The sequence below is a fragment of the Nicotiana tabacum genome, chromosome 20 (genome assembly GCF_000715075.1).
Source record: "Nicotiana tabacum cultivar K326 chromosome 20, ASM71507v2, whole genome shotgun sequence".
Taxonomy (NCBI): domain Eukaryota; kingdom Viridiplantae; phylum Streptophyta; class Magnoliopsida; order Solanales; family Solanaceae; genus Nicotiana; species Nicotiana tabacum.
In genome coordinates, this window is record NC_134099.1 from 64,911,228 (window position 1) to 65,055,406 (window position 144,179).

At 39.1% G+C, this 144,179-nt stretch overlaps 1 pseudogene; it reads right to left on the minus strand.

Moving 5' to 3' along the window:
* Window positions 1–85,996: 85,996 nt before the first annotated feature.
* On the minus strand, window positions 85,997–87,636 carry LOC107765976 (stemmadenine O-acetyltransferase-like; annotated as a pseudogene).
* Window positions 87,637–144,179: the final 56,543 nt, after the last annotated feature.

The window sequence follows — 144,179 nt, forward strand, 5'->3', positions numbered from 1 at the left end:
GTGGAATATTCAAGCAACTATGCCTGCAAGGTGTTCGTTGAAATAATCGATAGAGAAATTGACATGGACTTTAAAGATTCAGTAAAGACTGCCGTAAAGGCATTCGAGAAAATTCGCATAACTGTTTCTCCAAGGTATGCACTGATAAATATGATTTGGATGATGGGGGCTCAGAGGATGACATGGTGCCTGATGAAAATTTCCACGAAGATGCATACAGGTTGCCTTGTCAAATTGTCAATACGACTTCATTTCTGATTTCTTTTACTGCACGTGAGTATAATGTTAAAAATAGGATCGCGTTAATTATTAAAAATAATTGCCCGATGGCAGACACCTTAGGGTTTTCCAGTCAAGTACTTTCATTGGTACCACACTCTGATAATTGGGCTATGGATGCAAGGGATATTGGACTATCAGTTCTAGTTATGTGGACAAGTGGTTTGACACAGGGCAGAAATATATCATTGCTTTATGGTGTGTATCTCTTCTGCATATTCCTTTAAGTTCTGAGTCATATGCACATAGACTATTTGAAGTAATTCGAAAAAGATGGAGTGCTTTATTTGTAGAGTCGTATGATTTGCAGCTGTTAGGTGGAGTTAAATTGGGTGTTGAGTCCTTTGATGCCATGTATCTTGATGAATATTTCCAGGCACCTGAGAATATTGAAAATCGATTTCTTGATAAATCTTCTATTGAGTATGAGCATGGCCTTCCAGTAAAAGAACTTCATTCTAATGATGACAAGATGCAAATCTCTAGATTTATTGTGTCAGCAAAGATTGAGTCCGAACTTTCGGAGCAGAAAGTGGGGAGCCATTTGATGAATGCGCAAAGACAAAACAAATGGACGACATGGAGTTCTCCTGCTTATTTTGGGTGCAATATTCTCATGAAGACTCTAGCAAGCCTTTCACCGAACACTTATTCTAATTGGCGCGTGAGTCTGGAACTTCATTCTTGTTCCTCTGCAGGTTTCGTCGTTTATATTACCTTTTCAAATCTTTAATTTGATCCTGGTATACATGATATCCCTATAGACTTTGCTATCAACCTAAATATGTTTGTAAGCAGTAGTATTCTTTGTACTTATGATCCAACAATTACAATTTAGGATGATTGGGTTTATAGTGATGGGAAGTCAGCATCATGTTCTGCTCTTATTCTTGCAATGTGTAAGGACGCATGGCTATTTAGGCAGGTTGCGAGTCAATGCTTTAACCTTTACCCCTATGATCCAGGACCCATTATTCAACTACCTACCATTTATGGTCCTATATGTAGGAAAGGAACTGCTGCCAATCTTTTGCTTTCTTTACAGAGTAGTGATGCTGGCTGTACCTATGATTTTGAGTTACTATTTCGCTGCAAATTGCTAAGTGCACCTGGTGTGGCTATTGTTGACACCCCGGAAGCTGCTAGTTGGAATTATGTGTATATTGTAATCAGTTTTTGGGTTCCTTTTGCTAGCGGAGGAGTTTATTGGTGGCAGACCAGAAATTTCAGCATGTTTTCTGCTTATTCAAACCCGTTATGCGCAGACCAAGGGAAGAGATCAATTGCAATGCTCATGTCATTTTGGATTCCTTATTCAATGTTTCTACTATAAAACAAATTTTTCTATGTTTCCTTCAAATGAGTGTCCAGGAAGACAAGGATGACACATTTATAATACAACTTCTCCACCTATTTTTCATACCAATGTCTCCTAGGGGAAAGAATTCCAACATATCCATAGAAGTTGCTGCAATTATAAAATACAGAGAAGTCATTCAAATACTCTCCATGGCTAAGATTCTTGAATTATTTCAAAAGAAATATGCTCGTTCTCTTGTAGTGGAAGTGGTATTAAGTCTATTTCATCAGATTGGATGGATTACTGCTACGACATATTATGCAAGTCCTATTTTTGATTTAGTTGATATCTCTAAAACGATTGCATCAATTCCTTTGGTGGTTGTAGAAGTCCTAATGAAAGTCTTGGGATTTCTTTTGAGAGATAATTCAAAATGTTCTTTACCATGTGAAAAGCAAACATATATCAATTGTCTTTCCTTATTAGTATTGATGTACTCGAACCTTGAGGACAAGGTTCTTATTGAGGAGGATGGTATTGTTGTGAATAATCTAGACCAGTCCAATATGAATAGCAACAAAGATGTCACACAAATTGATATTGGGCCGAGAAGAAGCAATTGCGCCAGGCCTTCATAAAGGTTACTCTAGGATCCGAGTTGAGGGAAATTTGTATTCGTTGAATAGTACATGGTAACGCTATCAGTAGGCTATCGTGAAATATATGCAAAGGCATTTTTGATATCTTCCCATCCCGAATTCTGTCTAAGTATTTCTTATCTCCTTTCTTCTTAGCTTTGTGTTGCAATCTTCCTTACTTTAGTTAGTGTTTTCTTTGTAATTCCAGTTTAGTGTTCAATATAATCGGCTAGTTCTATTGAAAGAGAGTTGTCTACTTTTAGTTTGTTACAATTTCAGTTGCTGTTTCTTGTAATTCTGTTTAGTGATTGCAATACTACAAGTCAGTTTCCTTGTGTGTGAATTGGTTAATTTGAGCTTGTTTCATTGGTTCTTTCAACCATATGTCCCGAATGGAGGACCAAATATGTCAAACTAACGAAGATTCAATTAAGGTCATGATTGCTGAAATTTATTCATTGTTACATGAGTTGGTGGGAAATGTTGAAACGAGTAAGCCTACTCGGTTGGAATTTCGACATTCTATGGCGAGAATCCAGAATTATGTATTTCTCAAGTTGAAAGATACTTTAAATTCTATGAAATTTTAGAAAACAACAAGTTACTTCTCGTCTCGTCCTATCTCTATGGAGAAGTTTTGAAGCGATAGCAATGGCTTTCTCGAAATAAGCCATTGGTGGAATGGGAACATCTTACTGCAAAAGTGTTGATTCGCTTCCGTAAACAACGTCCTGAGTTGCCGAAAGGTCATTCGGATGCAATCAAGGAATATTCCACAGAGATCAAAGCCTAGGTGCTCGACAAAATGTCACATGGTTGTTGTTCCAAGGTGTTTGACTCTGAGAAATCAAATGTTAAAATCCTTACTGATACAAAAAATCAGCTTTAAACATTGCAAAATCAGAGGATGTATAAGTGTTTGATGGAAGATCTCACATAAACAAATTTGAGTCGGTATCCACTTTTAAAACTGGACAAGCACTGGATGACAACGCTTCCAGTAAAAGAGCTAGCTCAAGCATTCCTAATCCTCTGGTTCATGTAGCTGATGAAGAAAATTCAACCACGACCATTGACAAGGTGATCAATGACAATATTTGAGAGAATGATAGCTTTGCTCAGTCTAGCTGTGAGACCTTGCAAACCGAGGTGACTGCTGTAGCATTCGACGATGCTACTAGTATTTCTTTGAACTTTGTTACCATTACTTCCTTAGTGGTTTCAATTGGTTACAATCAGAATATAACTCCACCATTGGTATCTAAACATGAGGAAGAGGGAAATGCACGAAACAATGTAGCTTGGGAGTGAAGATTCTCCTCTAGAGGATTCAATAGGTTATCAGATTTCTTTTGGTAGTCAAGGATATGTCATGTCAAATGCTATTGGGAGATTTACTGGAATAGCATTTCCATTTGTTGGGGCTTCTTAAAATATATTGTTTCTTCACTATAATTTTGGCTTACACAAATACAATTTGGTTGCTACTGGACAGTATGATTCCCAATTATTGACTGCAAAACGAAGAAAGGGCTATCATATATATTCAGATCATAGAACTGATGCAAGCGATACTGGCTTACCAATTTTTAGTTATGTGGACAAGTTGTTTGACATTAGGCAGGAATTTAAGGTTGCTTCAAGTAGATTTGAAATGGAAGTTGCACACAGTGGTAATGTTATCAAGTCTTGTGCAATATACAAGCTATGGGGAGAGTCTATAGCAAATTCATTTGTATGTTCTTTTGATGATGCTACTACTCAAATTGAGTATGAATACCTAATTGATCAGCTACAGAGTGGAAAGGCTCTTGAGCTAAGTGAGTTATACCAAGCTTTAACTTTTCACAATGGTACTATGGGTTAATGAAACTATTATCAATAGAGATAAACTTTTATAGGGTGTTGCTGCAATTGCAAAAGAAGCCTCCATTAGGGATTAATTCTACATTCTTTATTCCCTGTGACATGGCCATGTTTGATATTCAGAAAGTTTTAGATGACCGTTGGAATCAATCATTTGTTGGACACTCCGGTAAAGTCTACCCTCAACATGGACTCGAGCTTGATCAACACTTGGAGAAGATGCCTTGTATTCTTTCCGCTTGCAATTATACCATGTTTATAAGCAGATTTCTTGGTAGTGGTATGAATAGCTTGGTTACACAAAGATATTAGGGGGTTTGCTACTACATTATATTTGGATGATGCTCTTGTAGTTTGGCTCTATGTTTATGGATTACATGCCAATTATTTTGGCTTCTCAACAAGTGATGTTGTTATTAGCCTTGCAATTGAGGATGCAAATACTGCTTTTGCCACAGAATTTGCTTTTGATGCAGGGGAGTATGTTCTATTTTCTAACGAAGAGGTTTACAAAAAAGAAGAAGATAGTCTAGGGTGTTAATTGCCTGACCTTGATGTTGCAACTGCAATTTCACAAGGAGGACAAGATATACTGTCCCCTTATATGTCTACTAATTGCGCCTAGGGAAGCTAAGATTGCTAGCAAGTTGTGGCTAGATATAAACAAGATTGTTACTCGTTATGCCGATGAAGGTGTTGCCAAGCAATACATCATTGATCAATTTAGGCATTTTCGGAGTGGACTAGCGCTTAGTATGTTATATCATGATATGTCATCTAAGCTAGTGATTTGGGTTAATGATCTTGTGACTACTGCTCTTAGTAAGTCTGTCATGAAGGGTCAAATCATTTATGCCAGGATGCTATTTTCTAAGCTTGTACAGGTGCCGTTCATACTATATTATGTATATGGTTGAGCATTTATCAGAGGAAAATGGGAGTTACTCTGACTCTTGTCCAGCTTATTTCTCTAAAGGACTCCGTTGTGAAATTGTTAGTGAGAATGAGTCACCTGACTCATCTTTATTGACTGAAAATCTTTGGAAAAGGAAATTTATACATGCACCTTCTTGTCGGAGTAGTTATATGTCAGTTATGCACCTTGTTACTCTGGTTCTAGCAGGGACTATGTATAACAGTTATCTATTGGGCGAAACTATGATCTACATATTTTTTCAATGACGCTGCAAGATAGTTTCTTGTCCACCAATTGGTATTTGATGATGATGGAAAATTTTATAATCTCTGTGCACAAAGAATTCTGTTAAAGAACAAGACTATCTTGCTTGCTTGGGGGTATAAATGTTCTTGCTACTAGTTTAGAGAACATTTTCTAGGAAGCTCACGTCAAGTGTGACCCTTTCCACGATAAGTACCTATCTTGTTGCCCTATGTTCTGTGGTGAAGTTGTGCCAATGATTGTGAATGTATCTATGATCACCAGTTCACGTCACGTTGATGAAGTTCAGATAATCACAGAAGCACGCGCAACTAACATTGCTTTTGACCCGAACCTTGAGGATAAGGTTCTTTTAGATGGCAAGAGTATTGTTATGAACCAAGGAGAATGAGAGTGAGTCAGTTGGAATTATTGGGCTGACTAAAATATTGGACAGTTTTATTTGCGATCCATGACCATTTAGTAAATAGGAAATAGTTAAAAAGAACTAGGAGCTAAAAAGAAGGGGGGATTACTATGAATTGTGTTATTGTCATGACCCCGGTTCGTTTTCAGTGAACCATCGTGACAACACCTAGTCTCTACGACTAGGTAAGTCTAACAATGCGGAAAATAAACCAATTTATGGAAGAAATAATAAAAACCGAAATAGTGAAATAAACAGTGTTTAAAAATGCCGCTCGACATAGACAATATTAACTCTCGAAAACTAAATACATTTCCCAAAGCCCGGAATCTCATGATCACAAACCTTTGAATGTCTAAAAGTATCTAACTTCAGAATATCTAACAAAGGAAAGAAAATACAGAAGGGCTAATACTTAAAAGGGAGAGTAGAAAGGGACTTTTCGGTCTGCGGACGCGGCAGATATACCTCGGAGTCTCTACAAGCGCCTCGTCTCAAACGTGATAAGTCTGAGTGGAGGTACCTAGATCTGCACATGAAAAACATGTATAGAAAGGGCATGAGTACACCACAATGATACTTAGTAAGTGCCAAGCCTAACTTTGGTCGGGTAGTGACGAGGAAGGTCAAGGCCCTACTGAGATTAAATAAAATATAAGGTATGACAGCATAAGAAAAAGCAGTTCATTTGAAAGATAATAATAAGAATTAAATACAGGATAACACGGATAACAACAATTGAAATAGAGGCACAACATTCACAAGGAATACCACTCTTCACAAGATAATAACCGGGGATCTCTCAGCATCCCGAGGATCTCTTAGTACCCTCAATATACGCCAGGGATCTCTTGGTATCTCGAAGATCTCTCGGTATCCTCAATGTATGCTAGGGATCTCTTGGTATCTTCAATATATAGGGATCTCTTGGTATCCCGAGGATCTTTTAGTATCCTCAATATGCATGCTGGGGATCTCTCGGTATTTCGCACTTCAGTTCAAATCAAATACGTACAGAGGATCTTCCGGGATGCTGTCCCGTAGTCCCAAAGTAGAGTACACGACAATAACACAAAGAATACTCAATTAAACTCAACTTCATACCAAGGTAAAACAGGTAATTATAACCTCGCATTCTTCACATAATACAATTAAGACAGTTTAAGCAAATAAAACAGTTAAGTCAATTAAACATGCTTCTCTAAGCTAACAGCAGACTTAAATTTCAAGTAATGTAGGCAGGAAAGGAAAAACACAATTAAAGCTACTTTAGTGAAAACATGATTTTCAACAATTAGCACAAGTACTCACTCGTCACCTCACGTACAAGGCATTTCAACTATCACAATACCAATCCTACGGGGAATGTCCCCCACACAAGGTTAGGCAAGTCACTTACCTCAAACCAGCTCAAAATCAACCCGAAACCTCGCTTTTGCCACAAGTACTCGACTCCAAATGATCCAAATCTATTCAATTCAATTGTATAATGTAAATAACACTTCAAGTAACTGATTCTACAAATAAACTCTAAGCTAATACGCGAAATTAGGTAAAATGACCAAAATGCCCCTCGCCCCACATCTCGGAATCGGGTAAAATTTATATTTTCAGAATCCTCGTACTCTCACGAGTCTATACATATCATAACACTGAAATCAGAGTTCAATTGGCCCTTCAAATACCCATTTTAAGGTCTCTAAATCTCAAGCCCTAATTACCTATTTTGCACTGATTTTCCCTAATTTTTCATCACCAATTAGACCTTTAATCACATATAAATGAGTTATAAAGTCAAAAATGTTACCTCCAAGTGATTTCCCTTTTGTTTCCTCAAAAATCTCCCTCAAAAGCTTCAATTCCGTTCAAAAATGGTGAAAAAATGAAGAAAGGTCGCGGATGGGCTATTTAAATACTGCCCAAATTTATCCCTATGCGATCACAGAAATACCTATGCGATCGCATAAGAAAACTTCCTCAAAACAATGCGATCGCGACCAGCTCTATGCGATCACATAAAGACATTTCATCACCCCATTGCCACTCCAATTTCTTCTACGTGAACGCAAAGGTCTCTATGCGAACGCAGTGACCAACACGGCTCACCCTATGCGATCGCACTCCTACCTTTGCGATCGCGATTCACAAAAATCATCTAGTCTCAACTTACTCTACCGATCGCGGATGGACTCACGCGATCGCAATGAACAAATCGCTACTGCTAAAATACCAGAAAACCAGCAATCTCCCAAAGACCAAAAGTGCCCGTTTGAGCATCCGAAATACACCCGAGGCCCCCGGGACCTCAACCAAATCTACCAACATATCCCATAACATCATTCAAACTTGTTCCAACCTTCCGAACGCGCAAAACAACATCAAAACACCAATTTAGCGCCGGATTCAAGCCTAAAAACTTCAAAAACTCTCAAAATACGCTTTCAATCAAAAAGTCTATCAAACCTCGTCCGAATGACTTGAAATTTTGCAAAAACGTCACATTCAACACTATGGAGCTACTCCAACTTCCAGAATTCCATTCCGACCCTCGGATCAAAATCTCACTATCAAATCGGAAACTTCAAAAATTTAACTTTCGGCATTTCAAGCCTAAATTAGCGATGGACCTCCAAAACAAAATCCGAATACGCTCCTAAACCCGAAATCACCCAACGGAGCTAACGGAACCATTGAAATTCCATTCCGAGGATGCCTTCACACTGTTCCGTCTATGGTCAAATTTCCAAAACTTAAGCTCTCATTCAGGGACTAAGTGTCCCAAAACTCTCTGAAACTCCAAACTATTCCTCCCGACAACTCAAAATAGTGGAAATAAACATGGGGAAAGCAGGGGATCGGGGCATAAATTCTTAAAACGACCGATCGGGTCGTCACAATTGTTCAGTGTTATCTCTATCATCTCGGCTCTGTATCTCTGAATTCCTCATCTCTTTCTATATAAATCTCTGTTTCTCACCTCCTTCTTCTTATTACTTCTTTTGTGTCATTTAAGTTGCTATTTGATACCGCCCAACTATGCCTTTTAAAGGACAAAGCAGGTGCTGCAAATATAATCCGGTTTTAAGTCCGGAATCGAATCCTCAGGGAACTAACCTATCTATTACACTCTTCGGCAATGTTATTATCAACTCAATCAATCTCTAGATGCAAGATTTTTGATCAATAAAGATTGGGTTTTTGTTTAACTACTTCAACTACAATTAAAAATAGCAGTAAGCTAAAACAAAGATAATTTAATGGTAAAAAGGTCTAGGGCAGTGATTTCCCTAATTGCTAGCTTAGGTCTTGAATCTTCCGATATAATCTCGCCGTAATTCTCTATGAGGATTAAGAGTTATGGGTTATCGTAATTATCTCTCGATCAACTACAATAATTTACTAGAGCATTCTCTCGAACTACTCTAGCTGACAAGAGTTATGCAACTCTAAATTATCCCAACAAAGTTTTGTTATCTCTAAACCTACTTTTAATTTCAAGTAATGAATCTCTTCAATTACCCAAAAGTGGTGTTGTTCAACAGATATCTAACCTAATATTCTTTCTCAAGCAATATAAGGTAATTAGACACGATTAATCAAGGGCCCATTCAATTAATCACCATACAAAACGTAGTTGAACAATCATATCATAAATCCGGCTCGATTATAACAACTTGAGTCAAAACTTAAACCAACAATTGGTTCCATAAACCCTAGATAAGTATTTAGCTACTCATAACAAAATAAGAGAAAACTACTAAATTATTCATAATGTAAAATTGCAAGAATTAAAAGGAGATAGAAAAACTCTAATGTTTGGTTGATCTTCTCACTCTTGTTCTTGCCTCCAAAAGTAGTCTAAAATTAGCTTAGCACAATTTTGGGTGAGTTTCTAAAGCATATAAGGGTTTTACAAAAGTTTTCCCGATTTTACACTTTGGTCCTCAAACTTTCCAGCAGCGTGAACAGTGCACCGTGGTCGCGGCCAACCACGGTCGACCGCGGTGAATGCTGACCTTTCTTCCTTACGTTGTTAATCTACCGTGGTTCACCGCGGTCGCGGTGGCCTTCTTGCCCAGGCCATTTATGCTTCTTTGTGTTTGGGTACTTCCCGAGTGGGCGTTTTTCTTCACATTATCGCCTCCAAAACACTCCATGTTGCTTCCTCTCATATAATATTCCCTGCTAAATAAAAGAACACTATTTAGAGTATTTTGTTGGCAATTTATCTATAAAACAACAACAAAGTATGGTCATATTAAGGTGTAAATATCAACTATATAGCCTACTATCAACACCCCACACTTAAATCATTGCTAGTCCTCGAGCAATCCACCACACTCCATCAAAATTCCTTCCCTAAGCTTTTCCCTTACGACTCACACCATGAACATTTTACAAAACTTGTACCTAGTAGTGAACAACCTTTACCTCAAGAGTCAAACCTTTTATGCCATGCAACATCAACACTTACTCAAACCACTCTTTACAAGAGTCAAGACTTACCTTTCCTTCGTGAATCACATGCCCTCACATCATACAAGAGAGTTGTTCCACATATGATGATAATTAGAACAAGTAGGAACTAAGATAGACAAAATTCGCTCACTCTTAGAAAGAGCGTTCACATGCCACAAAGATGAACCATAGGCTCGCCCGTAGTGTAATACTTTACTAATTGAGCCCATTTAGTCTAAGATCAATATACTTGGTTGTAATGTAGGCTAAGGGACGGGTAGGATATATTTAGATATAGTGACTAACCTCCCTAAGCATTTTTAATACAATTACATTAAACTTAAAGATCATAATTGTGCCAACCAAACACTCCACCTCATTTTTTTAAAACATCCCCATCCATTAGGTGCAATTTGTACAAGCCACCACCCATCAACCATTATAATTATTTATAACCCATATATTTTTTTTTACTTTTTTTTCGTGGTGCTTTTTCTTTTATGCTTCAAAATTCCACACCTTTTCTCTATCTCAATGGTTCCACTCAAAAACCAAACCACCACCCCACACTTTTGCTTTTGCATATTTCCACTACCATTCAAGTGCTTGTTGGGAGGTAAAAGGGTTCAAACGGCAAGCTATTCAAATAATTGGGTAAGGTTCGCAATGTGGTTGCCAAAGAAATAGCTTATAGGATCAACGGGGTTAACTAAGATGTATTGCATTCAAGTGGGTTTACTTTATATGTCTGGCTCAACAAAGAAATGCCTATATCACTTCTAAAACTGAAAGAAACTACTATTTCGCTTTGCAAACACACATGGCAAGTTCTAGGCATCAAATATGAAACATGGAACACAGTAAAACTCACACACACATGGCACATGACTCACTCCGGAATTGGTTTATCAAGACATTCTCTTTTGAGTGTTCAAGTTAGATACAAACGTACAATTTTAAGGCACTCTAACAGGATTCAACCAATGAAGCTAGGCGTTATACTCTAGTGTCTATTGTGCTCAGGTGTATCAACGCTAAGGGTTTTCCTTCAAATTTAGCTCGCATCCCATTAGTCCTACTCTAAAAAATAAAAAAAACAAAAATAAATAAAAACTACCTATATCCGGTTCAAGCTAAACCCTTGGAAAAGAACCGTGGCCCAAAGAAAAACCAAGGGGGGGGGGGGTTACTATACTACCTAAAATTAAAATAAAAAAAAATCTTTTTTTGGTTTTTTCTCTAGGCTAACTTCCCTCAAGAAAATTGTCTAAAGGATCCGTCATCAGGAAGAGTCTCCATATTCCAATTTTCTTTTCCGACTTAGTCCCTCAAGAACCCCACCGAACGAGATCTGTCATCGGGACAAGTCACTTACTATTTTAACTTTCCTAATGAACTATTACTCTAACATCAAAAAAATCAAAGCAAGACAAAATAAACAAAATCAAACAGTCAATTGTTACAATTACAAACATACAATGAAGTATCCCCCACCCCACACTTAAAATGAAGATATGTCCCCATGGCTTAAAAACTTAAAGAACAGTGAGGTTAAGGAACTTCCTTGAAGGCTCACTTCTGATCGGAGACAGTGTCTGGGTTCACGTTGCACGCATGACCCAGCGCTCTCAACCAACCCAAGAATTTTTTCTCCGACTTCACTTGCCTCTCAGCCACCGTATCAACACATGCACCCAAATCAGTGACCGAGGTACGCAACCCAGCCATATCCTGCTCCAAAGCTGTCATACGGGTGCTCCGGCGTGGCTGTGATGGGCCTGCCACATCAACTCTAGGAGGAGGAGGAACCGCAGCTACCTCAGCCTCATCATCATCATTAGCTGAATCATCATCAGAGTCATCAACATTCACCACCGACTCTCATCCAATTCCAATTTTTCTCACCCGAAATGGGGCTTTTAGTGGCAATCTCCCATCAACCCAAGGGTCTTCAGGGACTCGAGCAATACGTCACAACCGGGTGATCAGTGAAGGAAAGTAGTGGCCCTTGGTTAGCTCAGGTGACCTAATGAACATCTCTTCATGGATGAGCCGGGCCACATCAAAATCACTGTGGGACATGAAACAGTGGATTGCAGATGCTCGTGGTAGATTAACATCTGTCGTGTTGCTGGATGGCAACAATCGACTGGTGACAATGGTGAGCCAACACTTAGCCTCCCAATTCAGACAGTGGGAGTTAAGAGTAATCATGTGCTTGATCCATAGGTGTTCTCTATACGACACACAGCTATTATCGAGAAGAGTTCCCCACAAGGCCCGTGTACCGCTAAAAGTACGACAAGGATCAAATTCACCCCTAAACACTAGAAGCCTGTATACCCTGCAGATGGTGTCGAGGGATGTATTTACCGGGGTGTTGCGCACCGTCACAACCCCATTCTCATGTTCTGGCAAGTTCGCATAGAACTCCCTTACTAGTTGAACATTAGCCTCCTCCGGTACCTCGAAGAGGATGTCCAGCTGACACCGCCTCAGCTCATTAAACATATTGGGGCATTCCACCTCCAAAGCCGTTCGATCAATGTGCACCTCAGGTTGCAACTTCTTAGCTGCTTTCTGGTTGTACCTATCCTCCGCTGATTTGGATACAATCCGAGTGCTATCAAACTGAGGTGCACTGACTTGGCTCCTAGTGGAGGGTCCGGTGTTTTGTCTCTTCCTGGAAGAACTCATTGTACCTGTTATACAACGAAACGCTTATTAGTGAGTGCGCAAAATATATGACTATGGATGGTTACTCAGACTTCACCATAACCATGTCACAATAGCTCCTTATATCTCCATTGGGGAAATTTCCCAAACACCTTGTGAGTAGGGAAGTATCCAAACACATATAGCCCTCATGGGTACATCAAAGTTCCTCCCCAATCAAGTATACTACCACACCAACACACCCCACACTCACTTCATTCAATCACCCATCAACAAACACCGTACCAAATATTAATTACACATCCCCTTCATCAATCATGGTCAAAAACGAAATTTAATATAAAAACAAAAGAAACTATAAAAATCTACCAACAATTACAACACCATATCAACATAAAACTACATAAGCTACAACACAATACAACACAGAACCAGAGGAAAGAGAGAGGAGAGATAAGTACATACCTTAATTGAGGAATGGGTGAGAGGAATGTTGGTGGGGGATGTTAGTATGAGTGAAGAAGAAGGAGAAGAAGAAGGGATTTGGGGGTTAGGGTTGTGAAGAGAGGGAGATGAAGAATTAGAATGGGGGGGGGGGGTTGGTTGTTTTGATATTTGGGGGAGGGGGTTTGGTTATAGTAGGGGGTTATTAAATTAAAAGAAGAGGAAACGAATAAGTAAAACGAAAAAAAAATTAATAATACCTGGTACCCCCGCGGTCCACCACGGCCGCGGTGGGTTTAAAATCATTGAGGCAAAAAGTTTACGCCTCACCGCGGTTTACCGCGGTTGCGGTGAGATGAAAAATTCGAGGCAGAATGTTTGCCTTCCACCGCGGTCGCGGTGCTGGCGTTGTTTATTATTATTATTATTATTATTTTTTATGAACACACTAATAACAACACTCATGGGTTGCCTCCCATGCAGCGCCTGATTTAACATCGCGATACGATGCAAGCATTTGATCATCACTCCTCATTCGCGTACTAGGGCTCCTCCAAAGTGATTACCACTCTATCCCCTTTTTCTTTAGCCATTCCCAAGTAATGTTTCAACCTTTTCCCATTTACTGTGAACTTATTTGTCCCATCTTCTAATTCAATTTCAACAGCTCCACTTAAGAACAATTGCACCACTCTAAAGGGTCCTGACCATCAGGACTTTAACTTACCTGGAACAATCTCAATCTCGAGTTATATAACAACACAAGATCTCCGGGTTTGAAGTTTCGATCCAAGATGTGCTTATCATGCATTAATTTCATCCTTTATTTGTATAATATAGCACTCTCAATGTCCTGGAACCTGAATTCCTCGAGCTCATGTAACCCAGTGATTCTGTTAGTACCTGCTGTCTCCATGTCTAAGTTTAACTGCCGCAATGCCCAAAGTGCTTTATGCTCTAGCTCAACTGGGAGGTGGCATGCCTTTCCAAACACCAACTTGTACGGTGACATACCAATTGGGGTTTTGAAGGCTGTGCGGTACGCCCACAATGCATCATCCAATTTCTTTGCCCATTCAGTCCTTGTTGCATTCACTGTTTTTGTGAGGACACTTTTAATCTCCCCGTTGGACACTTCAACTTGCCCGCTCGATTGTGGGTGGTACGGGGTGGTCACTTTATGACGAACTCCATATTTTTCCAACAGCCGTGCGAATGCTCTATTGTAGAAATGGGTTCTGCTATCACTGAGTATAGCTCTTGGGGTACCAAAACGTGTGAAAATGTTCTTCTTTAGAAAGCCTAGTACCCCTTTAGCATCATTGGTCGGAAGAGCCACTACTTTAACCCACTTGGAGATATAGTCAACTACTACCAATATGTACTTGTTACCATACGAGCTGACGAATGGCCCCATGAAGTCAATCCCCCACATGTCAAAAATCTCCACCTCTTGAATTGTGGTCATTGGCATCTCGTGTCTACGAGATATGTTGCCAGTTCTTTGGCATTCATCGCAGCTTTTAACCCAAGCATGGGCATCCTTTAACAGAGTAGGCCAGTACAAGTCTGACTCCAACACCTTAGCTGCTATCCGAATTCCTCCAAAGTGTCCACCATATGGTGAAGCATGGCAAGCCTGCAAAACAAAATGTTGATCTTTCTCGGGGATACACCGCTGGATCATGTTATCTACACATATTTTAAACAACAGAGGTTCATGCCAATAATAATACCGACAATCATGAAATAACTTTTTCTTCTGTATTGAGGAGAGTTCGTAAGGTATAATACCACTTGTTAAATAATTAGCAATATCAACATACCATGGTGCCTCCTCTATTGTCATTGCCAGTAACTGTTTATCCGGGAATGTATCTATTATATCCTCAACCTCTACCTTCCTTTTAGCTCCTTCCAACCTTGAGAGGTGGTCAGCTACTTGGTTTTCTGTCCCTTTTCGGTCACGTATTTCTAGATCGAATTCTTGTAACAGAAGAACCCAACGAATCAAGCGTGGCTTTGAATCCTTCTTGTCTATCAAGTACCTAATTGCTGCATGGTTAGTGTAAACAATAACTTTCGAGCCAATCAAGTATGACCTGAATTTGTCGAAGGCAAAAACAATAGCCAACATTTCCTTTTCCGTCACGGTGTAATTGAGTTGTGCACTGCTTAGCGTTCTGCTTGCATAGTAAATCGGGTGCATCAGTTTATCCTTTCGTTGCCCCAAGACTACTCCTTTGGCGTAGTCACTTGCATCGCACATGAGCTCAAATGGCTACTCCTAGTTGGGTGCAGTCACCAATCGCTTCTTCAGCTCCTCACAAAGGGGTGATCCTTTTTAAGGAGTTTTCATAATGGGTTAGCAATTTTGGAGAAATCTTTTATGAATCGCCTGTAGAACCCGGCGTGCCCAAGGAAACTTCTCACCTCCTTGACTGAAGTGGGCGGTGGTAGTTTTTCAATCACGTCAACCTTAGCATGGTCGACCTCAATTCCTTTACTGGACACTCGATGCCCCAGGACTATCCCTTCCTGTACCATAAAATGGCACTTCTCCCAGTTCAACACTAATTTTGTCTCCACACATCTTTTGAGCACTCTTCTTAAGTTGTGAAGACAGTCCTCGAATGAATCTCCCACCACAGAGAAATCATCCATAAAGACCTCCATAATATCCTCCACCATGTCTGTGAAAATGGCTAACATGCACCGTTGAAATGTCGCCGGTGCATTGCAAAGCCCAAAAGGCATTCTCTGAAAGGCGAAGATGCCATAAGGACAAGTGAATTATGTTTTCTCTCTATCTTCGGGGGCTATTAATATCTAGTTGTACCCCGAATATCCATCCAAGAAATAGAAGTGCGATCGCCCGGCCAACATGTCCAACATTTGGTCAATGAAAGGCAAGGGGAAGTGGTCCTTCCGGGTGACTGTGTTCAATTTTCGGTAGTCCATGCAAATCCGCCATCCCGTGACTGTACGAGTTGAGATCAACTCATTGTTCTCATTTTGCACAACAGTCATTCCCCCCTTTTTCGGCACACATTGGACAGGGCTGACCCAATTGCTATTAGAGATAGGGAAGATGATTCTTGCATCTAACCATTTGATCACTTCCTTCTTTACTACCTCTTTCATGTTTGGGTTCAGCCTTCGATGATATTCTCTAGAAGGTTTGTGCCCTTCTTCCAAGAGAATCTTGTGCATACAGAAGGCTAGGCTGATACCCTTTATGTCTGCCATGGTCCAGCCAATGGCAGTCTTACTTTCCTGCAGTACTTGTAAGAGCTGTTCTACCTGCACATCTAGGAAAACGGATGATATAATAACAAACAAAGTAGAATCAGGGCCTAAGAAAACGTACCTGAGGTGAGCTGGGAGCGGTTTCAGCTCCAGCTTGGGTGGTTCCTTTACTGATGGCTTTGCTGGAGGTGTATCCCTTTTTATAACTCAAGGGACTCGAACTGAGGTTCCCTTTTCCAGAATCCTTAGCCTTCAAGTGCCATGACCCACTCAACTAACCCTTCACCATCCATCTCTTCTAAATTTGTCAGACATGCCTCCAATGGATCTTTAGCAGTCAGGGTCACATCATCTTCGTACAGGATCACATTTACTGCCTCCACTAGAGAGCAATTAGCATATTCACTGGGTCTCCTCATAGATTGCTGAACATTGAATATGACTTCTTCATCGTTCATTCTCATTTTTAATTCCCAGTGTCACAATCGATCAGTGCTCTCCCAGTGGCTAAAAATGGCCTACCTAAAATGATAGGTATCTCCTCATCTACCTGACAGTCCAGAATAACAAAGTCTGCAGGGAACACGAACTTCCCCACTTGCACCAACACATCATCAAGAATCTCAGTAGGCCTTTTTACCGTGCGGTCAACTAGCTGTAGCAGCATCGAAGTCGGTCTAGCTCTGCCAATGCCTAGTTTGGTGTATACAGTCAGATGCATCAAATTTATGCTGGCTCCTAAATCACATAATGCCTTTGCAAAGGCATAACTCCCAATAGTGCATGGAATAGTGAAGCTACCTGGGTTTGACATCTTTTGAGCCATCGATTTGGTCACTACTATGCTGCAGGTCTGCGTTAGAGTCATTGTGGATAGGTCTTGAAAATCAAACTTCCGTGACATTAGGTCTTTCATCATCTTCGCATAACCTGGCATCTCACTCAAGGCATCCATCAAAGGAATATTCAACTGAATTTGACGCAGCATCTCCATGAATTTCTTGTATTGATCTTCCTTCTTTTGTTTTACCAGTCTCTGAGGGAATGGTGCAGGTATCACCCTTTGTGCACTGTTTGCTGGCTTCTCTCTATTGGGGTTCTGTGGTACAAGAGGTACCACCTGTTCTGCAACTTGTTCATTTACCTTAGCCTTACCCTTTTCATCTTGACCCTGTTCAACCACCACTTCAGTCAATTTGATGGTTCATCTACCTCTAGTGGAATTGGAGTGGCTGGCATAATCTCTTTGCTGGCTTGTGCAACCTCCTGCTCTTTGTCTAAATCTCTCCCATTCCGGAGACTTACTACCATCAGCTGATTTGGGTTTTGCTCCTTGGGGTTAATATTTGTGTCCGCTGGCAATGTTCCCTGGGGGCGGTTGTTTAAAGCCATAGACAACTGCCCCAGCTGAGTTTCAATGTTCTTTATAGCTGAATCATGTACTTCCAACTTTTTTTGCATCTTACCATTTGTCCCAATGAGTTGCTAGAGCATCCCCCTGATCTCTACCATATTGTTATCTTGCTGCTGAGGAGGTGACTAATATGTCAACTATTGCTGGTTCTGCTGTGGGTAGCCCTGTTGTCTCTGATGGTATGGCACCATTAGGCCTTGAACTTGCATGCCCCCAGGCTGAGGCATGTTAGGTCTGTATTGCTGATTTAGTGCCGGTCCCCACTGCTGTCCTCCTTGTATCTGACCCCCAAAGTTGTTAACATAATTCATATCTTCCCTTGCCCGTTGATTTTTACCTTCTCCGCTCCATGAACATACATAAGATTGATTAACACAGGGTGTACACAGTCCTCCATTTGTCGTGTCAACAATATGCACCTGTTTGGTACCCATCTCATCTATCTTCTTTGTCAAAATACTCATCTGAGTCATGAGTGTGGCCATGTTCTCTGCATGCAAATTATTTGGGTCAATAGGAACTCAATGCACTATGGGTGTCAGCATTGTACCTCTAGTCATCCACCCCGAATTCTGGGACATCTTGTCAAGAAGGACTTTGCACTCGGTGAATGTCTTACTAAAAAATGCACCTCCAGCTGAAGCATCTACATTGGCCTTTAGATTGTCAGCTAACCCGTAGAACTCTGTCCAAGCATCTGGTCTGGAATGCTATGGTAAGGACACTTCACCAACATCCCTTTAAATATTTCCCAAATTTCTTGCAAGGTCTCAAGTCGGCTGCTGCTTGTACTGCAATATTTTATCAATCTGCCTTGCAATCTTGTTGGGCGGGTAGAACTTATTTAGGAACTGCTTTACTAATTCCTCCCAGGTGACAATGGAATTGATTGGGAGCGAATTCAGCAAAATCTGAGCTTCCCCAGTCACAGAGAACGGGAACAATAATAGCTTGATAGCTTCTGGGGTCACGTTTGGCTACCTTTGAGTTACACAAATTGACAGAAAAATTTTCAAATGTTGCTGAGGGTCTTCAATGTGTGACCCGGAGAACAATCCCTTATTTTGCAGCAGATGCAGCATGTTGTTGGTGATCTGGAATGTCTCCGCTTGTATTGCGTGTACAGCTATGGCAGTTGCCAGGTTGTCAGCTGTGGGTTGAGCCCAATCATAAAGTGCAGCTTCTGGCACAAGAGGTGCCACCACTCTAACATTTGGGTCAGCTTGCTCATCCCTGATGTTTCCGTTGACGTTCTCTACGTCACCCATGTCAAAGTCAAGCTGATGTAGTTGTTGTGATTATTGGATCCTCTTGTTGGCACGGTTCAATGCCCTAAATATTTTCTCGGGGTCTGAAAGTGCTTCAAGCAGTTCTCCAGTCCTCGAAGAATTTTTAGGCATACACCTGAATTCCACAAGAGTTCAAACGTTAGAATTTCAATGAAAATTATTTAAGACCTTTGGAAAATGATTTGAACTAATAATTTTAACACTACTCCTAAGTTGTAATAAATAACACTGTTTGTTCCCCGGCAACGACGCCAAAATTTGATAACGCCCAACTATGCCTTTTAAAGGACAAAGCGTTCGCTGCAAATATAATCCGATTTTAAGTCCGGAATCGACTCCTCAGGGAACTAACCTATCTATTACACTCTTTGGCAATGTTATTATCAACTCAATCAATCTCTAGATGCAAGATTTTTGATCAATAAAGATTGAGTTTTTGTTTAACTACTTTAACTACTATTAAAAATAACAGTAAGCTAAAACAAAGATAATTCAATGGTAAAAAGGTCTAGGGTAATGATTTCCCCAATTGCTAGCTTAGGTTTTGACTCTTCCGCTATAATCTCGCCGTAATACTCTATGAGGATTAAGAGTTATGGGTTATCGTAATTATCTCTCGATCAACTACAATAATTTACTAGAGCATTCTCTCGAACTACTCTAGCTGACAAGAGTTATGCAACTCTCAATTATCCCACCAAAGTTTTGTTATCTCTAAACCCACTTTTAAGTTCAAGTAATGAATCTCTTCAATTACCCAAAAGTGGTGTTGTTCAACAGCTATCTAACCTAATATTCTTTTTCAAGCATTATAAGGTAATTAGACACGATTAATCAATGGCCCATTCAATTAATCACCATACAAAACGTAGTTAGACAATCATATCATAAATCCGGCTCGATTATAACAACTTGAGTCAAAACTTCAACCAACAATTGGTTCCATCAACCCTAGATAAGTATTTAGCTACGCATAACAAAATAAGAGAAAACTACTAAATTGTTCATAATGTAAAATTACAAGAATTAAAAGGAGATAGAAAAACTCTAATGTTTGGTTGATCTTCTCACTCTTGTTCTTGCCTCCAAAAGTAGTCTAAAATTAGCTTAGCACAATCTTGGGTGAGTTTCTAAAGCATATATGGGTTTTACAAAAGTTTCCCCGATTTTACACTTTGGTCCTCAAACGTTCCAGTAGCATGAACAGTGCACTGCGGTTGGCCGCAGTGAATGCTGACCTTTTTGCCTTACGTTGTTAATCTACCGCGGTTCACTGCGGTTCACTGCAGTCGCGGTGGCCTTCTTGTCTAGGCCATTTATGCTTCTTTGTGTTTGGGTACTTCTCGAGTGGGCGTTTTTCTTCACATTATCGCCTCCAAAACACTCCATGTTGCTTCCTCTCATATAATATTCCCTGCTAAATAAAAGAAATCTATTTAGAGCATTTTGTTGGCAATTTATCGGTAAACAATAACAAAATATGATCATATTAAGGTGTAAATATCTACTATATAGCCTACTATCACTATTTCCATGTAATTTCGTTTAGTGATTGCAATACTACAAGTTTCCTTGTGCGTGAATTGGTTAATTCGAGTTTGTTCAAAAACATATACTACTATATAGCCTATTCGGTAAATGCCTGAGCCTCAAGTAAAAATATTAAGCTAAATTGAAACGCAAGATAAAGTGGGCGTTTGGACACAAAATTCAAGATTTTTTTTCAAATTTGGAATTTCTAAAATTTGATTTGAAGATGAAGTTATGTTTGGTTATATTGTTTACAACATATTTGGATGTATCTTTTTCAAAACCATAAAACATAATTTATACCCCACAATTTATAAAAAATATCAAAATCACCGCAACTTGATTATCTTACTTGAAACAAACAATCAAACATGTTGATTGTTTAACTGTATGAACAATCTATAATAGAAGTTGCAGTGGCTCCTTCAGGTAAAAAGTATAATTATAGATCTCAACATTGTATGTCAAAATATAATCCAAGTCCACTCAATAAGATGGTGAAGGGGCAAAGGAAGGTCAATAAAAGCAAGCACTAGTTACACTCAATTACGACTACTTGATGTTAATATTAATCTCTTTGGAAGGGGGTAGTTGTAGGTGTTACCAAGGTTTAATAACTGATTGGAGTCCTTTAATAATTTTCAAAAATATAGGATAAATTTGTTTAACTTAAAAATACAAACGTTCCAATTTTTCATTGAAAAACTGGTTTGCAGTAGTTTGTCAAATTCGAAAATGCATTTTCAAGTTGGATTTAAAAAAATATAACATTTCCTTAACCAAACATGGTTTTGAATTTTTTTTTTTGAAAAAAAAATGAAAAAATTTCTTATGTCCAAACGGGCTCAATTGAGTGAATTTTCAAATAGTAAATCTTTTTAATGGAATACTAGTATTAGAACCCGCGCGATGCGCGAATAACATTAAAAAAAATATTAATCATATTATCTTAATAAAATTTCAACTGTTATTGATATACTGATATACATTTTATATCACCTACTTTTTAATTTTTTTTGTTTCTTATATTGTTAACATTTTGTTTCGAATATTTAATATATAAATAATAATTTTGTATTTCCTACTTTATTTTATTTTTAAAATTTCTGTGCCCTATTTTGTATATTTTTTATACTATGATGTTTTGATTAGTTTTTCTCATTTATTTTTTTATCTAATGTTTTAATATTTTTTATTTAGTATTACGTCTATTAACGATATTTTTTTCTATTTTATTTTAATTATTGAAAACTTTCTACATGAGAAATTTCTTTCTATTTTTAACATTTCACTATGTTGCTCAGAAGACTTTTATTATTACATATTTTTATTATTGACTTTACTTAATGAGATTCGAGATATGTAACATTATTTATTGTATATCGTTGCTCTTCACAAATCAAAAATAACTCCTCATCTCAAACTAAAATAAGTATTATTCTTTCAACCTTTTAAACCATGTTAGTTCGTTGTTACATTATGCAATACTTAGTCTAACTCTTAAATTTAATTTGTTTTCACACTCTTATTTTATTTCTAGGAATTCATTGATTCAGTAAAATTCAATCGGTTGAGAAGGCAAAAAAATGGTAAAAAGAAGAATAAAATTAAGTTTAGCTATGACAGAACAACACAACATAATTTTTGTTTAAAAGTAATTTAATCTTTGTTTTTCTAAATGTTCAATAATTTTGTAACTCTTAAATTACTACTATTTAAATAAATAAAAGTAGTAAAAAAATCTAAATAATTGTTTTCCTGGCATACCATACAAGTAACATCTTCTATTATTTGCAAAAGCAAAAAACAAAAATGCATAAAAAGGTTTGAAAATAAGCAAATGAGAATTAAGTCATAGTAAAGACAAAGTACAATTCAATTCGACATTATTTCTAGACATATATACCATTTCAAATCATGTTCTTTCAATGGGTACACTAATGAGAAAATAACTCAGGAGATAATCGATACCATCTTATATTACAAAGAAGCTGCTCGGTCCTTGGTGCTCTATTTTAAAGAACAATGCATCAAATGGATCCAATCAATTAAGATAATTACCATACAAAGATCACAGGTTCTCTAAAATTTAACAGTTGTAGCTATTACTATTTATTTGTAGATATTCTAAAGAGTATTTTCTATGTTCTTTAACTAAATAGGAAGTCTGTTGAAATCAAAATAGTCAAAATAAAAGATAGATGATATTATAAAATATTTGATTGAAAATTTAAATACAATGATTGTTTGTAATTACATATAGCGCATACATATTATCCAATTATGAACAACGCAGAATGCCTTCATTTTATATCAACTTGATGAACCTTATAATATTCAAATTCACCAGAAAATCATACTAATTACTTTAATATCATATCATGGTTATAGAATTTTTTCAAAGCTTCATACATAAGAAAGAAAAGGAGAATTTACCGTACTACCACTGCTTCAATGGGAAAAATAATATATTAAAGATTGCACAACTTTTAGATGGATCAGACTTACTTTCTCTTTCCCAGAAAGAAGATTATATATACATGAAGCTCATACTTCCTAAAATATCTCCTAAGAATATTCTAATAATATCATATTCCTATAATATATCATATAGTATCACATCTCTAACAAATATGGATACACAATATAGAAATACTATATTTACACATTTACAGATCTTGATTCATAAAAGAAAATCCAACAACAATGAAGCACGAAGAAAAATCAATAAGATCTGCAATTTTTTATAATAGTATCATAATGCTTCTTTCAATCAAACTTGATTTTTGAATCTCAAGATTTTAAATTTAATTATCTGAGTGATTTATTTAACTCTATTTTTCATTAAGGATAATAGTCTAAAAGATATGCAAGAGATATGACAGTTTAGGAGTCTTTTTTCCTTAAAATTATTTTTCAAAACATTTGCAAGATTCATTTCAATAAATTTAAACTTCATCATATAAAGTCTGCATTAACAAACATTTGGAATTCAATAATTTAATTACATCACATGTTTCTAAAAAAATATTTTTAGCTCTAAAGTAAAATTCATAATAAATATTTTTTCAATAGTAAGGGATCGTTGGATATGAACTACTGATTTTGTAAGATACAAAATGTTTATTTAAATATTTTTTTCTTAAAAAAGAATACTTATCATAACTGAATTGTACACAAAATTTAACTAATGATACCTATAATAATGTATATTGTTTATACATAAGGTTAGATACAAAACTTGTACTAAATAAAGAATTATTATTTCAACTTAAAATTAGTGTATAAGATTTTCAACGAAATTTTAATTGATTCTTGCTCAAAAAAGGATACCTACCATAACTGAATTATACACAAATTTAATTAAAGATACCTATAGAAAATCTTGTGCTACTACTTCCATTAAATATATTTTCATTTATAATTCAAATTTTTAATGTTGTCTTAAAATTGTCAAGTGGCTTCATTTTAGCTTGCCACTTGGCTTAACCACATATTTCACTACTCTTCTTTTAATATAATATAGATATATTGGTTGGATTTTATTTTGTGATACAATTTCTTAAATTGGTGACATAAGATAAGATACATATGGAAAACACGTGCCCGACGACTGATAGTTAAAAATATGCATGAAAGAGAATGCAGAAATAACACCAAAGAAACGTTTGCTACGACGACGAAGCATTGAACACTTGGGGGTGTGTTTGATATGAATGAAAATATTTTCTAATATTTTTCATGTTTAGTTGGTTTAAATATTTTGGAAAATCATGACTCATTTTCTCCAATTGGAGGAACATGACTTCCCTGTCAAAATAAGAAAAAATATTTTCTAAAAGTCTTTCTCAATCTTTCCCGCCTTATTTCCTACCTCACCCTACCTCAATCTTCATTACCCATCCCCACCCCACCCCACCCCAACCCCACCCCCACCCCTTACCTCCCACCCCCACAACCACCCCTCTCTCCCCCAATATCGCCATCATTACTTCGGCCCCTAGACCCTTACCAATTACCCTCTTTGCCTTTATCTATTTTCATATAGTGTTTGCCTAAATCATATCTCAAAAATATTTTCTGCGCTACCTTACCAAGCACCGAAAAAATAAAAAACTCATTTATTTTTAGGTAAATCCAAGGAAAATATTTTCCATAATACTAAACACACTCAATTTTAAAAACAGAAAGAATATTGTATGTACATAATTATTTTCTAGGAAAAAAAAACGAACATAGACAGTGGAAGTCCACACTTTATTATATCCTTATTCTTTCACACCTAGTTTAATGATCTAAAACAATAAGCAATAAAATGCGGTGACAAATCATGGTTGGTGCAACAGTGACTAAATGATCATGTCGAAATTTCAAAAAAGTCATCATCCTCGAGCATGTTAACCCATGCCTCTATTCCCTCCCCACATTTTGTACCCATAAAGATGACCACATTCTTAAAAGGAAAAGTTGTAGTACATACCCATACTGGCTTTCCCCATCCAAAATCCACTTCATACACAGGAAATCTACACCAATTACTAAAATTATAAAACTCAACTTTCTCCTTTGAGAATAGCTCTGCTAATTTACTCATATGTTTCAAAAACTCTTCCCCGTTTTGTAATATCTCAGTATAGTCACTGTTAATTTTTCTTATTGCACTTCTCAAGCGGTATAACAAATCATCAATTCCGAATATTTCTTCACTTTTTGGACTTAAGAATGCTGGTGCAGTTGTCCAAAGGTTCCCAAAGGAGCTGCATTTACAATAGTTGATTCGATAAATACATCATCATAGAAGCTCCACTTGTCATGTTTCCACAAGAATACAGTAATACTACTACTACAACAACAACAGTAATTATACCTCAATCCCGACTATGTTGGTGGAAGCTCCATGGAAGCACAAAGGAATGGTGGCATCTTAGAGGACTCTAGAGAGTCCTAGGAAGCTGCCTAAGTTGGCCAAAGGGGCTGTCATACAAGCTACAAGAAGCCAGCATTCAATAGAAGGTTCTAGAATGGCCTAGCGTGGCCATGCCCTTGGGCAATAGGGGCTGCGCAATGCCCCACCTACTTAGGGGCCTATTCCACCGACTTTAAGGCTTCAAGAACTCTCCTATAAAAATAACGTTGGGTCAAAAATATGAATCCTCATTCCTTTCATTTACAACAACAACAACAACAACAATAATAATAGAATTTTTCTACCATATCTAAAGCATATTGCCAATTAGTAGATATCACCTATATGAATTTTCTCTTTCGCTGATGTGAGCACGTGATTTTTGTCCTATATGAATCACTCCCACAAATTTAAAACAAAATAATTTTTTCACTGCTTGCAATTTCGTGAATTTTTGTAGCATTTTGTTATTGTTTACATTTGTCTGTGCATGTTTATTTTATTTAATTAGTGAAAAATAGAAAAATACGTTGCATTTGCATTTAGGATTTAATTTTACATTTGTTAGACTAATTAGCAAATTAGTTGTTTTATAAAAATGGAAAAATAAAAAAATAATAATTTATTTTCACTTTTAATTTTAGCTTCGAATTTTGGTAGTTTCCTTTGATTTGGTTTTTAATTAATTGTGGTAATTAATTAATTTAAGTTGTTAGGATTAATTTAATTTAGGAATTAGTATAGGTTTATTTTTATTTCAAAAAAAAAAGAGAAAAAGAGAAAAAAAGAGAAGAAAAGGAAATTAAAAAGAGTTTGAAATGAAAAGGAACTAATTTGAAAAATAAGAAGAGAAAAATAGAGGCTGTATTTGGGCCAAATCTGTGTCAGCCCAAATGATTTCCACCAGAACCCGTTTAATTGAGGCCCAAACCCGTTTCCCACCCGGTCCGGTCTCTACTTAACGAAAACAACCTCGTTTTAACAGACCAAATCAGGACCGATCACCAAATCAGGACCGTTGATCTTTGTTGATCTAACGGTCCGGAAATGGGGTTTGATACGTATAATAATGTCCGAATCCCTTCAGCCCCCCCTCATCGTCTCTTTCATTTCACATCTTTAGAGACCACCCCTGAAACCCTAGCGGCCGCCCCCTTTTCCCACCGCTTTAGGGTGGTAGCGCCGACTCTAAACTCCACCAAAATAACATCACGGAACAACTAAGACCCCCTCATACTGAATCCACAATTCATTTCCCTCAAATCCTCCTTAAACTTCTCGAATCTTAAATCCAAAATCCGAGTTTCTAAGAGCCAAATCCAAACCTGGGCATGCAGGATGATTGCTCCAACCCTCATGAGTTTTTAGAGCCGGTTTTGTCACGAAATAGTGTTGTTCACTTGTTCTTGTCAAAGAATAAGCGACTAACATTTTTTGGGGATGAAGTCGGAATGTTAGGTCTCGAGTTCGAGTTTGGTGCGGTGAGTTCTTTCTGTATTTCGATTCATTTTGTTTTCTTTCCTCTTCTTTTCTTCTTTTTTCTTTGGACAACTCAGTTAATTGGACTCAATTCTTAGCCGAAATTGATAACTGTCTGTTTGTTCTTCTCAAGTCTGTTCTTCAATCTTGTTTTGTTTGTTTAGTTCCTTTTTGTTAATAGCAGGATTACTGTTCTTATTTCATTATCTGTTTAATCATATATTTAATGTAATTAGGCCCATAACCTAGGTAATTTCCTGTTATGTAGTTAGGTTAATTAGTTCGTTCACTTTTGTTTTGTTTTGGCTGCATTTTTTAAAAGGTTCTGAGTTTCTTCTTTTGGAAATTTTGGGTCAGTTCTTAAAATTGGGAGTCCCTGATTGATTTTGATTGGATTCTGAAATTCAAAGAGCCCAAGTGGGGATTTAGTTTGGGTTTACAGACCCATACCAAATTTGGTTGGGTCAATTTGACCACATTTTGATTTCAGGGGTAATAACAAGAGCTCATGGGGGCAATTTGGGAAATCTATGTAGGGAATATTTTAGTAACTGAATATGAAGCTTCTAGGAAGATGGGGAGGGGGACTGATTTGAAGCTCTGAAATTTAAACAAAGGACTCCTAAGCTAAAACAAAAATTCCAGAAGGTTTTAAGTGCAAAACTAGTGGCATTTCTACAACCCTAATAGCTTGCCTATAAAGGCATCATAGCTTGACACTCAAGTCAGAGAAAAAAGGCATAAAATTCAGAAAAATCAAAAACAACTAAAAAAATTCATTAGAATCACTGTTCCATTGAACTTCTTTTGTGATTTCTGAAGTTTCGATTTCTGAAACAATTTCTGATTCATCTGGGGTAAAAATGGACTGAATTTGGGGTTTTAAAAAGTTTGGTTTGAAGTTTTCTGCGGTTATTGCTCGATTGAAATTGGTTTTTGGACTGCTGCACATCATTTTTCTGTTTGAATTTGGTTCTGCTGGTGCTGACTTCTGCTATTGCTACTGTTGACCCTTCACTTCTTATTTTTATTCATTTCTAGGTATTCCTTCAAACCATGAATGGAAATGAAGGTCGATTGAGCTGTATGTGAAGCCATGTAACTCAAGTTGATGAAATGACCATTGTTAATTCTCTATTGATTCTTCATTTTTACTAGTTTCTTGTATTTTGTTATGGGTTTCTTTTAGCTCAGCCTTCTTATGAGTCATTCATGTCACCATGGCTACATATTTTGTCCTAAGGGTTAGATAAGAGTTTTCTTCTTGAATGTAGTTGATTCATGAAAGTCTTCTAGATTTAGTGTAATATGTATGAACTGGAGGCTGCACTCCTTAGTTTGATTGTGAAGTTGGTTGGCTCTGAATGTGTTTTATAGCTATGGGTTCCATGTTGATCATTTCAGACCATTCCTGCCCTAATTTAGTAAATCTGAGTTGAGTTTTGCCTTTCATTGATCGTGTATTTAGACTTGTTTATATGCAGCCTGAAGCGTAGTCTACTAAGTTCAGAAGTTTATAGTTTAGTTTTGCCTCTGTTCGTATGTAAGTTGTGAATTTCAAAAGGACTTTCAAGAATGGAATTTGAATTTGATTTCAAATCTGAGATTTTTTAGACTTAGCTTGACTCTTTATAGGTTGTTCATTCTCGAAAAGTTTGAGTCAAGGACGTTGGTTTGAACCAGGGCATGCATGAGTTGTAACTAATGAATTTGCAATGTTAAAGGATGAAATAACTTGTGTAAGGGTTGCTATCACATCAGGAATTGAATCCTCATTTCAGAATTTATGTTGGCATTTAATGCACCTTTGTATTTATTTTAATTCAAGATTTTCATAGAAAGATTGTTTCCACTCCAAGTGTTAGTGTAGAATCGGATCTGGGTTGCCAATGTTGGCCCAGTTATGTTCATCAGCATTCAGCGTTTCTTGACCTGGGCTTCACGTTAAGCCCAGTTGTGTTGTTGTACTCGTTAAGGAGTTATCGAATTGCAATTGGGTCCATTGTCGGCCCAAGCCCTGAAAGTCGAATCTTTGTTTTAGTTTAATGCAGGCCTCTAATTACTAGGCCAAGCTCGAACATTAGTCTAAAATAATTAGAATCCTTTAAGTTTCCTTAATTAATTGGCGGAGGTGAGCCATATTAAAAAACATAAATAGCTTATGGCCCTCAAACATTTAGCTTGAACTTCCTTTTAAAAATGGAATCGAAGCGCGCCATGCCAAATAAAATCTTAATTGCATGGCCCTCGTTTAATTAATCTTGTTTATTCTTAGAAATCGAGGCGTGCCATTTAGCGAATTTTCATGGCCCTCGCAAAGTTGCAAACGCGTAGTTACTTTAGACGCGTTATTTTAATAATTTACCTTCCTAAACTCGAGTGCGCATTTATATGACCCAAATCCAAATCACAACAATATTAGCTAAAATATGTCAAGGACCGCGGGTACATTTATGTGACGTGGTTCAAGACGTGTTTTTAATAACATTGCAATCTTTCTAAAAATAAATAAAAGCAGTTTTAAAGTTAAAATGCACATAGGTTAAAAAGTTTATTAAAATCAAATAATAGGACAAATATAATAGTTGAGCGACCATGCTAGAACCACGGAATCCGGGAATGCCTAACACCTTCTCCCAGGTTAACAGAATTCCTTACCCAGATTTCTGGTTCGCGGACTGTAAAACAGAGTCTATCTTTTCCTTGATTCGGGATTTGAACCGGTGACTCGGGACACCCTAAATTATCCCAAGTGGCGACTCTAAATTTCTTAATATAAATAATCCCGTTTCGATTGTCACTTTAATTGAAAAAAACTCCCTTATATATCCCTTTTAGGGGGTGTAGGAAAAAGGAAGTGTGACAGCTCTGGCGACTCTGCTGGGGACCGAACCCAGAATCTCTGGTTCAAAGTTCAGAATTCGAGCTTAGATAAATTGTTATATTTGGCTTTATCTATTATCTAATTTTATTACATGTTTGGGCCTAATGTGCTAAATATTGCTTTTACCGCTTTGGTACTATGTGAACTGTATATAAACTGTTTCGAAATCCTTCTCTTCTCATCTCCGGGGATGTGCACACTGGCCGTGACTCCCTATTCTGTTAGTGTCATACCTTGAAATAATAAAGAGGCTCGGACAAGTTACTAAGCCGGATGGCCTTTTGGTTCCCGATAAGTAGCCCCCTCCTCGGTTCGAGTTGTCCGCTCGGGTACACAAGTCTAGAATAAATACCCAAGTTTTGAACCTAGAAATAACTCAGCCTCATACCGGATCCCTAGTAGGAGCGTTTGTTTGCATCATGTGCATTTGACTTTGGAGACTCAACACATGGGTTGGGTCTGTCTAGGACATGTGTACCCGAAATCAAAAGACTATCCTGATGCATCTTACTTGCTACTTGTCCATTCATTTGCTTCGGATTTGCATGTTGACCAGCTTATATGGGAAAGGTTGAGAGAAGGAAAGTCAATGTGAGGGCGTAGAGAGATAACTGTCTGTTTTTAAAAAACTAATGTCCGAAATATACTGAAGCTCTGTCGAAATTTTGAAAAAAAAGAAGGTTTTTTGAAAATAGTTGGTTTTTGTTTCGTCAAAATTGGCCAAACTACGCCAGTTTGATTCTCACCGGATGTGGGATACGTAGGCAACCCCCATCGGGTCCAACCTCTCTTTTGCAAAAATAGCCCAAAAAGAACAAAAATTTTATTTTTATTTTAAATAAGTAGGGTGATGCCATTTTTGTCTAAAATAGCCGAATATCCCCAAAAGGACGCCGGAAGGCTATTTTTGCAAGAACATCCACCTTTGGTCTCTTTTTCGAATTTTTGGCCGGTTAGCAAGCACAACCTTAAAATCTTCTCCCCGGAAGTGCTGTAAGGCCGTATTTGCAAAGCCGGTTTTTATTTTTGAAATGACAATTTGAAAAAAATATATATTAACTTTTCTTGAGTCAAATGAGTCATGATTTTGCTTAATCACCCTAATAAATGTGTAGAATGAGCACGAGTCAAAATTTGCCAATAACAGTCATGAACAAGATCCCTTTGGAGCTGTGTATGTGGTGGGAAGATTTGAGTAAATCAGGGCAAGATAAGGTCAATCTATACTTGGGAGGTCTCACTGGGTTGTTGAAGATCAGGCCTAAAAGAGACATCATAAAGGCGTCGATTACATTCTGGGACCCGGCCCACAACGTGTTTCACTTCTCAGATTTTGAACTCACCCCAACTTGGGAAGAAATAGCCGGATATATTGGGAGCACTGAGGTTCCTATGAGACACAAATATCTGATTGCTCCAATAGTCGTCGCTGTGCACAGGTTCCTAGATTCCTTAAAGATAAGCAGGGGGATCCACAACCCAGATTTGGCAGCTGGTTTTTCTACTCCGCACTTTATATACCAGCGATACAGACACATAGGAGGGTTTAATAATCCAGAAAGCAAAATTTGTAGCAAAGGGAATCACCTCAAATGGGAAGAACACATGTGCTTTGCCTTTATGGTGGTATTCTTGGGTCTTCTGGTGTTTCCTAGGAAAGATGGAAATATCGATATACGGATAGCTGGGGTCGTCAGCACTTTGCTTACTCAGGCCAAAAGCACCCTCGCACCCATGATAGTGTCTGAAATCTTCCGTGCTCTCACAGCCTGCAAAACCAGAGGAGACTTTTTTGAAGGGTGCAACTTGTTGCTTCAGATGTGGATGATTGAACATCTATGTCATCGTCCTCAATACATGAGCTATTGGTCAACAGAGACAAACTACATAGAGGAATTTTATACAACGGTCGACGGGTTTAGCCTGCCAGAAGGGGTCATAGAATGGATATCACATCTCCGTTCTATCACTGCAGACCAAATAGAATGGACGTTTGGGTGGCTTCCTATAGATGAAATCATATACATGCCAGCTAGCGGACCTCACTTCCTCCTGATGGGTCTCAGAAGTATCCAACCTTATACCCCACACCGGGTTTTGAGAAAGCTAGGGAGATGTCAAATAGTTCCAAAAGATGATGACCTTAGTGCTCAGGTAGTCGAGATTGGTCCTGATGGTCAATTTCATGAAGCAGCAGTCCGCCAGATCTAGAGCGAGTGTCAGTATTTGACGGAAAATACCTGTGTGCGTGATCTATCCAAATGTGAAGTTTCACTAGGGTACCTTGCTTTGGTATAAAAGGGAAATTGAGTTTGGAAGGCCGGCCAAAAAACCCTATCTTCAAGAATTTGTCAAGGCTTCACAAGCGCAATGGGATTGGTTGGCCAAAGAAAATGAGTACAGGGCCACCATAAGCAAGCTGGAGAAGCAAGTCAAGGACCTTCAATTCAAGAATGGTTTGCAAGTCTCCGCGGATGCGGGTGAGAAGAAAAAGCTAGCCAAGGAAAATGATGCCCTTCGAGCCTAGATTCGGGAAATGAAAATAGCAGCTGAAAATCCTGCCAGACGTGCAAAAGATGAAAAACTTATAAAGAAACTTAGGCAGAAGGTGAGTGAGTATGTTTTTGATTTGAATAAGGTAGAGGGTGAATTGGCAAGAGCTCGAACAAAATTGGCTAAAAATACGGAGGAATGAGAGCACTTGGTTAAATAGTTAAAAGAGAAATATGACAATGAGGTTGTGGGGTTGAAGAAAAGGGTCACCATCTTTGAGAATAAAACGATCAAGCAGGCGAAAGACTTTAAGGCTGAAAGAGAACACTGTTATGCAGCAATGGCACAGTTAAAAAGAGATTTTCAACAACTTCAAGAATAGAATCAAGTAGCTGAACAAACTTTGGAAGCTAGGGCCCAACAGATTGGGCGTTTGTTGCAAGAAAAGGGCGTCATAAGAGAAAAGGTCAGAAGAATCACTGACTACATCACAATGAAATATAGTAAGTGTGAGGACATGACTAGATCCATGTTCTTCGCCACTGTGATGACCTTTGTCCGCCAGATAATGGAAGATCTATACCACCTCCAAGGGGATTTAGCACGTAGGCCCGTGGCGAGAACGAATGATGTCCTACGGGCCCCAGGAGCAGTTGAAGCATTGATATATTCATGATTTTCATTGGAGTCTATTAGTCTGTTTTTAAGTCTGTATTTTCATTTTTTCTGTTAGAGTCTGCTAGTTTGTTTTGAGTCTGTATTTTCATTTTTCCATCAGAGTCTGTTAGTTTCCTTTTCGAGTCTGTTAGATTTTGAGTCGTTATAATCAAAGCATTTTCTTTTATGAAAATTTGAAAATCCCAAAATGTTTTATTACTTATTTTTACATTTATCCCCCAGAACTACGCTGGGTCTAATTCATGCGGGGTCATGATACATATGCAATCTCCATAAGATTCGATCATAACCAAAAGAAAAAAAAGAGAGAAAAGAAAAAGAAAAAGAGAGGAAAAATAAGAGAGAGAGAAAAAGAAAAGAAAAAGAGAGAGAAAACAAGAAACTGTGCGGAGAAAACAATGGCAAAACAAGAGAGAAAATGAGAGGATGAAGAACAACGATAAATTGAGCAAAGAAAGGCGGGATTGAAAAGAAAAAAAAGAAGAAAATAAAAAGTGAAAAAAAAAGAAAAAGAAGTCGCAAATGGAAACAAGAGAAAACCAGGATGACGCAAGCAACCGATCAAATGCATGATAGAAATGGTTAACTGCCTAGGTGCATTACATTCCCCAATGTGCGATTGCCTCTCTCTTAAGCTCTAATCGCTAACAAGTTTGTTGTTGACAACCCAGTACAGGTAGGTGATTAGTTTGTTTGGCATTCTGGTAACTCACCCATACAACACCCGATCCAAAAACAAGTCGATCATGGCTAACCAGGAACTTGATGTGAGTGTTATCGATCCTTCGAGGGAGGGGGAAGAGTCGGATATCAATTTGAAAGAAGAGATGTATAAGTTGAAACAACAGATGGTCGAGATGTATCAAGCATGGGTAAAAGGGCACCCACCACCACTTTATCCTGCCAACCCTGCCTTCGTCCCTCCATTGGCTCAGTCTCAGGAACCTCATGCTACCGATTCATCCCCGAGCTTTTCCATTTACCACCACTACCAGAGCACCACCTCCCAAACACCACAAGCACCACCACCCAAACCAGTTTCATACCCTCCTCCACCAGCCACTCCTATCTTCGTGGCACCCCCACCCACTACACTCTATAGATCCTCCAGCGAGCCCTTATTCCAAGCCCATGATAACCAATATTACCCCCTGGAGCCCACTTTCAAAGCTCCAGAACCCTATTCCTACACTCCTCGCTTTAATCTCCCTGTGGCAACTGAGAAACCATCTAAAAATCCTGAACAAGAGGAGATGTTCAGGAAAGTTAAAAGCCTGGAACACTCATTCAGAGACATGCAGGGGTTGGGAGGTCAGGTAAGCGTGGCCTACAAAGATCTATGTCTATTTCCAGATGTTCAATTGCCAGCAGGGTTTAAGATGCCCAAGTTTGATTTGTATGATGGGCATGGTGATCCAGTGGAGCACTTGAGAAGTTTCTGTAGCAAAATGAGAGGAGTTGGCGAGAAAGACGAGTTACTAATGGCATATTTCAGTCAAAGTCTGAGTGGTTCGGTGCTGGAGTGGTACACTTGGCAGGATCACGGAAGATGGTATACATGGGATGATCTAGCCCAAGCATTCGCTTGTCACTTCTAGTACAATCTCGAGATTATTCCGGATCATCTATCCTTGACAAATATTGAGAAAAAGCACAATGAGAGTTTTAGGGAGTATGGTTTTCGGTGGAGAGAACAGGCAGCAAGGGTTGACCCTCAAATGAAAGAAAGTGAAATGGTGGATTATTTTCTGCAGGCCTTAAAACCTACTTATTACCGTCATTTGGTATCAGCTATAGGCAAGTCCTTCAATGAAGTGGTGAAGATGGGCGGTATGGTAGAAGAAGGTCTCAAGTCAAACAAAATCATGAGCTATTCGGCTATTAAGGCAACCACCCAGGCCATTCAAAGTGGAACTGGGGGAGTAATTGGAAAGAAGAAGAAAGAGGATGTAGCAACGATTGATTCAGGAGCTTGGTTCGGACCCAGGGGCTCACCTCACCACTATAATCATCTTCGACCCCACCACCAAACCTACCCCCACACCTCGTATAATCCACCCCAACACTACTACCCACCACCAAACCCTCATTTTTATGTCCATCATGCCCAAGCATATAGCCAACCCCCCGCCCACGCATAATGGCATGCACCAGCCCCACAAAATATCTACCCAGCTCCACAAAATGCCTACCCACCCCCACGAGCCTACCAAAACCCTACTAGACTAGTTTTCCAGCCCAATCAAGCATTTAAGAATGAGAGGTTGCAGAAGAAGAAGACCTTCACTCCATTGGGAGAGTCCTATACTAGTTTGTTCCACAGTCTGAGGCAATTGGATATGCTGAGGCCGATCGAGAAATGCTAGAAATTGAAAAATGCTATCCAAGAGCTCATTAATACGAATCAGATTGAAGTCCAAGCTCCGGAGGCGCCCAACATAAACCAGAACCCGTTGCCAGCCTATCAGGAGACGGATATGATCGAGATAGGGCATAAGGGAGGGGAGCCCAAGAAACCTTCATAGACCATCATGATGATTCGGTACAGCGAGGTCAAGCCGGTTGAAAAATCAACAAGTGAGAGATCAGTGGTCAAATTGAGTGAGACAAACAGTGAACCATCTGCGGTAGTCAAGAAGGGGTTCTCAAGTGATGTTGCAGCGAAACAGGAAAGGGCAAAAGTGGTTGTTCCAGGAGTGGCGAACAAGCCTGTCATAATTGTTGAGGGTGCCCGCACAGATTCGGTCATTATCAAGCCTGTAACCCAGTTACCAATAGTCAACAGCAAGGCTATCCCGTGGAATTATAAACGGGTGACAGTGACTTACAAAGGAAAAGAAGTTAAAGAAGAAGTCTATGAGACCCATGGATTGACTCGGTCAGGGAGATGCTTTCCCCCCGAGGAGTTAAGAAAAGCTAAAACCTCCAAAGATAACCCAGTGCTAGCGAAGAAAGCTGTGACCGAAGAAGAGGTAGAAGAGTTTTTGAGAAAGATGAAGGTGCAAAACTATTCCATTGTGGAGAAGTTGAGGAAGACGCCTGCTCAGATTTCAATGTTGTCATTGTTAATCCATTTAGACAAGCATGTGATAAGCAGTTGAGCATGTGAGGTAAACAAAGTCACTTTTTCTGATGATGAGTTGCCCGTGGAGGGTACTGAGCACAATAGAGCCCTCTACCTTACGAATATTCCGTGGTTACTCGGGTATTGGTCGACAATCGTTCTAGTGCAAACATTTGCCCTCTCTCCACTCTGAACAAGTTGAAAGTGGATGATGAAAGAATTCACAAGAACAGTATTTGCATTCGGGGGTTCGACGGTGGAGGGAAAGATTCAGTCGGTGATATAGTGATGGAGCTGACGATAGGGCCAGCTGAATTTACCATGGAATTCCAAGTGCTGGATGTAGCTGTTTCCTACAATCTGCTATTAGGACGACCTTGGATTCATGCCACCAAAGCAGTGCCGTCTACCCTGCACCAGATGGTCAAGTTTGAATGGGATAGACAGGAAATCGTTGTGTACGACGAGGATAATTTGTGTGCTCCTAGTGATGCCATTGTTCTGTTCATTGATGTTGAAGACGATAAGGGGCCTTGTCTCTACCAGGTTTTTGACACAGTGTCAGTCAAAAAAATCCAGAAGGGAAATGTGTTCTAATTCCGAAGGTAACCGCCGCATCAGTCATGGTAGCCTTTGAAATGTTGAAGAATGGTTTTGTGCCTGACAAGGGTTTGGGTGCACCTCTGCAAGGTATCGTACAACCGGTGTCTCTTCCCAAAAACTTGGATACATTTGGTTTGGGATTCAAGCCCACAGTCGCAGATGTGAAAAGATCCAAAAAGTTGAAACAGCGGGCATGGGTCCTCCAAAGCCTGTCCCACGTCTCTCCAGATCATTTGTCAGGCCTGGCACCAAGAAATGCCAGTAACAACAATTCCCAGTTCTGTGTTTGGCCCTAATAAAGAGTTAATTGAAAGGTTCGAGAAGTTGTTCGACGATGTAAACATGGTGGAAGTTGGAGAAGGTTCAAGCAAGGCGGATGTGCAATTTGTTGGGCCCAGTGCAAAGATTAACAATTGGGAAGCTACTCCTCTCCCACCAGGAAGGAGTTTTGGTAGTTTGCTTTGATTTTCTTTCAGTTTATCTGGATTATTCCAGGGTTGTAATTCCAATTCTATGTTCCGTCCGTTTGGATATATAAACCTTGTTATCTTTTGATTTCAATGAAATGCAATTTCCCTTTTTTTTCATCATTCCTGATAGTTTTATTTTTGTTTTTCTTTTCTTCCTTGTACAGTTCTTTTCATGTTGGTTTCAATGACATGACATGCATGAGGAATCTTCGTCCCAGTCTTAAAAGAAATCTAATTCTGAAATAATAATTCAAGAAATAGAGTGTAATGATGAATCCGAATACAATGAGGATGAGGTCTTTGAAGAGATTAGTAAAGAATTAAGCCATTTTGAAGAAAAACCCAAGCCCAACCTGAGTGATACCGAAGCAATCAATTTAGGGGACCCAAATAATTTCAGAGAAACTAAGATAAGTGTCCATCTTGAACCGCAACTCAGGGAAGAGATAATTAAAGCATTGTTTGAGTACAAAGATATTTTTGCATGGTCATATGATGACATACGGGGTCTAAAAGCTAACTTGGTAGTTCACAAATTGCCCGTTGACCCGACATTTCCTCCCGTCAAATAGAAGTTGAGGAAGTTCAAAACCGATATGAGTGTGAAGATCAAAAAAGAGGTCACAAAGCAATTCGATGCAAAAGTCATTCGAGTCACGCAGTATCCCACTTGGTTAGCCAATGTTGTGCCTGTGCCAAAGAAGAATGGTAAGACCAGAGTGTGTGTTGATTACCGTGATCTCAACAAGGCAAGTCCAAAGGACAACTTCCCACTACCAAACATCCACATTTTGATTGATAATTGTGCCAAACATGAGATTGGGTCTTTTGTGGATTTCTATGTGGGCTATCATCAAATCCTAATGGATGAGGAGGATGTAGAAAAAACGGCATTTATCACGCCATAGGGAACATACTGCTACCGGGTCATGCCTTTCAGTTTGAAAAATATTGGGGAAACTTACATGAGGTCAATGACGACCATATTCTATGAAATGATACACAAGGAGATCGAGGTTTATGTGGATGATGTAATCATAAAGTCTAAAAAGCAGTCTGACCATGTCAGAGATTTGAGAAAGTTCTTCCAAAGGCTTCGCAGGTACAATCTTAAGCTCAATCCTACAAAGTGCGCATTCGTGGTGCCGTCTGGAAAACTGTTGAGATTCATAGTTAGTCGTCGAGGTATTGAATTGGACCCGTCAAAGATCAAATCTATCTAAGAATTGCCACCCCCAAGGAATAAGACTGAGGTGATGAGTTTATTAGGGAGGTTGAACTACATCAGCAGGTTTATTGCTCAACTTACGACAACTTGTGAGCCTATCTTCAAACTGTTGAAGAAGGATGCCGCGGTCAAGTGGATAGATGAGTGTCAAGCAGCGTTTGATAATATAAAGGGATACTTGTCAAACCCACCTATGTTGGTGCCACCAGAACCGGGGAGACCTTTGATTCTGTATTTGACGGTCCTGGACAATTCATTTGGTTGTGTGTTGGGTCAACATGACATCACCGGCAGGAAGGAGCAAGCCATCTATTATATCAGCAAGAAGTTCACATCTTATGAGGTTAAGTACACTCACCTGGAAAGGACATGTTGCGCCCTAACTTGGGTAGCACAGAAGTTGAAGCATTATTTGTCATCTTACACTACTTACCTCATCTCTCGTTTGGATCCGCTAAAGTATATCTTTCAGAAGCCAATGTCCATAGGGAGGCTCGCAAAGTGGCAGATCATGCTAATAGAATTTGACATCGTCTATGTGACTCAGACTGCGATAAAAGCCCAGGCATTGGCCGACCATTTGGCCGAGAATCCAGTGGATGATGAATATGAGCCTCTAAAGACTTACTTCCTTGATGAAGAGGTAATGCACATTGATGAGTTGGAACAAGTTGAAGAGCCAATTTGGAAACTTTTCTTTGATAGAGCTGCTAAAATGAAAGGTGTTGGGATAGGAGCTATACTTATTTCTGAAACAGGGCATCACTACCCTATTACGGCTCAACTTCGTTTCTGTTGTACTAACTACATGGATGAGTACGAGGCATGCATTTTGGGTTTGAGGTTAGCTACTGACATGGGTGTCCAGGAAGTCTTGGTCTTGGGAGACTCGGACCTTCTAGTGCACCAAATTCAGCGAGAATGGGAAACACGGGATTTGAAACTCATACCGTATCGAAAATGTTTGCATGATCTTTGTCAGCGGTTTCGATCAGTAGAGTTCAGGCATATTCCAAGGATCCATAATGAGGTTGCCGATGCTTTGGCTACTCTGGCATCAATGTTACATCACCTAGATAAGGCTTATGTTGACCCTTTGCATATTCAGGTCCATGATCAGCATGCTTATTGTAACATGGTGGAAGAAGAACTTGATGGTGAGCCATGGTTCCACGACATCAGGGAATACATAAGAATGAGAGTATATCCGGTACAATCCACAGGTGATCAAAAGAGAACAATTCGTTGTTTGGCAAGTGGATTTTTCTTCAATGGAGGAGTTTTGTACAAAAGAACTCCAGATCTTGGACTGTTAAGATGCATAGATGCTTGATATGCCACATCTATCATGACAGAAGTACATTCTGAGGTCTGTGGACCGCATATGAGTGGGTACGTTCTGGCAAAGAAGATTCTCCGAGCAGGTTATTACTGGCTCACTATGGAGCGAGATTGTATCAGTTTTGTGCTCAAGTGTCATCAATGTCAAGTGCACAGAGATTTGATTCATTCTCCGCCATCTGAATTGCGTACAATGTCTGCATCATGGCCCTTTGTTGCTGGGGGCATGGATGTCATTGGACCAATTGAGCCAGCAACATCCAATGGGCACATGTTCATTCTGGTGGCCATTGATTATTTCACTAAGTGGGTGGAGGCTAAAACTTTCAAGTCTGTGACCAAGAAAGCAGTGGTCAATTTTGTGCACTCAAATATCATTTGTCGGTTTGGGATCCTAAAGGTGATCATCACAGATAATGGTGCTAATCTCAACAGTCATCTAATAAAAGAGGTATGTCAACAGTTTAAGATCACGCATCACAATTCCATCCCATACCGCCCCAAGGCGAATGGAGTAGTCGAGGCAGCCAACAAGAACATAAAGAAGATACTTCGCAAAATGGTGGAAAGTTCCAGGCAATGGCATGAAAAGCTACCATTTGCATTGTTGGGTTATCACACTACTGTTCGCACTTCAGTAGGTGCAACACCTTATTTATTGGTATATGGCACTGAAGTAGTGATACCCGTGGAAGTTGAAATCCCATCCCTCCGGGTTGTCGCTGAAGCAGAAATTGATGATGAGGAGTGGGTCAAGCCCGCCTGGAGAACATGTTAGAGATAGTATTGAAACGTATCATTCCACATCAGGCTGAAGAAAAAGGCAAGTTCGCTCCAAATTGGCAGGGCCGTTCATCGTAACGAGAGTGTTGTCCAATGGTGCTTTGTATTTAATAGATATAGAAGGCAAATATGTAGAAATGGCTATCAATTCTGATGCGATCAAAAGATATTATGTATGATTTCTTTGGTTAAATTGTATTTGTTTGTACTTGGCATGTCTTGAAGATTGGAATGACGAAGTCATTTTGTTCTGCTATCTAAACACTTTATCCTTTGTTACCCCTTTGAGCCTTATTTATTTCCTTTCATACCCCTCTTTTGGAATCAATAGCAAAGTTCAAAAACGCGAGCGCAAAAGATAAGCAACGTAAAAGAGAGGAAAAGAGAAAGAAAAAAAAACAACAACAAAAAGAGAAAAAAGAAGGAAAAAGAGAAAGAAAAAGAAAAGAAAAGACAAAATCACAACAACATAAAGCAATTCTTATGTCATGAACTACGTTCGACCTGATTCCTTTTAAGGATACGTAGGCAGCCTCATGGTTCGGTCTTATCAAAGTAAAAATTCAAAAGTCCCCCAAGCAAAGAAACTGGGGCAGAAGTTGTGGTTGTTGTAAGAAATCTGATTTCGAAAGTTGTAATCTTTAACCCATTTGAATTATTTTGAGCCTTTTGATACCCTTTCTTTCTAACCCCATCCAAACCCACATTACGGTCCAAAGAAAGCCCTTCCGATCAGTCTTCGAGAGATGCCAAGTCGAGTAAGTGGAGGCGATTCATATTAGGGGCAACACTCCGGTCCAAACAAAGAAAATGAAAATGAGAGAGTCTTATTGGTGAAAACCCTCGCGGGCTCCATAAGGCAACGAAAGCTGAGAGAAATCAAAATGAGAGAGCCTTATTGGTGAAAACCTTCATGGACACCTTAAGGCAAAAGTGAGAGATGAACAAATGAGAGAGGTTTGTTGGTAAAAATCCTTCGAGGCACCGCAGGTTGAACAAGGATAAGGTTTTGGTGAAGAAATTGGGTTTTGAAGATCTTGGGGCATAAAGTACGACAACTAAAAATTGATTGGTTGGACAGACTGGGCCGATTAATCCGAAATGCATGTCATGATCATTGGTGCCAGTTGCTCCACTCAGATAAGTCTCTTTTCTTTTTCCCTTTCAGACAGTCTTCCAGTTTTGGATTTTTCTTATCCCTAACTCTCAAAGTCATTGCATTTCATTTCCTCTGGGTGTATTTCTCTAAGATCTTTCCAATGTCAGCAAATAAGAAAGGATTTCAAAGCTCTCTACTAACTTCCAAAATTGCACAAAAGCACAGCGCAGCCAAAGCATTGTTAGAGATAGTATAATGTGAAGTGGGATATAAAGGGTCAGTAAAAGTTCCATCGGTGAAATGGTTTAGTAATTTCGTGGGAGATGCAGAGGTGCAGATAGATGGGTCAGAGATATAACACAACAGCTGGGTATAGAACACTCGGGTTATCCAAGGTCATGTGGGTAAAAGTCAGCCAGAAAGTCAAGTGGTTCTTGGCCAGCTCGGGGAAGCCAGTCAAAGCAGAGCACGGCAGCAGAGAGGCCACCTTCAGCAAGAATGCCACAAACTAACCACCACATTTTAAACTAACAAGATTTTTCTTTGATTGAAACAGGGGCAGGAAATTTTGTTTGTTTTGGAAAAACCCTCCGTAAGGGAAAACAAGCACCAGACAGGTTTGATCATAAATTCTCAGGACTCTCCTGGAAAATGGGACCTAGTTTAAAATTCAAAACAATCATGAGTGGCAAAATCTAGCATAAATGTACCCCAAAGGAATATAAATTGGCTTTAAAGTTTTCATGCTTAAGATAGGATTCAATTAAGAGCTTTCAGGACCCTCCTGAATAATGGGACTTAGCTTTAAGATTTCCATTAGATAACAAGATTTAGCATAAGTTCTGCTGTAGGGTAGTATAATTTAGCCGCAAAATTTGTCACTCTTAAGATAAGACTTGATTTCTGATTTTCAGGACCCTCCTGAATAATGGGATATAGTTTTAAGACCCTCTTAGATAACAAGGTTTAGTGGGAGTCATACCTTTAGAAGATATAATTTAGATGTAAAGCTGTCATTTAACTAGGAGTTTTCAAGACCCTCATGGATAATGAGATTTAGTTGTCAAATACATAGAGATATTTGGTGACATGATTCAATTAACACTCATAGATGTGCCCATCACCAAACTGGGGCAGGAAAATTTCTTTTCTTTTGTTTGTTTTGTTATAATCAGGTTCAAAGGCAACAGTTTCAGGGAATACAATTAAAGTTTTGGCAATCAAGCGCCCAAATGGAGAGCAAGGGAATACAATTCAAGTTTTGGCAATCAAGGACCCACCTGGAGAGCAAGGGAGTACAATTCATGTTTCGGCAGTTAGGTGCCCACCTGGAGAGCAAGGGAATACAGTTCAAGTTTTGGTAATCATGCACCCACCTGGAAAGCAAGGGAATACAGTTAAAGTTTTGGCAATCAGGCGCCCACCTGGAGAGCAAGGGAATATAGTTCAAGTTTTGGCATTCAGGCGTCCACCTGGAAGGCAAGGGAGTACAGTTCAAGTTTGGGCAATAAGGCGCCCACCTGGAGAGTAAGCGAATACAGTTGAAGTTTTGGCAATCAGGCTCCCACCTGGAGAGCAAGGGAATACAATTAAAGTTTTGGCAATCAGGCGCCCACCTAGAGAGCAAATGAATACAATTCAAATTTTGGCAATCAGGCGCCCACCTGGAGAGCAAGGGAATACAGTTCAAGTTTCGGTAGTAAGGCGCCCACCTGGAGAGCAAGGGAATACAATTCAAGTTTTGGCAATCAGGCGCCCACCTGGAGAGCAAGGGAGTACAATTCAAGTTTTGGCAATCAGGGGCCCACCTGGAGAGCAAGGGAATACAGTTGAAGTTTTGGCAATCAGGCGCCCACCTAGAGAGCAAGGGAATACAATTAAAGTTTTGGCAATCAGGCGCCCACCTGGAGAGCAAGGGAATACAATTAAAATTTTGGCAATCAGGCGCCCACCTGGAGAGCAAGGGAATACAGTTCAAGTTTCGGCAGTTAGGCACCCACCTGGAGAGCAAGGGAATATAATTCAAGTTTTGGCAATCTGGCGCCCACCTAGAGAGCAAGGGAATACAATTAAAATTTTGGCAATCGGGCGCCCACATGGAGAGCAAGGGAATACAATTAAAGCTTTGGAAATCAGGCTCCCACCTGGAGAGCAAGGGAATAAAGTTCAAATTTTGGCAATCAGGCGCCCACCTGGAGAGCAAGGGAATACAGTTCAAGTTTCGGCAGTTAGGCGCCCACCTGGAGAGCAAGGGAATATAATTCAAGTTTTGGCAATCTGGCACCCACCTAGAGAGCAAGGAATACAATTAAAATTTTGGCAATCGGACGCCCACATGGAGAGCAAGGGAATACAATTAAAGCTTTGGAAATCAGGCTCCTACCTGGAGAGCAAGGGAATAAAGTTCAAGTTTTGGCAATCAGGCGCCCACCTGGAGAGCAAGGGAATACAGTTCAAATTTTGGCTGTTAGGCGCCCACCTGGAGAGCAAGGGAATATAATTCAAGTTTTGGCAATCTGGTGCCCACCTACAGAGAAAGGGAATACAATTAAAATTTTGGCAATTGGGCGCCCACACGGAGAGCAAGAGAATACAATTCAAATTTTGGCAATCAGGCGCCCACCTGGAGAGCAAGGGAATACAGTTCAAGTTTTGGTATTCAGGCGCCCACCTGGAGAGCAAGGGAATACAATTCAAGTTTTGGCAATCAGGCGCCCACCTGGAGAACAAGGGAATACAGTTCAAGTTTTAGCCATTAGGCACCCACCTGGAGAACAAGGGAATACAGTTCAAGTTTTGGCAATCAGGCGCCCACCTGGAGAACAAGGGAATACAATTAAAGTTTTGGCAATCAGGCACCCACCTAGAGAACAAGGGAATACAGTTCAAGTTTCGGTAGTTAGGCGCCCACCTGGAGAGCAACTGAATATAATTCAAGTTTTGTCAATCTGGCGCCCACCTGGAGAGCAACTGAATATAATTCAAGTTTTGTCAATCTGGCGCCCACCTAGAGAGCAAGGGAATACAATTAAAATTTTGGCAATCGAGCGCCCATATGGGGAGCAAGGGAATACAATTAAAGCTTTGGAAATCAGGCTCCCACCTGGAGAGCAAGGGAATAAAGTTCAAGTTTTGGCTATCAGGCGCCCACTTGGAGAGTAAGGGAATATAGTTCAAGTTTCGGCAGTTAGGCATCCACCTGGAGAGAAAGGGAATATAATTCAAGTTTTGGCAATCTGGCGCCCACCTAGAGAGCAAGGGAATACAATTAAAATTTTGGCAATCGGGCGCCCACATGGAGAGCAAGTGAATACAATTAAAGCTTTGGCAATCAGGCTCCCACCTGGAGAGCAAGGGAATAAAGTTCCAGTTTTGGCAATCAGGCGCCCACCTGGAGAGCAAGGGAGTACAGTTCAAGTTTCGGCAATCAGGCGCCCACCTGGAGAGAAATGGAATACAGTTGAAGTTTTGGAAATCAGGCGCCCACCTGGAGAGCAAGGGAATACAATTAAAGTTTTGGCAATCAGGCGCCCACCTTGAGAGCAAGGGAATACAGTTCAAGATTTGGCAGTCAGGCACCCACCTAGAGAGCAAGGGAATACAGTTTCAAGTTTTGGCAATCAGGCGCTCACCTGGAGATCAAGGTAATACAATTAAAATTTTGGCAATCAGGCGCCCACCTGGAGAGCAAGGGAATACAATTAAAGCTTTGGCAATAAGGCGCCCACTTGGAGAGCAAGGGAATAAAGTTCAAGTTTTGGCAATCAGGCGCCTACCTGGAGAGCAAGGGAGTACAGTTCAAGTTTCAGCAATCAGGTTCAAACGCAGCAGTTTTAGAGGAACAGTTCAAGTTTTGGCAATCAGGCGCCCACATGGAGAGCAAGGGAATACAATTAAAGTTTTGGCAATCAGGCGCCCACCTGGAGAGCAAGGGAATACAGTTCAAGTTTTGGCAATCAGGCACCCACCTGGAGAGCAAGGGAGTACAGTTCATGTTTTGGCAGTCAGTCGCCCACCTAGATAGAAAGGGAATACAATTGAAGTTTTGGCAATCAGGCGCCCACCTGGAGAGCAAGGGAATACAGCGATGGTTTTGGCAATCAAGCGCCCACCTAGACAGCAAGGGTATACAGTTAGATTTTTGGCCATCAGGCGCCCATCCGGAGAGAAAGGGAGAACAACACTAGTTTTAAGGAAGGGAAACAATTTAAGTGTCGGTAATTAGTAGCCCTCCTGGAGAACAAAGTAACTCAAAGTATTGGTAATCGGGATCCCACCTGGAGAATGAAGAGAAAGCAACAATATTCGAAGGAAGAGGTTCAAGTTCAGCAATCTGACGCCCACCTGGAGAAAAGGGAAAAGCATCTCAGATTACAATTCGAGTCGGCAACAAAGAGATTTCACTTGGAGAATACAAGTCAACAAGGCAACAGGAATCACAAGATCAAGTTTGAAGATATATATAGGATTCTTGTAATTCATAGATCATAGTTTAGCCTAGCTTCCTTTATTTTATCACGGTGTAATAAGGAATTCAGTAAGCAGCAGCAACAACAATAGTGAAATCACAGCTTCATGGTAGTCCCAACTACCGAAACTTCCCGAACTATACTGACCTGATTCCTTTATATCCAAGGATATTTAGGCAACCTCGGAAATAAGGTGCGGTCAAATTTTTCAAAAATGCTTCCAACAAAGTATTCAAACGGGCAAAAGTCGCTCGTATCCGCTCACTTTATCTTTGCACTAAAACTCTCCGTGTTTTCGATCAAAGAGGGGAAGCTGTGAGCACGTGATTTTTGCCCTATATGAATCACTCTCACAAATTCAAAATAAAATAATTTTCCACTTCTTGCAATTTCGTGAATTTTTGTAGCATTTTGTTATTGTTTGCATTTGTCTGTGCATGTTTATTTTTTTTAATTAGTGAAAAATACAAAAATACGTTGCATTTGCATTTAGGATTTAATTTTACATTTGTTAGACTAATTAGCAAATTAGTTGTTTTATATAAATGGAAAAATCACAAAAAAATAATTTATTTTCACTTTATATTTTAGCTTCGAATTTTGATAGTTTCCTTTAATTTGGTTTTTAATTAATTGTGATAATTAATTAATTTAAGTTGTTAGGATTAATTTAATTTAGGAATTAGTATAGGTTTATTTTTATTTCAAAAAAAGAGAGAAAAAAGAGAGAAGAAAAGGAAATTAAAAAGAGTTTGAAATTAAAAGGAACTAATTTGAAAAAGAAGAAGTGAAAAATAGAGGCTGTATTTGGGCCAAATCTGTGTCAGCCCAAACGATTTCCACCATAACCAGTTTAATTGAGGCCTAAACCCGTTTCCCACCCGGTCCGGTCTCCACTTTACCAAAACGACCCCGTTTTAACAGACCAAATTAGGACCGTTGATCTTTGTTGATCTAACAGTCCGGAAGTGGGGTTTGATAGGTATAATAATGTCCGAACCCCTTCAGCCCCCCTCTCATCGTCTCTTTCATTTCAAATCTTCAGAGACCACCCCTGAAACCCTAGCAGTCGCCCCCTTTTCCCACTGCTTTAAGGTGGCGGCGCCGGCTCCAAACTCCACCAAAATAACATCACGGAACCACCAAGACCCCCTCATATTGAAAACACAATTCATTTCCCTCAAATCCTCCTTAAACTTCTCGAATCTTAAATCCAAAATCCGAATTTCTAAGAGCCAAATCCAAACCTGGGCATGTAGGATGATTGCTCCAACCTTCATGAGTTTTTAGAGCCGGTTTTGTCATGAAATAGTGTTGTTCACTTGTTCTTGACAAAGAACAAGCGACTAACATTATTTGGGGATGAAATCGGAGTGTCAGGTCTCGAGTTCGAGTTTGGTGTGGTGAGTTCTTTCTGTATTTCGATTCATTTTGTTTTCTTTCCTCTTCTTTTCTTCTTTTTTCTTTGGACAACTCATTTAATTTGACTCAATAGCCAAAATTGATAATTGTCTGTTTGTTCTTCTCAAGTTTGTTCTTCAATCTTGTTTTGTTTGTTTAGTTGCTTTTTGTTAATAGCCGGATTACTGTTCTCATTTCATCAACTGTTTAATCACATAGTTAATGTAATTAGGCCCATAACCTAGCTAATTTCCTGTTATGTAGTTAGGTTAATTAGTTCGTTCACTTTTATTTTGTTTTGGTTGCATTTTTTAAAAGGTTCCGAGTTTCTTCTTTTGGAAATTTTGGGTCAGTTCTTAAAATTGGGATTCCCTGATTGATTTTGATTGGATTCTGAAATTCAAAGAGCTCAAGTGGGGATTTAGTTTGGGTTTATAGACCCATACCAAATTTGGTTGGGTCAATTTGACGCACATTTTGATTTCAGGGGTAATAACAATGGCTCATGGGGGCAATTTGGGAAATCTAAGTAGGGAATATTTTAGTAACTGAATATGAAGCTTCTAGGAAGCTGGGGAGGGGGACTGATTTGAAGCTCTGAAATTTAAACAAAGGACTCTTAAGCAAAAACAAAAATTTCAGAAGGTTTTAAGTGCAAACTAGTGGCGTTTCTGCAGCCCTAGTAGCTTGCCTATAAAGGCATCATAGCTTGACACTCAAGTTAGAGAAAAAAGGCATAAAATTCAGAAAAATCAAAAACAGGTAAAAATTTCATAAGAATCACTGTTCCATTGAACTTCTTCTGTGATTTATGAAGTTTTCGATTTCTGAAACAATTTTTGATTCATTTAGGGTAAAAATGGACTGAATTTGGGTTTTAAAAAGTTTGGTTTGAAGTTTGCTGTGGTTATTGCTCGATTGAAACTGGTTTTTGGACTGCTGCACATCATTTTTCTGTTTGAAATTGGTTCTGTTGGTGTTGACTTTTTCTATTGCTACTGTTGACCCTTCACTTCTTATTTCTGTTCATTTCCAGGTATTCCTTCAAACCATGAATGGAAATGAAGCTCGATTGAGCTGTATGTGAAGCCATGTAACTCATGTTGATGAAATGACCATTGTTAATTCTCTGTTGATTTTTCATTTTTTACTAGTTTCTTGTATTTTGTTCTGGGTTTCTTTTAGCTCAGCCTTCTTATGAGTAATTCATGTCACCATGACTACATGTTTTGTCCTAAGGGTTAGATACGAGTTTTCTGCTTAAATGTAGTTGATTCATGAAAGTCTTCTAGATTTAGTGTAATATGTATGAACTGGAGGCTGCACTCCTTAGTTTGATTGTGAGGTTGGTTGGCACTGAATGTGTTTCATATCTATGAGTTGCATGTTGATCATTTCAAACCATTCCTGCCCTAGTTTAGTAAATCTGAGCTAAGTTTGCCTTTCATTGATTGTGTATTTAGACTTGTTTATATGCAGCCTGAAGCGTAGTCTACTAAGTTCAGAAGTTTATAGTTTAGTTTTGCCTCTGTTCGTATGTAAGCTATGAATTTCAAAAGGACTTTCAAGAATGGAATTTGAATTTGATTTCAAATCTGAGATTTTTTAGACTTAGCTTGACTCTTTATAGGTTGTTCATTCTCGAAAAGTTTGAGTCAAGGACGTTGGTTTGAACCAGGGCACACATGAGTTGTAACTAATGAATTTGCAATGTTAAATGATGAAATAACTTGTGTAAGAGTTGCTATCACATCAGGAATTGAATCCTCATTTCAGAATCTATGTTGGCATTTAATGCACCTTTGTATTTGTTTTAATTCAAGATTTTCATAGAAAGATTGTTTCCACACCAAGTATTAGTGCAGAATCGGATCTGGGCTGCCAATGTTGGCCCAATTATGTTCATCAACATTCAGCGTTTCTTGACCTGGGCTTCATGTTAAGCCTAGTTGTGCTGTTGTGCTCGTTAAGGAGTTATCGAATTGCAATTGGATCCATTGTCGGCCCAAGCCCTGAAAGTCGAATCTTTGTTTTAGTTTAATGTAGACCTCTAATTACTAGGCCAAGCTCAAACATTAGCCTAAAATAATTAGAATCCTTTAAGTTTTCCTTAATTAATTGGTGGAGGTGAGCCATATTAAACAACAAAAATAGTTTATGGCCCTCAAACATTTAGCTTGAACTTCCTTTTAAAAATGGAATCGAAGCGCGCCATGCCAAGTAAAATCTTAATTGCATGGCCCTCGTTTATTTAATTTTGTTTATCCTTAGAAATCGAGGCATGCCATTTAGCGAATTTTCATGGCTCTGGCAAAGTTGCAAACGTATAGTTGCTTTAGGAGCGTTATTTAATTAATTTACCTTTCTAAACTCGGGTGCGCATTTATGTGACCCAGATCCAAATCTCAACAATGTTAGATAAAATATGTCAAGGACCGCGGGTGCATTTATGTGACGTGGTTCAAGACGTGTTTTTAATAACGTTGCAATCTTCCTGAAAAATAAATAAAAGCGGTTCTAAAGTTAAAATGCACATACGTTTAAAAGTGTATTAAAATCAGATAATAAGCCAAATATAACAGTTGAGCGACCGTGCTAGAACCACAAAATTCGGGAATGCCTAACACCTTCTTCCGGGTTAACAGAATTCCTTACGTAGATTTCTGGTTCGCGGACTGTAAAACAAAGTCAATCTTTTTCTCGATTCAGGATTTGAACCGGTGACTTGGGGCACCCTAAATTATCCCAAGTGGAGACTCTGAATTTCTTAATATAAATAATCCCATTTCGATTGTCACTTTAATTGGAAAAACTCCCTTATATATCCCTTTTCGGGGGTGTAGGAAAAAGGAGGTGTGACGGCCGTGTCTTATCTTTAGCTAAGTCTGTTGTGGTTGTAGTATGTCACGACCCGGAATCCCCACCATCGGGACCGTGATGGCACCTAACATCACACTTTCTAAGCAAGCCAACGTTAGAGTTTTTATTAGCCAAATCCTTTACGTTTCAGTGATTAACAATAAACAAGCTACAAGTAAATAAATTCGGAAGTAAGTAAATAGCCTCTTTGTTTATATTCTTTTATTGTTACTACCCAGAATCCTGTGTCACAATCCACGAACATTCTAAGATTTTACTACAAGCATTTGTCCGAAAGAAAAATATGAATGTTTATGAATAAGGAAAACAACAAAGTTTGGGGTACAGAAGGGGATGCCAGGGCCTGCGGACGCCAACAAGACTACGTTGGGTCTCCAAGCAAGTAAATACTACAGCCAACCTCTCGATCAGCACTAACCTGCTCCAAAATCTGCACAGGAAGTGCAGAGTGCAATATCAGTACAACCGACCCCATGTATTGGTAAGTGCCGAGCCTAACCTCAATGAGGTAGTGATAAGGCTACGGTGGGGCATTTACAATATAACCTGCATACAGTGTATAATAAAAGCAGAAAGAAGGACAGGATAAAAATAAAGGAGTAACTTGCAAGGAATGAATATAGTTCTCGAAACGTATCATCTCAGCTATAACCAATCCTTAAGTACAGTTTAAGACTACCGTTCATCTAACACAGTCAAGGGAAACCATAAGCATAAAGATTGTGGCGTGCAACCCGATCCCACCATTTTGCAATAACCACAATCATAGTTTACCCTTATTTTACCACAATCCACCCTTATTACACCTATTGCAGCGTGTGACCTGATCCCACCGTATCACAATAATACAATCACAGTTCACCCTTATCTTACCACAATCTACCCTTATTACACCTGTTGCGGCGTGCAACTATCATGCCCCGAGCCTGGGGGCAAGACCACCACCCAGTGCCTCACCTATCCTTGCATACCACTGTCGACTAAGAGACTCTGAACATGTAATGTCATATTTTGGCCATGGGCCACATTGCAAGATAATGTGCGATGCAAAATATAAAATTGAATAGAGACTAATGTTGACTAAACGTCAACATAAAGTTGGGCCAGCAAGGCTGTCATAATTACTACAACTTACAAGCCAACAAAATATACGTACAGGGCCTACAAACCTAACATACTGTAATAATTGACAGGATATATCTACAAGCCTCTACTGATAGATGTACTGTGATCGGAACAGGGCCCCAGCCTACCCTTAATCTATCTACATATATGCACAAGATGTACTCCAAACTGCTAGACCCGACAACTCTGAAAGACGGGGAGCTTACCGATAAGGCTGAACTCGGGCATACACCTACTAAGAAGGTCTACTCGTTTGTATGTCCGAACCTATACGCATGAAATGCAGTGCCCCCAGAAAGGGGCGTTAGTACAAAATAATTTACCGAGTATGTAAGGCAATATACTGAAGCTGAAACTGAATTGATAATATAATAACTGAAAACAACTGGGAGTCAAAGAAAATCTGAAGATATGCTCATCTGCTGATACTGACTCAATTCTCTCAATATAGTGAGTAAAATAGCTGCCCGACCCTATAAGGCTTAGTATACATATATATCTACACCGCCGTAGTAGTCTCGCTCATAAGCACTCAGCCATACTAGGCTCTGTATCTCGACCAACTGGGCTCGCTTATAGGCGCTCGGCCACAACAGACTCGGTATATAACTTACCATCTGATCAGAGGTTGCCCAATAGAAGCTTGCCCATCGATTATAGCTCAATGGTAATGAAAATACTTTTAATACTGTATATATGTAAACTCTCTGCTCTTTTGACCGGAAGAAGGAAATACTCAACTGAATATGCAGTCCCGATAAGAAGAATATGGTAACTTACAAAACTAGAAAAGTATATGTAATTTGCGAGACTAGTAAAATATACGTAAATTCCCGGATACGAATTTTTCTTTATGCCTTATTATCAGACTTGTGTAACTACGATATCATGCTAAAATAAAGGAAAAGCTTAGCCTTAACATACCTGTTTCTGCAAATTTTCTTGAACGAAATTTATGCTTGGATTTGAAATTGGAACGAAATTGTCTTGTGCTTCTAGTGTTTTTGGCTTTCAAAAACAGAGGTATCCTCTTCACTAGAATTTTGGAGATCACTAGCAGTTTCTAATATCTCCTTTTCCCAAGAATTGGAGGACTCTTCAGTCACTCCATCCTTCCCACACTCACGTTCATAGATGGCTTCAATGTCTTTGAAATGAGGTCAAAGACAGATTTGGGTTCTTGGTTTCCAACGCCCTTTTTCGGTTTGAAATCCTAGGTGGAAAATGTTTCTGATTCTTTCTAAGACTTGAAAGAATTTAGTTTGATTCACTTGAATCCTTAGCAGATAAGGTTCTTGGTTTTTAAAATCAAAGGCATAATGTTTGGATAATGCTTACAAAGTCTTCTTGATAAGACTTATAATTTAGTCTTTTGAAACTTTTAAGACACATATAAAGGTGAACAATGAGTCACCTTAAACAAAGGGGGGAGGGGGGCTGCCACGTTCTCTTGGGTGGTGATTTGTTAATTTTTATCCACTTATTAGTTAATCGGGTAATGTTTCGTTACCCGTTAATTAATCTATTACCCGCATAATTTAAAAATTACCACAAATTATTTAAAATTCTATTTATTTTCAAAATACTTCATATATATATAAGGACCCGTGAAAATTTCTACTCAAAACCAGAAAAGTGCATTTCTGCGGTCCATTATGCGATCGCAGAATAACTATGTGGACCGCATAGTCGCCACAAAGTCAAGCAGTTTGATGGTTAATTTGAGGTCAACTATGCAACCAATTATGCGATTGCATAATCAATATGCAGGCCGCATAGTCATCGCATAATCCCCTTTGAAATTTTGTGAGGAGCAGTTCTGCGGTGCATTATGCGACAGAACAGGCGTGCAAGCCCGCATTTTTGTCACATACCCGGGTAGTTTGTTCAGGTTTTGGGGCCATTTTTGTGGTCTATTCTGCGGGCCGCATATCCATTATGTGATCGCATATGCGACCGTAGATCGTGTCGGGGCTCCTATTTTCTAACTTTTAAAACCCGACCCCATCCCATTAAAACACCCCATTAGACCCCTTTTAAGATATTTTTCTGCAAAAAAGAGTGAGAGGGGAAGTTCTAGAGAGAGAGGGTGATCTTCATCAAATCCCTATTCAATTCTTGCTGAAACCCTTGAAGATTATCAAATAAAATTTGCTAGGCCTTCACCCCAAGAGGTAAGAACTTGAGCCCTAACCTTTGGTTTCGAAATTCACACTAGAATGAGTTAGCTTGGGGGTTCATGGGTATAATAATGGATTTTCTTGCATGCATAAAAGATAATAGGGTATGGAGAGGTTGTGAACTAAAAAGATAGCAATTGGGGTGTAAAATGATAGAAATATCTCACAAAAGAGTCCTAAAATCACTATGCACACTTAGTGCTTGATAATTTACTTAAATGAGCTAGAATCTTATTCATGTCTCTAATTCTTGATTCAATTTGTAATTTTTATTAAATAAATCAAAGTTGCTAGGAAATTCCGGAAGGATTTAAGGAAAGCACTATTGAGGTATGTATGGCTAAAACTCCCTCCTCTTAGAAATTGAGCCTCCATGGTGCCCGTGAAAATGTTGTAAGTCTGAAATCTGATTGATGTAGTACTTGTTATGTCAAATGAATTAATGTTGTGAAAATGTATGTGGAAGGTGCTTCTCCATGTGTTTAATGTGTTATTCTTTGTAAATTGAGGATGTGTGGAGAACATGAGTTATGTGCTAAATGCCTAAGTGTCAAGTCAAGGTTACATTGTGATTAATATGCCGAACTAGATGCATTCCTCTCTATGCTTATAACTTAAATTGCTTTTGTATGTGCCTATGATCCTAAATGGCAAGGTTAATGTTGAAAATGGGAATAATGTGAAATGTGAGTTACGGAATGTGGTAATTATGGCCCCAAGTGCCGATGAACTAATACATGTGAAACCAAAGTTTGAAGTTAGATGACTAGCGGAAAAAGGTAACGTCTTGGTAAGACAGCTTAGCCGATCGGGCCGTGATCGGATGCCATATTAAACACACATGGTGGTAATGTATTGATAATTGAAACTGGAAAGTGAGAATGAAATAAGGGTAACGTCTTGGTGAGACGACTTAGCCTATCGGGCCGTGATCGGACTCCGCTCAAGGAAGCGGTGGTATTGTGGATGATGATGCAACAATATGGAATGCCCCAACCTAAAATTTCGGAAACTATGTGAACCTTTTATATTGTTGACGTGGTATTTGTTTGAAGCTTTGTAGTCCTTATGATTTCTTTTTACTCTTGTATGGTTGTTCTTTCTAACATGATGGTGTTTAGTTATATATACTAGTAATATTCCATGGTACTAACGTCCCTTTTGCCGGGGGCGTTACATTTTTGAATGAATGAAGGTGGATCCATAGCGGACAATGTCGATTGCGCGTAGCGGAGTATCCTCCTCTTAGAGTCTTGGTGAGCCCCCCTTTCTCCTCCAAGGAGTTATGTTGTACATCTTTTGTTGTAGACTTCCACTTTTGAGGTATAGCCGGGGCCTTGTTGCCGGTGTTGTCATAATTGTCTTTTGTATCTTTAGAGGCTCCGTAGACATTTGAGTGGGTTGTGTTCGGATGTCGGATGGGACAATATACTGTATTGACATTCTAAACTCTAGTTCTTCTAAGAGGTAACTGTATGAAATCTTAAAAACTTAACCACGACTTAAGGTCCGTGATATGAAAATGAATTAACAATGTTGAATGTACGATTTTGCTATTGTCTAAATAAATGAAAGCATGGTTTCTTAATCGTATTGAGATGGGTAGAAATTGTTAAAAAGGCTTGCTCAGTTGGGTTCACTCGATTCAGTGCCGGTCACGCTTTTCAAAATACTTCATATATACTTTATATATTATACTACCGTGGTCATATGGTACCTTGCATGGTACTAGTTTATAATTATCGGGTATTATTACTTGATCCGTATTTTATCCCAAATTGGCCATTTTCAACAAAACTCATTTTCTCTAATTTGTGCATCCTTTATCCTTTATGACACTCATTTATCACTTGTTATAAATAGCATAAATACATTAACGTCAAGATGATCTCACCCCTGAGTCTGCGTCAATTAACTGGAGACGAAATTTTAACGTACGGAAAACGTGAGATGTAACATCCTTCCCCTCATAGAAACATTCGTCCTTGAATGTTCAAATCCCCGTGATCCATATAACATTGGCAGGGTCACCTTTATAACAACACTACTACCAACTCTCCCTGTAGAAGCTTAATAATCCAATGCCACACCGGACCACAATTATCAATAACGACAATGGCCTCACATGACTAATGACAATAATCAACATAAGAATTTATACACGTACCTTATAATTATGACGTCTCAGTTGGACCCTTCTCTGGAAGAGGAAATAAGTAGGGATTTCTAGACTTCATATTTTCCTCGGCCTCCCAAGACATCTCTTCCACATTGTTGTTTCTCCAAAGTACTTTCACAGAGGCTACCTCCTTATTCCGCAGCTTGCGGATTTGTCGGTCTAGGATGTCAATTAGAACTTCCTCGTATGATAAGTTCTCTATAATTTGTACATAATCTATGGACACTACTCGGGTAGGATCGCCAATGCACTTCCATAACATAGATACGTGAAAAACGGGATGGACAGACTCCAATTCCGAGGGCAATTCTAACTTATAAGCTACTTGGCCCACTCTCCGAATGATCCTATAAGGTCCAATATACCGTGGTCTAAGCTTGCCTTTCTTGCCAAACCTCATCACACCTTTCATATGTGACACCTTTAAGAATACCCAGTCATTAACCCCAAATTCTAAATCTCATTACCGCACGTTAGAATGTGACTTCTGATGACTCTGAGCTATCAACAGTCACTCCCAGATAAGCTTTACTTTTTCTATGGCCTGCTGAACCAGGTATGGCCCATGTAACCTAGATTCTCCAATATCAAACCACCATATGAGAGATCTACACCTGCGCCCATACAAAGCCTCATACGGAGCCATCTGGATACTGGAGTGATAACTGTTATTATATGCAAACTCGATAAGAGGTAGATGTTCATCCTAACTTTTTTAAAATCCAGCACACGTAATCACAACATATCCTTGAGCATCTGAATCATGCGCTCAGCTTGTCCATCTATTTGTGGATGAAAAGCCATGCTGAGATTCACCTGAGTTCCTAGACCTTTCTGAAATGACCTCCAAAAATGTGCTGTAAACTGGGCCCCACGGTCAGATATGATAGATATTGGTACTTCGTGTAGTCGCACTATCTCTTTAATATATAATTTTGCATAATCTTTTGTTGTATATGTAGATCTGACTGGAAGAAAATGAGCTGATTTCATGAGCCTGTCGACTATCACCTATATGGAATCAAACTTACGATGGGAACGGGGTAAGCTCGTGATAAAGTCCATGTTTATCTCCTCCCATTTCTATGTCGGGATCTCTATAGTCTGCATTAGCCCTCCGGGCTTCTGGTGCTCTATTTTCACCTATTGGCAACTAGGGCATTGAGCGACATACTCAAAAATGTTCTTCTTCATATCGTTCCACCAATACACATCCTTAATGTCATGATACATCTTTGTCGACCTAGGGTGAATGGAGTACCATGAATAATATGCCTCTAACATAATCCTGTCTCGTAGCCCTGCTACATCTGGAACACACAAATGACCCATGTATCTAAGAACCCCATCTCCTTTGAGTTCTAACAACGACTTCTTCTGTTGTGGAATCTGCTCTCTCAACTTAACTAACTCTGGATCCTCGTACTGCCTCTCCTTTACTTCAGTTATGAGAGATGATTTTGCAGTATTTTGGAGTACAACTCCTCCATTGCCAGAGTCTACTAATCGAACCCCCAAACAAGCCAATTGATGAATCTCTCTGGTTAATTGTCTTTTTTCGGCCTCTACATGTGCTAAGCTGCCCATAGATCGGCGACTTAAGGAATCTGCTACAACATTAGCTTTCCATGGATGGTAGAGAATGTTAACATTGTAATCTTTCAATAACTCAAGCCATCGCCTCTGTTGAAAATTCAAATATTTTTGCTTGAAGATATATTGTAGGCTTTTATGATCTATGAACACATCAACATTAACACCATATAAATAATGCCGCCATATCTTAAGTGCATGGACAGCCGCACCTAATTCGAGGTCGTGGGTCGGATAATTCTGCTCATGCTTCCTTAACTGCCTTGAAGCATATGCAATTACTTTACCATGTTGCATCAGGACACATCCTAACCTGACACCTGAGGCATCGCAATACATGGCATAACCATCTGGAAGTGGTAGAACTGGTGTTAAGGTCAACATGTTCTTAAGCTCTTGGAAACTTTGTTCACATGCCTCTATCCACTGAAACTTAGTCGCTTTCTGTGTCAGCTTTGCTAATGGTTCTAAAAGAGAAGAAAAACTCTCTACGAACCTCCGGTAATATCCTGCTAAGCCTAGAAAGCTACGAATCTCTGTCGGAGTGGTAGGTCTAGGCCACGATTTCACAGCCTCAATCTTCTGAGTGTCTACCTTTATACCTTCGTTGGATACAATATGCCCCAAGAATGATACGAACTTTAACCAGAACTTACACTTAGAAAACTTAGCATACAATTTATTATCGTGGAGGGTTTGGAGTACTGCTCGCAGGTGATCCACATGCTCATCCTCTGAACGTGAATAAACCAGAATATCATCTGTTAATACCCAATTTTTTCCTATATATTTTTAATATGCATAAATCCTTTCAAAATAACATATATATGCATACATAAGCATGCACAAGATTTTTATAATTTTTCTATAATTTTAAAGATTTTAAATTGATTTATTTCCTCCCCCTTTACTCATAAAATCTCCAATAATTATCTCTCAAATTATTGTTGTGATAATTTAGTCATATAAATTTTATATTTATACCAAAATATTGTTAAAATATTTTTTAGTGCATTTTTATAATTGCATTTTGTATTTTTAAAGCCAATTTGCATATAATTACAATATTAGCCTTATTAGTGTACAATTACGTTTTATATGCACAAAATGATTTTCTATATTTTTAAAATATTAAATATCTATTTTAAATCATTTTAGTACATGAAATTATTTTTAGAAATTATCTGTTATTTATTATAAATTATATAGGATTAAATTGGCTATTTAAAACTTAGCCAGATTATGTTTCAATTATAGCCTCAATTAAACCCAATACCCCAGCCCAATTTCGGATTAAAATACCTGACCAAGGCCCTAATTACACCTACCCAGTCCCTCATTGATTTTAAGTGTTTTTCACCTCCTTCTAAAATAAGGGTTTTTGGAACATACTTTTAAAAACCTTGTTTAACTGATTCTTTGTGTTTAAACTTTTATTTCTTGCATATTTCTATTTCTTGCATATTTTGACTGATTCTATGATTTTACTACATCTTCAATTCGTCTATGTTGAAAGCCCTAATTTTAGGGTTCTTCGTCTGGTTTTTGTGACTGACCGGTTCTCATTTGAGTTTCTATTTCTGTGACTATCTATCCTCGAATATGTTTCTATTGAGTTTCTTAGCCTAACTTACATCAATTATATGTGCTTGTGTTCATCTTAACTGTTCACTTGGGCCTGCTTCAAGCTCCCTATTGTGTAACTTCTTCTTTTTCTTTATCTATGCAATCCATTCATCTGGTTTGTAATAATTTGTAAACGAATATTGGGGGTTAGTGAAATGGGGTGGGTAGTTACATATTTTTGGGGTGATATGGGTAGAAACCATGCCTATAGGATCTTATATTTGCCATGTCTTCCCTACCATGTTAGAAACCATTCCTATAGGATTTTATATAATTGTTATGTTTGCCTCACCATGCTAGAAATCATGCCTATAGGGTGTAAATGGTTCCAAGTAATAGAAATCATGTCCATAGATTTAAAATCAACTTCACAAATAGATATCATATTTAAGCATGTGATCAAGTTCAATTTTCTATTCCAATGGGTATTTACATTTGTTTCCACTAGAAATCATATCTATAAGTTTCTAAACAACTAGATATCATGCTTATAGGGAATAACATCAGAAATTATGCCTATAGATCTAAAATCAGTTTAGTTTAAATAAGTCAGTCCAATTCATGATTAGGTTACTTCGAAACTGGTCTAATCGGTGGTTTGCTTTCCTTAAATGAATCCTTTCAAGAATTGCCCTACTTTACTATTAGAAAGCATGCCTATAGGAATTCAAGAGTCCGTTTTAAAATCTGCTCGTTGTTTTACTATATCAAACGTAGCTATCATGTTTTAGGACATCATTGTTCTGCAAGCCTATAGGGCAATTTTTAATTCTGCAAACTATATTTCTACTACTTGAAGTTATTCAGATTTAACAGGTTAAAATCAGTAGTGAAACTGATTAGGGCCTCACTGTCGAGTTTATAAAAAACAAGGTTATATGTTTTTGTGCATTGATATCCACTTAAACGTCCCGTTTAGGTCTTTTCTCTAAATAAAAAACTGATCTTGTTTGTGTTTGAGACGTGCTGCCCGTGTGTATTACTTGTGGAGGTAAACCTAGGCCTTTAACCTATGTCTTTCTGTATTTAGCTGTTAAGTCCTATGTGTTATTTTCTGTCGCTTAGAATTTTCTCCTTTTTAAGCACCTTAGGGGTTGTCTAGAACTGCCCAGATTTAGAGGTCCTAAAATACCTCCAGGGCCACAAGGAAGGGACGAGTAGTGCACGCATAGGCATTGTCAAGGTTACTGGAACTCTTTAGGCTATGACCAAGGGGAGGGACTTGGGTAGAATGGGATATGATGACTACGTGCTAATGTCACGTGTAGCCCCTCATTGCGTGGGGTGATCCTGTAGGCTAACCAACCTAGGACCCCTCCTTTCCCAAAACATTTTGCTTTACTATATGTACACAATATTTGTCTCATTACTTGAATTATACAATGTCCAACGTGCTTTACTTGCAATTATTTGTTTCAACTATTTATTTGTTAATGGACTAATTCATAAATATAAGTTCGGTCGGGACTCACAGTTGTGGACCGGGAGGGGTTCTTAACACCTTCCCCTCGAGGTTATTTCGAGCCCTTACCCTAAATCTCTGGTAATGCAAACAAATCCAAGAGTTAATTGCTCTAGGTGCCCTAACGCACCATAATCCATTAGGTGACGACTCTTCAAAATACCCAATTCCTAAAAGGAAATGAGTTATTATCCCCATAAATGTCGAAACCCGGACCTTTTCTTCCCTGTAAAAAGGGAAGGAGAAAAAGGGGGCGCGACAACGTGGCAACTCTACTGGGGATACCTTTAGGCTCTTACCATAACGAACTTATTTTATGAATTAGTCCAAGCATGGTTTATCCCGTACCCTTCTCCCTTATTTGAATTTAACTGTCCGTTTTCTTTTAAGCATTTATGATTATTTATACCTGAAACTGACTTGTCTCTTTGGTTTTCTTTTTCCTGTAACTGTCTTTCAATTATTTAAATACTGTATTTATTTCCTACATGAAAATACTTGACTATATGTTATTAATTGCTGCATACATCATGCTCTACATCATGTTCCACTCGTGCATACCAAATCCTATAGCAATGCTTAAATGAGTGGTTGCGCTTTTCCTATTTACTACCCTTAAATTCAGAAAGGCTTATTTGCGGTAAAACTAGTCGATCAGCGGTGCAGTCGATGGTTCTGTGCCTTCCCCCTCAAGTTGTCCGCTCGAGGGTACCAGTCTAAAACCCCATAGAAGCCTTACTTTGGTTAAAATTGTGCATGCATCATGGTCAAACCTAGTCGGATCAATATGTTGTCCATATAATGATCCTTTAAGATAAGCCTTATCCAAAAGTCCACCGGGTTTTCCATAATCCCAATGGACACTACCATGTTCTGTGCATTAATTAAGAGAACTTAATCCCAATATGCTGATCGTAAATGTATAAATAGTCGAGTCTAGTGGGGGTAAGGCCTAACCCTTTTGTTTTGCAAAAAGTGAGGCATGAAGTCCCTAGATTCGGTATGGTTAGCAACATCTCACCATTGCTGCTAGATTGGTGGGAAGACCTTTCCTCAAGTCACAAGAAACTTGTGAGAAAGTACCTGGGTAACCTGCCTTCCTTGCTAGATGTTGAGCCAAATAACAAATTGATCGAGGATGCCACTTTATTTTGGGATAGTGAAATGGCTGTGTTTCGTTTCAGCGACATAGAAATGACACCACTCCTAGAAAAATTGGAGGGCTTGCGGGGTTGACTTGGGATAGTCCCGGGTTATTGGTAACAGAAAATCGTACTGGCAGGGGATTTTTAAAGATGATGGGGCTGAAGAAGAATGTCGACCTAGTGCGCTTGAAGGAATCTTAGATAACTTTCGAATACCTATATGAGAGGTATGGCCATAGCAAGTCTTTCCGTACCGATCATGATGAGATCTCTCTCACTTCTCTGGGTCACATCCACCGTAGAGTGTTTGTATTCATTGTATGCTTCTTAGGCCTGATAGTGTTCCTAATAAAAAAGGAAAGAATCCACACTAGGTTGGACATGGTCGCCAAGACTTTTATGGAAGGGATTAATGGATAAACATATACCATACTCCCCATGATCATAGCCTATATCTACAGGACTCTGGAGCGCTGTCAAAGAGGGGTCAACCATTTCAAGGGTTGTAACTTGTTGCTGCAGTTATGGTTGTTGGAGCATTTCCAAAAGGGTCACTATCGCCAAGAATTTCTGCGAAGGGCTTGGAACGACCATATTTCCTTCCATCACCCCAAGCGGATGACTTGAATTCTAGACAGATTTGCTCAGCCAGAAAGTGCCAAAGAATGGGTAGAGTTCTTCAAAAATCTGACCGAGGAACATGTGCAATGGATGTTTGAATGGTTCCCAACAGACCAATTTATTATCATATCCAAGGATGCTCCACACTTGGTGCTGATCTGGTTGAGAAGGATATACCCTTATGTCCCTATACGAGTTATGAGGCAAGCAGGTAGAAAACAGGTTGTACCAAGGGTTGTCAAGATGAGTCATTTCAGGGCAGACTTTCAAGACAACGATGTCCCTTACAAGTGCCAAGCTCAGCACATGTGGCACTACAAAATCATTGAGGAGAAGAACACCGTTGAGCCGGACAGGTATCATGCAGGGTGCGAGCCTCTGTACCTGGCATGGTTAGAGGACAATCTGAAAGGAACGGTGACACCAGAGACCGGTTGAGGGAATAAAATCATAGATGAAGAAGCTGAAGCTCAAGTCAAATACAACAGGCTGCGCAAGAGGGTCCACGACTCTGGAAATGAACACCGGGAAATACATGAGAGGAATGCAAGGTTGATCAAGGAATGGAAATAAATGGCAGTTACTTCCAACAGGAAACTGGAATATTTGGAGCGAGGAATCGTGGAGCTGGAAGGTAAAGTCATAAAGAGGATTGAAAATTGCCAGAACGCTGAAGGAGGACATATGGCCAGAGCCTAATTGCTGCTGGGGCTGCGCGAGCTGGGGGATATATATGATGGAGTTTGGAAGATCGAATCTGGGGAAGGTCCTTCTGGGACCAAATAGGCTAGATTTATTTGTTTGTTTTCTTAAAATGTAATAAGGCCAAGTACCAGTAGTGACTTATTTTCTTATCTTAATGTCATTTTGGGATTCGTCTATTTTTACATTATGAAATGAAGCATTTATTGGCATTAAAAGTTCTCCAAATTTATTTGTCGCTAGGCCTACATCGGGGCACAACGAGGTTCCCAAAGTAGGACACGAATTTACATTTTCACAATATGTGTTTAAATACTGCAAACATTTTAAAATCCTTACTGACTTTTTACCTTTTTGTTTTTCCTTATTTTTATTATTCCCATCCCCTTAGGTTGGTTCACTCATACTGGCCTCATCAACATATCATACTAGATCCAGAGGCCCTCCACCTCCTCCTTCTCCAAGAAACACAAAAGGCAGAGGAAAATCAAAAATGGACGACTTAAGTGGTATCCAAAAAGAGAATGTCGAGAACGCAAAAACATCAGATGGTCGTAGTACTTTGGCCCCAAGCGATCTAGTCCTGAGATTGAAACAAAAGATACTGGAATTGCAAGGAGAACATGAGCAGGTTTGCAACTTGGAAAACATGTCACTTACTCTGAATGTCCCTGACATCAACCAACAAAAGAACCCAACACCTCCTCAAAGCACACAAAATCAACATCCACAAAATCATACCACACCGAATCAATACGCAACTCCACCCCAAAATCTCAATCCATTGCTAATACGGACTCCACCACAACATCACTATCAACCAATTCAGTACCACCAAACACCACTTACCACACTTCCCAAAACACACCACCACTCATTCCCGATCCCCAAAACTCCACCAACGACCATCATTACACCCAAGTCCCTGGCACCCATCAAAGCAACCCTATATATGTGAAAACTATACCTCACTCTACCCAACCAATCTCATATACACCGAAATCCTCCGAGAAGGACCTGCTCATTAAAAACATGGTTGAAGAACTCAACAAGTTAACAAGCCGAGTTCAAGGTGTTGAAGGCGACAGAGGAATAGAAGGATTAAACTACAAAGACCTATGCATACAACCAGATGTGGAATTGCTTGAAGGGTATAAAACTACAAAGACCTATGCATATTGGGGTGATCCCAGGGCTCATCTAAGGACCTATTGTGACAAGCTTGTCAAGATCGGGAAAGATGAAAAGATCCGGATGAAGCTCTTTATGAGGAGTATTACTGGGGATGCTTTGTCCTGGTATATCAGCCAAAACCCCAAGAAATGGTCCAATTGGGTAAGCATGGCGTCAGATTTCATGGACCGGTTCAGGATAAACACAGAAAGTGCATCAGATGTTTTCTACATTCAGAATCTTAAGAAGAAACCTACTAAGGCTTTCTGTGAGTATGCTACGCGTTGGAGGTCGGAAGCAGCCAAGGATAGGCCATCTTTGGACGAAGAACAAATGAACAAATTCTTTGTTAGAGCACAGGATCCTCAATACTATGAAAGGTTGATGGTTATCGAAAATCACAAATTCTCTAACATCATCAAACTTGGGGAAAGAATCGAAGAAGGAATCAAGTGCGGGATAGTAATGAACTTCGAGGCACTGTAAGCCACAAATAAGGCACTACAATCAGGTGTCATGTCGAAGAAGAGAGATGTTGGGGCAGTAATGATGGCCCAGGGTCCAAAATATCCACTTGTCTATCAAAAACCTCTACCAACATATCGAACACCTCCACCCACATACCAAGTATCACCGCCTACTTATCAGCCTTCATCTCCCAGATATTCACAACCAGCCACTGTTCATCACACCTATAATTCCCAACCATCCCATTTCCAATCGCCTCCAACTCGCCAAAACCTTCCAAGACCAAGGCCCAACTTCAATCACAAGCCACCCAAACAATACACCCCCATTGCTGAGCCCATCGACCAACTGTATGAAAGGTTGAAAACCACAGGTTACGTCACTCGTGTTCCCACTGTGGCATTAGAAAACCGATCCTAATAGGCCAATCCAAACAAAACTTGTGCATACCATTCTGGTATGAAGGGGCACACTACTGCTGAGTGCTGAACATTGAAGGATAAGATCCAGGCGCTAATTGACAACAAGGTCATACAAGCAAAGGAAGCCGCACCTAATGTCCGCAACAATCCCCTCCCTGATCATAGAGGTGATGTTGTACATGTGATAGAGACGAATGAAGAATGTGACCCTGAGGGGTCGATCAGACTTATTCGAGAAGGTGATGACTTTAAAGTTGCAGTCACACTTACTCCTATTGTGGTACAGACTCAGACGCCAATCGAGGTGGAGGTAACTACATTAGTGCTATTCGAGGTGGAGGTGGCTCCACCTACAGTCACCCCCGCTCCATTTGAAGTAGAAGTGGTCACACATTTCACTGTCACGGTATCAACCACACCCCCATTCAACTCAAAAGCAATACCCTGGGATTATGTTGTCGAGGCTCAACGAAAAGGGAAGACCAAGGTAGAGGAATCTGATGCTGCACAAGGAATGACTAGAACCGGAAGAGTCTATACACCTGAACACTTGGAAGGTTCAAGTAAGGACGCCACTACTGGGTAACCTATCATTTAGACCAGGCCAGATGAGCTGTGGAGGAAAGTACAGGCAAATGAGTATTCTGTTGTTGATCATCTGAACAAAGTCCTTGCTCAGATATCTATCTTGTCACTGTTGTAGAATTCAGACGTATACAAGAACGCCTTAATGAATGTTTTGGGTGAGGCTTATGTACCCAACAACATCACCGGCGAAGAAATGGCCAACATGATTGGGAAAGTACTAGAAAGTCATAAGATCATCTTCCACGAAGATGAGCTACCACCTGAGGGACTGAATCATAATCGAGCATTGCATATTACGGTGCAATTTGAAGACAATTTCATTGCCAGTGTCTTGGTTGATGGAGGTTCAAGCCTAAATATTTGTCCATTGGACACTCTAAAAAGGTTGGACAAAGGTTTCCATGAAATACAGGCAGGAAGCATGAATGTGAAAGCTTTTGATGGGTCCTAGAGGGCCACGATCGAGTTCAATCTTTGATTACAAATGGGGCCAACTTGGTTCAACGTCGAATTTCAGGTACTCGACATACCTGCCTCATATAACCTTCTGTTGGGCAGACCATGGATCCATGTTGTTGGGGTCGTGCCTTCCACACTACATCAAGCCGTGAAATTCAAATGGAATCTTCAGGAGGTGATCATTCACGGAGATGGAAGCAACCCCATTTATACTAGTCAAACCATCTCGGTCATTGGATATAGAAAGAGGCTAGGAGGGGAGACCTATCATCATATTGAACGGGTCAACGCTGTCGAGAAGGATAAGTAGAGGAGTAACAAAATAGAAAGCATACTAGCATGGTCTAGATATGAACCCGACAAAGGGTTGGGAAAGAACCTCCAAGGTATCACCAAACCAATACAGCTAAAAAATCATGATACCACCTTTGGGCTCGGATAACAGTATACATGGCAAGAGTACAATGATTGGTTGCCTCCATGACGAGGACCGTATTATCCTCTTGAGCAGCCAGTGCCACACTTAGAACAAGCTTTTCACCAGGCTGATACAATATGGGGGACTGCAGAAGAAGAAGCACTAGTTGGGTTGAAGAATTTGTTCTTAGAGGATGAGGACATGGACTGCGGTGCCATAATTGAGGAGGAGGCGGAAGAAGGCCTCACTATCCAGATTGTGGAGAAGGGAGCTATTCCCAGAAACTGGACCGCCACACTATCCTGAGCTCTCCGAGTCCCTAGGTAGCTTGACAGAATTTACTTCTATAGCCATTCTAGGCATTTAAGATTTCCCGTAATTTTGTTTTAAGCTTTACTTGTTTCAAAATAAATGCTCGATTCATCGAGCCGTAATTTGTCTGGATAATTTTTCAGTTTTAATTAAATTCATTTGCTCTTTATTATTCACTACTATCTTTACACTTTTCTTTCTACAACGTTATTAATACTTTTCCTGATGAACCAGTGATTGTGACATGTAATGAGGCAACGCAACATGAGAATAGTGATTCAGATGAAGAAGATGAGATACTCGAGGAAATTGTTAGGGAGGTTGAAAACTTTGAGAATAAGCCTAAGTCCAATCCGGATGAGACCAAAGCAGTAACTTTGGGAGACGGCGAGACCGTCAAGGAGACCTGCATCAGCATTCACTTGTCACCAACCGATAAGGAAGAATACATTCGCTTCATAAAAGAGTATGAGGATATTTTCGCATGGTTATATGACGACATGAGCGGTTTGAGCACATCTATGGTGGCTCACAAGTTGCCTACTAATCCCATGTATCCGCCAGTCAAGCACAAACTTTGAAAGTTCAAACCAGACATGAGCTTGAAAATCAAGGAGGAAGTTACCAAACATATCAAAGCCAAAGTTCTCGGGGTAGTTGAGTACCCAACCTGGTCATCTAACATTGTGCCAGTTCCGAAGAAGGATGGGAAGGTCTGAGTATTTGTTGACTATCGGGATTTAAATAGAGCAATTCCCAAGGATGACTTCCCACTGCTAAATATCTGCATCCTGATCGATAATTGCACCAAGCATGAACTCCAATCCTTTGTGGATTGGTTCATAGGTTATCACCAGATTTGGATGGATGAAGAAGATGTAGAGAAGAAAGCTTTCTCACACCGTGGGGTGTGTACTGTTACAAGATGATGCCATTCGGCCTGAAGAATGCTGGGGCCACTTACATGAGAGCCATGAAAACCATCTTCCATGATATTATACACAAGAAATAGAGGCGTATGTAGATTGTCGCGCCCCCTTTTTCTAAGGAAAAATCGGGTTCATGATATTTGGGAGGATAACTCGTTCCCTCTTGGGAATTGGGTTTTATTGGGGTTGAAGAGTCGCCACCTAATGATTAAAGTGCATTAGGACACTAAAGAAGAGTTCGAGTTGGAAAACCGGAGTTCGGGTAAGGGCTAGAAATTATCTCGAGGGGAAGGTGTTAGGCACCCCCCAAGATCCACTAGTGTGGTTCCCGACCATGTTACAATTGTGACTTTGAATAACAAGTAAGCAAATAGAAGTCTCAAGTAGAGGGGGGTTTTCACATAATAAGCAAGTTGAGAGTTTGACGAAAGTAATGAAAACAGAAATTTTAAAGAAATAGTTTGAGAATAAAATAAACAAACAAAGGAAAGAGGGTCCTAGGTTTACAAATAATATGGATCACATCAATGCAATACCCGATAATCACTCCTCAAAAGAGGGGCTACACGTGGTATTAGCGCACCGGTCATCATATTCATATCTACCCTTCCCACCCCCCTAAGGTATTAAAGTGCGGAATAGTATCGTTATTGCATGCTATTACCCATCCCAATCCTATCAGTCCTGGAGGCATTTGAGACTACTAATCCTAAAAGGGAGGGAGTTGGTACTTTTCAAAGTTTTAAAAGGATAAAAAGTCTAGGCGACAAACAAAACACTTAAGCACTTAGAGGAAAAACAAATAGCACTTAAGGCTCAAACAAGCCTCATCACCCAGATAAGCAAATATATAGCAAGACTTCAAATACTGGTTATGGTCTGAATTAAAGCGTTAGGACATGCTGATTTATCATATATTTCTCAGATGAGGAGTTCGAATTAGCCTTGTTTGATTGTAGTTTATCAAAACTGACACCGTTAATTAATCACCTAATGGTTTGCCTAGATGAGACCTATAGGCATGACATCTAACAATACTAATTTTAAAGAAAGGGTTAGTGGTTTTATAAACAAGAGTTCTGCAGATTGTAAACAATATTACTACTGATTTTAAACTTAGAGATAGAATAGCGAAACTGATTCAATTGATTACTCCTATAGGCATGATTTCTAAGCGTTATTGGTTTTTAAACGATTGCAAAAATGCAAGAGTCCTATAGGCATGATATCTAAAATGAAGTTGATTATTATTAAACCTATGATTGTTTGCCTAATGACATGTATATGCAGAAGTGCAGAAAACCTATGATCATGATTTCTATATGAAGAAATGCAGAAACTTAGAGACAGGATTTCTATATGCAGAAATGCAGAAACCTAGATACAGGATTTCTATATGCAGAAATGCAGAAACCTAGATCAGGATTTCTATATGTAGAAATGCAGAAACCTAGATATAGGATTTTTATATGCAGAAATGCAGAAACCTAGGCATAATTTCTAAGATGCAGAAATTTATAAGTAGCATATATGCATGATGTTTATGTGAATGCAGGAATCAGAAAATCCTATAGGCAAGTTATCTACCCCTATGCATACATTCATCCCATCCCTCTCCACTAGCCATCCCCAATAGTTATTAAAAATTATTACAGACCTGAATGACTCAGAAAAAAAGGTAAAAAATTACATTAGAAGTTCCAGCAGCAACCAAACAGCCTAATTCAGACTCAAAGTCCAGCAATATAAGATAAACTAACTTCCAGGATCGGATTTCCAAAAGTCTTTCTCATACTTGGGATGTGTCAAAGTTCCTAAGAGTCTTAAGGGGTCTCCGGGCAGTGCTACACCCCAAACACATTGCAGAATTAAGATCATAGTGTAGTGTGGAAGGGCCAGCCCTCAAATGTCCAAGTTCAGAGGGAACTCAAGGTCCCAAAGCAAGGCTCATAAGAGGGGGGCAGAACTTAAGAGTCTAAGAGTAAGTGTAAGTGCATAGGGGGGGATCAGGGAAAACCATGGCAGGCTGGTGGTCATGCCCAGCAATTGGGAGTGTTGGCATACCCCTGACCAGTCTGTCAGCCAAAATTGGGAGTTAGGATCCATTGAGGATCAGGTTTGGACCTGGGCAGTAATTTGGATACTGCCAGGCCATGAACCTTAACTCAAACACATAGAAGGGAATAGGGGTAGGGATTACTAACACAAAACAGATGCAAGGAAAGAACACATATAGTTAACATTAATCATGAACAACAAAGTAAACAGGATTGCAGAAAACTGTAAATAAACACATAGGGGTGAGGCAGGAAAGCTAAATTAGAACATACCAGTTTCAGGGAAAACAAACAAGTAAAAGTAGTCTTGAAAAAGCCAAGTTGCAAGCAAAAGTTCCAAAAGATCCCAGAAAAAGAGCAGAATGTTGTGAGAGTATTGAACTCAAAGCAATAAAGTGTGTAAGTAAGTTGAAAGTATTGATCTAAAAGTTTGAGGTATTGAACTCGAAGTGGTGTCAAAAGTGCAGAAGGGTAGTCCCTTTTATAGTGCAGAAAATGAGTAAGAAAGGTAAGGAAATGACTTTGAAATCAGTCTCATATGATCTTCCTTCAGTTAAGGGATTTGATTTCAAACGGGTAGAATACAATTGAGGAAAGAAATTTTATTAAAATCTTTTCACAGTAGCATAAAAAGGTTAAATACATAAAGTTTATTTAAGGCAAAAGTCCATTGGTACTTGGTTTGTAAAGAAAAAGGAAAGGGAATCAATCAGACAACCAGTAAAATCAACATTACAGGCTTAGTTTGAATGAACCAAGTCAGGAATAGGTAAAGAGGGTTCAATTAAAGGAAATCAGTGATAATTCATCAGCCTTATTAAAAGGATTTCAGAATCAATCAATCAGTTGGTAAATTTTTTTTGAAAGAGCAATTTCACATATATAAAACATACCAATCAAACGAAAGGAATCGTCAGGTTACTTAGAAAACGAGTCTAACATTGAAAGCCTTAGAGTCACAAACAAAAGGGAATCGAGTTCAGTTACAAACTCATAGTGAGTCTGAAAGCCTAGGGTCCCAAAGTGGAACCCTAATATCACTTGCCAAAGAAACCCCCAAATCCTAGGGTTTCGAATTGAGTCAGACATAGAGGTGAGAGAGCAGGTCATTGAAAGAGGCTCAGAAGTCTCTTCCAAAGACTTTATGAGAAACAAACATACATGATAGAAAGAACTGATTCAAGGTCATGAGAACATGTTTGAGAAAACTCGGAGTTTAAACAAGTTCAGAAGAAAGAGATGATACGAGCTTAAACAAAACAGGTGAAATATGCTTAGCAAGAACACAAACAGAGCTAAATAAACTGAACAAAATCAAAGAACTCAACCATAAAAATGTATAGCAAATAATAAGGATTAACAACACGGATTAACATGTGAGTACAGGAATAACAACAAAAGTAGAAGAATCTTGCATAATAGAAAGGAAACAAGAGAGCAAACTCAAGCATAGTAGAAAAGAAAGCATACGAGTATAACACAGGTAAACACACATGAAGAAAGAACAGAAAGAATCGGAAAGATATTTGAAGAAACTTTTTCAGAAATCCAAAAATTGAAATTCAGCGATTTTGAAAAAGAAATTTGGGGAAAAACTTTTTAAAATGTCAAGTAAAGCCCAGACATATCACAGATCTAAGAGAAATAGGGAGTACAGACCTCAGACGGCTTAGAGTTATAGAGAAAACCCTAGAAATGAGAAAGGTCTTGAGGAAAGTCAAATCCTGAGTCAAAAAGACTCATATTGCTTGAACATGCCGGGGTAATGGCTGGAGAAGCCATAGATCTACAGATCTGAGAAGGATCTGAAGAGGGCCATTGAAGTCGGACTTCAAAACCTTGAATAGTTTAGGTCTGATGGTGAGAAAGGATGAGTACAGACCATCCATGGCCGGAGACGCCATGGATTCCGGTGGAAACATGGTGAGATAAGGTGGGAGACAGTTAGGGTTTCGGAGAGGCTCGAGAGGATTTGAGAGATGAAGGGATTCAAAGGCAGCATCTCAGGTGAAATGAATTAGGTCAAGGGGGGTTTGAAAAAAAAGGAAAAGGTGAATTACGGCCGTTGATCATAAATGATCAACGGCCTAGATCAAAGGGGAGCCAAGTGGGTTTTTTTTAAATCGGGTCAGGGGTCGGGTAATTTGGGGATTGGGCTGGTTTAATTTGGGGGAGGAATTATGTCGAATTAAGGGCTAAAATTGAAAGGTGAAAGGGCTGTAATTGAAATAGAAATGGGCTAAGTGTTAAATTGCATATTTTCCCTTTTTATTTTATAAAAATAGTAATAATAATTTTAAAAGTAAATTAAAAATACTGAGCCAACAGATACTATATAAATATTAATTTAAAAATACTAAAAATAATTGTATAATTATAAAATGCTACTAATCGAGAAATAGGCTATAATTGCAATTACATGAAATTTAGCTTAAAAATACCAAATAGATTTGTAAAAAATATACAAAAATCACCTTAATTATATTTTGGTGTAAATATGAGAATACAATAAGTTATTCACCAAAATGATAATCTTGGGAATAATTATTGGATTTTGTACTGCTAAAAATAGACAATAAATTGATGTTAAAATCTTAAAAATTAGGAAAAAATACCAAAACTCTTGGGCATGCTTATATATGCATGTACATGATATTTTAAAAGTATTTTGTATATAAAAATACATAGGAAAAAATTGGGTATCAACAACTGCCCCTCTTTACCCGGGAAGGATGAAAGAGTTGCCGGGTAAAGATATGATGGCCAATTTTGACCGAAGGAAATGATTTTGAAGAGTTTTGACCAAGCTCTGGTTTTTTAGCTGCCTACATATCCTCGGTATTACAGGAATCAGTCCATATGTAGTTCGGGATCCATCAGCGGAGTATGCCAATGGAGATTTTCGAAAAGCGGGCGCGATGTTCAGGTTGAGAAAGGATGGTCAGAGTCTGATAGACTGCGGGAACTGGAGCAGGATCGCTCCCTGAGACGGCCATTGCTAGCCGGTGTACCTGCTAATGAACAATACCAGCATATATATTGTGCATAAATTTAAACATGATGCAAGTTCCCGTTGGACCGTGAATGTTGTCTTTTGACGGTTAGGATGATGTCCTCGGACCATGATGTCCTGGGCCATGAAGCATATGATAAAGGATTCGCAGGCTATGAAATGATGTTCTGGGGCTATGAGGATGATGCCTTCAAAACATGATGCCTTTGAATAATGATATGTAAAAGATAAAATGGGGTCCTTAGGCCATGGCATGGCGTTCTTAGGATATGAAAATGGTGCCTCCGAACAATGATGCCTTTGGACAATTTGGCGATCTTTTAGCCCATGAAGATGCAGAAGGTGGCGATCTTTCAGCCAATGCAAGACGTAAATAAAGGGTGGCGGTATTTCAGCCATGCAAGAGAAATAAGATGGCGGTATTTCAGTCATGCAAGAGAAATAGAGTGGCGATATTTCAGCCATGCAAGAGAATTAAGGTGGCGGTATTTCATCCATATAGATGGAGGTAGAGCTTAACCCCGGAAGGTAGAAAGATAGCCTTATGCAATGCAGGAGATGCAGATGGAGGTAGAGCTTAACCTCGGAAGCCAGAAAGGTAGCCTTATGCAATGCAGAAAATGCAGATGGAGATAAAGCTTAGTCTCAGAAGGCAGAAAGGTAGCCTTATGCAATGCAGAAGATGCAGATGGAGGTAGAGCTTAACCTCAGAAGGCAGAAAGGTAGCCTTATGCAATGCAGAAGATGCAGATAGGGACAGAGCTTAGTCTCGGAAGGCAGAAAGGTAGCCTTATGCAATGCAGAAAATGCTGATGGAGACAGAGCTTAGTCTCGAAAGGCAGAAAGGTAGCCTTATGCAATGCAGAGAAATGCAGATGGAGGCAGAGCTTAACCTCGGAAGGTAGAAAGGTAGCCTTATGCAATGCAGAGAAATGCAGATGGGTGTAGAGCTTAACCTCGGAAGGTAGAAAGGTAGCCTTATGCAGTGCAAAAAATAAAAGGCGAATAGTAATGAAATCTCTTAGCTGATAGATGATAGCTGATAGCTGATTGCTATATTGTGGCTGCTGTGGATGTCGTGTACGGATAGCAACTGTAAATAGGTGATGATTCCGAGAGTTGTATATTGTGTACAGATGCTATATTGTACCTTAGTTGAGGAATGGGTGAGAGGAATGTTGGTGGGGGATGTTAGTATGAGTGAAGAAGAAGGAGAAGAAGAAGGGATTTGGGGGTTAGGGTTGTGAAGAGAGGGAGATGAAGAATTAGAATGGGGGAGGGGAGGGGGTTTGGTTGTTTTGATATTTGGGGAAGGGGGTTTTGGTTATAGTAGGGGTTTATTAAATTAAAAGAAGAGGAAAAGAATAAGTAAAACAAAAAAAAATTAATAATACCTGGCACCCCCGCAGTCCATCGCGGCCGCGGTGGGTTTAAAATCATTGAGGCAAAAAGTTTACGCCTCACCGCAGTTTACCGCGGTCCACCGCGGTTGCGGTGAGATGAAAAATTCGAGGCAGAATGTTTGCCTTCCACCGCGGTTTACCGCGGTCGTGGTGCTGGCGTTGTTTATTATTTTTTTTATGAACACACTAAAAACAACACTCGTGGGTTGACTCCCATGCAGCGCCTGATTTAACATCGCGGTACGACGGAAGCATTTGATCATCACTCCTCATTCGTGTACTGGGGCTCTTCCAAAGTGATTGCCACTCTATCCCCTTTTTCTTCAGCCATTCCCAAGTAATGTTTCAACCTTTGCCCATTTACTGTGAACTTATTTGTCCCATCTTCTAATTCAATCTCGACAGCTCCACTTAAGAACAATTGCACCACTCTAAAGGGTCCTGACCATTGGGACTTTAACTTACCTGGGAACAATCTCAATCTCGAGTTATATAACAACACTAGATCTCCGGGTTTTAAATTTCGATCCAAGATGTGCTTATCATGCATTAATTTCATCCTTTATTTGTATAATATAGCACTCTCAAAGGCCTGGAACCTGAATTCCTCGAGCTCATGTAACCCAGTGATTCTGTTAGTACCTGCTGTCTCCATGTCTAAGTTTAACTGCCACAATGCCCAAAGTGCTTTATGCTCTAGCTCAACTGGGAGGTGGCATGCCTTGCCAAACACCAACTTGTACGGTGACATACCAATTGGGGTTTTGAAGGTTGTGCGGTACGCCCACAATGCATCATCCAATTTCTTTGCCCATTCAGTCCTTGTTGCATTCACTGTTTTTGTGAGGACATTTTTAATCTCCCTGTTGGACACTTCAACTTGCCCACTCGATTGTGGGTGGTACGGGGTGGTCACTTTATGACGAACTCCATATTTTTCCAACAGCCGTGCGAATGCTCTATTGTAGAAATGAGTTCCGCTATCACTGAGTATAGCTCTTGGGGTACCAAAACGTGGGAAAATGTTATTCTTTAGAAAGCCTAGTACCCCTTTAGCATCATTGGTCGGAAGATCCACTACTTCAACCCACTTGGAGACATAGTCAACTGCTACCAATATGTACTTGTTACCATATGAGCTTACGAATGGCCCCATGAAGTCAATCCCCCACATGTCAAAAATCTCCACCTTTTGAATTGTGGTCATTGGCATCTCATGTCTATGAGATATGTTGCCAGTTCTTTGGCATTCATCACAGCTTTTAACCCAAGCATGGGCATCCTTGAACAGAGTAGGCCAGTACAATCCTGACTCCAACACCTTAGCTGTTGTCCGAATTCCTCCAAAGTGTCCACCATATGGTGAAGCATGGCAAGCCTGCAAAACAAAATGTTGATCTTTCTCGGGGATACACCGCTGGATCATGTTATCTACACATATTTTAAACAATAGAGGTTCATGCCAGTAATAATACCGACAATCACGAAAGAACTTTTTCTTTTGTATTGAGGAGAGTTCATAAGGTACAATACCACTTGCTAAATAATTAGCAATATCAGCATACCATGGTGCCTCCTCCATTGTCATTGCCAGTAATTGTTCATCCGGGAATGTATCTATTATATCCTCAACCTCTACCTTCCTTTCAGCTCCTTCCAACCTTGAGAGGTGGTTAACTACTTGGTTTTCTGTCACTTTTCGGTCACGTATTTCCAGATCGAATTCTTGTAACAGAAGAACCCAGCGAATCAAGTGTGGCTTTGAATCCTTCTTTTCTATCAGGTACCTAATTGCTGCATGGTCAGTGTAAACAATAACTTTCGAGCCAATCAAGTATGACCTGAATTTGTCGAATGCAAAAACAACGACCAACATTTCCTTTTCCGTCACGGTGTAATTGAGTTGTGCACCGCTTAGCGTTCTGCTTGCATAGTAAATTGGGTGCATCAGTTTATCCTTTTGCTTCCCCAAGACTGCTCCTATGGCATAGTCACTTGCGTCGCACATGAGCTCAAATGGCTACTCCCAGTTGGGTGCAACAATGATGGGTGCAGTCACCAATCGCTTCTTCAGCTCCTTAAATGCCAACCTGCATTCATTAGAAAACACAAAGGGGTGATCCTTTTCAAGGAGTTTGCATAATGGGTTAGCAATTTTGGAGAAATCTTTTATGAATCGCCTGTAGAACCCGGTGTGCCCAAGGAAACTTCTCACTGCCTTGACTGAAGTGGGCGGTGGTAGTTTTTCAATCACGTCAACCTTAGCATGGTCGACCTCAATTCCTTTACTGGACACTCGATGCCCCAGGACTATTCCTTCCTGTACCATAAAATGGCACTTCTCCCAGTTCAACACTAATTTTGTCTCCACACATCTTTTGAGCACTCTTCTTAAGTTGTGAAGACAGTCCTCGAATGAATCTCCCACCACGGAGAAATCATCCATAAAGACCTCCATAATATCCTCCACCATGTATGTGAAAATGGCTAACATGCACCGTTGAAATGTCACCGATGCATTGCAAAGCCCAAAAGGCATTCTCTGAAAGGCGAAGATGCCATAAGGACAAGTGAATTATGTTTTCTCTCTATCTTCCTGGGCTATTGATATCAGATTGTACCCCGAATATCCATCCAAGAAATAGAAGTGCGATCGCCCGGCAAGCTTGTCCAACATTTGGTCAATGAAAGGCAAGGGGAAGTGATCCTTCCGGGTGGCTGTGTTCAATTTTCGGTAATCCATGCAAATCCACCATCCCGTGACTGTACGAGTTGAGATCAACTTATTGTTCTCATTTTACACAACAGTCATTCCCCCCTTTTTCGGCACACATTGGACAGGGCTGACCCAACTACTATTAGAGATGGGGAAGATGATTCCCGCATCTAACCATTTGATCACTTCCTTCTTTACTACCTCTTTCATGTTCGGGTTCAGCCTTCGTTGATGTTTTCTGGAAGGTTTGTGCCCTTCTTCCAAGAGAATCTTATGCATACAGAAGGCTAGGCTGATACCCTTTATGTCTGCCATGGTCCAGCCAATGGCAGTCTTACTTTCCTGCAGTACTTGTAAGAGCTGTTCTACCTGCACATCTAGCAGACCGGATGATATAATAACATGCAAAGTAGAATCAGGGCCTAAGAAAATGTACCTGAGGTGAGCTGGAAGCGGCTTCAGCTCCAGCTTGGGTGGTTCCTCTACTGATGGCTTTGCTGGAGGTGTACCCTTTTTTATAACTCAAAGGACTCGAACTGAGGTTCCCTTTTCCAAAATCCTTAGCCTTCAAGTGCCATGACCCACTCAGCTAACCCTTTACCATCCATCTCTTCTAAATTTGTCAGACATGCCTCCAATGGATCTTTAGTAGTCAGGGTCACATCATCTTCTTACATGATCACATCCACTGCCTCCACTAGAGAGCAATTAGCATATTCACTGGGTCTCCTCATAGATTGCTGAACATTGAATATGACTTCTTCATCGTTCAGTCTCATTTTTAATTCCCAGTCTCACAATTGATCAGTGCTCTCCCAGTGGCAAAAAATGGCCTACCTAAAATGATAGGCATCTCCTCATCTATCTGACAGTCCAGAATAACAAAGTCTGCAGGGAACATAAACTTCTCCACTTGCACCAACACATCATCAAGAATCCCAGTAGACCTTTTTACCGTGTGGTCAGCTAGCTGCAGCAGCATCGAAGTCAGTCTAGCTCTGCCAATGCCCAGTTTGGTGTATACAGTCAAAGGCATCAAATTTATGTTGGCTCCTAAATCACATAATGCCTTTGCAAAGGCATAACTCCCAATCGTGCATGGAATAGTGAAGCTACCTAGGTTTGACATCTTTTGAGCTATCAATTTGGTCACTACTGCGCTGCAGGTCTGCGTTAGAGTCATTGTGGATAGGTCCTGAAAATCAAACTTCCGTGACATTAGGTCTTTCATCATCTTCGCATAACCTGGCATCTCCCTCAAGGTATCAATCAAAGGAATATTCAACTGAATTTGACGCAGCATCTCCATGAATTTCTTGTATTGATCTTCCTTCTTTTATTTTACTAGTCTCTGAGGGAATGGTGTAGGTATCACCCTTTGTGCACTGTTTGCTGGCTTCTCTCTATTGGGGTTCTGTGGCACAAGAGGCACCACCTGTTCTGCAACTTGTTCATTTACCTTAGCCTTACCCTTTTCATCTTGACCCTGTTCAACCACCACTTCAGTCAGATTTGATTGTTCATCTACCTCTAGTGGAATTGGAGTGGCTGGCGTAGTCTCTTTGCTGGCTTGTGCAACCTCCTGCTCTTTGTCTAAATCTCTCCCATTCCAGAAACTTACTGCCATCAGCTGATTTGGGTTTTGCTCCTTGGGGTTAATATTTGTGTTCGCTGGCAATATTCCCTGGGGGCGGTTGTTTAAAGCCATAGACAACTGCCCCAACTGAGTTTCAATGTTCTTTATAGCTGAATCATGTACTGCCAACTTTTTTTGCATCTTACCATTTGTCCCAATGAGTTGCTAGAGAATCCCCCTGATCTCTACCATATTGTTATCTTGATGCTGAGGAGGTGGCTGATATGTCAACTGTTGTTGGTTCTGCTGTGGGTAGCCCTATTGTCTCTGATGGTATGGCACCATTTGGCCTTGAACTTGCATGCTCCCAGGCTGAGGCATGTTAGGTCTGTATTGCTGATTTGGTGCCGGTCTCCACTGCTGCCCTCCTTGTCTCTAACCCCAAAAGTTGTTAACATAATTCATTTCTTCCCTTGCCCCTTGATTTTCACTTTCTCCGCTATATGAACACACATAAGATTGATTAACACAGGGTGTACACAGTCCTCCATTTGTCGTGTCAACAATATGCACCTGTTTGGTACCCATCTCATCTATCTTCTTTGTCAAAATACTCATCTGAGTCATGAGTGTGGCCATGTTCTCTGCATGCGAATTATTTGGGTCAAGAGGAACTGAATGCACTATGGGTGCTAGTGTTGTACCTCTAGTCATCCACCCTGAATTCTGGGACATCTTGTCAAGAAGGACTTTGCACTCGGTGAATGTCTTACTCAAAAATGCACCTCCAGCTGAAGCATCTACATTGGCCTTTAGATTGTCAGCTAACCCTATGTAGAATCTCTGGCCAAGTATCTGGTCTGGAATGCCATGGTAAGGACACTTCACCAGCATCCCTTTAAATCTTTCCCAAGTTTCTTGCAAGGTCTCAAGTTGGCTGCTGCTTGTATTGCAATATTTCATCAATCTGCCTTGCAGTATTGTTGGGCGGGTAAAACTTATTTAGGAACTGCTTTACTAATTCCTCCCAGGTGACAATGAAATTTATTGGGAGCGAATTCAGCCAAGTCTGAGCTTCCCCAGTCACAGAGATTTCTCGGGAACAATAATAGATTGATAGCTTCTGGGGTCACGTTTGTCTGCTTTTGAGTTACACAAATTGACAGAAAAATTTTCAAATGTTGCTGAGGGTCTTCAATGTGTGACCCGGAGAACAATCCTTTATTCTGTAGCAGATGCAGCATGTTGTTGGTGATCTGGAATGTCTTCGCTTGAATTGCGGGCACAGCTATGGCAGTTGCCAGATTGTCAGCTGTGGGTTGAGCCCAATCATAAAGTGCAACTTCTGGCACAAGAGGTGCCACCACTCTGATGTTTGGGTCAGTTGGCTCATCCCTGATGTTTCTATTGACGTTCTCTACGTCACCCATGTCAATTTCAAGCTGGTGTGGTTGTTGTGATTGTTGGATCCTCTTGTTGGCACGGTTCAATGCCCTGAATGTTTTCTCGGGGTCTGAAAGTCCTTCAAGTAGTTCTCAGTCCTCGAAGAATTTCTAGGCATACACCTGAATTCCACAAGAGTTCAAACGTTAGAATTTCAATGAAAATTATTTAACACATTTGGAAATTGATTTGAACTAATAATTTTAACACTACTCCTAAGTTGTAATAAATAACACTGTTAGTTCCCCGACAACGGCGCTAAAATTTGATAACGCCCAACTATGCCTTTTAAAGGACAAAGCGGTCGCTGCAAATATAATCCGATTTTAAGTCCGGAATCGAATCCTCAGGGAACTAACCTATCTATTACACTCTTCGACAATGTTATTATCAACTCAATCAATCTCTAGATGCAAGATTTTTGATCAATAAAGATTGGGTTTTTGTTTAACTACTTTAACTACTATTAAAAACAACAGTAAGCTAAAACAAAGATAATTCAATGGTAAAAAGGTCTAGGGCAATGATTTCCCCAATTGCTAGCTTAGGTCTTGACTCTTCCGCTATAATCTCGCCATAATACTCTATGAGGATTAAGAGTTATGGGTTATCGTAATTATCTCTCGATCAACTATAATAATTTACTAGAGCATTCTCTCGAACTACTCTAGCTGACAAGAGTTATGCAACTCTAAATTATCCCATCAAAGTTTTGTTATCTCTAAACCCACTTTTAAGTTCAAGTAATGAATCTCTTCAATTACCCAAAAGTGGTGTTGTTCAACAACTATCTAACCTAATATTCTTTGTCAAGCAATATAAGGTAATTAGACACGATTAATTAATGGCCCATTCAATTAATCACCATACAAAACGTAGTTGAACAATCATATCATAAATCCGGCTCGATTATAACAACTTGAGTCAAAACTTCAACCAACAATTGGTTCCATCAACCCTAGATAAATATTTAGCTACTCATAACAAAATAAGAGAAAACTACTAAATTGTTCATAATGTAAAATTGCAAGAATTAAAAGGAGATAGAAAAACTATAATGTTTGGTTGATCTTCTCACTCTTGTTCTTGCCTCTAAAAGTAGTCTAAAATCAGCTTAGCACAATCTTGGGCGAGTTTCTAAAGCATATAAGGGTTTTACAAAAGTTTTCCCGATTTTACACTTTGGTCCTCAAACTTTCCAGCAGCGTGAACAGTGCACTGCGGTTGCGGCCAACCGCGGTCGATCGCGGTGAATGCTGACCTTTCTGCCTTACGTTGTTAATCTACTGTGGTTCATCGCGGGACCTTCTTGCCCAGGCCATTTATGCTTCTTTGTGTTTGGGTACTTCTCGAGTGGGCGTTTTTCTTCACATTATCGCCTCCAAAATACTCCATGTTGCTTCCTCTCATATAATATTCCCTGCTAAACAAAAGAACACTATTTAGAGCATTTTGTTGGCAATTTATCTATAAAATAATAACAAAATATGATCATATTAAGGTATAAATATCTACTATATAGCCTACTATCACTATTTCCATGTAATTTCATTTAGTGATTGCAATACTACAAGTTTCCTTGTGCGTGAATTGGTAAATTCGAGTTTTTTCAAAAACATATACTACTATATAGCCTATTCGGTAAATGCCCGAGCCTCAAGTAAAAATATTAAGCTAAATTGAAACGCAAGATAAAGTGGGCGTTTGGACACAAAATTCAAGTTTTTTTTCCAAATTTGGAATTTCTAAAATTTGATTTGAAGATGAAGTTATGTTTGGTTATATTTTTTACAACATATTTTGATGTATCTTTTTCAAAACCATAAAACATAATTTATACCCCACAATTTATAAAAATATCAAAATCACCGCAACTTGATTATCTTACTTGAAACAAACAATCAAACATGTTGATTGTTTAACTGTATGAACAATCTATAATAGAAGTTGCAGTGGCTCCTTCAGGTAAAAAGTATAATTATAGATCTCAACATTGTATGTCAAAATATAGTCCAAGGTCACTCAATAAGATGGCGAAGGGGCAAAGGAAGGTCAACAAAAGCAAGCACTAGTTACACTCAGTTATGACTACTTGATGTTAATATTAATCTATTTGGAAGGGGGTAGTTCTAGGTGTTACCAAGGTTTAATAACTGATTGGAGTCCTTTTATAATTTACAAAAATATAGGATAAATTTGTTTAACTTAAAAATACAAACGTTCCAATTTTTCATTGAAAAACTGGTTCGCAGTAGTTTGTCAAATTCGAAAATGCATTTTCAAGTTGGATTTAAAAAAATATAACATTTCCCTAGCCAAACATGGTTTTGAAATTTTTTTTGAAAAAAAAATGAAAAAATTTCTTATGTCCTAACGGGCTCAATTGAGCGAATTTTCAAATAGTAAATCTTTTTAATGGAATACTAGTATTAGAACCCGCGCGATGCGCGAATAACATTAAAAAAAATATTAATCATATTATTTTAATAAAATTTCAACTGTTATTTTGTATTTTTAATGCAGTGTAACCAAAAATAAAAATAATAAAATTAAAGGAAACTAATTATATAGTTTTAATTAACTTTTCTATTTATTATTTTAATTTACTACATTATCAGCTATTTCGTATTATTACATAGATATAAAAGCTTTTACTAATGGGTTAGTATCCTTGTCCATTACTGCATTTTATATATTGATATACATTTTTATTTCTCCTACTTTTTAAATTTTTTTGTTTCTTATATTGTTAACATTTTGTTTTGAATATTTAATATATAAATAATAATTTTGTATTTCCTACTTTATTTTATTTTTAAAATTTCTGTGCCCTGTTTTGTATATTTTTTATACTATGATGTTTTGATTAGTTTTCCTCATTTATTTTTTTTATCTAATGTTTTAATATTTTTTATTTTGTATTACGTCTATTAACGATATTTTTTTCTATTTTATTTTAATTATTGAAAACTTTCTACATGAGAAATTTCTTTCTATTTTTAACATTTCACTATGTTGCTCGGAGGACTTTTATTATTATATATTTTTATTATTGACTTCACTTAATGAGATTCGAGATATGTAACATTATTTATTGTATATCGTTGCTCTTCACAAATCAAAAATAACTCCTCATCTCAAACTAAAATAAGTATTATTCTTTCAACCTTTTAAACCATGTTAGTTCATTGTTGCATTATGCAATACTTAGTCTAACTCTTAAATTTAATTTGTTTTCACACTCTTATTTTATAGTTAGGAATTCATTGATTCAGTAAAATTCAATCGGTTGAGAAGGCAAAAAATGGTAAAAAGAAGAATAAAATTAAGTTTAGCTATGACAGAACAACACAACATAATTTTTGTTTAAAAGTAATTTAATCTTTGTTTTTCTAAATGTTCAATAATTTTGTAACTGTTAAATTACTACTATTTAAATAAATAAAAGTAGTAAAAAAATCTGAATAATTGTATTCCTGGCATACCATACAAGTAACATCTTCTATTATTTGCAAAAGCAAAAAACAAATATGCATAAAAAGGTTTGAAAATAAGCAAATGAGAATTAAGTCATAGTAAAGACAAAGTACCATTCAATTCGACATTATTTCTAGACATATATACCATTTCAAATCATGTTCTTTCAATGGGTACACTAATGAGAAAATAACTCAGAAGATAATCGATACCATCTTATATTACAAAGAAGCTGTTCTCGGTCCTTGGTGCTCTATTTTAAAGAACAATGCATCAAATGGATCCAATCAATTAAGATAATTACCATACAAAGATCACGGGTTCTCTAAAATTTAACAGTTGAAGCTATTACTATTTATTTGTAGATATTCTAAAGAGTATTTTCTATGTTCTTTAACCAAACAGGAAGTCTGTTGAAATCAAAATAGTCAAAATAAATGATAGATGATATTATAAAATATTTGACTGAAAATTTAAATACAATAATTATTTGTAATTACATATAGCGCATACACATTATCCAATTATGAACAACGCAGAATGCCTTCATTTTATATCAACTTGATGAACCTTATAATATTCAAATTCACCAGAAAATCATACTAATTACTTTTAAGAAATGATGATATACTTCTGGAAAATGAATGAATTAAACATTAAGAACAATATCATATCATGGTTATAGAATTTTTTCAAAGCTTCATAAATAAGAAAGAAAAGGAGAATTCACCGTACTACCACTGCTTCAATGGGGGACTCCCTAGGTAAGTTTGATCCCAGAAGTGATGAGGGGGTATTTTTGGGATATTCTTCACATAGCAAAGCATATAATTCCTAAAATCTCTCCTAAGAATATTCTAATAATATCATATTCCTATAATATATCATATAGTATCACATCTCTAACAAATATGGATACACAATATAGAAATACTATATCTACACATTTACAGATCTTGATTCATAAAAGAAAATCCAACAACAATGAAGCACGAAGAAAAATAAATAAGATCTGCAATTTTTTATAATAGTATCATAATGCTTCTTTCAATCAAACTTGATTTTTGAATCTCAAGATTTAATATTTAATTATCTAAGTGATTTATTTAACTCTATTTTTCATTAAGGATAATAGTCTAAATGATATGCAAGAGATATGACAGTTTAGGAATCTTTTTTCCTTAAAAATTATTTTTCAAAACATTTGCAAGATTCATTTTAATAAATTTAAACTTCATCATATAAAGTCTGCATTAACAAACATTTGGAATTCAATAATTTAATTACATCACATGTTTCTAAAAAAATGTTTTTAGCTCTAAAGTAAAATTCATAATAAATATTTTTTTAATAGTAAGGGATCGTTGGATATGAACTACCGATTTTGTAAGATACAAAATGTTTATTTAAATATTTTCTTCTTCAAAAAGAATACTTGTCATAACTGAATTGTAAACAAAATTTAATTAAAGATACCTATAATAATGTATATTGTTCATAATAAGGTTAGATACAAAACTTGTACTAAATAAAGAATTATTATTTCAACTTAAAATTAGTGTATAAGATTTTCAACGAAATTTTAATTGATTCTTGCTCAAAAAAGGATACCTACCATAACTAAATTATACACAAATTTAATTAAAGATACCTATAGAAAATCTTGTACTACTACTTCCATTAAATATATTTTCATTTATAATTCTAATTTTTAATATTGTCTTAAAATTGTCAAGTGGCTTCATTTTAGCTTGCCACTTGGCTTAACCACATATTTCACTACTCTTCTTTTAATATAATATAGATATATTGGTTGGATTTTATTTTGTGATACAATTTCTTAAATTGGTGACATAAGATAAGATACATATGGAAAACACGTGCCCGACGACTGATAGTTAAAAATATGCATGAAAGAGAATGCAGAAATAACACCAAAGAAACATTTGCTACGACGACGAAGCATTGAACACTTGGGGGTGTGTTTTATATGAATGAAAATGTTTTCTAATATTTTTCATGTTTAGTTGGTTTAAATATTTTGGAAAATCATGACTCATTTTCTCCAATTGGAGGAACATGACTTCCCTGTCAAAATAAGAAAAAATATTTTCTAAAACTCTTTCTCAATTTTTCCCGCCTTATTTCCTACCTCACCCTACCTCATTCTTCATTACCCATCCCCACCCCACCCGACGCCCACCCCCACAACCACCCCTCTCTCCCCCAATATCGCCATCATTACTTCGACCCCTAGACCCTTACCGATTACCCTCTTTGCCTTTATCTATTTTCATATAGTGTTTGCCTAAATTATATCTCAAAAATATTTTCTACGCTACCTTACCAAGCACCGAAAAAATAAAAAACTCAATTATTTTTAGGTAAATCCAAGGAAAATATTTTCCATAATACTAAACACACTCAATTTTAAAAACAGAAAGAATATTATATGTACATAATTATTTTCTAGGAAAAAAAAACGAACATAGACAGTGGAAGTCCATACTTTATTATATCCTTATTCTTTCACACCTAGTTTAATGATCTAAAACAATAAGCAATAAAATGCGGTGACAAATCATGATTGGTGCAACAGTGGCTAAATAATCATGTCGAAATTTCAAAAAAGTCATCATCCTCGAGCATGTTAACCCATGCCTCTATTCCCTCCCCACATTTTGTACCCATAAAGATGACCACATTCTTAAAAGGAAAAGTTGTAGTACATACCCATACTGGCTTTCCCCATCCAAAATCCACTTCATACACAGGAAATCTACACCAACTGCTAAAATTATAAAACTCAACTTCCTCCTTCGAGAATAGCTCTGCAAATTTACTTATATGTTTCAAAAACTCTTCCCCGTTTTGTAATATCTCAGTATAGTCACTGTTAATTTTTTTATTGCACTTCTCAAGTGGTATAACAAATCATCAATTCCGAATATTTCTTCACTTTTTGGACTTAAGAATGCTGGTGCAGTTGTCCAAAGGTTCCCAAAGGAGTTGTCTGATAGGGTTGGATTCATTCGCGATCTTATATTCACTGCATGCACCGCGGCAAACATCTTTGTAGAGTCTCTGTTCAACTTTGAAACTTTCATTAAGTTCTTCCATAAAAAGGCCGAGAGAGCTTCCACGCGAGTGGGATCCTTCACTTGTGATCCTGAAGCCGACTTCTTGATTGCATCAAGCTTTTCCTTATTAAAAACAAATCTTCTTGACAGAAATTTATCGTTCTTTATCCCGATAGATGGTTTGAAACTTGACTTAGACAAGTCTAATGGCGGAAAAATACTTGACATGTTAAAATTAGGTTGCGCAATTCCAGTGTGATTTCCCCGAGCAATGGCTGCCCATGCATTGATGAACGTTACTATAGACGAACCGTCACCAACTTTGTGAGACATGCACACACCAATGGCAATTCCTCCACAATTAAATATATTAACTTGGACTGCTAGAAGAACATCATTATTCTCTACCTCACTTGCTTCTCTTGGGAGAAATTCTCTTACTTCTTCCGTTTTTGGAGTTTCTATAACTTGTGAAAGGTAACCATGAACTTGAGCTTCAATAAACTCGGCTCCAGCATCATTGCAATCAATAAAATTATTATCATTGAACCTTCCGGCCAATGGGTAGAATCGCGTTAAAGCATCGGATAGAGATTTCTTCAGGATCTGTATATTTCTTGAACGATTGATATTTCCAAGTTCATCTTGGTAGAAGAAAATTAGAGGGATGAAAACTGGGGGTGAAATTTGATCGAGAAGTGATAGTTTGTGGGTTTTAAGGGTACAAGTTGTTGGAGATGATGGTTTGATCATTTCTTTGGATATGATCTCCACTTTGGCTGCCATCTCTTATGCTTTTATGATTCTTTCAAGAATAGTTTGTTCTACTTGGAAATGCAGGCTACCACACAAATAAAGAGTGCTTTCATAGTGATATATATAGAAATATATTGTGGGTGCTAGGCTTGATGTCAAGATATCCAAATTTACCAAACATATTTAACTAAGTTGAATATTAACCAAAGGAAATAAAGCACATATCAGCTTTTCTTTGAATTATTCTAGCTTTAATATTATTGTCAAAATAAGAGTAATCTTGATACTGTTTGACAACCAACTATTAATTTCACTATCAATGGAAGGTGGAAGAAATAAAAAACATTTATCATATGTCCATGATTACGGATTAGGCCTTTCATCACTAGCTACATTTACAATAGTTGATTCGATAAATACATGATCATAGAAGCTCCACTTGTCATGTTTCCACAAGAATACAGTAATACTACTACTACAACAACAAACAGTAATTATACCTCAATCCCGACTATGTTGGTGGAAGATCCATGGAAGCACAAAGGAGTGGTGGCATCTTAGAGGACTCTAGAGAGTCCTAGGAAGCTGCCTAGGTTGGCCAAAGGGGCTGTCATACAAGCTACAAGAAGCTAGCATTCAATAGAAGGTTCTAGAATGGCCTAGCGTGGCCATGCCCTTGGGCAATAGGGGCTGCCCAATGCCCCACCTACTTAGGGGCCTATTCCACCGACTTTAAGGCTTCAAGAACTCTCCTATAAAAATAAGGTTGGGTAAAAAATATGAATCCTCATTCCTTTCATTTACAACAACAACAACAATAATAATAATAGAATTTTTCTACCATATCTAAAGCATATTGCCAATTAGTAGGTATCACCTATATGGATTTTCTCTTTCGCCGATGTGAGGACGTGATTTTTGCCCTATATGAATCACTCCCACAAATTCAAAACGAAATAATTTTTCCACTGCTTGCAATTTCGTGAATTTTTGTAGCATTTTGTTATTGTTTACATTTGTCTGTGCATGTTTATTTTATTTAATTAGTGAAAAATAGAAAAATACGTTGCATTTGCATTTAGGATTTAATTTTACATTTGTTAGACTAATTAGCAAATTAGTTGTTTTATAAAAATGGAAAAATAAAAAAATAATAATTTATTTTCACTTTTAATTTTAGCTTCGAATTTTGGTAGTTTCCTTTGATTTGGTTTTTAATTAATTGTGGTAATTAATTAATTTAAGTTGTTAGGATTAATTTAATTTAGGAATTAGTATTGATTTATTTTTATTTCAAAAAAAAAGAGAAAAAAGAGAAAAAAGGAGAAGAAAAGGAAATTAAAAAGAGTTTGAAATTAAAAGGAACTAATTTGAAAAAGAAGAAGTGAAAAATAGAGGTTGTATTTGGGCCAAATCTGTGTCAGCCCAAATGATTTCCACCAGAACCCGTTTAATTGAGGCCCAAACCTATTTTCCACCCGGTCCGGTCTCGTTTTAACAGACCAAATCAGGACCGATCACCAAATCAGGACCGTTGATCTTTGTTGATCTAACGGTCCGGAAATGGGGTTTGATACGTATAATAATGTCCGAATCCCTTCAGCCCCCCCTCATCGTCTCTTTCATTTCACATCTTTAGAGACCACCCCTGAAACCCTAGCGGCCGCCCCCTTTTCCCACCGCTTTAGGGTGGTAGCGCCGGCTCTAAACTCCACCAAAATAACATCACGGAACCACTTAGACCCCCTCATACTGAATCCACAATTCATTTCCCTCAAATCCTCCTTAAACTTCTCGAATCTTAAATCCAAAATCCGAGTTTCTTAGAGCCAAATCCAAACCTGGGCATTCAGGATGATTGTTCCAACCCTCATGAGTTTTTAGAGCCGGTTTTGTCACGAAATAGTGTTGTTCACTTGTTCTTGACAAAGAATAAGCGACTAACATTATTTGGGGATGAATTTAGAGTGTTAAGTCTCGAGTTCGAGTTTGGTGCGGTGAGTTCTTTCTGTATTTCGATTCATTTTGTTTTCTTTCCTCTTCTTTTCTTCTTTTTTCTTTGGACAACTCAGTTAATTGGACTCAATTCTTAGCCGAAATTGATAACTGTCCGTTTGTTCTTCTCAAGTTTGTTCTTCAATCTTGTTTTGTTTGTTTAGTTCCTTTTTGTTAATAGCAGGATTACTGTTCTTATTTCATCATCTGTTTAATCACATAGTTAATGTAATTAGGCCCATAACCTAGGTAATTTCCTGTTATGTAGTTAGGTTAATTAGTTCATTCACTTTTGTTTTATTTTGGCTGCATTTTTTAAAAGGTTACGAGTTTCTTCTTTTGGAAATTTTGGGTCAGTTCTTAAAATTGGGAGCCCCTGATTGATTTTGATGGGATTCTGAAATTCAAAGCGCCCAAGTGGGGATTTAGTTTGGGTTTACAGACCCATACCAAATTTGGTTGGGTCAATTTGACCCACATTTTGATTTCAGGGGTAATAACAAGGGCTCATGGGGGAAATTTGGAAAATCTAAGTAGGGAATATTTTAGTAACTGAATATGAAGCTTCTAGGAAGCTGGGGAGAGGGACTGATTTTTAGCTCTGAAATTTAAACAAAGGACTCCTAAGCAAAAACAAAAATTCCAGAAAGTTTTAAGTGCAAAACTAGTGGCATTTCTGCAACCCTAGTATCTTGCCTATAAAGGTATCATAGCTTGACACTCAAGTCAGAGAAAAAATTCATAAAATTCAGAAAAATAAAAAACAACTAAAAATTTCATTAGAATCACTGTTCCATTGAACTTCTTTTGTGATTTCTGAAGTTTCGATTTCTGAAACAATTTCTGATTCATCTGGGGTAAAAATGGACTGAATTTGGGGTTTTAAAAAGTTTGGTTTGAAGTTTTCTGCGGTTATTGCTCGATTGAAACTGGTTTTTGGACTGCTGCACATCATTTTTCTATTTGAAATTGGTTCTGCTGGTGCTGACTTCCGCTATTACTACTGTTGACCCTTCACTTCTTATTTCTATTTATTTCCAGGTATTCCTTCCAACCATGAATGGAAATGAAGGTCGATTGAGCTGTTTGTGAAGCCATGTAACTCAAGTTGATGAAATGACCATTGTTAATTCTCTATTATTCTTCATTTTTACTAGTTTCTTGTATTTTGTTCTGGGTTTCTTTTAGCTCAGCCTTCTTATGAGTCATTCATGTCACCATGGCTATATATTTTGTCCTAAGGGTTAGATACGAGTTTTCTGCTTGAATGTAGTTGATTCATGAATGTCTTCTAGATTTAGTGTAATATGTATGAACTGGAGGCTGCACTCCTTAGTTTGATTGTGAAGTTGGTTGGCTCTGAATGTGTTTTATAGCTATGGGTTGCATGTTGATCATTTCAAACTATTCCTGCCCTAGTTTAGTAAATCTGAGTTGAGTTTTGCCTCTCATTGATCGTGTATTTAGACTTGTTTATATGCAGCATGAAGCGTAGTCTACTAAGTTCAGAAGTTTATAGTTTAGTTTTGCCTCTGTTCGTATGTAAGTTGTGAATTTCAAAAGGACTTTCAAGAATGGAATTTGAATTTGATTTCAAATTTGAGATTTTTTAGACTTAGCTTGACTCTTTATAGGTTGTTCATTCTCGAAAAGTTTGAGTCAAGGACGTTGGTTTGAACCAGGGCATGCATGAGTTGTAACTAATGAATTTGCAATGTTAAAGGATGAAATAACTTGTGTAAGGGTTGCTATCACATCAGGAATTGAATCCTCATTTCAGAATTTATGTTGGCATTTAATTCACCTTTGTATTTATTTTAATTTAAGAGTTTCATAGAAATATTGTTTCCACACCAAGTGTTAGTGCAGAATCGGATCTGGGCTGCCAATGTTGGCCCAGTTATGTTCATCAGCATTCAGTGTTTCTTGACCTGGCTTCACGTTAAGCCCAGTTGTGTTGTTGAGCTCGTTAAGGAGTTATCGAATTGCAATTGGGTCCATTGTCGGCCCAAGCCCTGAAAGCCAAATCTTTGTTTTAGTTTAATGCAGGCCTCTAATTACTAGGCCAAGCTCGAACATTAGCCTAAAATAATTAGAATCCTTTAAGTTTTCCTTAATTAATTGGTGGAGGTGAGCCATATTAAACAACATAAATAGCTTATGGCCCTCAAACATTTAGCCTGAACTTCCTTTTAAAAATGGAATCGAGGCGTGCCATGCCAAATAAAATCTTAATTGCATGACCCTCGTTTAATTAATCTTGTTTATTCTTAGAAATTGAGGCGTGTCATTTAGCGAATTTTTATGGCCCTCGCAAAGTTGCAAACGCGTAGTTGCTTTAGATGCATTATTTTAATAATTTACCTTCCTAAACTCGAGTGCGCATTTATGTGACCCAAATCCAAATCTCAACAATATTAGATAAAATATGTCAAGGATCGCGGGTGCATTTATGTGACGTGGTTCAAGTCATGTTTTTAATAACATTGCAATCTTCCTAAAAAATAAATAAAAGCGGTTTTAAAGTTAAAATGCACATAGGTTTAAAAGTGTATTAAAATCAGATAACAGGCCAAATATAATAGTTGAGCGACCATGCTAGAACCACGGAATCCGGGAATGCCTAACACCTTTTCCCAGTTAACAGAATTCCTTACCCAGATTTCTGGTTCACGGACTGTAAAACAGAGTCAATCTTTTCCTCGATTCGGGATTTGAACCGGTGACTTGGGACACCCTAAATTATCCCAAGTGGCGACTCTGAATTTCTTAATATAAATAATCCCATTTCGATTGTCACTTTAATTGAAAAAAACTCCCTTATATATCCCTTTTCGGGGGTGTAGGAAAAAGGAGGTGTGACAGCTCTGGCGACTCTGCTGGGGACCAAACCCAGAATCTCTGGTTCAGGGTTCAGAATTCGAGCTTAGATGAATTGTTATATTTGGCTTTATCTATTATCTGATTTTATTACATGTTTGGGCCTAATGTACTAAATGTTGCTTTTACCGCTTTGGTACTACGTGAAATGTATATAAACTGTTCTGAAATCCTTCTATTCTAATCTCCGGGGATGTGCACATTGGCCGTGACTCCCTATTCTGTTAGTGTCATGCCTTGAAATAAGAAAGAGACTCGGACAAGTTACTAAGCCGGATGACCTTTTGGTTCCCGGTATGTAGCCCCCTCCTCGACTCGAGTTGTCCGATCAGGTACACAAGTATAGAACAAATACCCAGGTTTTGAACCTAGAAATAACTCAGCCTCATGCCGGATCCCTAGTAGGAGCGTTTGTTTGCATCATGTGCATTTGACTTTGGAGACTCAACACATGAGTTGGGTCTGTCTAGGACAGGTGTACCCGAAATGAAAAGACTATTCTGATGCATCTTACTTGCTATTTGTGCATTCATTTGCTTCGGATTTGCATGTTGACCAGCTTATAGGGGAAAGGTTGAGATAAGGAAAGTCAATGTGAGGGCGTAGAGAGATAACTGTCTGTTTTTGAAAAACTAATGTCTGAAATATACTGAAGTCTGCCAAAATTTTTTAAAAAAAGAAGGTGTTTTGAAAATAGTTGGTTTTTGTTTCGTCAAAATTGGCCGAACTACGTCAGTTTGATTCTCACCGGATGTGGGATATGTAGGCAACCCCCATTGGGTCCAACTTCCCTTTTGCAAAATAGCCCAAAAAGAACAAAAATTTTATTTTTATTTTAAATAAGCAGGGTGATGCCATTTTTGTCTAAAATAGCCGAATGTCCCCAAAAGGATGCCGGAAGGCTGTTTTTGCAAGAACATCCACCTTTGGTCTCTTTTTCGAATTTTTGGCCGGTTAGCAAGCACAACCTTAAAATATTCTCCCCGGAAGTGCTGTAAGGCCGTATTTGCAAAGCCGATTTTTATTTTTGAAATGACAATTTGAAAAAAAAATATATTAACTTTTCTTGAGTCAAATGAGTCATGATTTTGCTTAATCACCCTAATAAATGTGTAAAATGAGCACGAGTCAAAATTTGCCAATAACAGTCATGAACAAGATCCCTTTGGAGCTATGTATGTGGTAGGAAGATCTGGGTAAATCAGGGCAAGATAAGGTCAATCTATACTTGGGAGGTCTCACTGGGTTGTTGAAGATCAGGCCTAAAAGAGACATCATAAAGGCGTTGGTTACATTCTGGGACCCGGCCCACAACGTGTTTCACTTCTCAGATTTTGAACTCACCCCAACTTTGGAAGAAATAGCCAGATATATTAGGAGCACTGAGGTTCCTATGAGACACAAATATCTGATTGCTCCAAGAGTCGTCGCTGTGCACATGTTCCTAGATTCATTAAAGATAAGTAGGGGGATCCACAACCCAGATTTGGCAGCTAGTTTTTCTACTCCGCAGTTTATATACCAGCGATACAGACACATAGGAGGGTTTAATAATCTAGAAAGCAAAATTTGTAGCAAAGGGAATCGCCTAAAATGGGAAGAACACATGTGCTTTGCCTTTATGGTGGTATTCTTGGGTCCTCTGGTGTTTCCTAGGAAATATGGAAATATCGATATACGAATAGCTGGGGTCGTCAGCACTTTGCTTACTCAGGCCAAAAGCACCCTCGCACCCATGATAGTGTCTGAAATCTTCATCGCTCTCACAGCCTGTAAAACCGGAGGAGATTTTTTTGAAGGGTGAAACTTGTTGCTTCAGATGTGGATGATTGAACATCTATGTCATCGTCCTCAATACATGAGCTATTGGTCAACAGAGACAAACTGCATAGAGGAATTTTATACAAGGGTCGACGGGTTTAGCCTGCCATAAGGGGTTATAGAATGGATACCACATCTCCGTTCCATCACTGCAGACCAAATAGAATGGACGTTCGGGTGGCTTCCTATAGATGAAATCGTATACATGCCAGCTAGCGGACCTCACTTCCTCCTGATGGGTCTCAGAAGTATCCAGCCTTATGCCCCACACCGGGTTTTGAGATAGCTGGGGAGATGTCAAATAGTTCCAAAAGATGATGACCTTAGTGCTCAGGTAGTCGAGATTGGTCTTGATGGTCAGTTTCATGAAGCAGCAGTCCGCCAGATCTGGAGCGAGTGTCAGTACTTGACGGCAAATACCTGTGTGCGTGATCTATCCAAAGGTGATGTTTCACCAGGGTACCTTGCATGGTACAAAAGAAGTGTTGAGTTTGGAAGACCAACCAAAAAACCCCATCTTCAAGAATTTGTCGAGGCGTCACAAGCGCAATAGGATTGGTTGGCCAAAGAAAATGAGTACAGTGCCACCATAAGCAAGCTGGAGAAGCAAGTCAAGGACCTTCAATTCGAGAATGGTTTGCAAGTCTCCGCGGATGCGGGTGAGAAGAAAAAGCTATCCAAGGAAAATGATGCCCTTCGAGCCCAGATTCGGGAAATGAAAATAACAGCTGAAAATCCTGCCAGACGTGCAAAAGATGAAAAGCTTATAAAGAAACTTAGGCAGAAGGTGAGTGAGTATGTTTTTGATTTGAATAAGGCAGAGGGTGAATTGGCAAGAGCTCGAACAAAATTGGCTAAAAATGCGGAAGAATGAGAGCGCTTGGTTAAATAGTTAAAAGAAAAATATGACAATGAGGTTGTGGGGTTGAAGAAAAGGGTCACCATCTTTGAGAATAAAACGATCAAGCAGGCGAAAGACTTTAAGGCTGAAAGAGAACACTGTTATGCAGCAATGGCACAGTTAAAAAGAGATTTGCAACAACTTCAAGAATAGAATCAAGTAGCTGAACAAACTTTGGAAGCTATGGCCCAACAGATTGGGCGTTTGTTGTAAGAAAAGGGCGTCATAAGAGAAAGGGTCAGAAGGATCGCTGACTACATCACAATGAAATGCAGTAAGTGTGAGGACATGACTAGATCCATGTTCTTCGCCACTGTGATGACCTTTGTCCGCCAGATAATGGAAAATCTATACCACCGCCAAGGGGATTTAGCACGTAGGCCCGTGGCGAGAACGAATGATGTCCCGCGGGCCCCAGGAGCAGTTGAGGCATTGATATATTCATGATTTTCATTGGAGTCTATTAGTCTGTTTTCGAGTCTGTATTTTCATTTTTTCTGTTAGAGTCTGCTAGTTTGTTTTGAGTCTGTATTTTCATTTCTCCATCAGAGGCTGTTAGTTTCCTTTTCGAGTCTGTTAGATTTTGAGTCGTTGTAATCAAAGCATTTTCTTTTATGAAAATTTGAAAATCCCAAAATGTTTTATTACTTATTTTTACATTTATCCCCCAGAACTACGCTTGGTCTAATTCATGTGGGGTCATGATACGTAGGCAATCTCCATAGGATCATAACCAATAGAAAAAAAAAGAGAGAAAAGAAAAAGAAAAAGAAAAAGAGAGGAAAAACAAGAGAGAGAGAAAAAGAAAAGAAAAAGAGAGAGAAAACAAGAAACTGTGCGGAGAAAACAATGGCAAAACAAGAGAGAAAAATGAGAGGATAAAGAACAACGATAAATTGAGCCAAGAAAGGCGGGATTGAAAAGAAAAAAAAAGAAAATTAAAAGTGAAAAAAAAGAAAGAAAAAGAAGTCGCAAATGGAAATAAGAGAAAACCGGGATGACGCAAACAACCGATCAAATGCATGATAGAAATGGTTAACCGCCTAGGTGCATTAAATTCCCCAATGTGCGATTGCCTCTCTCTTAAGCTCTAATCGCTAACAAGTTGGTTGTTGACAACCCAGTACAGGCAGGTGATTAGTTTGTTTGGCATTCTGGCAACTCACCCATACAACACCCGATCCAAAAACAAGTCGATCATGGCTAACAGGAACTTGATGTGAGTGTTATCGATCCTTCGAGGGAGGGGGAAGAGTCGGATATCAATTTGAAAGAAGAGATGTATAAGTTGAAACAACAAATGGTCGAGATGTATAAAGCATGGGTAAAAGGGCACCCACCACCACTTTATCCCACCAACCCTGCCTCCGTCCCTCCATTGGCTCAGTCTCAGGAACCTCCTACTACCGATTCATCCCCGAGCTTTCCCATTTATCACCACTACCAGAGCACCACCTCCCAAACACCACAAGCACCACCACCCAAACCAGTTCCATACCTCCCTCCACCATCCACTCCTATCTTTGTGGCACCCCCACCCGCTACACTCTACAGATCCTCCAGTGAGCCCTTATTTTAAGCCCATGATAACCAATATTACCCCCTGGAGCCCACTTTCAAAGCTCCAGAACCCTATTCCTACACTCCTCGCTTTAATCTCCCTATGGCAACTGAGAAACCATCTAAAAATTCTGAACAGGAGGAGATGTTCAGGAAAGTTAAAAGTCCAGAACACTTATTCAGAGACATGCGGGGGTTGGGAGGTCAGGTAAGCGTGGCTTACAAAGATCTATGTCTATTTTTAGATGTTCAATTGCCAGCAGGGTTTAAGATGCCCAAGTTTGATTTGTATGAAGGCATGGTGATCCAGTGGAGCACTTGAGAAGTTTCTGTAACAAAATGAGGGGAGCTGGCGAGAAAGACGAGTTACTAATGGCATATTTCAGTCAGAGTCTGAGTGGTTTGGTGCTGGAGTGGTACACTTGGCAGGATCACAGAAGATGGTATACATGGGATGATCTAGCCCAAGCATTCGCTTGTCACTTCCAGTACAATCTCGAGATTATTCCGGATCATCTATCCTTGACAAAGATTGAGAAAAATCACAATGAGAGTTTTAGGGAGTATGGTTTTCGGTGGAAAGAACAAGCAGCAAGGGTTGACCCTCTAATGTAAGAAAGTGAAATGGTGGATTATTTTCTGCAGGCCTTAAAACCTACTTATTACCGTCATTTGTTATCAGCTATAGGCAAGTCCTTCAATGAAGTGGTGAAGATGGGCGGTATGGTAGAAGAAGGTCTCAAGTCAAACAAAATCATGAGCTATTCGGCTATTAAGTCAACCACCCAGGCCATTCAAAGTGGAACTGGGGGAGTAATTGGAAAGAAGAAGAAAGAGGATGTAGCAACGATTGATTCAGGAGCTTGGTTCGGACCCAGGGGCTCACCTCACCACTATAATCATCTTCGAGCCTACCACAAAACCTACCCCCACATCTCGTATAATCCACCCCAACACTACTACCCAGTACCAAACCCTCATTTGTCTGTACACCATGCCCAAGCATATAGCCAACCCCCCGCCCATGCATAATGGCGTGCGCCAGCCCCATAAAATATCTACCCAGCTATACAAAATGCCTACCCACCCCCACGAGCCTACCAAAACCCTACTAGACCAGCTTTCCAGCCCAATCAAGCATTTAAGAACGAGAGGTTGCAGAAGAAGAAGACCTTCACTCCATTGGGAGAGTCCTATATTAGTTTGTTCCACAGGCTGAGACAATTGGATATGCTGAGGCCGATTGAGTCAAAATTGCCAAATCCTCCCTCGAGCAATCTTGATTATTCTGTAAGTTGCGAATATTGTTCTGGTGCTCCGGGGCACGACACGGAGAAATGCTGGCAATTGAAAAATGCTATCCAAGAGCTCATTAATACGAATCAGATTGAAGTCCAAGCTCCGGAGGCTCCCAACATAAACCAGAACCCGTTGTCAGCCTATTCGGAGACGAATATGATCGAGATAGTGCATAAGGGAGGGGAGCCCAAGAAACCTTCACAGACCATCATGATGATTCGGTCCAGCGAGGTCAAGTCGGTTGAAAAATCAAAAAATGAGAGATCAGTGGTCAAATTGAGCAGGACAAACAGTGAACCATCTGCGGTAGTCAAGAAGGGGTTCTCAAGTGATGTTGCAGCGAAACATGAAAGGGCAAAAGTGGTTGTGCCAGGAGTGACGAACAAGCCTATCATAATTGTGGAGGGTGCCCACACAGATTCGGTCATTATCAAGCCTGTAACCTAGTTACCAATAGTCAACAACAAGGCTATCCCATGGAATTATGAACGGGTGATAGTGACTTACAAAGGAAAAGAAGTTAAAGAAGAAGTCTATGAGACCCATGGATTGACTCGGTCAGGGAGATGCTTTGCCCCCAAGGAGTTAAGAAAAGCTAAAACCTCCAAAGATAACCCAGTGCTAGCGAAGAAAGCTGTGACCGAAGAAGAGGCAGAAGAGTTTTTGAGAAAGATGAAGGTGCAAGATTATTCCATTGTGGAGCAGTTGAGGAAGATGCCTGCTCAGATTTCATTGTTGTCATTGTTAATCCATTCAGACGAGAATGTGATGAGCAGTTGAGCATGTGAGGTAAACAAAGTCACTTTTTCTAATGATGAGTTGCCCGTGGAGGGTACTGAGCACAATAGAGCCCTCTACCTTACGGTGAAATACAAAGATTCCGTGGTTACTCAGGTATTGGTCGACAATGGTTCTAGTGCAAACATTTGCCCTCTCTCCACTCTGAACAAGTTGAAAGTGGATGATAAAAGAATTCACAAGAACAGTATTTGCATTCGGGGGTTCGACGGTGGAGGGAAAGATTTAGTCGGTGATATAGTGCTGGAGCTGACGAAAGGGCCAGTTGAATTTATCATGGAATTCCAAGTGCTGGATGTAGCTGTTTCCTACAATCTGCTATTAGGACGACCTTGGATTCATGCCGCCAAAGCAGTGCCGTCTACCCTACACCAAATGGTCAAGTTTGAATGGGATAGACAGGAAATCGTTGTGCACGGCGAGGATAATTTGTGTGCTCCTAGTGATGCCATTGTTCTGTTCATTGATGTTGAAGACAATAAGGGGCCTTGGGTCTACCAGGTTTTTGACATAGTGTCAGTCGAAAAAATCCAGAAGGGAAATGTGTTCCAATTCCGAAGGTAACCGCCGCATCAGTCATGGTAGCCTTTGAAATGTTGTAGAATGGTTTTGTGCCTGACAAGGGTTTGGGTGCATCTCTGCAAGGTATCGTACAACTGGTATCTCTTCCCAAAAACTTGGATACATTTGCTTTGGGATTCAAGCCCACAGTCGCAGACGTGAAAAGATCCAGAAAGTTGAAACAGCGGGCATGGGTCCTCCAAAGCCTGTCCCACGTCTCTCCAAATCATTTGTCAGGCCTGGCACCAAGAAACGCCCAGTAACAACAATTCCCAGTTCTGTGTTTGGCCCTGATAAAGAGTTAATTGAAAGGTTCGAGAAGATGTTCGACGATGTAAACATGGTTGAAGTTGGAGAAGGTTCAAGCAAGGCGGATGTGCAATTTGTTGGGCCTAGTGCAAAGATTAACAATTGGGAAGCTACTCCTCTCCCCACCAGGAAGGAATTTTGATAGTTTGCTTTGATTTTCTTTTAGTTTATCTAGATTATTCCAGGGTTGTAATTCCAATTCTATGTTCCGTCCGTTTGGATGTATAAACCTTGTTATCTTTTGATTTCAATGAAATGCAATTTCCCTTTTTTCCATTATTCCTGATAGTTTTATTTTTGTTTTTCTTTTCTGCCTTATACAGTTCTTTTCATGCTGGTTTCAATGACATGACATGCATGAGGAATCTTCGTCCCTGTCTTAAAAGCCAATCTAATTCTGAAATAATAATTCAAGAAATAGAGTGTAATGATGAATCCGAATACAATGAGGATGAGGCCTTTGAAGAGATTAGTAAAGAATTAAGCCATTTTGAAGAAAAACCCAAGCCCAACCTGAGTGATATCGAAGCAATCAATTTAGGGACCCAGATAATATCAGAGAAACTAAGATAAGTGTCCATCTTGAAATGCAACTCAGGGAAGAGATAATTAAAGCATTGTTTGAGTACAAAGATATTTTTACATGGTCATATGACGACATGCGGGGTCTAAGAACTGACTTGGTAGTTCACAAATTGCCCGCTGACCCGACATTTCCTACCGTCAAATAGAAGTTGAGGAAGTTCAAAATTGATATGAGTGTGAAGATAAAAAAAGAGGTCACAAAGCAGTTCGATGCAAAAGTCATTCGAGTCACGCGGTATCCCACTTGGTTAGCCAATGTTGTGCCTATGCCAAAGAAGGATGGTAAGACCATAGTGTGTGTTGATTATCGTGATCTCAACAAGGCAAGTCCAAAGGACAACTTCTCACTGCCAAACATCCACATTTTGATTGATAATTGTGCCAAACATGAGATTGGGTCTTTTGTGGATTACTATGCGGGCTATCATCAAACCTAATGGATGAGGAGGATGCAGAAAAAACGACATTCATCACGCCATAGGGAACATACTGCTACTGGGTCATGCCTTTCGGTTTGAAAAATGTTGGGGCAACTTACATGAGGTCAATGACGACCATATTCCATGAAATGATACATAAGAAGATCGAGGTTTATGTGGATGATGTAATCATAAAGTCTAAAAAGCAGTCTGACCATGTCAGAGATTTGAGAGAGTTCTTCCAAAGGCTTCGCAGGTACAATCTTAAGCTCAATCCTGCAAAGTGCGCATTCGGGGTGCCGTCTGGAAAACTGTTGAGATTCATAGTCAGTCGTCGAGGTATTGAATTGGACCCGTCAAAGATCAAATCTATCTAAGATTTGCCACCCCCAAGGAATAAGACTGAGGTGATGAGTTTATTAGGGAGGTTGAACTACATCAGCAGGTTTATTGCTCAACTTACGACAACTTGTGAGCCTATCTTCAAACTGTTGAAGAAGGATGTTGCGGTCAAGTGGACAGATGAGTGTCAAGCAGCGTTTGATAAGATAAAGGGATACTTGTAAAACCCACCTATGTTGGTGCCACCAGAACCGGGGAGACCTTTGATTCTGTATTTGACAGTCCTGGACAATTCATTTGGTTGTGTGTTGGGTCAGCATGACATCACCGGCAGGAAGGAGCAGGCCATCTATTATCTCAGCAAGAAGTTCACATCTTATGAGGTTAAGTACACTCACCTGGAAAGGACATGTTGCGCCCTAACTTGGGTAGCACAGAAGTTGAAGCATTATTTGTCATCTTACACTACTTACCTCATCTCTCGTTTGGATCCGCTAAAGTATATCTTTTAGAAGCCTATGCCCACAGGGAGGCTCGCAAAGTGGTAGATCATGCTAACAGAATTTGACATCGTCTATGTGACTCGGACTGCGATAAAATCCTAGGCATTGGCCGACCATTTGGCCGAGAATCCAGTGGATGAAGAATATAAGCCTCTAAAGACTTACTTCCCTGATGAAGAGGTAATGCACATTGATGAGTTGGAACAAGTTGAAGAGCCAGTTTGGAAACTTTTCTTTGATGGAGCTGCTAACATGAAAGGCATTGGGATAGGAGCTATACTTATTTCTAAAACAGGGCATCGCTACCCTATTACGGCTCAGCTTCGTTTCTATTGTACTAACAACATGGATGAGTACGAGGCATGCATTTTGGGTTTGAGGTTAGCTGCCGATATGGGTGTCCAGGAAGTCTTGGTCTTGGTAGACTCGGACCTTCTAGTGCACCAAATTCAGGGAGAATGGGAAACGCGGGATTTGAAACTCATACCGTATCGAAAATGTTTGCATGATCTTTGTTAGCGGTTTCGATCAGTAGAGTTCAGGCATATTCCAAGGATCCATAATGAGGTTGCCGATGCTTTGGCTACTCTGGCATCAATGTTAGATCACCCAGATAAGGCTTATGTTGACCCTTTGCATATTTAGGTCCATGATCAGCATACTTACTGTAACATGGTGGAAGAAGAACTTGATGGTGAGCCATGGTTCCACGACATCAGGGAATACATAAGAATGAGAGTATATCTGGTACAAGCCACAGGTGATCAAAAGAGAACAATTCATCGTTTGGCAAGTGGATTTTTCTTCAGTGGACGAGTTTTGTACAAAAGAACTCCAGATCTTGGATTGTTAAGATGCATAGATGCTGGACAGGCCACCACTATCATGACAGAAGTACATTCTGAGGTCTGTGGACCGCATATGAGTAGGTACGTTCTGGCAAAGAAGATTCTCCGAGCAGGTTATTACTGGCTCACTATGGAGCGAGATTGTATCAGTTTTGTGCTCAAGTGTCATCAATGTCAAGTGCACAGATATTTGATTCATTCTCTGCCATCTGAATTGCGTACAATGTCTGCACCGTGGCCCTTTGTTGCTTGGGGCATGGATGTCATTGGACCAATTGAGCCAGTAATGTCCAATGGGCACATGTTCATTCTGGTGGCCATTGATTATTTCACTAAGTGGGTGGAGGCTAAAACTATCAAGTCTTTGACCAAGAAAGCAGTGATCGATTTTGTGCACTCAAATATCATTTGTCGATTTGGGATCCTAAAGGTGATCATCACAGATAATGGCGCTAATCTCAACAATCATCCGATGAAAGAGGTATGTCACCAGTTTAAGATCACACATCACAATTCCATCCCATACCGCCTCAAGGCGAATGGAGTAGTCGAGGCAGCTAACAAGAACATAAAGAAGATACTTCGCAAAATGGTGGAAAGTTCTAGGCAATGGCATGAAAAGCTGTCATTTGCATTGTTGGGTTATCACACTACTGTTTGCACTTCAGCAGTTGCAACATCTTATTTATTGGTATATGGCACTGAAGCAGTGATACCTGTGGAAGTTGAAATCCCATCCCTTCGGATTGTCGCTGAAGCAGAAATTGATGATGAGGAGTGGGTCAAGCCCTCCTGGAGCAATTGAGTTTGATCAATGAGAAAAGATTGGTAGCAATTTGTCATGGCCAGTTGTATCAACAGAGAATGACAAGAGCATATAACAAGAAGGTACATCCACAGAAGTTTGAAGTGGGTCAACATGTATTGAAATGTATCCTTCCACATCAGGCTGAAGCAAAAGGCAAGTTCGCCCCAAATTGACAGGGTTGTTCATCGTAACGAGAGTGTTGTCCAATGGTGCTTTGTATTTAACAGATATAGAAGGCAAATATGTAGAAATGACTATCAATTCTGATACGATCAAAAGATATTATGTATGACTTCTTTGGTTATATTGTATTTGTTTGTACTTGGCATGTCTTGAAGATTGAAATGACGAAGACATTTTGTTCTGCTATCTAAACACTTTATCTTTTGTTACCCCTTTGAGCCTTATTTATTTCCTTTCATACCTCTCTTTTGGAATCAGTAGCAAAGTTAAAAAACGCGAGCGCAAAAGATAAGCAACGTAAAAGAGAGGAAAAGAGAAAGAAAAAAAACAACAACAAAAAGAGAAAAAGAAGAAGGAAAAAAGAGAAAGAAAAAAAAAGAAAAGAGAAATCACAACAAAATAAAGCAATTCTTATGTCATGAACTACGTTTGACCTGATTCCTTTTAAGGATATGTAGGCAGCCTCACGGTTCGGTCCTATCAAAGTAAAAATTCAAAAGTCCCCCAAGCAAAGAAACTGGGGCAGAAGTTGTGGTTGTTGTAAGAAATCTGATTTCGAAAGTTGTAACCTTGAACCCATTTGAATTGTTTTGAGCCTTTTGATACCCTTTCTTTCTAATCCCATCCAAACCCATATTACGGTCTAAAGAAAGCCCTTCCGATCAGTCTTCGAGAGATGCCAAGTCGAGTAAGTGGAGGCGATTCATATTAGGGGCAACACTCCGATCCAAACAAAGAAAATGAAAATGAGAGAGTCTTATTGGTGAAAACCCTCGCGGGCGCTATAAGGCAACGAAAGCTGAGAGAAATCAAAATGAGAGAGTCTTATTGGTGAAAACCTTCACGGGCACCTTAAGGAAAAAGTGAGAGATGAACAAATGAGAGAGGTTTGTTGGTAAAAATCCTTCCGGGCACCGCAGGCCGAACAAAGATAAGGTTTTGGTGAAGAAATTGGGTTTTGAAGATCTTGGGGCGTAAAGTACGACAACTAAAAGTTGATTGGTTAGACAGACTGGGCTGATTAATCCGAAATGCATGTCATGATCATTGGTGCCAGTTGCTCCACTCAGATTAGTCTCTTTTCTTTTCCCCTTTCAGACAGTCTTCCAGTTTTGGATTTTTCTTATCCCTAACTCTCAAAGTCATTGCATTTCATTTTCTCTGGGTGTATTTCTCTAAGATGTTTCCAATGTCAGCGAATAAGAAAGGATTTCAAAGCTCTCTACTAACTTCCAAAATTGCACAAAAGCACAGCGCAACCAAAGCATTGTTAGAGATAGTATGATGTGAAGTGGGATATAAAGGGTCAGTAAAAGTTCCACCTGTGAAATGGTTTAGTAATTTCGTAGGAGATGCAGAGGTGCAGATAGATGGGTCAGAGATATAACACAACAGCTGGGTATAGAACACTCGGGTTATCCAAGGTCATGTGGGTAAAAGTCAGTCAGAAAGTCAAGCAGTTCTTGGCCGGCTCGGGGAAGCCAGTCAAAACAGAGCACGACAGCGGAGAGGCCACCTTCAGCAAGAATGCCACAAACTAACCACCACATTTTAAACTGACAAGATTTTTCTTTGATTGAAACAGGGGCAGGAAATTTTGTTTGTTTTGGAAAAACCCTCCGTAAGGGAAAACAAGCACCAGACAGGTTTGATCATAAATTCTTAGGACTCTCCTGGAAAATTGGACCTAGTTTAAAATTCAAAACAATCATGAGTAGCAAAATCTAGCATAAATGTACCCCAAAGGAATATAAATTGGCTTCATAGTTTTCATGCTTGAGATAGAATTCAATTAAGAACTTTCAGGACCCTCCTGAATAATGGGACTTAGCTTTAAGATTCCCATTAGATAACAAGATTTAGCATAAGTTCTGCTGTAGGGTAGTATAATTCAGCCATAAAAGTTGTCACTCTTAAGATAAGACTTGATTTTTGATTTTCAGGACCCTCCTAAATAATGGGATGCAGTTTTAAGACCCTCTTAGATAACAAGGTTTAGTGGGAGTCATACTTTTAGAAGATATAATTTAGATGTAAAGCTATCATTTAACTAGGAGTTTTCAGGACCCTCCTAAATAATGAGATTTAGTTGTCAAATACATAGAGATATTTGGTGACATGATTCAATTAACACTCATAGATGCGCCCATAACCAAACTAGGGCAGAAAAATTTCTTTTGTTTTGTTTGTTTTGTTGTAATAAGGTTCAAAGGCAGCAGTTTCAGGGAATACAATTAAAGTTTTGGCAATCAGGCACCCACATGGAGAGCAAGGGAATACAGTTTAAGTTTTGGCAATCAGGGACCTACCTAGAGATCAAGGGAGTACAATTCAAGTTTTGGCAGTCAGGTGCCCACCTGGAGAGCAAGGGAATACAGTTCAAGTTTTGGCAATCAGGCGCCCACCTGGAGAGCAAGGGAATACAGTTCAAGTTTTCGCAATCAGGCGCCCACCTGGAGAGCAAGGGAATACAGTTCAAGTTTTGGCAGTCAGGCGCCCACCTGGAGAGCAAGGGAATACAGTTTAAGTTTTGGCAATCAGGCGCCCACATGGATAGAAAGGGAGTACAGTTCAAGTTTCGGCAATCAGGCGCCCACCTGGAGAGCAAGGGAATACAGTTAAAGTTTTGGCAATCAGGCGCCCACCTGGAGAGCAAGGGAATACAATTAAAGTTTTGGCAATCAGGCGCCCACCTGGAGAGCAAGGGAATACAATTCAAGTTTCAGCAGTCAGGCGCCCACCTAGAGAGCAAGGGAAAATAATTCAAATTTGGCAATCTAGCGCCCACCTAGAGAGAAAGGGAATACAATTAAAATTTTGGCAATCGGGTGCCCACATGGAGAGCAAGGGAATACAATTAAATCTTTAGCTATCAGGCTCCCACCTTGATAGCAAGGGAATAAAGTTCAAGTTTTGGCAATCAGGCGCCCACCTGGAGAGCAAGGGAGTACAGTTCAAGTTTCGGCAATCAGACACCCACCTGGAGAGAAATGGAATACAGTTGAAGTTTTGGCAATCATGCGCCCACCTGGAGAGCAAGGGAATACAATTAAAGTTTTGGCAATCAGGCGCCCACCTGGAGAGCAAGGGAATACAATTCAAGTTTTGGCAATCAGGCGCCTACCTGGAGAGCAAGGGAATACAGTTCAAGTTTTGGCAGTCAGGCACCCACATGGAAAGCAAGGGAATACAGTTCAAGTTTTGGCAATCAGGCACTCACCTGGAGAGCAAGGGAATACAATTAAAATTTTGGCAATCAGGCACCCACCTGGAGAGCAAGGGAATACAATTAAAGCTTTGGCAATCAGGCGCCCACTTGGAGATCAAGGGAATAAAGTTCAAGTTTTTTCAATCAGGCGCCCACCTGGAGAGCAAGGGAGTACAATTTAAGTTTCAGCAATCAGGCGCCCACCTAGAGAGCAAGGGAATACAGTTGAAGTTTTGGCAATCAGGCACCCATATGGAGAGTAAGGGAATACAATTAAAGTTTTGGCAACCAGGCGCCCACCTGGAGAGCAAGGGAATACAGTTCAAGTTTTGGCAATCAGGCACCCACCTAGAGAGCAAGGGAGTACAATTCATGTTTTGGCAGTCAGGCGCCCACCTAGAGATCAAGGGAATACAGTTGAAGTTTTGGCAATCAGGCGCCCACCTGGAGAGCAAGGGAATACAGCGATGGTTTTGGCAATCAAGCTCCCACCTGGAAAGCAAGGAATACAGTTAGAGTTTTGGCCATCAGGCGCCCACCCGGAGAGCAAGGGAGAACAACACTAGTTTTAAGGAAGGGAAACAATTTAAGTGTCGGTAATTAGGAGCCCACCTGGAGAACAAATACACTAAAGTATTGGTAATCAGGATCCCACCTGGAGAATGAAGAGAAAGCAGCAATATTCGAAGGAAGACAGTTCAAGTTCAGCAATCAGACGCCCACCTGGAGAAAAGGGAAAAGCATCTCAGATTACAATTCGAGTCGGCAACAAAGAGACTTCACTTGGAGAATACAAGTCAACAAGGCAACAGGAATCGCAAGATCAAGTTTGAAGATATAGATAGGATTCTTGTAATTCATAGATCATAGTTTAGTCTAGCTTCCTTTATTTTGTCACGGTGTAATAAGGAATTCAGTAATCAGCAGCAACAACAATAATGAAATCACAACTTCATGGTAGTCCCAGCTACCGAAACTTCCCGAACTACACTGACATGATTCCTTTATAGCCAAGGATATGTAGGCAACCTCGGAAACAAGGTACGGTCAAATTTTTCAGAAATGCTTCCAACAGAGAATTCAAACGGGCAAAAATACAAAAATACGTTCATTTAGGATTTAATTTTACATTTGTTAGACTAATTAGCAAATTAGTTGTTTTATAAAAATGGAAAAATCACAAAAAAATAATTTATTTTCACTTTTAATTTTAGCTTCGAATTTTGATAGTTTCCTTTAATTTGGTTTTTAATTAATTATGGTAATTAATTAATTTAAGTTGTTAGGATTAATTTAATTTAGTAATTAGTATAGGTTTATTTTTATTTCAAAAAAAGAGAGAAAAAAAAGAAGAAAAGGAAATTAAAAAGAGTTTGAAATTAAAAGGAACTAATTTGAAAAAGAAGAAGTGAAAAATAGTGGCTGTATTTGGGCCAAATCTGTGTCAGCCCAAACGATTTCCACCATAACCCGTTTAATTGAGGCCTAAACCCGTTTCCCACCCGGTCGTGTCTCCACTTAACCATAACGACCCCGTTTTAACAGACCAAATCAGGACCATTGATCTTTGTTGATCTAATAGTCCGGAAGTGGGGTTTGATAGGTATAATAATGTCCGAACCCCTTCAACCCCCCTCTCATCGTCGCTTTCATTTCAAATCTTTAGAGACCACCCCTGAAACCCTAGCAGCCGCCCCCTTTTCCCACTGCTTTAGGGTGGCGGCGCTGGCTCCAAACTCCACCAAAATAACATCACGGAACCACCAAGACCCCCTCATACTGAATCCGCAATTCATTTCCCTCAAATCCTCCTTAAACTTCTCAAATCTTAAATCCAAAATCCGAGTTTCTAAGAGCCAAATCCAAACCTGGGCATGCTGGATGATTGCTCCAACCCTCATGAGTTTTTAGAGCCGGTTTTGTCACAAAATACTGTTGTTCACTTGTTCTTGACAAGGAACAAGCGACTAACATTATTTGGGGATGAGGTCGGAGTGTCAGGTCTCGAGTTCGAGTTTGGTGCGGTGAGTTCTTTCTGTATCTCGATTCATTTTGTTTTCTTTCCTCTTCTTTTCTTCTTTTTTCTTTGGACAACTCAGTTAATTTGACTCAATAGCCGAAATTGATAATTGTCCGTTTGTTCTTCTCAAGTCTGTTCTTCAATCTTGTTTTGTTTGTGTAATTGCTTTTTGTTAATAGCAGGATTACTGTTCTCATTTCATCAACTGTTTAATCACATAGTTAATGTAATTAGGCCCATAACCTAGCTAATTTCCTGTTATGTAGTTAGGTTAATTAGTTCGTTCACTTTTGTTTTATTTTGGTTGCATTTTTTAAAAGGTTCCGAGTTTCTTCTTTTGGAAATTTTGGGTCAGTTCTTAAAATTGGGATTCCCTTATTGATTTTGATTGGATTCTGAAATTCAAAGAGCTCAAGTGGGGATTTAGTTTGGGTTTATAGACCCATACCAAATTTGGTTGGGTCAATTTGACGCACATTTTGATTTCAGGGGTAATAACAAGGGCTCATGGGGGCAATTTGGGAAATCTAAGTAGGGAATATTTTAGTAACTGAATATGAAGCTTCTAGGAAGCTGGGGAGGGGGACTGATTTGAAGCTCTGAAATTTAAACAAAGGACTCCTAAGCAAAAACAAAAATTCCAGAAGGTTTTAAGTGCAAAACTAGTGGCGTTTCTGCAGCCCTAGTAGCTTGCCTATAAAGGCATCATAGCTTGACACTCAAGTCAGAGAAAAAAGGCATAAAATTCAGAAAAATCAAAAACAACTAAAAATTTCATAAGAATCACTGTTCCATTGAACTTCTTCTGTGATTTCTGAAGTTTTCGATTTATGAAACAATTTTTGATTCATTTGGGGTAAAAATGGACTGAATTTGGGTTTTAAAAAGTTTGGTTTGAAGTTTTCTGTGGTTATTGCTCGATTGAAACTGATTTTTGGACTGCTGCACATCATTTTTCTGTTTGAAATTGGTTCTGCTGGTGCTGACTTTTGCTATTGCTACTGTTGACCCTTCACTTCTTATTTCTGTTCATTTCTAGGTATTCCTTCAAACCATGAATGGAAGTGAAGCTCAATTGAGCTGTATGTGAAGCCATGTAACTCATGTTGATGAAATGACCATTGTTAATTCTCTGTTGATTCTTCATTTTTTACTAGTTTCTTGTATTTTGTTCTGGGTTTCTTTTAGCTCGGCCTTCTTATGAGTCATTCATGTCACCATGGCTACATGTTTTGTCCTAAGGGTTAGATACGAGTTTTCTGCTTGAATGTGGTTGATTCATGAAAGTCTTCTAGATTTAGTGTAATATGTATGAACTGGAGGCTGCACTCCTTAGTTTGATTGTGAAGTTGGTTGGCTCTGAATGTGTTTCATAGCTATGGGTTGCATGTTGATCATTTCAAACCATTCCTGCCCTAGTTTAGTAAATCTAAGCTGAGTTTGCCTTTCATTGATCGTGTATTTAGACTAGTTTATATGCAGCCTGAAGCGTAGTCTATTAAGTTCAGAAGTTTATAGTTTAGTTTTGCCTCTGTTCGTATGTAAGCTATGAATTTCAAAAGGACTTTCAAGAATGGAATTTGAATTTGATTTCAAATCTGAGATTTTTTAGACTTACCTTGATTCTTTATAGGTTGTTCATTCTCGAAATGTTTGAGTCAAGGATGTTGGTTTGAACCAGGGCACGCATGAGTTGTAACTAATGAATTTGCAATGTTAAATGATGAAATAACTTGTGTAAGAGTTGCTATCACATCAGGAATTGAATCCTCATTGCAGAATCTATGTTGGCATTTAATGCACCTTTGTATTTGTTTTAATTCAAGATTTTCATAGAAAGATTGTTTCCACACCAAGTATTAGTGTAGAATCGGATCTAGGCTGCCAATGTTGGCCCAGTTATATTCATCAACATTCAGCGTTTCTTGACCTGGGCTTCACGTTAAACCTAGTTGTGTTGTTGTGCTCGTTAAGGAGTTATCGAATTGTAATTGGATCCATTGTCGGCCCAAGCCCTGAAAGTCAAATCTTTGTTTTAGTTTAATGCAGACCTCTAATTACTAGGCCAAGCTCAAAAATTAGCCTAAAATAATTAGAATCCTTTACGTTTTCCTTAATTAATTGGTGGAGGTGAGCCATATTAAACAACAAAAATAGTTTATGGCCCTCAAACATTTAGCTTGAACTTCCTTTAAAAAATTGAATCGAAGCGCGCCATGCCAAATAAAATCTTAATTGCATGGCCCTCGTTTAATTAATCTTGTTTATCCTTAGAAATCGAGGCATGCTATCTAGCGAATTTTCATGGCTCTCGCAAAGTTGCAAACGCGTAGTTGCTTTAGGCGCATTATTTAATTAATTTACCTTCCTAAACTCGGGTGCGCATTTATGTGACCCAGATCCAAATCTCAACAATGTTAGATAAAATATGTCAAGGACCGCGGGTGCATTTATGTGAGGTGGTTCAAGACGTATTTTTAATAACATTGCAATCTTCCTAAAAATAAATAAAAGCGGTTTTAAAGTTAAAATGCACATACATTTAAAAGTGTATTAAAATCAGATAATAGGCCAAATATAACAGTTGAGCGACTGTGCTAGAACCACGAAATTCGGGAATGCCTAACACATTCTTCCGGGTTAACAGAATTCCTTACGTAGATTTCTGGTTCGCGGACTGTAAAACAAAGTCAATCTTTTCTCGATTCGGGATTTGAACCGGTGACTTGGGGCACCCTAAATTATCCCAAGTGGTGACTCTGAATTTCTTAATATAAATAATCCCGTTTGATTGTCACTTTAATTGGAAAAAACTCCCTTATATATCCCTTTTCGGGGGTGTAGGAAAAAGGAGGCGTGACAACCGTGTCTTATCTTTAGCTAAGTCTGCTGTGGTTCCAATATGTCACGACCCGGAATCCCCACCATTGGGACCGTGATGGCACCTAACATCACACTTTCTAAGCAAGCCAACGTTAGAGTTTTTATTAGCCAAATCCTTTACGTTTCAGTGATTAACAATAAACAATCTACAAGTAAATAAATTCGGAAGTAAGTAAATAGCCTCTTTGTTTATATTCATTTACTATTACTACCCAGAATCCAGTGTCACAATCCACGAACATTCTAAGATTTTACTACAAGCATTTGTCCGAAAGAAAAATACGAATGTTTATGAAATAAGGAAAACAACAAAGTTTGGGGTACAGAAGGGGACTCCAGGGCCTGCGGACGCCAACAAGACTACGTTGGGTCTCCAAGCAAGTAAATACTACAACCAACCTCTCGATCAGCACTAACCTGCTCCAAAATCTGCACAAGAAGTGCAGAGTGCAATATCGGTACAACCGACCCCATGTACTGGTAAGTGCCGAGCCTAACCTCAATGAGGTAGTGATAAGGCTACGACGGGGCATTTACAATATAACCTGCATACAATGTATAATAAAAGCAGAAAGAAGGACAGGATAAAAATAAAGCAGTAACTTGCAAGGAATGAATAAAGTTCTCGAAATGTATCATCAATGCTCAGCTATAACCAATCCTTAAGTACAGTTTAAGACTACCGTTTAGCTAACACAGCCAAGGTAAACCATAAGCATAAAGATTGTGGCGTGCAACCCGATCCCACCATTTTGCAATAACCACAATCATAGTTTACCCTTATTTTACCACAATCCACCCTTATTACACATGTTGCGGCGTGTCACCCGATCCCACCGTATCACAATAATAAAATCACGGTTCACCCTTATCTCACCACAATCCACCCTTATTACACATGTTGCGGCATGCAACTATCACGCCCCGAGCCTGGGGGCAAGACCAGCACCTAGTGCGTCACCTATCCTTGCATACCACTATCGACTAAGAGACTCTGAACATGTAATGTCATATTTTGGCCATGGGCCACATTGCAAGATAATGTGCGATGCAAATATAAAATTGAATAGAGACTAACATTGACTAAACGTCAATATAAAGTTGGGCCGGCAAGGCTGTCATAATTACTACAACTGACAAGCCAACAAAATATACGTACAGGGCCTACAAACCTAACATACTGTAATAATTGACAGGATATATCTACAAGCCTCTACTGATAGATGTACTGTGATCGGAATAGGGCCCCAACCTTCCCTTAATCTATCTACATATATGCACAAGATTTACTCCAAACTGCTAGACCTGACAACTCTGAAAGACGGGGAACTTACCGATAAGGCTGAACTCGGGCATACACCTACTGAGAAGGTCTACTCGTCTGTATGTCCGAACCTGTACGCATGAAATGCAGCGCCCTCAGAAAGGGGTGTTAGTACAAAATAATGTACCGAGTATGTAAGGCAATATATTGAAGATGAAACTGAACTGATAATATAATAACTGAAAACAACTGGAAGTCAAAGAAAATCTGAAGATATGCTTATCTGCTGATACTGACTCAATTCTCTCAATATAGTGAGTAAAATAGCTGTCCGACCCTATAAGGCTCAGTATACATATATATATACTCTGTCGTAGTAGTCTCGCTCATAAGCACTCGGCCATACTAGGCTCTGTATCTCGACCAACTGGGCTCGCTCATAGGCGCTCGGCCACAACAGTCTCGGTATATAACTTACCATCTGATCAGAGGTTTCCCAATAGAGGCTTGCCCATCGATTATAGCTCAATGGTAATAAAATACTTTTAATACTGTATATATGTAGACTCTCTGCTCTTTTGACCGGAAGAAGGAAATACTCAACTGAATATGCAGTCCCGATAAGAAGAATATGGTAACTTACAAAACTAGAAAAGTATATGTAATTTGCGAGACTAGCAAAATATACGTAAATTCCAGGATACGAATTTTTCTTTATGCCTCATTATCAGAATTGTGTAACTACAATATCATGCTAAAATGAAGGAAAAGCTTAGCCTTCACATGCCTGTTTCTGCAAAATTCTTGAAAGAAATTTATGCTTGGATTTGAAATTGGAACGAAATTGTCTTGTGCTTCTAGCATTTTTGGCTTTAAAAAATTGAGGTATCCTCTTCACTAGAATTTTTGAGATCACTAGCAGTTTCTAATATCTCCTTTTCCCAAGAATTGGAGGACTCTTCAGTCACTCCATCCTTCTCACACTCACGTTCATAGATGGCTTCAATGTCTTTGAAATGAGGTCAAAGACAGATTTGGATTCTTGGTTTCCAACGTCCTTTTTTCGGTTTGAAATCCTAGGTGGAAAATGTTTCTGATTCTTTCTAAGACTTGAAAGAATTTAGTTTGATTCACTTGAATCCTTAGCAGATAAGGTTCTTGGTTTTTAAAATCAAAGGCATAATGTTTGGATAATGCTTACAAAAGTCTTCTTGATAAGACTTATAATTTAGTCTTTTGAAACTTTTAAGACACATGTAAAGGTGAACAATGAGTCACCTTAAACAAAAGGGGGAGGGGGGGCTACTACGTTCTCTTAGGTGGTGATTTGTTAATTTTTATCCACTTATTAGTTAATCGGGTAATGTTTCGTTACCCGTTAATTAATCTATTACCCACATAATTTAAAAATTACCATAAATTACTTAAAATTCAATTTATTTTCAAAATACTTCATATATATATAAGGACCCGTGAAAATTTCTACTCAAAACAAGAAAAGTGCATTTCTGCGGTCCATTATGCGATCGCAGAATAGCTATGCGGACCGCATAGTCGCCACAGAGTCAAGCAGTTTGATGGTTAATTTGAGGTCAACTATGCGGGCAATTATGCGATTGGATAATCAATATGCGGGCCGCATAGTCATCGCATAATCCCCTTTGAAATTTTGTGAGGGGCAGTTCTGCGGTGCATTATGCGACAGAACAGGCGTGCGAGCCCGCATTTTTGTCACATACCCAGGTAGTTTGTTCAGGTTTTGAGGCCATTTTTTCGATCTATTCTGCGGGCTGCATGTCCATTATGTGATCGCATATGCGACCGTAGATCGTGTCGGGGCTCCTATTTTCTAACTTTTAAAACCTGACCCCATCCCATTAAAACACCCCATTAGACCCCTTTTAAGATATTCTTCTACAAAAAGAGTGAGAGGGGAAGTTCTAGAGAGAGAGGGTGATCTTCATCAAATCCCCATTCAATTCTTGCTGAAACCCTTGAAGATTATCAAATAAGATTTGCTAGGCCTTCACCCCAAGAGGTAAGAACTTGAGCCCTAACCTTTGGTTTCGAAATTCACACTAGAATGAGTTAGCTTGGGGGTTCATGGGTATAAGAATGGATTTTCTTGCATGCATAAAAGATAAGAGGGTATGGGGAGGTTGTGAACTAAAAAGATAGCAATTGGGGTGTAAAATGATAGAAATATCTCAAAAAAGTCCTAAAATCACTGTGCACACTTACTGCTTGAATTTACTTAAATGAGCTAGAATCTTATTCATGTCTCTAATTCTTTGTTCAATTTGTAATTTTTATAAAATAGATCGAAGTTGCTAGGAAATTCCGGAAGGATTTAAGGAAAACACTATTGAAGTATGTATGGCTAAAACTCCCACCTCTTAGAAATTGAGCCTCCATGGTGCCCGTGCAAATGTTTTAAGTCTGAAATCTGATTGATGTAGTACTTGTTATGACAAATGAATTAATGTTGTGAAAATGTATGTGGAAGGTGCTTCTCCATGTGTTTAATGTTTTATTCTTTGTAAATTGAGGATGTGTGGAGAACATGAGCTATGTGCTAAATGCCTAAGTGTCAAGTCAAGGTTACATTGTGATTAATATGCCGAACTAGATGCATTCCTCTCTATGCTTATAACTTAAATTGCTTTTGTATGTGCCTATGATCCTAAATGGCAAGGTAAATGTTGAAAATGAGAATAATGTGAAATGTGAGTTACTGAATGTGGTAATTATGGCCCCAAGTGCCAATGAACTAATACATGTGAAACCAAAGTTTGAAGTTAGATGACTAACGGAAAAGGGTAACATCTTGGTAAGATGGATTAGCCGATCGGGCCGTGATCGGATGCCATGTTAAACACACATGGTGGTAATGTATTGATAATTGAAACTGGAAAGTGAGAATGAAATAAGGGTAACGTCTTGGTGAGATGACTTAGCCTATCGGGCCGTGATCGGACTCCGCTCAAGGAAGCGGTGGTATTGTGGATGATGATGCAACAATATGGAATGCCCCAACCTAAAATTTCGGAAACTATGTGAACCTTTTATATTGCTGACGTGGTATTTGTTTGAAGCTTTGTAGTCCTTATGATTTCTTTTTTACTCTTGTATGGTTGTTCTTTCTAACATGATGGTGTTTAGTTATACATACTAGTACTATTCCATGGTACTAACGTTCCTTTTGCCAGGGGCGCTACATTTTTGAATGAATGAAGGTGGATCTATAGCGGACAATGTCGATCGCGCGTAGCGGAGTATCCTCCTCTTAGAGTCTTGGTGAGCCCACCTTTCTCCTCCAAGGAGTTATGTTGTACATCTTTTGTTGTAGACTTCCACTTTTGAGGTATAGCCGGGGCCTTGTTGCCAGCGTAGTCATAATTGTCTTTTGTATCTTTAGAGGCTCCGTAGACATTTGGGTGGGTTGTGTTCGGATGTCGGATGGGACAATGTACTATATTGACATTCTAAACTCTAGTTCTTCTAAGTGGTAACTGTATGAAATCTTAAAAACTTAACCACGACTTAAGGTCCGTGATATGAAAATGAATTAACAATGTTGAATGTACGATTTTGGTATTGTCTAAATTAATGAAAGCATGGTTTCTTAATCGTATTGAGCTGGGTAGAAATTGTTAAAAAGGCTTGCTCAGTTGGGTTCACTTTATTGAGTGCCGGTCACGCCTCCCGAGGTTGGGGCGTGACAATATACTTTATATATTATACTACCGCGGTCATATGGTACCTTGCATGGTACTAGTTTATAATTATCGAGTATTATTACTTAATCCGTATTTTATCCCAAATTGGCCATTTTCAACGAAACTCATTTTCTCTAATTTGTGCATCCTTTATCCTTTATGACACTCATTTATCGCTTGTTATAAATAGCATAAATACATTAACGTCAAGATGATCTCACCTCTGAGTCTGCATCAATTAACTGGAGACAAAATTTGAATGTACGAAAAACGTGAGATGTAATCCTTCCCCCTTTAGAAACATTCGTGCTTGAATGTTCAACTCCCCGTGATCCATATAACTTTGGCAGGGTCACCTTTATAACAACACTACTACCAACTCTCCTTGTAGAAGCTTAATAATCCAACGCCACACTGGACCATAATTATTAGTAACGACAATGGCCTCACATGACTAATGACAATAATCAACATAAGAATTTATACACGTACCTTATAATTATGACGTCTCAGTTGGACCATTCTCTGGAAGAGGAAATAAGTAGGGATTTCTAGACTTCATATTTTCCTCGGCCTCCCAAGTCATCTCTTCCACATTTTTGTTTCTCCAAAGTACTTTCACAGAGGCTACCTCCTTATTCCGCAGCTTGCGGATTTGTCGGTCTAGGATGGCAATTAGAACTTCCTCGTATGATAAGTTCTCTATAATCTGTACATAATCTATGGGCACTACTCGGGTAGGATCGCCAATGCACTTCCATAACATTGATACGTGAAAAATTGGATGGACATACTCCAATTCCGAGGGCAATTCTAACTCATAAGCTACTTGGACCACTCTCCGAATGATCATATAAGGTCCAATATACCGTGGTCTAAGCTTGCCTTTCTTGACAACCCTCATCACACTTTCATAGGTGACACCTTTAAGAATACCCAGTCATTAACCTCGAATTCTAAATCTCATTGCCGCACGTTAGAATATGACTTCTGACGACTCTGAGCTATCAACAGTCGCTCCCGGATAAGCTTTACTTTTTCTATGGCCTGCTGAACCAGGTCTGGCCCATGTAACCTAGATTCTCCAATATCAAACCACCCTATGGGAGATCTACACCTGCGCCCATACAAAGCCTCATACGGAGCCATCTGGATACTGGAGTGATAACTGTTATTATATGCAAACTCGATAAGAGGTAGATGTTCATCCCAACTTCTTTTAAAATCCAGCACACATGCTCACAACATATCCTCGAGCATCTGAATCATGCGCTCGGCTTGTCCATCTGTTTGTGGATGAAAAGCCATGCTGAGATTCACCTGAGTTCCTAGACATTTCTGAAATGACCTCCAAAAATGTGCTGTAAACTGGGCCCCATGGTCAGATATAATAGATATTGGTACTCCGTGTAGTCGAACTATCTCTTTAATATATAATTTTTCATAATCTTCTATTGTATATGTAGATCTGATCGGAAGAAAATGAGCTGATTTCATGAGCCTGTCGACTATCACCCATATGGAATCAAACTTACGAGGGGAACGAGGTAAGCTTGTGATAAAGTCCATGTTTATCGCCTCCCATTTCTATGTCGGGATCTCTATAGTCTGCATTAGCCCTCCGGGCTTCTGGTGCTCTATTTTCACCTATTGGCAACTAGGGCATTGAGCGACATACTCAACAATGTTCTTCTTCATATCGTTCCACCAATACACATCCTTAATGTCATGATACATCTTTGTCGACCTAGGGTGAATGGAGTACCATGAATAATATGCCTCTAACATAATCCTGTCTCGTAGCCCTGCTACATCTGGAACACACAAATGACCCATGTATCTAAGAACCCCATCTCCTTTGAGTTCTAACAATGGCTTCTTCTATTGTGGAATACGCTCTCTCAACTTAACTAACTCTGGATCCTTGTACTGCCTCTCCTTTACTTCAGCTATGAGAGATGATTTTGCAATATTTTGGAGTACAACTCCTCCATTGCCAGAGTCTACTAATCGAACCCCCAAACAAGCCAATTGATGAATCTCTCTAGTTAATTGTCTTTTTTCGGCCTCTACATGTGCTAAGCTGCCCATAGATCGACGACTTAAGGCATCTGCTACAACATTAGCTTTACATGGATGGTAGAGAATGTTAACATCATAATCTTTCAATAACTCAAGCCATCGCCTCTGTTGCAAATTCAACTCTTTTTGCTTGAAGATATATTGTAGGCTTTTATGATCTATGAACACATCAACATTAACACCATATAAATAATGCTGCCATATCTTAAGTGCATGGACAACCGCAGCTAATTCGAGGTCGTGGGTCGGATAATTCTGCTCATGCTTCCTTAACTACCTTGAAGCATATGCAATTACTTTCCCATGTTGCATCAGGACACATTCTAACCTGACACCTGAGGCATCGCAATACATGGCATAACCATCTGGAAGTGGTAGAACTGGTGCTAAGGTCAACCTGTTCTTAAGCTCTTGGAAACTTTGTTCACATGCCTCTGTCCACTGAAACTTAGTCGCTTTCTGTGTCAGCTTTGCTAATGGTGCTAAAAGAGAAGAAAATCTCTCTACGAACCTCCGGTAATATCTTGCTAAGCCTGGAAAGCTACGAATCTCTGTCGGAGTGGTAGGTCTAGGCCACGATTTCACAGCCTCAATCTTCTGAGTGTCTACCTTTATACCTCCGTTGGATACAATATGCCCCAAGAATGATACAAACATTAACCAGAACTCACACTTAGAAAACTTAGCAGACAATTTATTATCGTGGAGGGTTTGGAGTACTGCTCGCAGGTGATCCACATGCTCATCCTCTGAGCGTGAATAAACCAAAATATCATCTATTAATACCCAATTTTTTCATATATATTTTTAATATGTATAAATACTTTCAAAATAGCATATATATGCATACATAAGCATGCACAAGATTTTTATAATTTTTCTATAATTTTAAAGATTTTAAATTGATTTATTTCCTCCCCTTTTACTCATAAAATCTCCAATAATTATCTCTCAAATTATTGTTGTGATAATTTAGTCATCTAAATTCTATATTTATACCAAAATATTGTTAAAATATTTTTTAGTATATTTTTATAATTGTATTTTGTATTTTTAAAGCCAATTTGCATATAATTGCAATATTATCCTTATTAGTGTACAATTATGTTTTATATGCACAAAATGATTTCTATATTTTTAAAATGTTAAATATATATATTAAATCATTTTATTACATGAAATTATTTTTAGAAATCATCTGTTATTTATTATAAATTATATAGGGTTAAATTGGCTATTTAAAACTTAGCCAGATTATGTTTCAATTGTAGCCTCAATTAAACCCAATACCCTAGCCCAATTTCGGATTAAAATACCTGACCCAGGCCCTAATTACACCTATCCAACAAGAACCCATCAGATCCAAAATTTGTTCTTTCCTTTTTAATTCCAAACGACCCCCTAACCCTAATCACTTATCCACATCCGCCGCCCTAAGATCCTTTCCTCTCTCAAAACACTCTCAACCTAACCCTCATCTTCAACCGCCGACCTCCTATCTCCGGTCATCTCCGGTGATATCTCATCATCTCCTGAGCCTCCAATGGCTTCTCTCATGCCATGCTTGCCCTCTCTAAGGTCTTCAAGGGCCCAGGGCCATGCCGACTTGCATCTAGGGTTCATCACCTGCCTGTTCTTGGCTACTCCAGTGTGATTTCAAGCAAAATTATGTTGTATTTGCAATGATCCTTAGGTTTTCTAAGCAGGTTCTTCATCTCTATATGGGTTTCTTTCGAACCCCTAATTTCTTTTCTATGCCTCCTAGATCTATACAGATCTAGGACGATTTGAGTTTGTTTCTTTAATATTTTACACTGTCCGTGAGATTCTTTACAAGAATCATTGATTTTAAGTATTTTTCACCTCCTTCTAAAACAAGGGTTTTCAGAACATCCTTTTAAAAACCTTGTTTAACTAATTCTTTGTGTTTAAACTTCTATTTCTTGCATATTTTGACTGATTCTATGATTTTACTACATCTTCAACTCGTCTATGTTGAAAGCCCTAATTTTAGGGTTTTTCGTCTGGTTTTTGTGATTGACCGGTTCTCATTTGAGTTTCTGTTTCTGTGACTATCTATCCTCGAATATGTTTCTACTAAGTTTCTTAGCCTAACTTACATCAATTATATGTGCTTGTGTTCATCTTAACTGTTCAAAACTTGCCTCTTTCTATTAGTGTTGTTTAACCTTCATGTTTGCTAGAGTTGTATGTCGACCTTTTACTATCCATGTCTTACTTTATTTATATGCTAAACACTGACTCATGACTTTCTTTTTGATTGATTCTGGATCCCCTGTTTCTTGGTTTGATTGGAGACCTTCTTTTAAACCTTCGATTCCTACCCTTTCTATTCAATTTGATTGATTTGCTTACCTTGTCTGCATTGGTACTTGATTCTTACTGACTATCTCCTTAATTAGAGTTTTTCTGAACTTAGCCCTAATTGTTTACCCTATACTTACTGTATTTGAAATCTTTCCTTATTGGTCGTACATTGATTTATTTCCTTATTTGTTATTTAACTCCTTAATTGAAGGGAAGTACTTACATTGATTTGATTCTGATTAGTACATGGTTCCATAATTATTGCTGAACTTTGATTCTTGCCTTATTTTCTACATGTTTTCAAAATATAAATACCCTTCTCTTTCATTAACACAGACACGAACACGAACACATTGGTTCAAAAAACTCTCTCTCTCACTCAAAGCTTTCTGCTCTCTTTTGTGTTACTTACTATTGTTCTGAGTTAGCCGGCTGCAAGCCAAAGCTAACTATTAGGTTCTCCTTCACTTTGTGTTTACTATCTCTTTACTGGTATGTTCTAATTTAAATTCAAGTCCCAAAACAATATGCTTCCCCTAGTACTTCAATTTGTCATGTTGCTAATATGCTTCGATTTATGGTTTTGTTGTTCTACCTACATCTAACATGTTTACTTCACTATCTTCTTTACTGCATGCTTCTGAATATACCCCATATGATTAGCCTGCTCATGAATCCCTTTCTAGTATACCACAATGTGACTATGTTTCTCTGATTTCTGGCATGCACCTGCCTATGTAAAGTAGTTGGCTATCCTAAGTCTATTTGATTCTATATTAACTCTGAAGTTCATACTGTACCTTAAAATCCCTTGAACCCCTTTCAAGGCCTCTCTAATTCTGTACCTATGTGCTTCTGTGCTTACTATGTGCCCTATACTTATCCCAAATTCCCCATTACCCCTGAGTGAATGTGTGTACCTGTTTGATTCCATGTATTGAAGTACTAATGAACCTCTTCTGGTTTTGTATTTGGTTGATCACCTTACCCTTTTCAAAATTGTCTTATTAAATAACTCCCTATGTTGTTTTTACAAAGCTATTTTAGGCAAATCTCTTTTAACATTGTTTTCCTACTAAAACCCGTTTCAAACTATATCAAGCACTCTCACTCTACTCCTAAGTCCCTAGGTTCTGCCCCTCCAGTGTGTGTACGGCCTTGGGATCCTTTTGAGATCCCTCTGAACTTTGGCACACTGAGGCTGTCCCTTCCACACTGCACTTACTCAATTTGGTTACAAGTCTAGGTGTGAGCAATGTCGGGGATCCTTGAGATCCTTAGGGAACTCTAACGCACCTAGACAATGATGTTGTCTATGAAATTGACATTTGAGGCTATTGGAGGTTTGGGCAGTCACTTGGGCCTTCTTCAGGCTCCCTATTGTGTAACTTCTTCTTTTCCTTTATCTATGCAATCCATTCATCTGGTTTTAATAATTTGTAAACGAATATTGGGGGTTAGTGAAAAGGGGTGGGTAGTTACATATTTGTGGGGTGATATGGGTAGAAACCATGCTATAGGATCTTATATTTGCCATGGCTTCCCTACCATGTTAGAAACCATTCCTATAGGATTTTATATAATTGTTATGTTTGCCTCACCATGCTAGAAATCATGCCTATAGGGTGTAAATGGTTCCAAGTAATAGAAATCGTGTCCATAGATTTAAAATCAACTTCACAAATAGATATCATATTTAAGCATGTGATCAAGTTCAATTTTCTATTCCAATGGGTATTTACATTTGTTTCCACTAGAAATCATATCTATAAGTTTCTAAACAACTAGATATCATGCTTATAGGGAATAACATCAGAAATTATGCCTATAGATCTAAAATCAGTTTAGTTTAAATAAGCCAGTCCAATTCATGATTAGTTTACTTCGAAACTGGTCTAATCGGTGGTTTGCTTTCCTTAAATGAATCCTTTTAAGAACTGCCCTAATTTACTATTAGAAAGCATGCCTATAGGAATTCAAGAGTCCATTTTAAAATCTGCTCGTTGTTTTACTATATCAAACGTAGCTATCATGTTTTAGGACATCATTGTTCTGCGAGCCTATAGGGCAATTTTTAATTCTGCAAACTGTATTTCTACTACTTGAAGTTGTTCAAATTTAACAGGTTAAAATTAGTAGTCAAACTGATTAGGGCCTCACTGTTGAGTTTATAAAAAACAAGGTTATATGTTTTTGTGCATTGACATCCACTTAAACGTCCCGTTTAGGTCTTTTCTCTAAATAAAAAAACTGATCTTGTTTGTGTTTGAGACGTGCTGCCTATGTGTATTACTTGTAGAGGTAAACCTGGGCCTTTTAACTCTCTCTTTCTGCATTTAGCTGTTAAGTCCTATGTGTTCTTTTCTGTTGCTTAGAATTTTCTCCTTTTTAAGCACCTTAGGGGTCGTCTAGAACTGCCCAGATTTAGAGGTCCTAAAATACCTCCAGGGCCACAAGGAAGGGATGAGTAGTGCATGCATAGGCATTGTCAAGGTTACTAGAACGCTTTAGGCTATGACCAAGGGAAGGGACTTGGGTAGAATGGGATATGATGACTACGTGCTAATGTCACGTGTAGCCCCTCATTGTGTGGGGTGATCCTGTAGGCTAACCAACCTAGGACCCCTCCTTTCCCAAAAACATTTTGCTTTACTATATGTACACAATATTTGTCTCATTACTTGAATTATACAATGTCCAACGTGCTTTACTTGCAATTATTTGTTTCAACTATTTATTTGTTAATGGAGTAATTCATAAATATAAGTTCGGTCGGGACTCATAGTTGTGGACCGGGAGGGGTTCTTAACACCTTTCCCTCGAGGTTATTTCGAGCCCTTACCCTAAATCTCTAGTTGCAAACAAATCCAAGAGTTAATTGCTCTAGGTGCCCTAACGCACCATAATCCATTAGGTGGCGACTCTTCAAAATACACAATTCCTAAAAGGAAATGAGTTATTATCCCCATAATGTCGAAACCCGGACCTTTTCTTCCCAGTAAAAAGGGAAGGAGAAAAAGGGGGCGCGACAGCGTGACGACTCTACTGGGGATACCTTTAGGCTCTTACCATAACGAACTTATTTTATGAATTAGTCCAAGCATGGTTTATCCCGTACCCTTCTCCCTTATTTGAATTTAACTGTCCATTTTCTTTTAAGCATTTATGATTCTTTATCCCTGAAACTGACTTGTCTCTTTGGTTTTCTTTTTCCTGTAACTGTCTTTCAATTATTTAAATACTGTATTTATTTCCTACATGAAAATACTTGACTACATGTTATTAATTGTTGCATACATCCTGCTCTACATCATATTCCACTCGTGCATATCAAATCCTATAGCAACGCTTAAATGTGTGGTTGCGTTTTTCCTATTTACTACCCTTAAATTTGAAAAGGCTTATTTGCGGTAAAACTAGTCGATCAGCGGTGCAGGCGATGGTTCTGTTCCTTCCCCCTCAAGTTGTCCACTCGAGGGTACCAGTCTAAAACCCCATAGAAGCCTTACTCTAGTTAAAATTGTGCATGCATCATGGTCAAACCTAGTCGGATCAATATGTTATCCATATAATGATCCTTTAAGATAAGCCTTATCCAAAAGTCCATCAGGTTTTCCATAATCCCAATGGACACCACCACGTTCTGTGCATTAATTTAGAGAACTTAATGCTAATATGCTGATCGTAAATGTATAAATAGTCGAGTCTAGTGGGGGTAAGGCCTAACCCTTTTGTTTTATAAAAAGTGAGGCATGAAGTCCCCAGATTCGGTATGGTTAGCAACATCTCGCCATTGCTGCTAGATTGGTGGGAAGACCTTTCCTCAAGTCACAAGAAACATGTAAGAAAGTACCTGGGTAACCTGCCTTCCTTGCTAGATGTTGAGCCAAATGACAAATTGATCGAGGCTGCCACTTTATTTTGGGATAGTGAAAGGGCTGTGTTTCGTTTCAGCGACATAGAAATGACACCACTCCTAGAAAAATTGCAGGGCTTGTGGGGTTGACTTGGGATAGTCCCGGGTTATTGGTAACAGAAAATCGTACTGGCATGGGATTTTTAAAGATGATGGGGCTGAAGAAGAATGTTGACCTAGTGTGCTTGAAGGAATCTTAGATACCTTTCAAATTCCTATATGAGAGGTATGGCCATAACAAGTCTTTCCGTACCGATCAAGATGAGATCTCTCTCACTTCTCTGGGTCACATCCACCGTAGAGTGTTTGTATTCATTGTATGCTTCTTAGGCCTGATAGTGTTCCTAATAAAAAAGGAACGAATCCACACTATGTTGGACATCGTCGCCAAGACTTTTATGGAAGGGATTAATGGACAAACATATACCATAGTCCCCATGATCATAGCCTATATCTACAGGGCTCTGGAGAGCTGTCAAAGAGGGGTCAACTATTTCGAGGGTTGTAACTTGTTGCTGCAGTTATGGTTGTTGGAGCATTTCCAAAAGGGTCGCTATCGCCAAGAATTTCCGTGAAGGTCTTGGAACGACCATATTTCCTTCCATCACCCCAAGTGGATGACTTGCATTCTAGACAGATTTGCTCAGCCAGAAAGTGCAAAAGAATGGGTAGAGTTCTTCGAAAATCTGAGCGAGAAACATGTGCAATGGATGTTTGAATAGTTCCCAACAGACCAATTTATTATCATATCTAGGTATGCTCCACACTTGGTGCTGATCGGGTTGAGAAGGATATACCCCTATGTCCCTATACGAGTTATGAGGCAAGCAGGTAGAAAACAGGTTGTACCAAGGGTTTTCAAGATGAGTCATTTCACGGCAGACTTTCAAGACAACGACGTCTCTTACAAGTGTCAAGCGCAGCAATCATTATGGATATGAACACCGTTGAGCCGGACAGGTATCATGTAGGGTGCGAGCCTCTGTGACAGACATGGTTAGAGGACAATCTGAAAGGAATGGTGACACCAGAGGCCGATTGAGGGAATAGAATCATAGATGAAGAAGCTGAAGCTCAAGTCACATACAACAGGCTGCGCAAGAGGGTCCACGACTCTAGAAATGAACTCCGGGAAATACATGAGTGGAATGCAAGGTTGATCGAGGAATGGAAATAAATGGCAGTTACTTCCAACAGGAAACTGGAATATCTGGAGCGAGGAATCGTGGAGCTGGATAGTAGAGTCATAAAGAGGATTGAAAATTGCCAGAACGCTAAAGAAGGACATATGGCTAGAGCCTAATTGCTACTGGGGTTGCGCGACCTAGGGGATCTATATGATGGAGTTTGGAAGATCGAATCTGGGGAAGGTACTTCTAGGACCAAATAGGCTAGATTTATTTGCTTTTTTCTTAAAATGTAATAAGGCCAAGTGCCAGTAGTGACTTATTTTCTTATCTTAATGTCATTTTGGGATTTGTCTATTTTTATATTATGAAATGAAGCATTTATTGGCATTAAAAGTTCTCCAAATTTATTTGTCGCTAGGCCTACCTCAGGCACAATGAGGTTTCCAAAGTAGGACACGAATTTTCATTTTCACAATATGTGTTTAAATACTGCAAACATTTCAAAATCCTCACTAACTTTTTACCTTTTTGTTTTTCCTTATTTTTATTATTCTCATCCCCTTAGGTTGGTTCACTCATACTGGCCTCATCAAGAAACACAAAAGGCAGAGGAAAAGCAAAAATGAACGACTTAAGTGGTATCCAAAAAGAGAATGTCGAGAATGCAGAAACCTCAGATGGCCGTAGTACTTCGGCCCCAAACGATCTAGTCCTGTGATTGAAATAAAAGATACTGGAATTGCAAGGAGAACATGAGCAGGTTTGCAACTTGGAAAACTTGTCACTTACTCTGAATGTCCCTGACATCAACCAACAAAAGAACCCAACACCTCCTCAAAGCACACAAAATCAACATCCACAAAATCATACCATACCGAATCAATACGCAACTCCACCCCAAAATCTCAATCCATTGCTAATACGGACTCCGCCACAACATCACTATCAACCAATTCAGTACCCACCAAACACCACTTACCACACTCCCAAAAACACACCACCACTCATTCCCGATCACCAAAACTCCACCAACAACCATCATTACACCCAAGTCCCTGGCACCCATCAAAGCAACCCTATATATGTGAAAACTGTACCTCACTCTACCCAACCAATCTCATATACATCGAAATCCTCCGAGAAGGACCTGCTTATTAAAAACATGGCTAAAGAACTCAAGAAGTTAACAAGCCGAGTTTAAGGTGTTTGTCACGACCCGAATCAGAGGACTGTGACGGGCACCCGGTGCTTTACTCAACCGAGTACCAACGTAACATATCTTTCTTATCATACTATCATGCGTAAATGAGCCAAAAAACAGGTCATGAGATAACAAGAATAAAACATAAGGGAGTACTCAACATATGAAGACCCAAAATGATATACAAACTTATATATGTGACATAGGGGCCTATAAGGCCGACATGACCATTTGTAAACTCAAAACATAGGCCTACAAGGCCATACAAGTATCCCTACACCTGACATCTGTCTACAAGCCTCTAAGAGTACATAAAATCATAAAGACCGGGATAGGGCCCCGCAATACCAATCAATACATATCCAAAGCATACTGACCAACTAGGTAACTCCGGAGCAAGTGGAGTGCACCAACACCTTCGCTGAGCTGATAGCCTACTAGGAGGATTGTCAACCTATCAATCAGGACCTGCGGGCAGGACACGTAGCATCCCCAGGCAAAAGAGATGTCAGTATGAATAAAGTACCGAGTATGTAAGGTAGGAAAGCATAAACAAGAACAGTAATGTAAAGAGAGATAGAGGAGATACAACTTGTAACATCTGAGTGCCTCTGGGGGCTACTGACATGAAATGCATAATACATATATATACATGAACTTTTTTAAAAACATTCGCCTCTGTGGGCATCATCATCATCATATCGTACCCGGCCTCAAAGAGGACTCGGTAAAAACGTACCCGGCCATCATAAGGCTCGGTAGAATCGTACCCGTCCATGTGGAGCTCGGTAAACCCAACTGATCAGTGGTTGCACAATAGGTGCCATACCCTGCCGACTATAGCGCAACTCGGTAGAGTAAAATAGATACATATATATAATGCATGCTCGACTCATGGAATCACGTTCTAACGCTTTCAGAGTGATGTAAGGTCATTGCACCTTTGATTAACATTATGGACATCCCTACCATCAATGTGAACCTTAGTGGGATTTATGGATCATACACACTTGTTTAGAATAACTTTATAAGGAAAGAACAACATGGACAACTTTAGTTTCTAGGAGTATATCCGTTATGAATTAGCATACCGTTTATGTTCATGTCACTTTAGATCATGCCAAAAGAAAGAAGTAATTGCCTTAACATACCTTGTATATTCTTCCCAACCTCAAGCTATGCAATTTCACGGCTCCTTAGTCTACAATAAGAGAAATGACACTCTCGTTATCGTTTAAGCATCGTAACTATTATGTATTGACCACAACCTATTTTACAATGAAACGGATAGAACCTCCCCTATATATATGACTTCACACTAGTCAAAACAATCACAAACAGCCCAACATACCCCTATCACTTCATACACAACATGACAACCATAATAGTGTCAACCAACCCGAAAATGTTACGACGAACGACCAACAAACAACCTTGCCATTATGTGGTGTTTCTCCACAACCTTCCTCCTCTAAACTCCATAAAAATAGTAGTAAAACATACAACCCAATACCAACACGAAACAGCCCAAAAATATTCCCACAAGTTCATCAACTCAAAAATAATTTTTCTAAGTTGAATTCATGACTTGTCTTTTCTTTCAAATTGGGAAATACAACCAAAAGTACATCATTATACCTCTTATCCAATAAACCAGCCATGAATTCAACTTAAAAATAAGTTTACAACCAGCCAACCATTACACAAGAACAAACAACATACCATTCTTTCGAAACTAGCCAGGTCTATTCTTTACGATCGAGTTACAACTCGCAAACGCATAGATAATGGAAGGAGAAGCATAAACTTACCTTGTACTGAGTATAACCCACGAAACCTGGTCCTTTTCATCAAAAATAAGTTCCTCAACACGGATACAAGAAGGAGAAAGAGAAACTAGCAAGCTGTCCGGACTTTTCAGCACTAGAATCGAGTCGTAACACCCGGAATACCCTAGGGTTTGTGTGGGATTTTTGGGGAGGAGTTGCAGGGGTTCAATTAGGTTTTATTGTTATGAAATATAGGTGAAATAACTGAGTTTATAATCCCTTAAAAGTACCCTCTTGACTGACTTAGTTGAGGCCTCTCTTTTTGGCAAGTAGGTGATGCACCTACTTGTCACCTACTAGCTGCGCGGTCTCGCGAAAATGCAAATATCTCTATACTCTGAGGTCGTATTGATAAACGGTTTAATGAGTTGAAAACTATACTCATAGATATTAAATTCCATATGTATATCATCCTTTTATTCAAAGTATGTTGGTATAAAAGCTCAGCTATATTTAACCTAAGTTTCAACTCATTTTTGAATGTAACTTGTGATGACCTTTTCCAACTTTTGTTCCACAACTTGTTTGACTTAAAAAAATAACACACGACTATCATACGACTAAACTAACTCATAACATAATCTCATCATCAGGTTAATCACCCTTGTCTCACCCCAAAAGTATAGGTTATAACATTCCAAACTTGTCGACATTCGACGAAACTTATTTTCTTTAATTCATTTAGCGCCTAAGCTTTCCAACCCTTTTGGTACTCGTTATTCATGATCATAAAGATTTGTAACCTCCATTATAAAAGGATTAACTTACTTTACGTAATTTCAAAGTTGATCTCATTTCTGAGCTTACATCAATTGACTTACGGATACTCTAACATACGAAAACATAGGGTGTAACATCATTCCCCCCTTTGGAACATTCGTCCTCGAATGTTGACTGATCCACTTATCATTTTCATAAACCATAGCTCTTGTGAACACTTTAATACTCTTCTAACCATATAGGCAACTATTCTTTGAATAAATCCAAAGTCTAGGGTATTCCCCCTTTAGGCCTCCTTCTCATACCACGACTTGTGGTCGAACCCCTTCCAATCTCGTAACTGTTGCTCCTTTTAGTCATGCAGCCTGTACGACTTTTTCCTTGTATGTGTGCCTATGCAACTCTTTTTTTTTCTCCAGCTTTTATCCAATCTCTAGGTAGCACGTTGTAAACATATACAAAGCCTGATATGTTGTCCGTCTAGGCATCTATGGGTATACTGAAGTTCTTCACTCGGTACTTTGTTAAACTTACGACTTTTGCTATATCTTGTTTCATAGCCTCAGTTATCTATGCTAATGGCTTTAATACAACTAGGTAGGTCATATTATACAATAACTCTTACTTCGGTTTACTATTACCGAGGTCTGCCACCCAACTCCAGGTTACTCTCTCACCGCTTATCCTATATGTATAATCCTTATTACTGTTCATCTAAAGAATGACATCATAATCTCCTCTCATACTTTGGAATCTTTATCCATCTATTATTGATTTACCTTAATGTTAATCTATAATCCACCACTGATAACTTGAAACCTCTTACGTAATACATTGCCACAAGTCTCACGTCTCATCGGGGAACATTTGAAGTGGTTTTCCTAATCCACCTAGGGACAATACTATACTTCAATAACCGTATTTCATAGCATCCCAATGTGATTCGTCTTATGGGGGTATCCTAGTCCCGTGCCATCCATGAAATCTCTTCTCTTTGAATTCGCCACTTGGGAGATTTAGGGTGTCCCAAGTCACCAATTTAATCCCGAATTGAGGAAAAGAATGACTCTGTATTACAGTTCGCGAACCAGAAATCCGGATAAGGAATTCTGTTAACCCAGGAGAAGGTGTTAGGCATTCCCGAGTTCCGTGGTTCTAGCACGGTCGCTCAACTGTCATATTTGGCTTGTTTATCTGATTTTATATAATTATGCGCTCATGTGCAAGTTTTAAATCTTTACCGCTTTATTATTATATTTTTAAAGAATGTGAACATCGTTTAAAACATGTCTTTGGATTGAGTCACATGAAATGCACCAGCAATCCGGAACACATTTTTATTCAATGTTTTGGGATTTGGATTTGGGTCGCATGAAATGCACACCCGAGTTTTAAGAAGGTAAGATTAATTAAATCGCGCCTAAAGAGTCTAACGCGTTATTATCTTTGGGGGAAACAGTGAAATTCACTAAACAGTCCATCCCAAATTCTAAGTATTTATTTTTGACCAATTATTGAGGGCCCCGCGACTTGCCTTTTTATTTGGCGAGGCTCGTCTCGTTCTATTTAAAAGGTCGTCCTATAGTGACTATGTTTTCTATTGAATTTGTCTCTAATAATGAAAGAAAAAGATACCTAATTTATTTACATGCTTGAGAGTTATTATTAAAAGAAATTTCGAACCTAAATAGTTAACATCGAAGATAGATAGGAACATGGGGGCTAGCACAGTTTTGGGGCCCCAGGTCCAGCATACCGGGCACGAAACTGGACCGGGGCCATTTCTATATATATATTTTTACGTCCGACCTGCGGCTTACTTTTACATTTTTAGTATTCACAATAAGGCGGAAATGGAATCGACAAATACCAAACTCCTTTTATGCCTCTAAATAAACAAACCTGTTAATTAAAATAGTTTAAACTACTGATTAAAATAGCCTTTATACGTATTTGAAACATGCTTGGCACATAAATGAGCTGAAATAACAGAATGCTATCATTACATTATTGGTTTTTGTAGAATAACATGCGAGGAGTTTTATATACTATTACTACTTGATACTCAATTGTACATAGCAAAACTACTACATGCTTCTAACAAATGAAACTATATATCCTTTTACACAACTTAAAATTTCAGAATACATGAAACCAAACGTTAAAATTTCAGTTCTTCATCTCATATTTTAAGACCTACAACAACCATGATAAAGTTGTGTACCTGGTAGAAGAACAAAGATATAGTGGAAAAGAAGTCAGCAGTGCAGCAACAACACAAGCAGCACTCAGCAACCAAACAAACCCAGCAGGCAAATTCAAAGAACCAAAAGACAAACCCCAGCCAGAAAGATCCAATGACAGCCAAACAGGGAAACCAGCGACAAGTTTGAACCAAAAACAGAAAACCAGGAGTGACCTAATGGAACAGTACTCAACAAGCAGAAAACTAAACAGGGGCAAGCAACATGGATTTCTGATTTTTGTTAAACACTCAAAGTCAAAGACAAGTTGAAGCTTTTGATGTAAAGCTTAACCTAGAATGAGGATCAAACAGCCCTCACACTCTTGTTCCTTTTCTTTTCAATTCTGAAGTCATTTTCCTCTACCTTAATATCTGATTTTTCAGCCCTTAAACTCTGATCTCTAACCCCATTTTCCCCACCTTAAATGAGCCTATTTATAGGCTAAATACAAGCCAGCCCCAGGCTGCCTCGTTTCCCCAGCCCTTAACTCTGCCCATAACTCCTTTAAACTAATCAAAAATGCCCAAGGCCCATCCTCCTGGCAGCCCCTTAGCATGTGTTTTCTGCCCAAAGGCATGGGCAGCCTATAATATTTAATTACCCCCATGCTACCAAGTTTGGTTCCCCACTATTGCATTAGTTTAATCCTATTTCAGTAACCTATTGTCAGCTCACTTAAACTAATCATTTCTGCTCTTTTCACACCCCCAAACTACCCTTATCAACCCTTGATTATTACTGTATTACCCTACTTTAGTAGCAGGAATTTTTGGACTTCTGAAGGTTCTAATTCAAGCTGCCCTAAACTAAACTCTAGCTATTATAGTGCAGCTACAATCCATTCACAGATAAGCAATCAACTAAACGATAATGATTCGATCAGTCATATGAAGCTATACAAATCAGAATCTTTGTACATTTAGTCTTATGAAACTAATCGACATCATTTATTTAATCGACTACACTAATCATAACATGGAACAAACAGTCGACCAAACAAACAACACAAATAAGGCATCAACTGTCTTTGACAATTTTGCACGACACAGGGAAACTACAGGCATTATCGATTCGACGATATTAATCAATTTGAAACATGTATATCGCTATACGTATTCAACCATAAACAGAATAACAATCGATCGAATAAAAGGTCCTACGGAGATGCAGAACAACTGACAGAAAATCCCAGAAATAAACAAACAAACTAATTAACCATGCCGATAAACTAAAACAAACAACAGAAAAGGAAAAGTGAACTTACTCTGAAAAGCTTAAACACAGATGACCCAGGACCGAGCTGGATTTGCCCATTTGAAGTCGAACAGATCTTAATCGAGGTGTTCTCGACCGAGAACACTTCGATTAAGGTCTATTAGACCCCAACCTTCCGTTTAATCCGACCGGATTCCAAAAATTCTTGAGTTCTAGGGTTCGAACAGTCAGATTTGGGGTTTTGGGATTTGTGGGTAGATTCGAACCAAACCAAGCTTGGTTTGGTCACGAGTGAGGCTAGGGTAATGACTGGTGTGAATCTGGGGTGGGTTGGTGTAGGTCGGGATTTTGCTCGAACCTTCAAACGAAGATTCGAGATGATGGGGAATGATTCGAGGCAAGGGGGTAACAGATCCGTGTTCAGGGTGGTGAGGTGCATCAGGGGTGTTACTTTGGTGGTCACCGGCGTCGTTGCTGCCGGGTTCACGGTGAGAGTCCACAGGGGCGGCTAGGGTTTGGACCGAGGGTTTGGGTTTGTGTTTAGGACGATGAAAGGGGGGGGGGTGTTCGGATGAGGCGTGGGGTGTGATGAGGGGCTTATATACAGAGTGTGGTAATTAATTTGAGCCGTTAGATCAAATGATCTCAACGGCTTGGATTAATTGGTGAGGGACAGGACGGGGTCGTTTGGTATAGAAACGGGGTCGTTTGGTTTTAATGAAGGGCCGGGTTGATCCGGGTAAGTAGGTCGGGTTTGGAATGGGTATGGAGATGGAATCCTGGACGTTAGATTGATTTAAACCAACGGTTTTGATTAAAGAAGGTTGATACGACGCCGTTGGGGGCGTCTCGCGGTCTGACCAAATTGGACCGGGTCTGGTTGTTTTGGGCCTGGATTTGGGTTTCATTTTTGGCCCAAATCGGGTATTTTCTTCTTAAATAAAACCCAAAAAAATTCCTAAAACGAAAATTAGACTACATAAATATTAATTAACACCAAACAACAATTATCGCACGAATTAAGCATTCAATAAAATTACCATGACAACAAAATAGAATAAAACACTTATTTTTGTGATTTTCTCTTTTAAAAACCGGATAGCGGTTGATTAATTCCCAAATGTACCATTTTCCTAAATGCATGCTCCATGTATTTTTTGACTATAGCAAGGCGAGCATTTACGGACAAAACAATTATCAAAATGTCACGCAAATTCTTAAAATTGTTCCCGAAGGCAACCTGTTTTATTTATTTTTCGATTTCTTTTGGAATAGCTTCCGAGAAAAAAAAATCACGTGCTCACAAATACTATACTTCAATAACCGTATTTCATAGCATCCCAATGTGATTCGTCTTATTGGGGTATCCTAGTACCGTGCCATCCATGAAATCTCTTCTCTTTGAATCATTACTCAAATAAAGGCCTATATATCATCCTTTTATAATTTACCACTATTACATCCTTACATTACGACCAGAGGAGCATTCCATCTCTTCCAAATTCTCCTAGTCTTAGACTCCTCCGTGTTAATTCAAGCTATATTGAGCCTTTTATAACATATATAAACTATCAGCTCTCTTGTTTGATGGGCTTAATACCGAGGTCTTACCTATTCTTATCAGCTTCTAACTCACCTTTTCTCACCCTTACTCACATCTACCCAAAATCTTTTCACTCTACTATACTTTCGCTTGCGACCTACACATATTTATTTATTCTACTCAGAACCTTCCTTTAACTTGCTAGCACCTTAGATTCCCTTTTGCGCATTCTCAGCTGTCTTTAAATGTAAATAATTACTTTTTCTGGTCGTTTTGCCACTTGCTACATGGATACTTGGCTTATCATAGTGCCCATGAACACTAGAATTCCTTGTAACTCGTATGCTCTCAAGTATCACCTTCGATGTTTTTTTTTCCTTTTTTTCTGTTCATTAGCCATGATAGGTGCCACTTTCTTATGGAGTGCATGCAATATTATAATGAGACTGCTGTTACAAGATCAAAGATCATTTCCTTTTTAGGTCACTATGCTTAGGTGGAAACCTTCTTCCTTATTTCCTCAGCTAGTCTTTCGTGGTAGTACTTAGGAGACCTTTTGGATCTTGTAAAGTTGTAATCTTGTTATACTGTATACTCGAAGGAATTTTTGATATTCTTACTCGCCTACAAACATCCTTACTTACATACCTCCGTGTCGTTGTGCTCGTAGGATTACTTATAAAAATAGATTTTGATTATCTCCTTAGTGGCACCCTCCATTATTCCCGTAATACTTATTTAATACCTTTAAATACCCCAACTCCTATCTGAGCATTTCTCAAGGTTTATGATGTCATATTTACGAGACTGAATTCACTATATTAGGATTCACTACGTTTATCTTGCATGATCTGTTGACTCGTCTATAACCTCCTATTTAGCCATAACTGGGATCTTCCTTAATCAAATCCCAAATACTCGTTGGCCTATCCTCACATCAATTTTCTGTGTAATCTTTCTTGGGTTATTTCCTTTGTTTTAACTTACCTCATGAACTGGCCTCTGATCTATCAATGACATTTCGGGCAGGAACCCTTACTTCCTTTCCTTGATGTCGTGTTTGTATAATGCACTGATATCTTAACATATCTGTAGGCTTTGAATAAGTACAATCTCATCCCTTTTTCACATTACCACATTATTCTTCTACCACTCCATGATTAGTAGAACCACTAAATTCTGACTTCATGCCACATCACTCCATATTCCCCCCTTTAAAGGAGTACTAAGAGCTGGAGCTACGACGATCTACCTATAGATATTTTACCTCTATATATTTGACGTCTTTTCACATCATCGATTACCCTTACTCTCCTTGTGGTAATGCTTTTTGTACCAAGGATAATAAAATTCCTTGCTCGCGAGGATGACACTTTGTGTAACTGGCGCACATAGTCCCTTAAGCTTAACTTTGCTCATATTACTTGCTTTAGGGAAGCGACTTCCTGAATGACCATTAAAGGGCATTCTTTTGTCATCCATTCTATCATCGCCGGAACGCAACCTCTGAAATTCTCAATGCCGACTATTATCATATCATTTAGTCCCTAGTTCACGTGTAGTTTATCTTGTTTACCAGCCCATACTGATTTCTACTACTCTGGGGGTATATCTTTTCCTGCTGGTAATCGCGTTAGAGTTGCGAACTTATTTCTCGAAAAGAAGATATGACTTTATGGCCTATACTCCTTTGTTGTTTCAAGGCCTGTCACCTCTCATCATTTTCCTTCACTTAACTATAGACTCTATAATTCTGTCATTTTCATCATCATTTTTTTCCACCGTTGTCATCCATGTGGACATCTTACTCATAATTCTTCATTAACTCTATTCTTATTTTCCTACTAACATTTATGTCTATCACTTTATTCTGAAAACATCAACAAGACATTCTTTTGCTTTTAGCTCCCCTTGCTTTATCTCACTGGCTCTTCGGGATGCTTAAAATTTTCTCTAGGGACACGAGCCATGCTAAGGTAATATTTATCCCTTCAAGGCTTTCAGTGACTATCTTTATAGTACTCATATCTAGTTGTACTATTTTAGAGTGCGTCATCTGGGTATCTCACAAGGAGATTTATTAGCACATTTGCATTATGCTTCAGAAATTGTCAACTAACACAAACAATCAATTCACCATTATGGGTTATCCTAACCCCAACCGGATCCTGATATCTCGTCCTTTTCTTAATCTACACATGTTAGCCCCCAATAGGGTATAACTGAGATGGGTATGGTCAATTATACATACCTCTGTTACTGTTGAGGGTAACTTACAATGCTTATATTTTTCTGCCGGAGATGAAAATACCGATAATCTTTATTAACTAGGTGCCTTGTACCCTTCCCATCTTGCTCCTTTTACTTGTTGAAGCTTGTATCTATCTTTTGAATCTTTCATTGCCTTTAGGGGTGGATAGATATTCTTTGCCTTAAGGCTCCTTATCGAGAAGCTTACACTTCTTAGTACACACATGATCTACTGAAGACCTTATATTTACCCATCATATGCATCATGCAAAAATCGAGCTCCTCTAACTCAACTCTTTCACAGCCACATACAATCTTTTACCAACCATCTTTTTAAATGTAGGTATCGTTGTATTACGACTAAAGTCAAATTTAGGAGTTTGAATTCTTACAACAGAGCTCTACCACACGATCTAGAATAAGAAGAAAGAGTGACAGTCCTAAATGCCCTGTAGCCTCCTGCTTATAAGTGTGGTGCACTACACACCCATAAACAAGACTCTACTAGACACGGCTTGTAGAATCCCTAGGACAGAACTACTCTGATACCACTTTTGTCACGACCCAAATCAGAGGGCCGCGACGGGCACCCGGTGCTTTACTCAACCGAGTACCAACGTAACATATCTTTCTTATCATACTATCATGAGTAAATGAGCCAGAAAACCGGTCATGAGATAACAAGAATAAAACATAAGGGAGTACTCAACATATGAAGACCCAAAATGATATACAAACTTATATATGTGACATACGGGCCTATAAGGCCGACATGACCATCTGTAAACTCAAAACTTAGGCCTACAAGGCCATACAAGTGTCCCTACACCTGACATTTGTCTACAAGCCTCTAAGAGTACATAAAATCATAAAGATCGGGACAGGGCCCCACCATACCAATCAATACATATCCAAAGCATACTGACCAACTAGGCAACTCCGGAGCAAGTGGAGTGCACCAACACCTTCGCTGAGTTGATAGCCTACTAGGAGGACTGTCAACCTATCAATCGGGACCTGCGGGCATGACACGCAGCATCCCCAGGCAAAAGGGATGTCAGTACGAATAAAGTACCGAGTATGTAAGGTAGGAAAGCATAAACAAGAACAGTAATGTAAAGAGAGATAGAGGAGATACAACTTGTAACATCTGAGTGCCTCTGGGGGCTACTGACATGAAATGCATAATACATATATATACATGAACTTTTTTAAAAACATTCGCCTCTATGGGCATCATCATCATCATATCGTACCCGGCCTCAAAGAGGACTCGGTAAAAACGTACCCGACCATTATAAGGCTCGGTAGAATCATACCCGGCCATGTGGATCTCGGTAAACCCAACTGATCTGTGGTTGCACAATAGGTGCCATACCCTGCCGACTATAGCGCGGCTCGGTAGAGTAAAATAGATACATATATATAATGCATGCTCGACTCATGGAATCACGTTCCAACCCTTTCGGAGTGATGTAAGGTCATTGCACACTTTCGGAGTGATGTAAGGTCCCTACCATCAATATGAACCTTAGTGGGATTTATGGATCATACACACTTGTTTAGAATAACTTTATAAGGAAAGAACAACATGGACAACCTTAGTTTCTAGGAGTAGATCCGTTATGAATTAGCGACCGTTTATGTTCATGTCACTTTAGATCATGCCAAAATAAAGAGGTAAGTGCCTTAACATACCTTGTATATTCTTCCCAACCTCAAGCTATGCAATTTCACGGCTCCTTAGTCTACAATAAGAGAAATGACACTCTCGTTATCGTTTAAGCGTCATAACTATTATGTATCGACCACAACCTATTTTACAATGAAACAGATAGAACCTCCCCTATATGTATGACTTCAAACTAGTCAAAACAATCACAAACAGCCCAACATACCCCTATCACTTCATACACAACACGACAACCATAATAGTGTCAACCAACCCGAAAATGTTACGACGAACGACCAACAAACAACCTTGCCATTATGTGGTGTTTCTCCACAACCTTCCTCCTCTCAACTCCATAAAAATAGTAGTAAAAGAGACAACCCAATACCAACACGAAACAGCCCAAAAATATTCTCACAAGTTCATCAACTCAAAAATAATTTTTCAGTTTACTTAAACACGTTTCGACTTGTCTTTTCTTTCAAATTGGGAAATACAACCAAAAGTACATCATTATACCTCTTATCCAATAAACCAGCCATGAATTCAACTTAAAAATAAGTTTATAACCAGCCAACCATTACACAAGAACAAACAACATACCATTCTTTCGAAACTAGCTAGGTCTATTCTTTACGATCGAGTTACAACTCGCAAACGCATAGATAATAGAAGGAGAAGAATAAACTTACCTTGTACTGAGTATAACCCACGAAACCTGGTCCGTTTTCATCAAAAATATGTTCTTCAACATGGATACAAGAAGGAGAAAGAGAAACTAGCAAGCTGTCCGAACTTTTCAGCACTAGAATCGTATCGTAACACCCGGAATACCCTAGGGTTGCAGGGGTTCAATTAGGTTTTCTTGGTCTGAAAGATAGGTGAAATAACTGAGTTTATAATCCCTTAAAAGTTCCCTCTTGAACGACTTCGTTGAGGCCTCTCTTTTTGGCAAGTAGGTGATGCGCCTACTTGTCACCTACTAGCTGCGCGGTCTCGCGAAAATGCGAATATCTCTATACTCCGAGATCGTATTGATAAACGGTTTAATGAGTTGAAAACTAGACTCATAGATATTCAATTTCATATGTATATCATCCCTTGATTCAAAGTATGTTGGTAGAAAAGCTCAGCTACATTTAACCTAAGGTTCAACTCATTTTTGAATGTAACTTGTGATGACCTTTTCCAACTTTTGTTCCACAACTTGCTTGACTTAAAAAAATAACACACGACTATCATACGACTAAACTAACTCATAACATAACCTCATCATCATGTTAATCACCCTTGTCTCACCCCAAAAGTATAGGTTATAACATTCAGAACTTGTCGACATTTCACGAAACTTATTTTCTTTAATTCATTTAGCGCCTAAGCTTTCCAACCCTTTTGGTACTCGTTATTCATGATCATAAAGATTTGTAACCTCCATTATAAAAGGATTAACTTACTTTACTTACTTTCAAAGTTGATCTCATTTTTGAGCTTACATCAATTGACTTACGGATACTCAAATATACAAAAACATAGGGTGTAACAGTGTTGAAGGCGACAGAGGAATAGAAGGATTAAACTACAAAGACCTTTGCATACAACCAGATGTGGAATTGCTTGAAGGGTATAAAACTACAAAGACCTATGCATACTTGGGTGATCCCAGGGATCATCTAAGGACCTATTGTGACAAGCTTGTCAGGGTCGGGAAAGATGAAAAGATCCGGATGAAGCTCTTTATGAGGAATATTACTGGGGATGCTTTGTCCTGGTATATCAGCCAAAACCACAAGAAATGGTCCAATTGGGCAAGCATGGCGTCAGATTTCATGGACTGGTTCAGGTTCAACACAGAAAGTGCACCAGATGTTTTCTACATTTAGAATCTTAAGAAGAAACCTACTAGGGCTTTCCGTGAGTATGCTACACGTTGGAGGTCGGAAGCAGCCAAGGATAGGCCATCTTTGGACGAAGAACAAATGAACAAATTCTTCGTTAGAGCACAGGATCCTCAATACTATGAAAGGTTGATGGTTATCGAAAATCACAAATTCTCTGACATCATCAAACTTGGGGAAAGAATCGAAGAAGGAATCAAGTGCGAGATAGTAACGAACTTCGAGGCACTGTAAGCCATAAATAAGGCACTACAATTAGGTGGCATGTCAAAGAAGAGAGATGTTGGGGCAGTAATGGTGGCCTAGGGTCCAAAATCTCCACTTGTCTATCAAACACCTCTACCAACATATCGAACACCTCCACCACATACCAAGCATCACCGCCTACATATCAGCCTTTATCTCCCAAATATTCCCAACCAGCCACTGTTCATCACACCTATAATTCCCAACCATCCCATTTCCAATCGCCTCCAACTCGCCAAAACTTTCCAAGACCAAGACCCAACTTCAACCACAAGCCACCCAGACAATACACCCCCATTACTGAGACCATCGACCAACTATATGAAAGGTTGAAAGTTGCAGGTTACGTCACTCCTGTTCCCACTGTGGCATTAGAAAACCGATCCCAATGGGTCAATCAAAACAAAACTTGTGCATACCATTCTGGTATGAAGGGGCACACCACTGCTGAGTGCTAAACATTGAAGGATAAGATCCAGACGCTAATTGACAACAAGGTCATACAAGCAAAGGAAGCCGCACCTAATGTCCGCAACAATCCCCTCCCTGATCATAGAGGTGATGTTGTACATGTGATAGAGACGAATGAAGAATGTGACCCTGAGGGGTCGATCAGACTTATTCGAGAAGGTGATGACTTTAAAGTTGCAGTCACACTTACTCCTATTATGGTACAGACTCAGGCGCCAATAGAGGTGGAGGTAACTACATCAGTGCTATTCGAGGTGGAGGTGGCTCCACCTACAATCACCCCCGCTCCATTTGAAGTAGAAGTGGTCACACCTTTCACTGTCACGGTATCAACCACACCCCCATTCAACTCAAAAGCAATACCCTGGGATTATGTTGCCGAGGCTCAACGAAAAGGGAAGACCAAGGTAGAGGAATCTGATGTTGCACAAGGAATGACTAGAACCGGAAGAGTCTATACACCTGAACACTTGGGAGGTTCAAGTAAGGAGGCCACTACTGGGCAGCCTATCACTTAGACCAGGATAGATGAGCTATGGAGGAAAGTACAGGCAAATGAGTATTCTGTTGTTGATCATCTGAACAAAGTCCCTACTCAGATATCTATCTAGTCACTGTTGCAGAATTCAGAGGTATACAAGAATGCCTTAATGAAAGTTTTGGGTGAGGCTTATGTACCCAACAACATTACCAGTGGAGAAATGGCCAACATGGTTGGGAAAGTACTAGAAAGTCATAAGATCATCTTCCACAAAGATGAGTTACCACCTGAGGGACTGAATCACAATCGAGCATTGCATGTTATGGTGCAATTTAAGACAATTTCATTACCAGGGTCTTGGTTGATGGAGGTTCAAGCCTAAATATTTGTCCATTGGACACTCTAAAAAGGTTGGACAAAGGTTTCCATGAAATACAGGCAGGAAGCATGAATGTGAAAGCTTTCGAAGGGTCCTAGAGGGCCACGATCGAGGAAATCAATCTTTGCTTACAAATGGGGCCAACTTGGTTCAACGTCGAATTTCAGGTACTCGACATACCTGCCTCATATAACCTTCTGTTGGGCAGTCCATGGATCCATGCTACTAGGGTCGTGCTTTCCACACTACATCAAGCCGTGAAATTCAAATGAAATTTTCAGGAGGTGATCATTCACGGAGATGGAAGCAACCCCATTTATACTAGTCAAACCATCCCGGTCATTGGACATAGAAAGAGGCTATGAGGAGAGACCTATCATCATATTGAACGGGTTAACGCCGTCGAGAAGGATAAGTAGAGGAGTAACAAAATAGAAAGCATACTAGCATGGTCTGGATATGAACCCGGCAAAGGGTTGGGAAAGAACCTCCAAGGTATCACCAAACCAATACAGCTAAAAAATCATGATACCTCCTTTAGGCTCGGATAGCAGTATACATGGCAAGAGTACAATGATTGGTTGCCTCCATGGCGTGGACAGTATTACCCTCTTGAGCAGCCAGTGCCACGTTTGGAACAAGCTTTTCACCAGGCTGATACAATATGGGGGACTGCAGAAGAAGAAGCACTAGCTGGGTTGAAGAATTTGTTCTTAGAGGATGAGGACATGGACTGCGGTGCCATAATTGAGGAGGAGGCGGAAGAAGGCCTCACTATCCAGACTGTGGAGAAGGGAGTTGTTCTCAGAAACTGGACCGCCACACCATCCCGAGCTCTCCGAGTCCCTGGGTAGCTTGGCAGAATTTACTTCTATAGCCATTCTAGGCATTTAAGATTTCCCGTAATTTTGTTTTAAGCTTTACTTGTTTCAAAATAAATGCTCGATTCATCGAGCCGTAATTTGTCTGGATAATTTTTTAGTTTTAATCAAATTCATTTGCTCTTTATTATTCACTACTATCTTTACACTTTTCTTTCTACAACGTTATTAATACTTTTCCTGATGAACCAGTGATTGTGATATATATGAGGCAACGAAACATGAGAATAGTAATTCAGATGAAGAAGATGAGATACCCGAGGAAATTGTTAGGGAGGTTGAAAACTTTGAGAATAAGCCTAACTCCAATCTGGATGAGACCAAAGCAGTAAATTTGGGAGACGGCGAGACCGTCAAGGAGACCTGCATCAGCATTCACTTGTCACCAACCGAGAAGGAAGAATACATTCGCTTCCTAAAAGAGTATGAGGATATTTTCGCGTGGTTATATGACGATATGAGTGGTTTGAGCACATCTATAGTGGCTTATAAGTTGCTTACTAATCCCATGTATCCGCCAGTCAAGCACAAACTTTGAAAGTTCAAACCATACATGATCTTGAAAATCAAGGAGGAAGTTACCAAACAGATCAAAGCCAAAGTTCTCGGGGTAGTTGAGTACCCAACCTGGTCAGCTAACATTGTGCCAGTTCCGAAGAAGGATGGAAAGGTCTGAGTATGTGTTGACTATCGGGATTTAAATAGAGCAATTCCCAAGGATGACTTCCCACTGCTAAATATACGCATCCTGATCGATAATTGCACCAAGCATGAACTCCAATCCTTTGTGGATTGCTTCATAGGTTATCACCAGATTTGGATGGATGAAGAAGATGCAGAGAAGAAAGTTTTCATCACACCGTGGGGTGTGTACTGTTATAACATGATGCTATTTAGCCTGAAGAATGCTAGGGCCTCTTACATGAGATCCATGACAACCATCTTCCATGATATGATATATAAGGAAATAGAGGCGTATGTAGATTGTCGCGCCCCTTTTTTTCTAAGGCGAAATCGGGTTCATGACATTTGGGAGGATAACTCGTTCCCTCTTGTGAATTGGGTTTTTTTTGGGTTGAAGAGTCGCCACCTAATGATTAAAGTGCATTAGGACACTAAATAAGAGTTCGAGTTGGAAAACTGGAGTTCGGGTAAGGGCTAGAAATTATCTCGAGGGGAAGGTGTTAGGCACACCACAAGATCCACTAGTGTGGTTCCCGGCCATGTTACAATTGTGATTTTGAATAACAAGTAAGCGAATAAAAGTCTCAAGTAGAGGGGGGTTTTCACATAATAAGCAAGTTGAGAGTTTGACGAAAGTAAAGAAAGCAGAAATTTTAAAGAAACAGTTTGAGAAT